Raw genomic sequence first — 144,179 nt, forward strand, 5'->3', positions numbered from 1 at the left:
GGTGTCTTACTAAAATACAGCCTGGCCTCAGTATTCCTAGGGATCTGGAGAGCAACGGTCAGTCAATGGATCCTTGGACTATGTTTACTATTTCCCAACTGGAATTGTCCATTGAGCAAGAAGGAAAAATGGGAGTAAATTCCAAACATGCAAGGTTTTATGCTATTATTTCAAAATGAACTGATACAGAGGACATTTAATAGGCCTAGAATAATGATTCAGAAGATATCTTCCTGAAGAAAAGGGAGAAGATATTAATTGTCTCTCAGAAGCCAGAAGATGAGCTGTTACTTCAAGAGACAAATACTTCCATGGCTCCTCCACTTCCACATGGAAGGAAAGGGGAAGAGAAGGCTGGGGCAGCTGGGCCAGCTGATTCAGAAATTTTAATATTCCCTCCTCAAGGTGGCTCAGTGACAGCAATGGACCCTCCCTAAAATGGGAATGAGATGCTAAGAGAAAAAAAAATGGTCTCAGCCCCAAATACCTGGCAGGGGACTCCATTAGGTCAGAGAACCATTCTGTTTCAGGCAGGGCAATTCCCATTAATCCAGGTCCAGATAGGAGAGGTAAATGAGAAAGGTCAGTTGGCAGGCTTTGTCTGGGTGCCCTCTCTGGTTTCAGCCTCTCTAACTTATACAGTTGGAAGAATAACCTGCCTTCATAACAGGATGATCCAAAATTGATGGAAGAATTATTTTCCTCCATCTTCACGTCCCTTGATCCTGACTGGGAAGCTGTCCAAAATTTGTTAACAACTCTATTGACTGCCAAGGAGAAGTGGATGGTCATTAGAAAGGCCTGAGCAGAGGCTGTCTGCATTAGCAAAACCCTGGCAGCACAATCACAATGGGAGGTGACACTGCTGGTGCCTATTATCTGGCCCAGCCTCTCCAAATGAGATATGAATGTCCCAGCAGGAGAACACTGCGTTGAGCAGCATAGAAATCGTCTTTCAGTAAGTTTAAAAATGGGCACCAAAACAGCACATTTTTAACAAAGTGCAAGGAGGTATGGTAAAAGCCACAAGAGAATCCTCTGAGTTTTTGGAAAGAATTCACAAAACTTACTGACAATATGCAGATCTGGAACCAGATGCCCCTGAAAGCTTTAAACTGGTTAACCAGACTTCTGTTGCACAGCATACCCTTGATATTCAAAAAAAAAAAAAAAAAATGCAGAAAATAAAGTAGGTCTTTGGCTTCTCTATATAACATGTAGTAGAGGGAATTTGATGACTCATTTCTCAGTTGGGGAAATAGCAACTCATACTACTTGAGATCCCAAATGTTACTCTAAAAGCTGTATCATCTTTAAATTCAGGATACTCTGATTCTATACTCCTCTGGAAGAATTTACAACAATTGTTTTACAGATTATTGAACAAGTGTATCCCAGTGAACCAGACATGAATCACATCCTTGTACAGACTCGGGAGCTAGAACTCTTCATGGATAGAAGCAGCTTCATGGACCAGAGAAACTGGAAGGCTGGATTCATGGTAGTAACTCTCCAGGAGACTTTGGAATAGAAGCACTGTCCCTAAGTACCTTGTCTCAAAAGGCTAAACTTACAGCCCCTACCCATGCTTCATAGCTTGGAACAGGTAAGAGAGTATACTTCTATATTGCATGCCGATAGAGCTATTTAGAAGAATAGAAGAATCTGACTTCAGGAAAAAAAAAAAGTATACTCAACTTATTAGAAGCAGTACAAGAGGAACTAAGCAATTTCATGGCCAGTTTGCAACAGACATGGAATGCAGGCCAGGAATATGGTGTCTAGACCCAAACGGGACCTAATGGCTATGCAGTATCAAGTTGTGGTTTTGGCTTACTCCTAGGATGGAGAGAGAGAAAAGTACTTTAGGTCTCCTTTGGGCTCAAGGAAGATAGGTAAAGGATATATAAAGCTTACCAACTTTCCAAATCTGCTTCATAGATGGACTAGATCCATCTTCCAGGAGTACAACCTCTTGTTACCCATTTTTGTTCCACAGACAGTGTAATTTTGCATGTTGAAGTACTGGCAAATTATACTCAATGTGACTTAAATGATAGTCTCAGAGGATTGTGCTTGTTAAATGCTAAATTTTTCCTAATGAGGAATGCAGTCCTCTCAAACCAAATGGCTTTGGGAACCTGTACTGTTTCAAGTTCTGGCTGCTCCACTTGCAATCCAAGTGTGATTATCCCTGTTAATGCACCTGGAAGATCAGGGGAAGGTGGTCCAAGTGTTTGCACTCCTACTACCTACATGGGAGACCTGGATGGAGTTTTGGGCTCCTGGCTTCAGTCTGTACCAGTCACAGAAATGTTGAGGCCATTTGAGGAATGAACAAGTGGATGGCAGATTTCTCTGTCTCTGTTTCTCTCTGTGTGTAACTCTGCCTTTCAAATAATAAAGAAATGAATTTTTTAAAAATCCCATATGGGTGCCAGTTCAATTCTTGGCTGTTCCACTTCTGATCCAGCTCTCTGCTATGGCCCCTGCACCCACATGGGAGACCCAGAAGAAGGTCCTGGCTCCTGGCTCCTGACTTCGGATTGGCACAGCTCTGGCTGTTCAGACATCTAGTGAGTGAACCAGTGGGTGGAAGATTCTCTCTCACTCTCTGTCTCTCTCTCTCTGCTCCTTCCTCTCTGCAACTCTGCCTTTCAAATAAAGTAAATAAATCTTTTTTAAAAAATCCCAGAATGTTACAGCTACATTTCTGACAACTGGAATCATTTTCCTAGCACTATAGGATATACACATCCAGATCCATGCCATGAATTACCCCATGCTAAGTCTTAATGGCTCTATTCCTGGTTTGAGACTAGAAGTCTGTACTGGTAGAAACTCCTATTCTTTCTGGTTTGCATTATAAGTATAGGAATATTAATAGGCTGTTGCTTTATTTATTGTTGCTTTATTTATACACAGGTTAATTGGGCCAAATGCTGTCGTGATGCAGAGAATCTCCTTGGTCAAACTTGGGACTAGAAATATTCATGAACAAATGCCTACAGCTTCTTCTGGTCCAATCCTGAACATTTCTGCTGTGTCCCTTGACAGCAGAAAGCAGCTAGAATGGTCATTGCCCTATACCCGGTCAGGATTAAGGAATTACAAGAAATAGGGGGGAATTGACACTAAGACCCTGCGTTTAGTGCCTCTAATATAGACCCAATCAGGCCTAGTCTCTTTCCCCAGCTGAAAGTTTATCTGCCCTGCTTTGGTGATTGTAAATCAACATATACCTAAAGGTTAACTTGCTAAATTAACGGACGGGTACATGGGTCAAGTCAGTCCTGCAGGACCCCAGATCACAAAATTCAAAGTTTTCTTATCCCCTCTATAATCAACATCTTGCTACTAGACCCTGTCTTAAGCTGCTTTATAGGAATCCCAGGCCCTATTAAAAGTCAAAGTTGCCCACATGGAAACTGCACACAATCAGGAGCCCACTGTACCATCATAGCATTTTTAGACTAATATGTTGGCCAGGCTATCATTGAAGAACTAAAAGGCCCAAAACAGTGCAAACCAGAGAATTATGCATGAGCTGATCACACAATGCTCAAGCCCAACTTCAATATGTAAGATTCCTAACCCTTAATCCTTCAGAAAGGCCAGGAATTCAGTGTTAGCTGCCTGACTCCTTGCTATATGGTTTGCAAATAAAAATCTATTTTTGTTCACCATGCCAGTGTCAATAATTGGGACATTTTGAGAGAAATGATTACTATTTTTCAGGAAAAGCTAGTTTACTTATCGAATATAAGAATCTGGGGTGCTGTGTTGTGGTGTAACAGGGAAAGCCACTGCCTGTGACACCAGCATCCCATATGAGCACCAGTCCTGGCTGCTCCATTTTTCATCCAGCTCCCTGCTAGTGGCCTGGGAAGTCCCTGGGCCCATGCTATCCACATGGGATACCTGGTTGAAGCTCCTGGCAACTGGCTTCAGCCTGACCCAGCACTGGCCATTGCAGTCATCTGGGAGGTGAACCAGCAGATTCCTCTTTCTATCTCCCCCTCTGTCTGTAACTCTGGCTTTCAAGTAAATAAATAAATAAATCTTTTTTTAGAAAATGGGTCTTTGTTTCTGTAAGGAAGGCCCAACAGGAGTAAAACAAGATCATTGATGTTCATGAAAGCAAAATGAGAAGACCTCCTCCCACAGAGTGGGCTGGGCTTCCCTTTATAAGTTCATAAGCACTGGATGAAATGTAACTATTATTATATAAAATAGCACAGCCACAAAAGCAAACTGAAACAAAAAACACAAAAAGGAAATTTTTGGTGTTAGATACAAATTGAAAAATTGAAGAGCAGAAAGAAAGAGCTGACACCATGATACCTCTTCAACATTTTATACTTGGTTATATACCTCAAGCAATTTGATGTCAAAGCACAAGGATTTGAGTTTTAGCAAGGCAGAGGAGCAAGAATTAGGCACTTAGGTAAAACCTGAAGGCATAACCAATTGATGGTTACTGGGATTGTGCAAATTCTTTCTACTAACCTGAGGGAGAGGCAAGGAAGTTTGCTCTTTTCCTGGAGTTTTGAATGATGGGGATGATGTAGGGGAAGGGATTGTAAGAAGAAGTACCTGTGAGAAATGAAAACCCCCAGTCTCACAACAGATCTAAATTTACAGTATCTGCATAATTCAGGAACCACAAGCTGAGAAATTATCATTTTAAAGTGCTACAGGATCTTTAAGAGTCAAAGAATGTTGGCAGAAGCAAATACATAATTGTTCTGAAGGGACTCTTTCACAACTCAGGGCATAAGAGATCTCCATAAACAAAACAACCCCACTGAAGGGAAGTGTCACATAAATCACTGAGTAGGAGTCAGCAAATCTTGTAAATGAGGGAGTTAGGAATTCCAATGTTAGACATAACACAAGTACCTGAAAAAAGAACATAATTATGAGTGGGCTTTGGCCTAGTGATTAAGCTGCTGGTTGGGACACCTAAATCCCATTTCAGTGTGCCTGGATTGCAGTTAGTCCTGGCTCTGCTCCCGAATCCAGCTTTCTGCTAACGAGCACCCTGGGAGGCAGTAGGTAATGGCTCACTTCCTTGGGTCCCTGCCATCAACATGAGACTGAGATAGTTTCCAACTCCAGGCTATTGCTGTCATTTGGGGAGTGAACCAGCGGAGGGGAGTTCTATCTCTCTGTCTCTCAAATAAATATTTAAGACAATGTGACAAAATAGTAGAAATTACAATCAAATAATAGGTAGATTTCACAAAGAACCAAACAGAACATGCAGTTCTGAAAACAATATTGTCATTGAAATTAAACCAAATCCCATAGGTGAACATTATCACTTTGTTATCTATTCCTCATTTTAAATTTTGCTTAACTGTCTTTCCATCTTTGTCACACAGGATATATTTGGTGAACACAAGTCAAATAATATGGTGGTAGAAATATTAAAGATGTGGTGCTACTCAGTATAATTTAAAATATGAATTTCCCATATTATCATCTTATCCCCTTAAACCTCCAAGTGATCACTCACTAAAATGAATCACTCCTTCCTTCTTCCTGCACAGAAGTCCTTTATTTCTAAATCTGTCCTAACTTCCAGAAAGAGGATTCAAACACCTGTAAGAGCTACTTTAGGACTCTAAAAATTACAAAAGTATACCCAGGAAAAGAGATTCCTCCCAATGCTTGGGGGAATAGAACAAATCCTTTGCCAAGGTCCTGGTTTTTGGCTTTATCTATGTTTTTGTTAGTGCTGCTACCTCCCACATAAGAACTAAGATTCCACTAGTCTGTCAGCCACTAGTCTTGGTTTAAACACTGCCTGCCGGTATTGCAGCTTTCAAAAGTTTAGATCCACAGGGATGAAACAAGAACAGTGCTCTGCTTATAATACATCTAGCCAATAGTCAGTCTGTTTCCAGCCCTCACCTTTCCAAATTAGGGGGTATTATTAGCTTTGGGCCTTGGTGGTCTCTTAGCTCTAGTGATCTCAGGAGACAGCACTAAATTAGTCATTAGTGATTTTCCTCAAGTCCTGTACTATATTTAACAGAAATTCCTTAGTGTTTCTTGCATGTACTCAGACTAGCTTCGTAAGCAGTTTTTGCTTTAATAGCTTTAATGGGAGTAGTTAGATGTGTACATTCTGATAACCATCCAGAAGTACTTACACAGCAAAAGTGCATATGCATATGCGTTTTCATTTGACTTAAGTATATGTTAGTTTTTAATCAACTGAAGTAAATGCAAGGCCTAATGAGGTCAGTCTTAACACTTGTATTTTTATTTCAAAAACGAACAGGTTATTTCATAATTTGATAAAATACACATTAGCATTTGTTGGAAAATTAAAATTCTTTATTCACAAAGTGATAAAAGCACAGCTCAAAGCAAAAGTGTAAGATTCAATGGAACCAATATAAATGAATAGCTATGGAGTACAGAAGATACAGGAATCAAGGCAGACAAAGATAATTGTTTAATTAAATTGATCTTCAGTAACTACCAACTGCTAACATCACAGAAGTGGGTAGCATATCAGAATAAATAAAACAAAGTCTTTCCAAACAAATAGAAAGATCCTGTAAGACAACCTTTACTCTCTTACGTGGAGACAGAATTTCAAAACATACAGTCCATTCTTGGTAGTGAAAGCCAGGCTCAGATTACTGCAAACCCATTCCAGAGCCAAGAATGCAACTTTTAAGTACATGCCCTACAGCATGGCCTATAGGTGTTCCCGATAAATTCAGAGTTTGATATACTAACCCCCAAAGCGCTATTAGTAGGTGGGACCTTTGGGGGCAATGAACGGGATTAGTGCCCTTGTGAAACACACCCCAAGGGTGCTCCTCTGCCCTCTCCAGAACACTGGAAGTTGTCAACTAGCAATAACCTTACACTACACCTGCCCATGCCTTGATCTTGCACTTCAGTCACCCAAATGGGGAGGAACACATTTCTGTAGTTCGTACGCTAGTCAGTCTGTGGTGTCCTGTCATAGACGCTCAAAGGGACCGACACCCTGAAAATGAATAACGGGGCACTGTCTTTTTGTACCTCAGCTAGAGTAAGACAGCAACTCTAATTCAGTAACATCCACATGCTCAAATATGTGTAAATCCGACGTTTTTGTTAAAAGAAAACTTAAACAGGATTGGTTATTGGTAGCCCCGGACCTGTAGACCATGTGTGCTCTAGAACTAGACTACCAGTGAAGAATTCCAAGTTTCTCAGCTTACTATTTAGATAGACTGCTTCACCCTTCTGTGACCGTTTACTCGTGTGTAAAAGGGTTTCAGAGCATGGCCCTGAGGATTTTAGAACCACCCTCGGAACGGACCCTAGTGCACAATGATTAACTGTTGTAAGGAGTTTCCAGAAAGCTTCCCTGAAATGTTGGGCCTGCCACTGTTTATTGCACAGCTCTTAAGTGCAAGGAGGTGAGCATCTATGGGCCCAGAACCTACTACTCGCCCTTCCGTTTTCCCAGACTGCGAACAGCTCCCAGGCAGCGAGTATCCGCGTCTCTATCGGCAGGCCTGGGTCAGTAGGCGGCGAGGGGCGGAGCCACGACCCCCGCCACTGCCCAGTAACGCCAGCGCCTCCCAGTTCCCACCAAACTACAGCTTCTATTTCCACACTCCGAGGATATTTTGATGCTTCTAAAACCCTCCGCCTCTATAGCTTTAACCCCACAGCACCCAGCACCTGCGAGCGCCGGCCCGCCCTCGCGAAGGCGGGATTTCCAGGCTGCGGCCCGCGGCCGGAAGGGGCCTGAGGCGGGGCGGGGCGGGCGAATCGCGAGGCCCCGAGGTCTCGGTGTGGGGCTGCCCGCTTTATGCCGGACACCAGTGTCAGCAGATAGCACCTTCTCGTTCAGTTCTCAGGGCCACGCCGTGACCTCTTCGGAGGCACAGTTCTCAGAATTGTTTTTTCTATCGTCCTGTCTCTTTTGTCGTTGGCGTGGAGGGAAAAGACTAAACCTCCAAGCCAGGCAGCTCGTAGGCACCAGCAGAGGAAATAAGCAGCGGAGGTGGGGTCCTTAGCTCGCGCCGAAATTCAAAGGAATAAATAGTTCGGGCGCGGGTGTTGGGTGTGCGGCCGGTGTCGTAGCCGCTATGGTGGGGTTTGCCTCGTAGCACCGGAGCCTGGCGAGGTTGGTTCACCCGTCACCGTACTCGTGACCTGGAGGAGGTTTTTGGGCGCTTCGAGCCCAGGCGGCCTGAGACAGCAGCGAGGCCGGTGGGTTCGCGCGGCTGATTGGGCCCGGCCTGACGTCCTGGCGGGAGAGGGGGTGGGAGGAGGCTGAGTAGCTAGGACGCATCTGTAGGTGCTAGCTGGGAGTAAAGGCTAGTTGCTATCCGGTCTTGCAGGCGCGCGAGCAAGTGTAGTCAGAAAGTTCTGAGGCAGCTGCCTGGAAAATAGGAGCTCGATTAGTCTTTAATAAGGAGAATCTGTGAGGACCCCGCATGCCCGCTGCCTCAGGTATTGTATGCGGAGGTAACAGTGGTGGAAGCAGGCGAAGATCCTTGCTACAGGAACTGATGATGAGTGGGTGAATATAGTGTAGTGCCCGCATTTAGTGTCGCGAAGGAAAAAGCTGACGGAGGGGGCTTTTTACATAGGGATGTCAGAAGGGGCCCCACCAAGGTGACATTTGTACAACATCTGAGAGCGGTAGGGAGCCATACCAGTGGGCAGAGAGGATGAGATGTGAAGTAACCAGTGGACTCCGTTAGCTAGAGAATAAAAGAGCAAGGCCAGCCAGTAGATGGAAAAGTAATGAAGCGCTAGGACTTCCAGGCTGACCAGTTTCACCCCCAGGTAGCGGCTCTTTGCCATCTTTCAGTTGATTAATCTCTATGTCAGAGAAGGTAGTTTGTCAAGTGGCTGATTTATTTCTTTCGCCCTGTCGTTCTTGTTTTAGTTTCAGATTCTCTGTGATTCCAGGTTTGCATTCCATTGCGTTCCATTTACCTGGAGTTCTTTCTCGTTTGTACAGAACTAACTTGTGGCCTGTTTGATTCCTAGCAGAGGTTTGCCTGCCCAAGGCACTATTGAAAATGCATATTAAGTCAATCATTCTTGAAGGATTCAAGTCCTATGCCCAGAGGACTGAAGTCAATGGTTTTGACCCCCTCTTCAATGCCATCACTGGTTTAAATGGTAGTGGGAAATCTAACATCCTGGACTCCATCTGTTTCTTGCTGGGCATTTCCAACCTATCTCAGGTAAAATGTAAACTTTCAGATTTATGTGAATTTAAGTTTGCATAAGTGAATCCTTAGCTGAACTTGGGAAACCATTGTCAATGTTCTCTTTATTTGCAATTTTGCACTTGTGTGAATTATCTCATACCTCGTTGCAGCCTTTAATGAAAGTATTATTCCATCTATTAAATGCGGCAATAAAAACGTGGATTACCTATGACTCATCCTCTTAAGATATTTGGGATTAACATTCAAATTGAGACATTTAACTTAAAGGCAGTCTTATTTCAGGATATGTATTTCCTCCCTATATGAAAAGCCTTTTCATGATCTGATGGATATTGGCTGACTAATGAAATTCATAGCACTGAATCCCCTTTTAGTCTTGCAAATTTTGTCAAGAAATGAGTAAAATTCAGAATTGAAATTGTTCTCTTGAGAAAGGTACCCAGTGCAAGTTGTTGCCCAGAGTTTGCTTGCCAGTAAATGTAACTGCCTTGCTTATCTACTTAATGGGGGAAATTTCCAATAGCAAAGGGCCCGTTTTTAGTGCTACTTTGTACAGTATGTGGTTTTAAAATTGATAAATGTTTATTTTAGGTGCGAGCTTCTAATTTACAAGATTTGGTTTACAAAAATGGGCAGGCTGGTATTACCAAAGCCTCAGTGTCAATCACCTTTGATAATTCTGACAAAAAGCAGAGTCCTTTAGGATTTGAAGTTCATGATGAAATCACAGTAACAAGGCAGGTGAGTGGCAGCCAAACATGTAGACATCCTGAAAGCTTCATGCCTGATGTGCTGTTGTGGAAATATAACTTTGTAGAAAATGTTTGACAGAGAAATTCTTGAGCAAAATTGTTTCATTGAATAATGGCTAGATTCCTTAAGAGTAACTTCCTTTTGCAGTCACGTGCTACATAATGACATTTCAGTGACAGACCACGTGAATTATATGACCCATATTATCATTCCCATGTTATATCACCAACTAATGACATAGCCTTCTTTATCTTGTATAAATATGTTCTATGATATTTAGGAAACCATGAAATCACCTAATGATATATTTTTCAGATCACGTTTCTGTAGTTAAGTGACATTTGACTGTATTAAATTTTAATCATGCAGCTGCCACCATTGACTAAGAAGCTGAAAGATCTGATCTGAAAAGCCATCCATTTAGTATAAGAACTCAACCATACTTGAATCTGTGCTTAAATGCCTGTGTTACCTGCAATTTTGCTGTCTTCTGAGATAACCTGTTACTTTTTTTTTTTGACAGTTCTTGTTAGAAAATTACTCCTCTATTAATTCAGCCAAAGTCTGCTCTTTTAAAATTTTATATGTCGGCCGGCGCCGCGGCTCAATAGGCTAATCCTCCTCCTAGCGGCACCGGCACACCAGGTTCTAGTCCCGGTCGGGGATCCGGATTCTGTCCCGGTTGCCCCTCTTCCAGGCCAGCTCTCTGCTGTGGCCCAGGAAGGCAGTGGAGGATGGCCCAAGTGCTAGGGCCCTGCACCCTATGGGAGACCAGGAGAAGCACCTGGCTCCTGCCTTCGGATTAGCGCAGTGCACCGGCCACAGCACGCTGGCCGCGGCGGCCATTGGAGGGTGAACCAACAGCAAAGGAAGACCTTTCTCTCTGTCTCTCTCTCTCACTGTCCACTCTGCCTGTAAAAAAAAAAAAAAAAAAAATTGTCATTCTTGGTCCCTTTGGAAAGCACCGAGAGTAAATCTTCTTTGTTCCATACTTCAATATTTAAGTGACATGCAAGTTTAAATGTTTTCCAAGAAAATATTGCCAAGTCTTTCACTTGATACTTGCTTCTAGTTCCTTCACTTGGCCAGATCACAGCAAGTAAACTTCGTATGGTGTTGCCCTACTCCAAACCCCTCTATTTTTTTAATACATGGTGCCTCAAATTTAGTGTACCAGAATAGGTACAGTTACAACAGAAGTAAGTGTAATTATTACGTCTTTCATTTTAGTACCCCACTTCTGTTCTTCCCAATATGTCAATTGTTTTGTAGTACATTGGAAATTCCTAACAGATGTATTTGAAATCACTCTAATTTTTCCATGTCTGTTACTGCTTAATCATGTAACTGCCATTTATGTATGTATGTATGCAGATTTTTTTTCTTTTTTTAAAGATTTATTTCTTTTATTTGAAAGGCAGAGTTACAGAGAGAGGGAAAGAGAGATCTTCATGTGCTGGTTCACTCCCCAAATGGCTGCAATAGCCAGGGCTAGGTTAGGCCAAAACCAGGAACCAGCTTATCTGGGTCTCCCATGTGGGTGGCAGAGACCCAAACACTTGGACCATCTTCTGCATTCCTAGGGCCATCAGCAGGTACCTGAATCATAAGTAGAGCAGCTGGGACTTCAACTTGCACCCATATGGGATGTTGGCATCCTAGGCAACAGCTTAACTTGCTACACCATATCACTGGCCCCATATGCAGGTTTTTTAAACAAATGCAGGACTTAACATATGTCCCCTAAATTTTTTCTTATGATCAGTGTTTCCATTCAGCATGTTAAAATTTTGGTTGTTAAAAATTCTGTGAACTCCCATTTATTCTCCATCTTAGTGTTATATCTCAGGGATTTTTTTCCCCTCCGTTTAAGAAGTGTCTGATTAAAAAAATTACTGACCAAATTGAGTCAGAATTTTGTTTTATATCACTAGGCATCCATCAAATAATCCCCCTTTTGGAATTATCACCAAGTCTGTTACTTCTCTAACTAATTGTTCCTGCTTTCTTTCTGATCATTAACCTGTACCTTCATCACAACTTTGTTACAAAGTTCTGGTTAAATTTCTCAGAGCCATTCTAGGGCTGTTGAGTATTTTAATGTTTGAACCACCAACCTCACAATCTTATCAGGAAAATAAAAGAACTAACATTTATTTAGTAGTTGTTAAGCACTTGATGTGTACTGGATATTCTTTTTTGGTTTTGTTTTTTTTTTTTTAAGAAATTTATTTATTTAAGAAAGAGAGGTCTTCCCTCCACTGGTTCACTTTCTAAATGGTCACAACGGCCGGAACTGAGTTGTTCCAGAGCCAAGAGATTCTTCTGGGTCTCCCATGCAGGTGCAGGAGCCCAAGCACTTGGGCCAGGACATCAGCAGGGAACTGAATCCAAGTGGAGCAGCTGGGACTCAAACTGGTGCCCATATGGGATGCCAGCACTGCAGGCTGGGATTTTAACCTGCTAAGCCACAACACTGGGCCTTGTACTGGATATTCTTGAATCCACTGGATATGCAGAAAAAAACAGATGAGCAGTAGTCTTTAAAGATCTTAAAACTTGGTGGTGACACAATTATATGCAGTTATATGATTCAGTAGATTATAAACAAGACAATGAACTCATACTGAAATTCTGCTCTTTTAAATAGTTGAAAATCATGTCTTTATTAATCGCTTTTAGAATCATTTCAAGAATTGATTCTAGACTACTTGTCTGTGGCTTTTAGTATCTGACTTCTGTTTCCGTGAAAAAGTAGAGAAGAGGGGTTAACTTATAAGTGTGAAAAAATTGCAGAAAGAAGGTGACTAGGAGAGGAAAATACATTTTACACATCCTTGAAAACTTAAAGCTGGAAGTGACCTTAGAGACTTAGTACTCCCCAGGGAAAGTTAAAATGCTTGCATGTGATTATGTAACTTCTCAGCAAAGTCCCTGGATTAGAGGTTAGTTGTTCTGTGTCATGCCTCTTCACTGTTAACTCAGGATTGCTTTCATTTACCATTAGGGGACAGAGCAAATAAAGGTAGTGTACTTGTTAATTTATTGTATTAGCATAAAATATACGTGTACATTTATATTTTCTTAAAATGCTTCCATTTTAGGTGGTTATTGGTGGCAGAAATAAATATTTAATCAATGGAGTAAACGCAAACAACACCAGAGTACAGGATCTCTTCTGTTCTGTTGGTCTTAATGTTAACAACCCCCACTTTCTCATCATGCAGGTATTGTTTGTGTGTGTCTGGAGGGTGGGGTATTGATATCTCTTTCAAAATGATTTTGACATCTCTTAAGTTATTATTATGGAATGCTGTTTTTACATCTTCAATTTTTTTTTATCTATTATGCTGTGTCTTGGTACCTATTAAGTAAGAAATGTGGTTTAGTTATTGGTCCATTGTATTTTGTACATTTAAATTTTGTTTCAATTTTAGTATATGTGCTTCCGAAGCGAGCACTGTACATTTAAATTTTGAAGAATGGCCAGAAACAATTTTTTTAAAGCTTTTTTAATTTTATTTGAAAGGCAGAGTTACAGAGAGGCAGAGACAGAGAGAGAAAAAGGTCTTCCATCCACTGGTTCACTCCCCAGATGGCCGCAACAGCCAGGGCTGCATTGATCTGAAAGCTTCCTCCGGGTCTTCCACCCACATGCAGGGACCCAAGGACTTGGGCCACCTTCTACTGTCTTCCCAGGCCATAACAGAGAGCTAGATGGGAAGTGGAGAAACCAGGACTCCAACCGGTGCCCACATAGGATACCGGCACTGCAGGTGGCAGCTTTACTTGATACGCCACAATGCGAGTCCTGCAATTTTCCTTAATTGTATTTTGTTACTACAAGAACAATACATGCTGACTTCCAAAAACTTGCTATAATATGTTCTTTTAAATTACTGGATTAAAGCATTTTATTATTTCAGGCATATACATTTGAATAATTTTCTTTTTTTAGAGATCAATATACATGAAAAGTAAAGTATAATGTTATTTTGTACTTATAACATATTTCACTTGACTCTATATTGAGAGTCACAGAAAAGTCAGTGGTGGGATCCTGGTGGGGCCAGGTCTTAGTCCAACTTGTACTGCTATAACAATATCACTGGGTAAATTATAAACAATGCTTATTTAGCTCATTGTACCAGAGATTGAGAAGTTCAAGAACATGACACTGGTATCTGGTAAGAGCTGCATCATCCATGATGGAAAGCATAAGATCAAGGAGAGCTAATCCCACTCTCTAAAACCTTCCTACTCGTGTGATGACGACATTAAGTCTAATTAATCCTAATTGCTTCTAAATTAGGCCCTACTTCCCAACACATAAACTTTGGCGACATTCAAAACGTAGCAAACAAAAATAAAAATATTTTCACTACAGTACATAACAAATTTCATAGCTGAAAATTCACTTCAAGTGAATCCACATCTAAGCAGTATGATCTTCTGTAACCTGGTGTACAGATTTTGTTTGGGTAATGAATTGTGATTTTCTGGCATTGAAATAAAATATTTTATTCCTAGAACTGTGTCATCTGTTTCATAAAATCTTTGAGGTCTGTTATGCAAAAATCGAATAATGTTCACTGATTATGCTAAAGATTATTTATATACTTGCTTTAGAATTGGACACATTATTAATGGTCTAAGATTATAACAATAAAACATTTCATTTGTATTATTTAATAATTTAGGCAATTTGTATCATGTATAAGTGAGAAAGTGAATACCAGAGTTCCAAAGTTCTGCAAGTATAAAGTACCTTTGGTCTCAAATCTCACAAAAGCTTTTTTATATTGGTAGAAGAAAAACCTTTTCAATGATGGGTTTGTGGAGATACAGTACTTTGAATACAGATAAACTTAAAACCTTTCCTTTACATTTTCTGTAATTTGTTACAATAATAAATTTCCTATTTTGCTTTCAGGGCAGAATTACAAAAGTATTGAATATGAAACCTCCAGAGGTAAGAGTACTATTTATGGACAATAAAAATAGGAATTTTAAATGTTGTTTTAGTTGTCTTGGCAGTCAGCTTTTTAAAATAGCAATTTATATTAAAATTCTTGGAAACATTGTTTATTTAGGAATGATTAATAAAGAAAGTTTGGTTAGTTGGCACTGTGCCCAGTATTATAAAACAATTTTGAGTGTGTCAAGCAGCCTTGTTCAGTTGGTATTCCATGTCAGTATTAATTTTGTAGAGAAACTAACAGTTTGTGTGAAATTAAATCATTTCATACAATTAGTTGTGTAGGGATTTGGAATATTTTTTGTTATTTTGAAGATTTATTTATTTATTTGAAAGCTAGAGTTAATAGAAAAGGAGAGACAGAGAGATCTTCAATCTACTGGTTTATTCCCCGACAATGGCCAAGGCTGGGCCAGGCCAATGCCAGGGTCAGGAGCTTCTTCTGGATCTTCATATGGGTGCAATTGCCGAGGCCCGGGGACGTGGGCCATCTTCCATAAACCCCCCACCCCCAGAGGGGCAACGTTGAAGAGGGGCTGGAATGGAAGTGGAACAGCCAGGACTCAAACTGGCACCCATATGAGATGCTGGCACTGTAGGCTGCAGCTTAACCCACTGTGCCACAGCGCTGTCCCCTGGGCCTTAGGATTTAATTTCTCTTTGGGCCACCAAACACTTGAAACACACAACACTTGAAAAGTGTTGTTAAGAGGGAATGAATATTTTGTATATTATATATATTTACATAGCTTTCTATTAAGAATATTGATGACAGTACTAGTCTGCTTCAGAGTATAGATGATTCTCATTTTCTTTATATAACATTTTAGGGCAAGAGTGGGGAACATCCAACAGGCTGTATAAGGCCCACAAAATCATTTCATCTGGCCCTCCCAAGGGAACTGCAGGCAGAAATTAAAATTTAATCTATAGAACAGACTAATTTTTTTAATTGATATTTTGTATGGCTCATGGTCTATGTTATAAATATCTATATGGTCTTTGGCAGAGGAAGGATACCCCTTCCCCACCTTAAGGGGAAACATCTAATTGTATTTTACTTATTTATTTATTTTTAAAGATTTATTTATTTATTTGAAACTCAGAGTTAAACAGAGAGAGAGGAGAGGCAGAGGGGTTAGGGAGAGGGGTCTTCCATTTGCTGATTCAGTCCCCAATTGGCCGCAATGGCCGGAGCTGCGCCAATCTGAAGCCAGGAGCCAGAAGCTTCTTCTGGGTCTTCCACACGAGTGCAGGGGCTCAAGGACTTGGGCCATCTTCCACTGCTTTCCCAGGCCATGGCAGAGTGCTGGATAGGAAGTGGAGCAGCCAGATCTTGAACCGGCACCCATATGGTTGTCGGTGCTTCTGGCCAGGTTATTAATCTGCTGCACCACAGCGCCAGCCCCTTTATTTTTTTTTTAATGCATTTATTTGAAAGGTAGACTGAGAGAGACAGAGATTTTCTTTCTATCTGCTAGTTTACTCTTCGAGTTTTCTGCAACAGCCAGCTCTGGGCCAGGCTGAAGCCAGGAGTCAGGAACTCCATCCAGATCTCTCATGTGGGTGGCAGGAACCCAAGTACTTGGGAATCATCCACTAATTTCCCAGCAACATAGGAGGAAGCTGGATCAGGAACAGAGCAGCTAGAATTCAATGGGTTTTCAGATAATGGGGTGCCAGAATCACAAGCTGTGACTTAACCCACTGTGCCATAATGCCAGCCCCAGGAAACTTCTAATTTGAAAACTTGGAAATAGTAAAAATCTTAGTGGGTTCCAGAGAAGAAAGATTCCTTTTGTGATATGAATTGATGAGCAGAAACTTCAAGACAAAGGCGTGCTGACAGTGTTGTCCTTATAAAATTATAGTTAATATTTGTGTTTTTCAGAGTTCTTTACACATGTTTTGTTTAATTCTTAATGATGCTATAGATACTGTAAGTGCTTTGGATGAAGAAACAGGTGCAGATAAAATTAAGTTGCTTGTCCAATTTCTTAAAGCATGTGTCACAGTTGGAAGGCCAGCGTTACTGCTGTACCTCACCTTCATTGGCATAAAAGGACTGACTGGAAAAGAATTTTAAGTACAAACTCCCAAAATGAAAGCTAATAATGGCAACTTTTTCTTTACTTTTTTTAGATTTGTATTTGAAGTAATAAAGGGGGGAGGAATTAATGGCTTTAAGATGTTTTTGTGCCTTGGTTTTTTGTTTATAGTGTTTATTGATGTTACACAAAAAGAATACCCTAAAAGTGAAAAAAACACATTACATACAAAAGAGATTTCCCTTGGGAGGAAGGCTCTGCCCACTCTAAACGGTAGCTCCAGCCTCTAGCGTCCTCTCCACTTGCTGCTCAGCTTTCAGTCTGATTCTCAGCTGCCTTTTTTTTTCTGAAACTTGTTTTCCACTGAGGAGAGCAGCCATTGCCTCCTTTCACCTCTGCCTCTTGTTTGGCTTTCTGTGCGTCGTCTTTCTGGGGACTTGTTCCTCTGGTTTCCTTTCCGACAAGGTGGGGAATATCAGTCACACCGTTTGATGAAGAACCACCATTTGTTCGGCTTTGTACTGAGGAGCTTCCTCCAGTGGGAGTGAAAACTCAAATAGAGCTCCCCACCAGAGAAGCTTCGAGAGCTTATTCAACTACATTCCCTTTATGGTGGGATTCCTTTGCATCTTGTGTTTTCTTTCATTTCAGGGGCAGTTCTTTCAGCTCCTCAAACTCTTACATTCAGTAGGTGACCCTTCAGCCTCCTCCATCTGCTCGTTGAGTTTAGCCATTTTCTTCTTAATGACATCAGTAGATTTGCTGAACTGTGCCACTTCCTCATTTACTGAGAGTTGTAGCCATAAGCCAACCCCAGTGGGGTCACTGCAAGGAGACAATGATGGGGTTCCAGGTACTGCTGGTGCAAGTTTAGACAAGCTTAGAACTCTTCTACAGCTTGGATGTAATCACCAGGGTCCACTTCAACTTCTCCAAGTTTAGGATGTTCCTGTGTATCCTAAAGTTCAGCTTATGTTTTTTGCCTTTTAAAATGATCTTTGCTAAATCCTGCATATTCCAAGCAAATTCTAGGTTCCCAGTCTCCTTTTCATTTTCTTAAAGAGATTTGTCAATAGCTGAATCTTTGGGTGTTTCTTCAGTCTTGTGATTTTATTTATCTGCTTTTGAACCTTCAGTTTCCTCACCCCCTTTCATCTATTCTCTGTCTGCTGTCTCTTTGTTAGCAGCTGTCGTTAACTGTCTTCAGTGATTTCTTGGTTTCAGCCCCATCACCAGCAGTCTCATATTCTCATGTGTAGCTTAGCCTGCTGGCTAGGAACTAGTTCTGCCCTGACCTCTAGTTCTGAGCCACCTTTTGTTTCTCTCAATCCTGCAAAAGTCTGTGGATCAGCAGAAGCTCTGCAGCTGCAAGTTCATACCATCATTAGAGACAGCTGTGGTCTCCTGCCCAGGCTCCTAAGATTCTTCTGGTCTCACCCTGCATCTGGGCCTCTGTAGCCTTTGTTGTCCTGACGGGTGGCTTTTCTAGAAGAGGCACTTCCTGCCCTACTAAGATGTTCATTGAGAACAGCCTTTTCTGTTTCATTTTCAGAGGTGGTTACCTGCTCCTTTGCTTCTACATCCACTGCAGTGTCCTGCTTTTCTGAATTCAACAGGCTGCTCTTCTGCAGCGTCTTTTGACTTCTGTCTGCTTACAATTGCCTCTCTGCTTCTGCTGTCCTCTTTTTATCTCTGCACTCTTCTTGGTCCAGAAACTGAATTTTCTTCCTCAGTATCTAGTGCTTCCTGTTCTGGCTTCCCCAAAGTGACCTCAGCTTTGTTCAGCCCTTCTGGTGCTGCAGTTCCTTTTGCCCCTTTGGAGGTTTCAGTTATCTGAAACATTGTCTTGTAGCTTCTCTGTAGGCTCACTTAAGTCCTTATCTTCTATTCTACCATTCTCCATTTCACTTCTCGGGCTTTGATGGAGACTTGCCGCCTTTTTGTGTGTGTTCTTGGCATCAGAAACCCATTTTCTCAACTCTTCCCTTGCTTCCTCAGGTATATTTTCATTTTGTACCAGAGATTCATCTTCTGTTTGTCTCATTTTTCCTCTTCCATGTGTACTTCCAAGGCGTTTTCCCAACATACCATTCTCTGTTCTGATAATTCCAAAAGTGATTTTCCATAGAAAAAGAAGACTTCTCCACACTTGTTAGCTGTCCTCCCTATACACTGTTTCTTAAAAGGTTAGTTACTTCCTGGAATCACCAGATGCTTCTGTCTTAAACCCAATAGTTTCTTGGCTTTACTGTCCACATCAACACTCCCCACCTTATCTGCAGTGGTAGAAAAAACAAGAGCATCTTCAGTTTTGCAGCAGAAGCCAACTCCGTAGTGATGGGGGCAATGGCTGTGGACTGTTTCCATCATTCCCTCAAGGAGGTGGACCACTGAGTAGACCAGAGTCTGTGAGGGAAGCAGAGGCTTACTGGGATAGAAAATGGCAAATTCTGGATTTATGAATCCCAGAAACTTAGTGTACCAAAAAACTTGATTTTAGAAGAGTGAAGGCCAGAAATGTTTCTTGGAAATAAGAGCTATGGTAATCATCTGCATTTAAAAATGCATATATTTGCTTAGTTCCATTTTATTTGAAAGGCAGAAAGAGATCTTCATCTGCCGATTCCCTCCCTAAATGCTCTGCATACTGGGGGTAGGCCAGGCATAACCATGAGTCCAGAACTCAATCCAGGTTTCCCATGTGGGTGGCAAGAAACCAACTACATGAGTTGTCATCTTCTGGCTCCTATAGTGCACTTTAGCAGGAAGCAGGATTTGGAAGTGGTGCCAGAACTCAAACCCAGGCATTCCAGTATGGGATGAAGGCATCCCAAGTGATTTGTCTTAACCTCTGCTCCAAGTGTTTGCTTCCTAATATATGCATATTTACCTATTTAACTTTTACTTTGTACTAGGGCCGTTATTTTGGTTGCTTAGGGAGGCAGAGGCTATAATATATTTCATGTAAATTCCAATTAGAAATATTAAAAGTCTTAAAACATTAATACAATGATCATTTCAGATTTTATCCATGATAGAAGAAGCAGCTGGAACCAGGATGTATGAATACAAAAAAATAGCTGCCCAGAAAACTATAGAAAAAAAGGAGGCTAAGCTGAAAGAAATTAAGACGGTAATTAAATTCATATAAAACATTTTTGGAAAAGAGTGTAACTTTGCATTTGGGTTTTCTGCTTGTAAAGAGGGCTATTATTTATTTATTTATTTATTCATTGGTTTTACAGCATCTTCAGTATTTTTAAAAATATTTTGATGATACTTTACATACTGAATATAGGGATTTTCTTTATTTTCTAGATACTTGAAGAAGAGATTACTCCAACCATTCAAAAATTAAAAGAGGTATATACTGCATATGTGAAGACAACCATTTAGAATGTCTCAAAAGTGGTGATGTATCTAAAATCAGTTACAGGGATGAAGTGTGTGTAACATTTCTTGGGGATCTGTCCCTGTGATTATATAAAGATTTAAAGTTAGTGCTTCATAATTCAACCTTTGTTTACAGAGGCTATGTACTTCATATCTACTAAGTCATAGTGATTTTGGACAACCATCTAGATCTCAGAAACTTATATGCTGTATGTTAATACTTTATTGAAGAGAAGGAAGTTTGGATTTTACTGGATAATTAGAATGAACTGGAACAACATTTTTTAAAAATGTAGCACTTAGTAACCCTCAGTGGTAATGAACATTAATAAGGTGGGATAATAGGATAATGTCTAGGATAATCTATAATTATTGATATGAAGACATTTTGTAAGTGGAAGGTACTGAAACCAAGGATTGGGTTTTCTCTGTAATCTGTAAAGCTCCAAACATTATAAAACTTGTGAAATCCGGAGTGCATTTATAGAGTATTAATTTGTAATATGTCCATTTAAGAACTCCTTAAATGTTCATAAAATGTTGGTACTTTTCAGAGCTGTTTTCTTTCTATATATATTTAAGGTGTTTTCCTTGTATGCATGATTTAGTAGAAAACATTGGATTTTGAGTTTAAATTTAGATTTCAGAGCTGACTTTGACACATTATTTCTAAATAAGACGATGTGGATGGGTCATTTAACCATATAGAAGTTGTTTCTTCATCTGCAAATAGAGAATTCAGTTGTTACTTTATTCCAGCAGGTTTTTAGGGGAATCAAGTTCAATAATGTGTGAGCAAGTACATGAGGTAATCCTTGAAAGAATGTTAGTAGGCACTTTGGGTAATACTACTACAAAATGCATTTGGTAACATACCACTGGAGGATGTGCAGCTTTTCTTTATTGATTCCTTATTAGACTAATTTATATACTTGTTATTACCCATTTATGAACCTCATGGCCACATTGCTTGTTAATCCCAACTGCCTGATTAACCGAGGATTCACTAGAAATGTCTTAATGCTGTCTAAAAAAGCCAGAGTTCTAATGTTTTTTGAAATTTTCTAATTTAAAATGTCAAGATCATTTAATATAAAGCAAAATTTCCATGTCATGAGAGTTTGGTACATATTGCTATAGTTTGATGTTTCCCAGTTCTATTTAAAAATATAGATTTTGAATTGCTCTTTATTTGTGACTTCTCTTTCAGGAAAGATCTTCCTATTTGGAGTACCAAAAAGTAATGAGAGAAATAGAACATTTGAGTCGTTTATATATTGCTTATCAGTTTTTGCTGGCTGAAGATACCAAAGAACGCTCAGCTGAAGAATTAAAAGAAATGCAGGATAAAATTGTAAAGCTTCAAGAAGAATTGTCTGAGAATGATAAAAAAATAAAGGCACTTAATCATGAAATAGAAGAATTGGAAAAAAGAAAAGATAAGGTCAGAATATGTAAATTACTGCAAAAAATACTACATTCTGTACACTAATTATTTAGGATTCACTTGGACATTGTTTTCCATGTTACTTTGTTCATCTTAAAGTAAGATAATGAAATATCTTATAAAGTAAATACTGCATATAGAAATTGCAGAAGAATGGCTGGCACTGTGGCATAGAAGGTTCAGCCTCTGCTTGCAGTGTCGGCATCCCATATAGGTTCCGGTTTGAGTTCCTGCTGCTACATTTCTGGTTCAGCTCCATGTTAACGTGCTTGGGAGAGCAGTGGAAGATGGCCTGTGTATTTTGGCCCCTGTTCCCACGTGGAAGACCCAACGAAGCTTCTGGCTTCTGCCTGGCGCAGTCCTGGCTGCAGCCATATGGGGAGTGAGTCTGCGGATGGAAGGTCTCTTTCCCTCTCTCTCCTCTCTCTGTATTTCTGACTTTGAAATAAATAAATAAATAAAATCTTTAAAAAAAAAATCACACAAGAAAAGGACAACACGAACAAGTATATTAAGTAGTTGAACCGAATAGAGTACATTTGATTACAGGAAATAGGAGGAATACTCCGGTCTTTGGAAGATGCTCTTGCAGAGGCTCAGCGAGTTAATACCAAATCCCAAAGTGCTTTTGACCTTAAGAAGAAAAACCTGGCAAGTGAAGAAAACAAACGCAAAGAGCTGGAAAAAAACATGGTCGAGGTAAGTGGCTAAGAAACGTCATTTAATTACCACTAATGTACGTTTATCCATTGTGCTAATATTTAAGGTGTATCTACTGTGTACCTTGTTATTTGGGCTGGAGTTACAGCAGTGGACAAAATGGTAGAAAGTTACTACCTTGTGGTATAGTGGAGAAATGACTAAGAAAATACATAAATAAAATATATAATATGTCATACAGTGATAGCTGATGAGAATAAAATAAAACGGGGAAGAGAATTCATAGTTTAGAGGATGAAAGTTATGATTTAAGATTTTAAATTGGATAGATATTGAAATACGCAGCTACCATTAGCTTAGATAGATAAAAGGAAGAAGGTTTCATTGGGGAAAATATAGTGAAAGTAGTAGGCTTGAGATACCAATAAAATATCCTGAGTAGTGATGTTGATTAGGTAGTTAAATATATGAATATTGAATCTAGGCTTAAAATACAAATTTGAGGGTCATGAGTGTAAAAATAATATTTAAATCCATAAGACTAGATGACATTATCAGGATTGTGAGTTTATATGAGAAGAATTCTGAGTTTTGAGAGTTTGATTACTTCAACATATAAGAGTGTAAGACAAGAAGAATGAGCAGGTGGATCGGAAAAACTAAGAAAAATCATACCAGTAAGTTGTACTGGAGACCAACTGAAAAAAATGTTTCAAAGACAAGTCACCGGTGATTTAAATTAGAGTGTATTTACACTCTCAGAATGGGAGCAGGAAAATGTTAAGAATGAGAGTAGATGACTCTTGAAAAGCTTTCTGATAGGAGAAGGATAAATAAGCTAATGGAAGGGTAACAGAAATAATGAGTTTTTTGAGGGGCTTGATTTTACATGAAGTAAGTAATAATATTAATTTTAAAAATCCAGCAAAGATGTCAACATTTGTGGTACAAGGAGAGGGATGAGATAATTGTTGAAACAAGCTCCTAAAGTAGCTGAGATGGGGCCAGTGCTGCAGCTCATTAGGCTAATCCTCCACCTTGCGGCGCCAGCACACTGGGTTCTAGTCCCAGTCGGGGTGACAGATTCTGTCCCGGTTGCCCCTCTTCCAGGCCAGCTCTCTACTGTGGCCAGGGAGTGCAGTGGAGGATGGCCCAGGTGCTTGGGCCCTGCACCCCATGGGAGACCAGGAAAAGCACCTGGCTCCTGCCATTGGATCAGCGCAGTGTGCCGGCTGCCACGCGGTGGCCATTGGAGGGTGAACCAATGGCAAAAGGAGGACCTTTCATCTCTGTCTCTGTCTCTCACTGTCCACTTGCCTCTCAAAGAAAAAAAAAGTAGATGAGATGCGATAGAAACTGCTATACGGTTAGAGAAGGTAGCCTTTGTGACGAGTAGGAGTAGAGTAGGAGTAGGTCATCCATGGTGAGAGTCAGCTATACTGTTATGCATGTAGATGAGCAGTTCTGTGATTAGTGCTTATGAAAATATTCTTGAGGGTGAATCCTGTTCCAGTAAAGAATACACATTTGATGTTTTATCTTAAATATTAACTTCATTAAAATAAAGTAATTAATAGTACCTTAAATATTATAAATAAAGTATAAACTGTTCTGTTAGATACTTTTGCACAAAAATAAGTTATTGACTTCAGAACCAGTGGGATAAAAATTTAGACAGATTGTCAAAGCAAGATGAATGTGATGTCTGTTTCACCCTGCAGATGAAATTAGATCATCAAAAGTGTTTCTTTTGCTGCTGTTTTGTTTGTTTTTAAATCAGGCTCATAAAGCTCTGCCATGGTTTTGGTTCATTTTTTTTTTCCTTAATCTTGTTAGGTGCTTAAGACTTCTCACACAGTGACATGGAATACTGCATTTTTGTCTCCTTTTTTTTTTTCCTTATTTATTTTTTGACAGGCAAGAGTAGACAGTGAGAGAGAGAGGGGAAGACAGAGAAAGGTCTTCCTTTGCCGTTGGTTCACTCTCCAATGGCCGCTGCGGCCAGCGCGCTGCGGCCGGTGCATGGCGCTGATCTGAAAGCAGGAGCCAGGTGCTTCTCCTGGTCTCCCATGGGGTGCAGGGCCCAAGCACTTGGGCCATCCTCCACTGCACTCCTGGGCCACAGCAGAGAGCTGGCCTGGAAGAGGGGCAACCGGGACAGAATCCAGCACCCCGACCGGGACTAGAACCTGGTGTGCTGGCGCCGCAAGGCGGAGGATTAGCCCATTGAGCCGCGGCGCTGGCCTGTCTCCTTTCTTATTCTTTTTGATTTCTAAATGTTAGCATGCCCCAGGGCTGGTACTCAGACATCTATTTACAATTGTTTCTGAGGTGATCTTATCTAGCCTGTAGCTCTAAATACTGTCCACATGTTGATGTCTTCCAAATCTATAACTGGACTTAACTCTTTCCCTGAACTCTGAATTAGTTTTATTGTGTATTGGTTACTAACTTGTCTGAGTCTAGTTATTGTTGTCTAGGGACAACAGAAGCCTAGAATTCACTGCAAGCTGGTCATCCAAGGCTCAGAAAAACTGCCTGGGGTGGGTGAAATCTTATTTGCATGTGCCCTATTAGCAACACAGCTGAGGGACCTCAGAAAGCAGCTGACTTGTATTTTATACCGTGGGGTGATATTAGGCACTAGGGTAAAAAGCATTGAAGAACAGCCTATTTCTGGAGGAGGACTGATGTAGAGCCCTGGCTTTTTCAGCTACTCACTCCCTTTCACTTTTACTCAGTTAAGCACCTCCCACACTTAAGTCTAGCACTAGTCTAGTCCTTGTTTTTATCATTGCTGCTAGAACACTTCTCATACATAAAATCGAAGGAGTATAGTGCTTGACACTTCTGTCTAATAAGGTTTAGTTTTGGCCATGACATTTTGCCAGGGTCTTTTGTGTTAATGCATTTCTGATTCTTTTCCATGAGACAGGAGTCACATTACATCTTGAAGTAAGCCAGGGCTTTGGGGTTGTTATATACTGTGAGATTAGGAATTCTTACTCCTGGCAGGACCATCTGGTCACTGTGGTGTGTGACAAAATATAAAGTCTGAGCCATCACATTTAGCATTTCATTAGGTTGTGGCCACAGCTTGGGAATTAGTTTCTTGGCCTTTTTTGCCACATCCTTGTAGAAGAAAGCGTATTGACAGGGTAGTTTCACACCTCCCAAGATCTTCAGTGTTCCCTAAATATCAGATAGGATTGGACTGAATTGGTACAATGCCAGTGCATTCCCTGTGTGTCTCTTGGTCACTTCTGGTAAGCCAGCTGTTTGTTTAAGAGCCTACTAGTTCCTCAGAGGTTCCAACTGGGCCCCCTTGAATGCACTATTTCCATTTCATCATTTGGTCTGCCTGTGTTAAACTTGCCCTAATTTATTGATGGGGTTTTTTAAGCAATCCTGTAAGAACAGATAGTCTGGTTTGTTGCAGTCACATATGGTGCTGTGAACTTAAGATGTTTAGTCTCCACCTGTGCTCATTAACAAGTAAAGACTTATCATTCGAAAAAGTTTTTTTCTAGTGGCTGCCTCAGGCAGTTTAGTCCAAAATCAGAGAAGCTGGTGTACCCAGTGGCAGTTTTCTCTTGCTGTACCCTCTGGTCAGTATGGATGCAGGTTGAAGACATTTGTTTTCTATTACACTAGCAGGCTGTAGCAGGCTTTAAAAGCAGTGCATTTGCTAAGACTTGCTGAATGACTTGCAAGGCCTGCTACTGTATAGGGTACCATTCAAAGTTGACAGTTCTGTTGAACGCCTCAACTAGGGGGCCAAAAGAACACCCAGATGGAGTACATGCTGCATCAGGTACCCAAGAGTTACCAGCTGTGAGGTGCCACCAGAGCCAAGAATTTTTGTTTGACTCTCTCTGGGATACTTCCTTGGCTTCTTATCCAAATGGTTTTGGCATTTAACCTGTACTAATTTTCATGGCCTGAAGGCCTTTTTGACTAGCCAATTTGAGCTGGTGGTTACCATGATCTGTAACGTTTTTATCTCTTAACAGATTTAGAATGAACAAAGTAATGTCCTGTTTTCCAGTTAACACTCAGTACTGCTTTGGAACTTGGGTAGTTTAGATACCAGGCAGGGGTGGATAGTCACACTGGCAAGGCTTGAATTCTTAACTGTGAGAGAGCATATCCTTCATGTGGTAGAGATGTTCCATGCTACAAACAGCCCCAATTTCAATGTCTGTAAGGTACTCATGGTGAGAACTGTGGTACTGGCACCAAGACATCCCAAAGGACCCTGCCTACAACAAATAAACACCGTGGGTCACTGACTTCATCTCCAGACCTCTGTTACCAGTTTAACATTTCCCCTGAGGAGAACTGGAAGTGTTGTCATGTGAGATCCAATATCCAAAGACCCCAAAAAAGTATGAATTCTCTCAGGGTTTTTGTTTGTTTTTCCTCTCATTTTGGTAGGAATATACAGCCTTGTCTTCTGTTGGGGACCTGGAAACCTTGTCCTCATTACCAACCACACTATTCAGTCATTTGGATATGCTGTTTCCCTTTATCAAGCAAACATTTCTGGCCCTTCTCCATCTCTTTCCTTTAGATAGTGAGTCTCCCTTTCTGTGAAGGCCTGCATTATGTGTGTTGGTTTCTTCTCAGATGCTTCAGGGTCCATGTGAATACCCACTTGCCAAGGCGTTTGGCCCTAGGAATGAGCAATTATATGAGAGCCAGCAACCAAGGGATCATGTGCTGAACTCTCCCATTTGCTTATCTCTAAATTTCTACCTCAGTCCATGCAGCCAGCTCGCATATCTATGAGTAGGTGACCTGTGTACCATTTACTGTGCCTCTTTCTGCATAAAACATCCAGACTGACATCTCTTACTTAGCCTGGGGATTGGGAGATAGGGTCCTTCCAGCTTTGTCAATAAGCCATGGTTCTGTCAGGCTGAATCTACTCTTCTCCAGTTGGTAAAGCAGTTTCACTTTGCATTGGTTACTAATTTGTCTGTGTCTAATAGATGGAATACACCTATACAACAAGTAATGTGAAGCAGATTTACTACTTAGCAGTAGATATCAAGGAACAGTAGAAGCCCAGGATTCCCACAAAGCTCAGGAGAGCTGTCAAAGGTAGATCAAGTCTGCACTGAATATGACCACTTGAACTAGAGCTGAGGAGACCGAGAAAACAGTGTGCCCCGGATTTTATGCTCATAGATGATGTGAGTCTCTGAGCCAAGACATTAAGGGCATCTTGTTCCTGTAGAGGGACTGAAACAGAGCATGAGCTATTAGGCCATTCTATCACTATCTCAGGATCTTGCATTTCTAGCATATTCCAGTTACTTTTGAGATCCACAGCTGATAAAAGGGAGAGAAATGGGTCAATCAAAGGCCACCTAGAGAATTGTCCTGTAAACTCCTGATTGCTTTGGCCAGCTCTTTATTTGACATTTTTACTTGAATGACTAACAAAGTATAAAATACCATACCATAGAATGCATAAATTTTCCCTATGTGTCCAAACCTACTTGTGTTACTGAATTTTCCTCATGTCATTAAATGTTACCTAATTCATCTCGTCGTTTAGGCTCAAAATCCTGGAGTCCTTGTGGATTTTCCCTTTTCTCAAACTTTGTTGTGTAATCCTTCAGTAAATTCTTTTGAATTTAGAAGTAATCCAGGACACAGTCACTGTTTACCACCTCATCAGTGTAACTTTTATTCAGGTCATCACCTCCTTAAGGGCTTTTGCATCAGTCCTTATTCTTTGCCCTATATCTACACTTGCCCTTCTGTAGTCTGTTCTTCATAGGAGCTAAAATATGAATTGGATCACATCACTCTAGTGCTTAAAATCCTTCAACAGTTTCAAAGTTGTTGCTGTGGCCTACCAGGTGCTGAATGATGAAAACACTGGCTCCCTCTTAACCCTTTCCTCACTGTGCTTCAATCACAGTTCCTCAAACACCCACTCCTTAGGGACCAACTACACTATTCCCCAGCTATTTGCTTAGTCGTTCCTCTCCCTTCATTCAGGTTTCTGCTCAAGTGTAATCTCAGGAAGGCCTTCCTTTCTTATTTATATGGTAATCCCCATCACTTTATTTCCCCTATGGCCCTCTACCCTAGATAGAATACAGTGTTCCTGGGGACAGGGCCTTTGTCCATATATTTAGTGTCTTAGAAGAGAACTTGGTATAGAGTGAGCACCTAATATTTGATGAATCTTGATACTCAAGTGGCCCAAAATTTCTGGTCACTTTCATTTAAACAAGATATCTAAATTTTTGTTGTTGTTTTTCAGTGCTGGTATCTTATATAGTCTGGATTATTAATAATAATTTTCTACAGCTTTTTAATACTTGAGTTCTATGGTCTTTAATAGTTTGTAAAATATTTTCATGTATATGCTCTTAATCCTAAAATCTCTACTTTTAAATTTAGTATAGGATAACTATTTCAATTTTATAGATTTGGACACTTACTCTTAGTTTCTTCAAGTGGTTTGTTTTAATATGGAATGATTTTTAGCTCATTATGTGATATCCTATCACATGTGGAATGAAAATATTTCAGGTAGTATATGTAAGAGTCAGAAGTGTCTCAAAAACAGTGAATTTCAAAATGAGAATTCAGCATTTAAACTTATGATGATTAAATTATTTTTCTTCTGCCTACTTCGAACTGTTGAAAACACTTTGATGATATTTGGGTATATATGTGTAAGAAAACGGATATTTTTTCTAAAAATATTCCCCAATTTGAAACTCTTCCTAAAGGATTCTAAAACTTTAGCAGCGAAGGAAAAAGAGGTTAAAAAGATAACAGACGGGCTGCATGCCCTTCAAGAAGCAAGCAGTAAAGATGCCGAAGCTTTGGCTGCTGCACAGCAGCACTTCAATGCTGTTTCCGCTGGCCTCTCCAGTAATGAAGATGGAGCAGAAGCGACTCTGGCTGGTCAGATGATGGCCTGTAAAAATGACATTAGTAAAGCTCAGACTGAAGCCAAACAGGTAAATGGAGACATTAAGTGCTTTATGGTTGCTTTTCTTTTTAAAAAAAAAAAAAAAAAAAAAAAAAGGCTAATTTTCATGTTGTTTTTTGGCAGTTACACGATGTTGGAATTAATCAGTTTAATGTAAAGGACACTGTTAGTTTTGTTATTCTGTAGTACCTAATACAGTAAATTCAGATATGTTGATTAAGAAATCTTGATGATAGTAATTTGTCAAGATGTTTTCAGACATAAATTACCTTAATTCAGTGTGCAAGTAAATGTTTTGTTTCAGAGATTACAGAGATGATACTCAAAATTTGTAAGAACTCAATAGTGGAGAAATTTTAAAGAATTCTTAGTTTTTCTGTTACTTTATAAGGGAACTGTGAAAGATCTTTCATTCAGTTTTGAAGTGAGGATAGCTTCATCTAGGTCTTAAAATAGCAGTTCACAGGCTAGCTGCCTGCCGTGCCGGCATCCTATATAGGTGGCAGTTTGAGTCCCAACTGCTCCACTTCTGATCCAGCTCTGTGCTGATGCGCCTGGGAAGGAAGCAGAAGGTGCCCCAAGGGCTTGGGCCCCTTCTGCCACCCATGTAGGAGAGCCGAAAGAAGCTCCTGGTTTCCGGCTTCTACCTGTCCAGCCAAAGTCTTTTTGGTCCTTTAGGGGTAGTGAACCAGCAGATGGAAGATCTCTCTCTCGCTCGGTCACTCGCTCTCTCTCTTTCTCTTTCTCTGTCCTTCTCTCTCTCCCTCTCTCACCCCCCTTTTCTCTATCTCTGCTTTTCAAATAAATAAATCCTAAAAAGTTTATGGTTTTAAGCAGAGTCAATTCAATTGTATAAACTTAAACATTAGCTTCCCTTTTGCTGTATAATCTTACTTTTTATTGCTCTTTCCACTGATTAGTGGTCATTCACAAATACAAATATGAACTCCTAAGTAGAAAGAGCTACTAGAGTTTTGATTTGTATCTCTCCATTGTTTTTAATTTAACCAGCGCCTTACAGTTATTCTTTTCAAATAATTTCCCAACTTTGTTAATGTTTAATATATAAATATGAACTTTAATTGTATATTACTTGGTGGTTTATATTAGTTATATATTAGTTTATACACTGAATATTTTTGGAAAATACTGAAAAATTATTAATCTCTTGCAGTATTAATCCAAGAAAGCAAACAGATTTTTAAATCTGGTCTCTGTTAACCTATCTTAATCTATAGCCATTCGATTATAAGCACTATTTGCCCATATCATCAGTTACATGTTTCCATCATAGGCTCAGATGAAGTTGAAACATGCCCAACAGGAATTAAAAAATAAACAAGCTGAAGTTAAGAAGATGGATAGTGGCTACAGGAAGGATCAAGAGGCTTTTGAAGCTGTAAAGAGACTTAGAGAAAAACTTGAAGCAGAAATGAAAAAGCTAAATTATGAAGGTTTGTCTTTGAAGACATTATAAATCATTAGGAGGTAGCGGTTGTGTGTAGCAACCAACAAAGATAATAAGCAAGGAAGAAACATTTTTATTCTGAATTGGTGTTAGGGTAAGAAGTATTTGTAAATATAGTCACAAAAATATGCACAAAATAACCCTTGAATTTTTGACAGCTTGGTGTTGAGAATTTCCTATTTTAATTACTTGAAAGCTTAGAAATGTCATTTGAATAATACTACATTAAGCATTGATTTTGTGTTATTCCTTCGAATGAAAAGTGTTACTTCTTAGAAATAGTGGCTACTTGACATTTGGTAGAAGTTTGAATGTTAAGCATGCGTTTTCATTTAACACTTTTAGAAATTTATATTTTGGTCCTAGGAATGCTTTGGAAATGGAGATTACTAATGTTTTCCTTAAAACAGTAGAGTATCTGAATTTACTTATGATTTATTCTTCAGAAAATAAAGAAGAAAGTCTTTTGGAGAAGCGCAGGCAAGTATCTCGAGATATCAGTAGACTGAAAGAAACCTATGAAGCTCTCTTGGCCAGATTTCCGAATCTTCGATTTGCATACAAGTAAGAAATTTAAACCTTGAATATTAACATCGTAATAACCAATATGTCAGTTTTTAATCAGAGGACAGGCTGAAAGCTTTTTGACATCAGTGTTTTCATATGAAATCATTGTAAGCTCTTTTTCCTTCCCTAGTACAGTTTTTCTTAAACATTTATTTAAATGTTTAAGATGTTCGTAGGAGAAATTCTTGTGAAATTTAGTGACTACTAATGCCAGTAATCTTACATTAAAACCAAAATGAGGGGAATTTATCTCAGTTCAAAGTATCTTTAAAGTCATTCATTGCAGTTAAATATCTATATATTAGAGTTTGTTTTGCTACATGAATTTTTATGGAGTATTTATTATAATGATATGCATTATAGAGATTAGGACATCAAAATTGTTTTTCTTAGGTTGAAAACACACTGAAAGATCTTTTTGGTTGATTTAAAAAGCAACAGCTAGTTAGTCATTTGGGACATTTTAAAATTTTCCGTTAAAATTTGTGATAATTTTTACCTTCATTTCATTTTAATGTGCTGTTCAAAGGCGCTCTTTACTAGCAAATTATTATTTTTCTATTTTCCTGTTTAGAATTAATTTCTGTCAACTTTTCTTAGGGATCCAGAGAAGAACTGGAATAGAAATTGTGTGAAAGGACTTGTAGCTTCTCTGATTAGTGTAAAAGATACTTCTGCAACAACAGCTTTAGAATTGGTGGCTGGAGAACGACTCTACAATGTTGTGGTAGACACAGAGGTAAACTGATTTTAGCTAAAGAAAATATAAAATTTCTGAGTAATAGCAATGTAAAATAATGTACAGCTAGAGTTGGATACCTTTTTTTTGTTTTCAGATTCTCCTAAGGTCACTTATTTCCATAGGGTAAAACTATTCAGTTAATGACTTTTTTGTCGTAACATGTTAATGTGTGTATTTATTGGAGCATAAAACATAAGAAATACTGTTACTACAAATACTGTTGTTATGAAAGTCCTCATGTTTAAATATGTTATTTATTTTTGTTTAATTTTTTTAATTTATTTTTAATCTGTATGAAAAAAATTCATTTGAGGGCTAGTGTTATGGTATAGCTGGCATCCCATGTGAGTACCAGTTCAAGTCCCTAGTCCTGGCTGCTCTACTTCTAATTCAGCTCCCTGCTGATGTGCCTGGGAAAGCAGTAGAAGATGACCCAAATACTTAGATCTCTGCCAACCATGTGGCAAGATTCAGATGGAGTTCCAGGCTCCTGGCTTAGGCCTGGTCCAGCCTCGGGCACTGTGGCCATTTTGGGAGTAAACCATCAGATGGAAGATTGATCAATAGATTCTCTCTCTCTCTAGGTCTGCCTTTCAAATAAATAAGTCTTTTTTTTTTTTTTATCACAAAATAAAAATTTTATTTGAGAGGCAGAGAGACCTAGAATGAGTGAGAGAGCTCTTTCCTCACCCTCTGGTTCACTCCTCAAATGCCTGCAACAACTGTATCGGACTGTGCTGGGCCAATCCAGGAGCAAAGAACTAAATCTAATTCTCCCATAATGACTGGTTTTTAAACATTTATTTGTTTATTTGAAAGGCGTGAGGGAGAGACAGAGAGATTGTCCATACCCTGGTTGACTCTCCAAAAGACTACAACAGCTAGGTCCAGTCCAGGCCAAAGCCAGGAGCTGGTAACCCCATCCTGGTCTCCCACAGGGTGGCAGTGGCCCAAGTACCTGGGCTTCTTCCACTGCATTGGACCATCCTCTATGGCCTTTTCAGGCACAGTAGGCATGCTGGATCAGAAGTAGAATAGCTGGGACTCAAACTGGCACTCTGATTTTGGATGCTGTAGTTACAATCATTGGCCCAACCTACAGTGCTACCACACCAGCCCCACACAATAACTTTTTGATAACTATATTCCAAAGGAAGTCTTAAACTCACTCAGAAACTAAGAATGGCTATTTTCATGCATAGACACTTTGTTTTTCTGTGCAAGTTTACATCTATTTAAATTTGTTAAAATAATCTGGGAATAAATGATCTGCTTTGCGTGTCAGTCCTCCCATCAGTGTATCATTAGATTTATCTGTGCTCTTTTTTTTTTTTTTTTTTTTTTTTTTTTTTAGAGATTTATTTATTTATTTGCAAGTCCGAGTTACATAGAGAGAGGAGAGGCAGAGATGGGGGTGTATCCCATCCGATGGTTCACTTCCCAATTGGCCGGAACAGCCGGATCTGTGTCGATCCGAAGCCAGCAACCAGCAGCCAGGAGCCTCCGGGTGTCCCACGCGGCTGCAGGGGCCCAAGGACTTGGGCCATCTTGTACTGCTTTCCCAGGCCATAGCAGAGAGCTGGATTGGAAGTGGAGCAGCCGGGCCTTGAACCGGTGCCCATATGGGATGCTGGCGCTTCAGGCCAGGGCATTAACCTGCTGTGCCACAGCACCGGCCCCTAGCTGTACTTTATAAATTCTAACTTTTTATCCTTCTGTAGGATGCTCCTATTTCTTACATACATTCTATGTAGTCATTGTCAAATTTACATCCCAATATTTAATTTTTTGATGTGTACATTTAAGATGTACACCATGATGCTTTGATACTTATACATAGTGAAATGATTCCTGTAAGTCAGATGCACAAGGATAATAACCTTACACATATATGCCTCTTGTGTGTATAGTAAGAACTCCTAAAATATATTCTCTTAGCAAATTTTCAGTATACATTATCATTAACTATAGTCCTCATGCTGTATATTACATCTTTAGATTTCATCCTAACTGCCATTTGATCTGTGACTGACTTCTATGCATTTCCTCCCCTCTCCACCCTGATAAACTACTGTTCTACTCTTTGTTTTATTTTGATAATCAATGTTTTCTTTTTTTTTCTTTTAACATATTGCATGTTAAGTGTGTGGCTTACATCACTTGGCATTGTATTCTCTAGGTTTATCCATAGTGTAATAAATCTGTGTTGATTTGTTACTTATCGAATATTCCAAGTGCCTTAGTTGACTGAGGAATATCCCATAATCTTAAATTTTTGCTTGTCTAAGGTAGAAGGCATAAACAGTTGTTCAGTTACAGATTCCTAAACTTTCACTCTTTCCATTTCAATATTTTCTGTCACTAAATTTTAGTTTTAAATGTGTGTTTTAGGTTACTGGAAAAAAGCTACTAGAAAAAGGAGAATTGAAGCGTCGATACACTATAATTCCACTCAATAAAATTTCAGCTAGATGTATTGCTCCAGAAACTCTGAAGGTTGCTCAGAATCTTGTAAGTCTTGTTTATTCTTTTTGTAGTTGTTAGAAGTTGTTAATTTGAGGAGCACATAATCATATACAGAATCACAAAATTACCATTCTTTAAAAAATTAACATACAAAAAATAGTTCACCCATGTGCAATTAGACAACAATAAAAATATTGGAAGACTAGGCCTCCCAAAGAATAGTATTACAATGTCTTTTAAATTTTTTTTTAAAGATTTATTTATTTGAAAGGCAGAGTTACAGAGAGGCAGAGGCAGAAAGAGAGAGGTCTTCCATCCACTGGTTCATTCACCAAGTGGCCCCAGCACCCAAGCTGAACTGATCTGGAGCCAGGAGCTTCTTCCAGGTCTCCCATGTAGGGGCCCAAGGACTTGGGCCATCTTCTACTGCTTTCCCAGGCCATAGCAGTGAGCAGGATGGGAAGTAGAGCTGCCGGGACTCAAACCAGTGCCCATATGATGCTGGAACTGCAGGCAGTGGCTTTACCCACTGCACCACAGTGCTGGCCCCATGTCTTTCAAATGATAGTCCCTTGTATTTGATATTAAAATACCCACCTCTGCTTTCAAAAAAATAACAGAGGTGGGAGATGTGATTGACCCAGCCATTAAGCACCCTCATCCCATATCTGAGTACCTAGTTTGAATGCTAGCATTCCACATCCTATCCAGCTTCCTGCTAATATGCATCCTGAGAAAGCAGCAGATGATTGTTCAAGTAATTGGGTCTCTGCCACCCACATGGAAGACATGGATTGAGCACCTAGCTTTGGCCTGGCCCTGCCTGTTGCGGGTATTTGGGGAGTGAGCTAGTGGGTGGAAGATCTCACTCCATCTGTCTCTCTGCCTTTCAAATAATAAAAATAAGTAAAAATAATATGTATGTGTATATATTTACATATGAAATTAATATAGCAGAATGCTTAATCTGTATGTGTTGATTAAATTCTTATTTTTTGAATTTGAAATAGTTTTTTTTTTTTTTGAAGATTTATTAATTTATTTGAGAGAGTTACATTGAAGGGGAGGCAGAGAGAGTGAGATAGAGAGGTCTTCCATCCTCAGCTGAGCTGATCCAAAGCCAGGAGCCAGGAGATTTCTCCAGGTTTCCCCAAGCAAGGACTTGGGCCATCTTCTACTTTCCCAGGCAAAAACAAAAATATTCATTTCTGATTTCTGAATAGAATTTCCACTAAAGATAAATACCCAGGAATTATCTAGTTTTTTTGTGCCATGCACATTTAAATCATCTGCAGTGCATCCATTAGTATTATAGAGATGTTTTCTGAGGGTTCCTAAGATTGTTGTTGAGCTTATGGACAGTACGTAGCAGGTGATTGGGATTCCAGCCAACTGCTGCAGTGAATCTAAAGTAGTATACTTGCTATTAGCAAAAGATATTTAGAGAGCTATCATGATTGTGTAATACTGGGTAAAACCATGAAGCTAATTGTAACATTCAGCAGCCGTATCAGTTTGTTACTGACCAAGTACTTCTTCAGTTGCTTGAGTTGAAAAGACAGTTCTATGAAACCTCTAAATAACATATGTAATTAAGATACCAAGTGGATAGCCACTGTTCTTAATAAAATTGAGAAGCTTTTAGTAAAAATGGTTTCAAATACAGTTATCTTGCAAAGTATACCATTAGAACAGAGAGGATGAAAGCAAAGTAATCAAAATGAGTGTTTTTGATTGATACTTCTTTTACTTGAAAAATTATGTTTGGGTCAAGAAGGCTCAAGAATTTAATTCAGCCATCGTTCAAGGCTCAGTGTTAGAAGGTAAATTGAAATGTTTGGAATCAGAAGTGTTTTGAGTTCTGTTACATTTCGGATTTGGGAATATTTGCATATACATTATGAACTATCTTGAGGAAGAGATCCAAGTGTAAACTTGAAATTAATTTAGGCTTCATATATGACAGATACATAACATGAAGGTAATTGTGTATAATATTTTTTAATAATTTTGTGAATTAGATAAGTGTTTTATTCTATGTAGTTTTCAACTTGTGGCATGTCAGTGCTCAAAAAGTTTCAGATGATGGAGCATTTCAGAGTTTTGGGTTAGAGATGCTCCAGTTGTAACAGCAGACATACTTCCACTTGTATTGGTTAACGAGACCTGTTTAATGGTAACTGCTGTGTAAAATAATAATGCTGAGCATATGTTATATGGATTTACCTCAGTCGGGATTTCTGTTGCTGTTACTAAGCAACTTAAGAGATGCTTAGTTTCTCTAAAAATGTAAACAGAGGAAGACTTTATATAAAAAAAAAAAAGAGGCAGTTGAATCAAAAAGAAGATGAAGGGAATTTTTATTTTTTCCTCTCAGTTATTTCATCTTTTGATATCTCATAATTGGCTGCTTCTAGCATGTTTAGAAAGAAAAGGTATTCATTGTTGAACAATTAAATTCCTAATAATTAAAATAAAATATTCAATATAATTGTGTACATTTGTAAATTACTACACTTTCTTTAAGAAGATTATGTCCAAATAGTCCATTTTGGATTTAGAGAATTGTTTTTGGCTTGTTCTTAATAGAAAGTCCCCTAATGCTTTGTACCTTAAATAAATCATTTACTTAGAAACTGATCTTTCAGTGTTTAAACCTGAAAGTTTTGTTTTTTGAAAATTTTAAATTCTACAGAAAGGACTAATAACTGGAAGGAAAGGAGGTTATATGTACTAAAGCCTATCTTATTTTCCCATAGGTTGGCCCTAACAATGTTCATGTGGCTCTTTCCCTGGTTGAGTACAAACCAGAACTTCAGAAAGCAATGGAATTTGTCTTTGGAACAACATTTGTTTGTGATAATATGGATAATGCCAAAAAAGTGGCCTTTGATAAAAGGATAATGACTAGAACTGTAACTCTAGGAGGTGATGTATTTGATCCTCATGGGACATTGAGTGGAGGTAAGTTTTACATTGTTTTGTGTTCACAATTCTGTGTAGTAAATAAGTAGGGAATAGTGGGTTTGGATGATGTAATTGAAAGTTTTATTGCTAGTCTTTAATTAGAACCAATACGACTGTCCAGGTGGTATTATACCTAGGATCAGATACTTATTTCCAAAACCTTCATGTAAATGTAAGAATTAATTTTAGCTTTTAAGTACATACCATGTGACAGGTGCATAATACTACTGAAAGCTTATGCATTGGCATAACTCTCAAGGAGCTCAGAATCAGCTTATCAAGTCCTGTAGCTGCTTTTATTTATCTCAGATCTGTTCTTGTTTATTTTTGTTTTATACTCAATCAGGATATTTTAATCACTGGGAAATGAAGTCTTTTAAATATATGTTTAACGTGACTATTCTTCAGGAATATACTTCTTCAGGAAGGTTAACATGTTTAACTTGTACATACGCCAGTGGTAGTACTGCTTGTATCCAAAGTAAAACAAAAAATTAAATCTGGTCTTGAGGTGGTGCCTGAATGCTATAAGAAAGGAATTATTAGTGATCACATTCTTCTTTTTTTTCTTTTTTTAAAGATTTATTTATTTTCTGAGAGCGTTAAACACAGAGAAAGAGAGTGAGAGAGGTCTTCCATCTGCTAGTTCATTCCCCAGTTGGTCACAATGGCTGGAGCTGCCGAAGTCAGGAGCTTCTTCTGGGTCTCACACACAGGTTGGAGGGGCCCCAGGACTTGGGCCATCTTCTGCTTTCCCAGGCCATAGCAGAGAGCTGGATCGGAAGTGGAGCAGCTGGAACTCAAACTGGTGCCATTATGGGATGCTGGCACTGCAGGCGGTGGCTTTTACCCACTACGCCACTGTGCTGGCCCCAATATTCTTCTAATATATGCCACATGGAGTTTGCAGATCCATGTCAAGTGATTCAAACCCTGAAATTTACTTAACCATGTACCTGATGGTATTCTTATACTGCATTGTCCAATAAGGTAGCCACATGTGGCCCTTCACACTGAATTCAGTTAATTAAATTAAACTATGTGAAATTTTAGGGAATTTACTCACTTGCATGAGTTACATTTCATGTGCTCAATAACTATAAATTGTTAATGGGTAATTAGATAATGCAGATAATACAACATTTGTTCTATAAATTTAGCTGTGTTCTGTGGTCTTTAAATAATGAACTCCTTTACTTGTTAATAACAATTGTGAGGTACATGTTATTTTCATCTCCAAAGTAGGGTAGTGGAAGGTATAGAGAGATTAAATAACTTGATAAATGGTACAGCTCAAAACTTGAATCCAGGGTGTTCAGTTTCCGAGTTTGTACTTCTTAAGTCAGCAGACTATGTAAAGCCTTTTGAGATGTCAAGTGACTTCTTGTCTTTCTAGGACAAAACAATAATAACCCATTAAATGAATTCTAATGGTCAAATGTCAGATTACCCAGTACACTGTAAAATGACTAGCATCTATAAATAACAAGAAACAAAATACTTTAAAGTATCTGAAAAAGAAGACACTTTTTAGAGTTCATTGATTTGGATGCTTTAAAAGTTTCTACTTAAAGTGTGACATATAAGCAAATCCTTATCTTGTTAACAAAATGCTTATAATAGCATAGATAACTGGTGTTGACAAATCTCCCATCTAACCTACAGCTTCCTTGTCAACACACTAGTTAAGCCTATTGCTGCTAGCTGATTATAGTTGCTTATAATGTGAAATCAGCTTAATCTGCTTGCTGTGCTGTATCAGTTCGGGCTAAGGTATGATATGCAATAAAACAACCCTCAAATCTTAGTAGCTTACAACACAAGTTTATTCCATAATTATGATACTGCACATTAGTTGTTCATTGTCTAAAGGAGAAATAGGCTCTTTAACATCCTGTTTCATGGCAAAGGGAAAGCAAATAGTGAATTATGTACTGCTTCTTAAAACTTAACTTTAGAAGAAATACATTTTCCATTTCATTGGCCAGAGCAAATCATATGGCCAAGCCCAGTGTCACTGAGACAAAAAATACTCCACAAAGGGAAGGACCCAGGAAACAAGGCGGTAGTTATTCTGAATAATCTACCACATCTACTTAAAACTGTTGCTAATTATGTATGCCCTAAGGTTCAAATGATGTAATGAATTTGGAAGCTTCATAAGCTCACTAAAGCAAGCTTTTGGAGCAAGCATTTGGTGTAGAAGTTAGGAGGCTGATTGGAATGCCTACATCCCATATCAGAGTGCCTGGGTTCAAGTCCTGGCTCCACTTCCAATTCCAGCTTCCTGCAAATGTGCATCTTGGCAGCCAGCAGATGATTGTTCTGAGTTCCTGCTGTCTATGTAGAAGACCTGTTTAGAGTTCTGGGCTCCTGACTTGATCCTTGCCCAGGCTTGGCTGCTGTGAGCATTGGTGAATGAACCAGAAGGTGGAAAATGCCAGTTTTCTCTCCGTCTCTGTCTCTTTCAAATACATGTATTTTAAAAAGCTGTTGAATCTTTTCCAGAGTCATTCTGTAATGACATTTTTTGTTGAATAAATACTGTAGCAATTTAATATCAAAGGCCTATTTGAATTTGTCTTTATCAGGTGCCCGATCCCAGGCAGCTTCCATTTTAATGAAGTTTAAAGAACTCAAAGATGTTCAAGATGAGCTGAGAATCAAGGAGAATGAACTAAGGGCTCTAGAAGACGAATTATCAGGTCTTAAAAACACCGCTGAAAAGTAAGACTTATGTTGGGTTAAGCTACGTGTGTGAGGGTTTAAAAATCAAAATTTTGCATAATACAAAATGATGGTTATTTTTATGTACTTTACAACTTTTTTTTAACATTTTGCCAAATTCACTTCAAATGTACACATTATATAAATACACATACATACTATATTTTTCTTGAAATCAATGATTATATGTGGGGACAGATGGGCTTATTGTCATTTACCTAGTATGATTCAGTGAAACAATATTTATAATGAAATACCAAACAAAATGACATGTGTATAATTTTTATATCCTATATATTAATTTTCACAAATATGATAACATGTGGCATTTGTCTTTCTAGGTCTGGCTTATTACACTTAGTGTAATTATCTCCAGTTGCATTCATTTTGTTTAAAATGGCAGGGTTTTATTTTTTGTGGTTGAGTACTATTCCATCATGTGTATATACCATGTTTTCTTTGTTCTGGCATCAAGTTGTTGCACATCTTAGGTTGATCCCATATCTTTGCTATTGTGAATTGAGCTGTTATAAACATAGGAGTGCAGGTACTTCTTTCATAGACCATTTTCATTTTCTTTGGATATATTCCCAGGAGTGGGATAGCTAGCTCATCTGGTAGATCTATTTTTGGTTTTCCAAGGAATCTGTATACTGTTTTGCATAATGGATGTACCTGTTTGCATTTCTGCCAGCAGTATACTAGGGTACCTTTTTCTTAACAACTTCACTAGCATTTGTTATTTTTTAATTTTCAAATAATAGTCATTCTAACAGGAATGAGGTGATATCTCATAGTGGTTTTATTTTCATTTCTCTGATAGCGAGTGATGCTGAGTATTTTTCATGAAGACACATGAAGAAATTTGTATTTCTTCCCTTAAAAATGACTGTTCATATCCTTTGCCCATTTCCTTCTCTCTTTCTTTTTTTTTTTTGTCCATTTCTTAATTGCATTATTTGTTTTATTGTTGAGTTTCTTGAGCTCTTTATATATTCTGGGAATTAACCCTGTATCCATTGCATAGTTTACAGATCTTTTCTCCTATTCTATTGGTTGTTTCTTGACTTTATTGTTTGTTTCCTTTGCAGAGGTTTCTTAGCTTTTTGAAATGCCGTTTGTCCATTTTTGCTTTTATTTCCTGTGCTTTCTGGGTTTTATCTAAGAAATGTGTGCCTAGGTCAATGTGTTGAAATTTTCTCATGTTTTCCTGTAATAATTTGATGGTTTCAAGTCTTAGGTGTGCATCTTTGATCCATTTTCAGTTGGTTTTTGTATAGGCTGTAAGAATCTTGTTTGAAATCCAATTATCCCAACACCATTTGTTTAAGAGACTATCCACTCTAAAGGGAATGATTTTTACTTATTTACCAAAGATTAGTTGGTTATAAATATGGGTTAATTTCTGAGGTTTCTATTCTGTTTCATTGTTATACATCTCTACTTCTGTGCCTGTGCCAGGGTATTTTGATTACAACAGCTCTGTGTAGTATGTCTTGAATTCTGGTATTGTGATGCCTCCATTTTTGTTTTTATTGTTTTAAGATTTTTTTTGGCGTTTGAGATCTTTTGTGTTGCCACATGAATTTTAGGATTGTTTTTGCTAGTTCTGTAAAAAGTGTGCTTGCTTGGAGGTTGCATTAGGATTGCTTTGAATCTCTAAATTGCTTTGGTTAATATGGACATTTGATGGTATTAATTTTTAAATCTATGAACCTAAGAGGTTTTTCCATTTTTTTGTGTCTTCTATTTTTTTATTAATATTTTGTAACTTTTCATTGTAGAGATCTTTCACATCCTTGGTTAAATTTATCCCAGGGCACTTAAATATTAGCTATTGTAAATGAGAATGATCTTAGAATTTCTTTCTCAGCCAGAACATTGTTGGTACCTAAGAATTGCATTGATTTTTGTGTGTTGATTTTATATCATAACTTTGTCAAATTCTCCGGGTTATAATAGTCTCTTAGTGGAGTCTTTTTGGTTTCCCTATATAAAGGATCACGTCAGCAAGTATTATACAGGGATAATTTGACTTCCTCATTTCTAATTTGTATCTCTTTTTCTTGCCTAATGGCTCTGACTTTAGTCTGACTTCTAGAACTACACTGAATAATACTGATGAGAATGGTCATCTTTGGTTCTGGATCTTACTGCAGATGCTTCCGGATTTTTCCCATTCAGCATATTCATATATTGCCTTATGTTGAGATACATTCCTTGTAGACCCAGTTTTTTCGAGGGTTTTTTTGTTTGTTTCGTTTGTCATAAAAGGATGTTGTGGGGCCAGTGTCCTGGCATAGTGGGTTAAGCTGCCAGCTGTAATACTGGCAGTACAAATGGGTACCAAGTGCAGTCCTGGTTGCTCCACTTCCAACCTGGCTCCCTGCATGTGCACCTGGGAAAGCAGCAGATTATGGCCCAGTCTCTTGGGCCCCTGCATCCATGTGGGAGATAAAAATGAAACTCCTGGCTCCTGCCTTTGGCCTGCCCAGACCAGGCTATTGGGGCCATTTGGAGAATGAACCAGTAGATGGAGGATCACGAAAGATTTCTCTCTCTCTCTCTCTCTCTCTCTCTCTCTCTCTCTCTGTAACTCTTGATTTCAAATAAATACCTCTTTATTTTAAAACAAACCAAAACCAGAGTGGAAGTTGTATGTTATCAAATGTTTTCTCTGCATCTATTGAGATAATCATATTTTTTACCCTTCATTTTGTTGATACGATGTATTATGTTTATTGATTTGTGTATGTTGAACCATCCCTGCATCACTGTGTTAAATCCCATTTGGTCAGGTGGAAGATTTTTTTGATACATTGTATTTGATTTGCTAATATTTTGTTGAGGACTTTTCTATCTATGTTCATCTGAGATATTGGTCTATAATTGTGTTTTTTGTTGTATCTTTGGTTTTGGAATTAAGGTATTGCTACCCTCATAAAATGAGTTTGGAAGGATTCCCTCCCTTTCAAGTATTTTGAATAGTTTGAGAAAGTTGGTGATAGTTTTCCCTTTAAAATGTGGTAGAATTTAGCAGTGAAGAGATCAGATTGTGGGTTTTTCTTTTGTTTCTCTGACTGGATCTCAGTCTTAGATATTGGTCTATTCATGTTTTCTGTGCCTTTGTATTGCCTCAATTTTAATAAACTGTGTGAGTCCAAAAATGTTTCTATTTCTTCAACGTTTTCCAGTTCATATATAGCTGTTTGTAATAATTCCTGATGATTCTTTGTATATATGTGGTGTCAGATGTAACACCTCCCTTTGATTTTGTTACTTTGGGTCTTCTCCCCTTTTTTCTTGATCAGTTGGGCTAATGGTTTATCAATTTTGTTTATTTTTTCAAAAAACCATCTCATATCACTTATCTGTTTTATTTTATCTTGTTTTTTTCTTCTCTATATTATATTTTTCCTTCTAATCATTGGCTTGTTTGTTCTTACCATTCTAGGTCCTAGATATGCATTGTTCATTTACTTGACACCTTTCCAATTTTCTGATGTAGGTACTTTTTGGTATAAACTTTCCTCTCAACACTGTTTTTGCTGTATCGTATATTTTTTGATATGTTGTATTTTCATTTTCATTCATTTCAAGGAATTTTTGGATTTCCCTTTTGACTTCTGTGATCCACTGTTCATTCAGGATCACGTTGTTCAGTATCCATGTATTTGTATATTTTCTAGTTTATTTTGCTTTTAATTTCTAGCAGCATTCCATTGTGTTCAGAAAAGATACATATATGATTTCAGGTTTTTCAAATTTCTTGAGACTTGTTTTATAACCTAATATATGATCCTTCCTAGAGGATGTTCCATGCCCTGATGAATAGACTTGTATTTTTCAGCTTTGAGATAGAGTGTTCTGTAGATATCTATTAGCTACATTTGTTCTATACTGTAGATTAGCTCTATTGTTTCTTCCCCTCCCCCACCCCGGTTGATTTGTCCCTTTATGAAAGTGGGGTGTTGAAGTCTCCCATTATTGTTGTATTGGAGCTTATGTCTCCCTTTAGATCCATTAATATTTGCTTTATCATAGTCATATCTTCTTGTTGAATTGATCTTTCAATCATTACATAGTGACATTTTTTTGTGTCTTTCATTGTTATGCAGTTATTGGTAAGCAATGACTTGATCCTGCCATTTTCTTTCCTTTTTTTTTTTTTTTTTTAAGGATTTATTTATTTCTTTGAAAAAAGTTACACAGAGGGAGAAGGAGAGGCAGAGAGAAAGAGAGGTTTTCCATCCACTGGTCATTCCCCAATTGGCTGCATCGGCTGGAGCTAGGCTGATTAGAAGCAAAGAGCCAGAAGCTTCTTTCAGGTCTTCCACATGGGTACAGGGACCCAAGGACTTAGGCTGTCTTTTGCTGCATTCCCAGGCTATAGCAGAGAGCTGGATGGGAAGTGGAGCAGCTGGGACTGGAACCGGTGGCCAAATGGGATGCCAGCACTGGAGGCAGCAGCTTTACCCTCTACGCCACAGTGCCAACCCTGATCCTGCCATTTTTCTATAAATATTCCTGGTACTTCTTTTGAGTCTTTTTTCTTTTACAAAGAAATCTTCTGCCTTCATGTTCTGTCATGATGCTGGTAGTCTTTCTCTGTTTTTGTATGTGGTACATCCTTAAGTGTCATTTGTAAAGTTTGCTGGATGTTGACAAATTCTTTCCAGTTTTGCCTGTCTTGAACGGTCTTTATTTCACCTTCATTTATGAATGAAAGTTTTGCTGGATAAAGTATACTGGGTTTGGCAAAATACTCTTCAGACCAGGACTGTATCTCTTCTTTCTTCCCTTGCCTGTAAGGTTTTTGTTGAAAAAATATGCAGTCTAATTGGTATTTCTTTAAGTTGATCTACCATTTTTCTCTTGCAGATTTTTACTGTATTCTTTTTGACAGTTTAACTATAGTGTTTCATGGTATAGGTGTTTTCTTCTGATCATACCTATTTTGGGTTCTGAGCGCTTCCTGTATTTGGAAGTCCATAGTCTTTCTTTTAATTGGGGAAATTTTCTGCTGTTATTTTATTAAATAGGTTTTGTGAGCCATTCTTTCTTTCAATACCTTAAAGACCTCCTAAGACTCATGTCCTTTGGCTTTTGATGATATCCCATGGATCCCTAACACTGTTTTCAATTCTTTGCATCAATTCTTTGCATTTTTTTTTGTGTGTGTTTATTTCAAAAGATCTGTCTCCCGGGTTGGATATTCTGTCTTCTGCTTTATCAAATCTTTTATTAAGCCTCTCCACAGTATTTTTTTATTTGACATTCTAATATATCTGTTTGGTTCTTTTTCAGTATCTCTATGCTGAATTTTTTGTCATGAATTGTCATGAATTGATTTCCTAATTTCATTTAATTGTTTCTCTGTAACCTTACAATCATTCTTTTGAATTATTTTTCACCCATTTCATCAGTCTGTTACTTCACAGCCCAGTATTAATGCATTATTGTGTTCCTTCTTGGAAGTTATATTACCTTCCTTGATCACCTTGTGTTTCCGTCAATTTTTGCAGCTCTGTGGGATCTCTTTTTTCTATCACTTCTGGAGGATGGCTTTTTTAAATTGAAAGATTTATGTCCGGAGACGTGCCTCTGGGGCTTGGTGGGGTGCCTCAGAGTTCCATGTGAGCTCCAGGAGCCTGCTGTGTGGGACCAGGGACTCCTGGCCACTATTTGTGGGTAGGGCAAGAGTCTAGAGTGACACCCAAGATGGTTGTGGTGGAGCACGTCTGGCCACAGTCAGGGTTGGTGGATATTGGAGTTAGCTGGTATGAGCTCTTCACTGTGCCAGATGCAACCAGGTGATTCACAGCTTAGAGTAAGCTCATAGTACCTATGGGGCCCAGAATGACCTGCAGGAATGTCTCCTGGGCCCCTCCAAAGAAAGGCCCCTGTGAGCTCTCCAGTCTCAAGATGGTACCTCCCTGCCACAATCCCTGCTCTGAGTCAGGGAGAGAACCTTGCAGGTTCCTCTTTTGAAGTCTGGGAGCCCCTAGTTTTTGTGGGATTACTTCTCACTTTCTGTGAGTGCAAGATCCTCCTTGTAGGATTGCCCAGGTGATAGGTCTAGGCAGAAAGGCTCCACCAGTTACCCTCCTGCAAAACAGGGAATCCCCCGACTCTGGGCCTCAGATACTGTTTTGTTCCTCCTCTTCCTCTATTCTGCTATGCCTGTTACGGATTCCCACTGCATTCCCACTTCACTCCTACTGCCTCTGGTGTTCTTCCTTAGGCACTGAACTTGGAGTATCTTGGTGGAAGAAGAGGCAAACACTGTACTTCTCTGTATGCCCATCTTGAATCCTGTCTGGCTTGCAACCAGAAGAGTTATTTTAAGAAATGTAACTTCTAACATCTTTCATAGTATCCTTTGGTAGCATCAGTTTTATTCATCTTTTTCTGGTAAAAATGAAGTCTTTGTTATAATATGCGGGGAAAATCTAATTAAGCAGAAGGGGAAAGAGATCAAATAGTCTCAACTGTCTGCTGAGATAAATTCTTTTAATATAGGTTAGGTCTAAAGGTTTCTTAAACAGTCTTAGATCTGATACCAAAGGGTACCAAAGGGTACTTGAGTTCTTGATTTGAAATTGTGTGAAACAGTATAGCACTGATCAGGGGTCCACAGGAAGCTCAGCAGCATTATGCCTTTCTACAGATATTAAGGATCACTAAGTTGTAAGGAGGAGGTAAATAAGTTCATGTCAAAAGATTAACAGTAAAGTTTTTACTGTTTCTTTACAATGTTTTCAGTGTGGGTACAGATATATATTTGTATACTCTTTAATATTCTATTAGTGCATATATATGTACATTTTAGTTTTTTTAAAATTGAGCTCATACTATTTAGTGAAGCCTCTTTATAACTCAGTGTTATTCAATAAGTATTTATTGAATGCGTCCTATATGCTATGTAGTCTTCTAGGAGCTGCAGTTATAGCAGTGAATCAAACAGATCAGCTTACTTATAGTTTGATGTAGTTGGGGAAACAGACCATAAAAACAGATAAATTGATAAAACATATTAGAAGAAAAAAGTAAGTTAAGGCAGAAGTTAGGAACCATCAGAAACAAAGTGGTGTTGAAATTTTAGTGTGAGTGGTCAAGAAAAGCCTCACTAATAATATGAGCAAACACCCAAAAGATGTGAATGAGCTGGCCCTGTGGTTAAATGTGAATGAGTCCTCACTTGGTTGAGAAGCTTCTGGAGTACAGTTGCTACAGTTCCTGGAATGCATTCTTTGAAAGTTTAATGGCCGGCGCCGCGGCTCACTAGGCTAATCCTCCGCCTAGCGGCGCCGGCACACCGGGTTCTAGTCCCGGTTGGGGCGCCGGATTCTGTCCCGGTTGCCCCTCTTCCAGGCCAGCTCTCTGCTGTGGCCAGGGAGTGCAGTGGAGGATGGCCCAGGTGCTTGGGCCCTGCACCCCATGGGAGACCAGGAAAAGCACCTGGCTCCTGGCTCCTGCCATCGGATCAGCGCGGTGCGCCGGCCGCAGTGCGCTGGCCGCGGCAGCCATTGGAGGGTGAACCAACGGCAAAGGAAGACCTTTCTCTCTGTCTCTCTCTCTCTGTCCACTCTGCCTGTCAAAAAAAAAAAAAAAAAAAAAGTAAGTGTGCCTATGGGCACGTGTTGTGCTGTGGCGGGTTAAGCAGCTGTCAGACACCTGCATCCCATAGTGGGAGTTCCTATTCTGCTTCCAGTCTTGCTCCCCACAATGTGCCTTGGAAGCAAGTGCTTGGGTCCCTGCCACTCACAGGAGACACCAGGATGGAGTTCTTGGTTCCTGGCATCAGTTTGGCCTAGCTTCTTACATCTCTGGTCTCTCTACAACACTCTGACCTCTGACATTCAAATAAATAGATAAATCTCTAAAAAAAAAAAAAAAAAAAAAAAAAAAAAAAAAAAAAAGAAAGAAAGTTTAAGTGTAATTTTTTGCAGTCTCTAAAGATTAAAAAATCTGAACTGATAAAAACATTTGTTCAGAATACACAATATTTAATCTGAATAACCAAAACTAAAGTGGTTTGTTTTTTGTTTTTGTTTTTGTTTTGTGACTGTGTACACTTGAAGCATTTAGCTTCTGAAGTTACCAAAACTTAAATTGGAACTAATCTTTTTGGGAAACTCAGTTGGAATTGGCTATTCCATGGTACAGTTTGCATCAAAAATCTCAACTTTGAAACATCACACATGTGTAAAGCCTGCATTTTACATCCCTTAGCATAAATTCACCATAGAATGAATGAAACTTTTTCTGCGAGAAAGATGCAACAAAAATTTGTGGTATGTGGAAACTCTAACAAACTGAGTTCTACTCATATTTGGCTTAGAACTTCATTTTGTTTAGTTTGGGAATAGATATATTTACTTATTTTAGCACTAAGGTCGAGGAAAGGATACAGATTTTGGAAAATATGAGGCTGGAAGTATCAGGTAAAGCCATTCTTATTTATCATATAGGAAAATAATATTTTAAAATTTCTATGCTTCAGACTTTTAAATGACTTAACAAATTACTTGATTTTAAAATTACTGTTTCTTTTAACTTTTATTTATTAAATATTAATTTCCAAAGTACAACTTTTGGATTATAGCAGCTTTTTCCCCCCATAACCTCCCTCCCACCCACAACCATCCCATCTCCCGCTCCCTCTCCCATCCCATTCACATCAAGATTCATTTTCAATTATCTTTATATACAGAAGAAAATTTAGTATATATTAAGTAAAGATTTCAACACTTTGCACCCACACAGGAACATAAAGTGTAAAATACTGTTTGAGTACTAGTTATACTGTTAATTCACATAGTACATCACATTAAGGACAGAGATCCCACATGGGGAGTAAGTGCACAATGACTCCTATTGTTGATTTGACAATTGACACTCTTATTTATGATGTCAGTAGTCACATGAGGCTCTTGCCATGAGTTGCCAAGGCTATGGAAGCCTCTTGAGTTCGCCAACTCTGATCTAATTTAGACAAGGCCATAGTTAAAGTGGAAGTTCTCTCTTCCCTTCAGAGAAAGGTACCTCCTTCTTTGATGACCCGTTCTTTCCACTGGGATCTCACTCACAGAGATCGTTCATTTAGGGTTGTTTTTTTTTTTTTTTTTGGCCAGAGTGTCTTGGCATTCCATGCTTGAAATACTCTCATGTCTCATGGGCCTTTTAGCTGGATCTGAATGCCTTAAGGGCTGATTCTGAGGCCAGAGTGCTATTTAAGACATCTGCTGTTCTGTGAGTCTGCTGTGTATCCCGCTTCCCATGTTGGATCGTTCTCTCCTTTTTAATTCCAACAGTTAGTATTAGCAGACTCTAGTCTTGTTTATAGTGCCAAGTACAGTTCTTGGCAAGAATACTCATTATAGTATTTATGATTTATAAGTTGAGTCCCTTTTTCTTCAGTCCTCATAAATGTCTAGTGACAAGGTACCTTGTGAATTTATATTAATTGGAAATTTCATTTAAGCTAAATATATTCCAAAGAAATGACTAAGAAGCCAGAGTAGTGCTGGAATAGGGTAGAATTACAGAGTTTACAAGAAAGTACATTTAAGTTATTAACCTTCAATACTGTGTCTTTTTGTTATATAAAACTTTTATTTATAAATATAAATTTCCGAAGTACAACTTTTGGATTATAGCAGTTCTTCCCCCCCCCCAACACCCTTCCACTTACAAACCATCCCATCTCCTACTCCCTCTCTCAATCCATTCTTCATCAAGATTCATTTTTAATTATCTTTATGTATAGAAGATGAATTTAGTGTATATTAAGTAAAGATTTCACCAGTTTGTACCCACACAGACACATCAAGTATAAAGTACTGTTTGAAGACTAGTTTTACCATTAATTCTCATAGTACAACACAGAAAGGTACCTCCTTATTTGATGGCCTGTTCTTTCCACTGTGATCTCACTCACAGAGATCTTTCACTTAGGTCATTTTTTGCCAGAGTGTCTTGGCATTCCATGCCTGAAATACTCTCATGGGCTTTTTAGCCAGATCCAGATGTTTCAAGGGCTGATTCTGAGGCCAGAGTGCTGTTTAGGACATCTGCCATTCTGTGAGTCTGCGGTGTATCCCACTTCCCACATTCTACCATTCTCTCCTTTTAATTATATCAATTCTTATTAGCAGAGACTGTTTGTATTTATGTAATACCTTTGACACTTATTCCTGTCTTGATCAGTTAGCATGTGCTGAACTGTATTGTTGAACCATTGGTATTAAGTTGAAAAAGAAAATACTAATAAGAATAAAATAGTAGGCTGTTCCTCGACAGTCAGGACAAGGGCTGATCAAGTGATTGCTTCTCATAGTGTCCATTTTCCTTGATGGCTAATGATCCTAAGCATTTTTTCATGTATCTGTTGGCTGTTTGGATTTCCTCTTTTGAAAAATGTCTGTTTAGGTTCTTGGCCCATCTCTTAAGTGGGTTGTTTGTTTTACTTTTGTGGAGTTTCTTGATCTCTTTGCAGAGTTTGGTTATTAATCCTTTATCAGTTGCATAATTTGCAAATATTTCTTCCCATTCACTTTTTTGCAACTCTTCTGATTCTCTTTTGCAGTACAGAAACTTCTCAATTTGATATAATCCCAGTTGTTAATTTTGGCTTTGACTCCTGTACCTGCAGTCTCTTTTCCAAGAAGTCTTTGCCTGTGCCTGTATCTCGTAGGGTTTCTCTGATGTTCTCCAATAATTTGATGGTGTCGGGTCATAGATTTAAATCTTTAATCCATGTTGAGTGGATTTTTGTGTAAGGTGTAAGGTAGGGGTCTTCCTTCATGCTTCTGCATGTGGAAATCCAGTTTTCCCAGCACCATTTATTGAATAGACTGTCATTGCTCCAGGAATTGGTTTTAGCTCCGTAATCGAATAAGTTGGCTGTAGATGTTTGGATTGATTTCTGGTGTTTCTGTTCTGTTCCATTGGTCTATCCATCTGTTTCTGTACCAGTACTATGCTGTTTTGATTATAACTGCCCTGAGTATGTCTTGAAATCTGGTATTGTGATGCCTCCGGCTTTGTTTTTGTTGTCCAAGATTGCTTCAGCTGTTTGAGATCACCTGTGCCTCCATATGAAATTCAGCATGATTTTTTCCAGATCTGAGAAGAAGGTCTTTGGTATTTTGATAGGTATCACATTGAATCTGCAAATTGCTTTTGGGAGAATGGACATTTTGATGATATTGATTCTTCCAATGCATGAGCATGGAAGATTTTTCCATTTTTTTGGTATCTTCTTCTGTTTTTTTTTTTTTGAAGTTTTGTAATTCTCATCATAGAGATCTTTGATATGCTTGGTTACGTTTATTCCAAGGTATTTGATTGTTTTTGTAGCTATTGTGAATGGGATTGATCTTAGATGTCCTTTCTCAGTCGTGGTATTATCTGTGTATATAAAGGCTGTTGATTTTTGTGTATTGATTTATTTTTATTTTTTTATTTTTTTTCTATAATTTTTTTTAACTTTATTTAATGAATATAAATTTCCAAAGTACAGCTTATGGATTACAATGGCTTTTCCCCTCTATAACTTCCCTCCCACCGGCAACCCTGCCCTCTCCCGCTCCCTCTCCCCTTCCTTTCACATCAAGATTCATTTTCAATTATCTTTATATACAGAAGATCAATTTAGCATATATTATGTAAAGCTTTCATTTGTGTATTGATTTTATATCCTGCTGCATTATCAAACTCTTCTATGAGTTCCAGTAGTGTCTTAGTGGAGTTCTTTGGATCCCCTAAATGAAGAATCATATCATCTACAAAGAGGGATAATTTTACTTCTTCCTTCCCAATTTGTATCCCTGTAATTTCTTTTTCTTGCTTAATAGCTCTGGCTAAAACTTCCAGTACTATATTGAATAGCAGTAGTGATAGTGGGTATCCCTGTCTGGTACCAGATCTCATTGGAAATGCTTCCAGCTTTTCCCCATTCAATATGATGCTGGATGTGGGTTTTTCATAAATTGCCTTGATTGTGTTGAGGAATGTTCCTTCTATACCCAATTTGCTTAGAGTTTTCATCATGAAAGGATGTTGTATTTTATCAAATGCTTTCTCTGCATCTGTTTAGATAGTCATATGTTTTTCTTCTGTAGCTTCTTAATGTGGTGTATCACATTGATTGATTTGCGAACATTGAACCATCCCTGCATACCAGGGATAAATCTCACTTGGTCTGGGTGGATGATCTTTCTGATGTGTTGTTGCATTCTATTGGCCAGAATTTTATTGAGGATTTTTGTGTCTATTTCATCAGGGATATTGGTCTATAATTTTCTTTCTCTGCTGCATTTCTTTCAGGTTTAGGAATTAAGGTGATGCTGGTTTTGCAGAAAGAATTTGGGGGGATTCCCTCTCTTTCAAGTGTTTTGAATAGTTTGAGAAGAAATGGAGTTAGTTCTTCTTTAAATGTCTGGGAGAATTCAGCAGTGAATAGATCCAGTCCTGGACTTTTCTTTGTTGGGAGGGCCTTTATTACTGATTCAATTTCTGCCTCAGTTATGGGTCTGTTTAGTTTTTCTGTGTCTTCATGGTTCAATTTCAGTAGGTTGTTTGTGTCTAGGAATCTGTCCGTTTCTGATAGATTTCCCTGTTTGCTGGCATACAACTCTGTGTAATAATTTCTGATGACTCTTTATTTCTGTGGTATCTGTTGTTTTTCATCTCTAATTTTATTGATTTGGGTATTCTCCTTTTTTTGGTTAGTTGGGCCAATGATGTGTCAGTTTTATTTAGTTTTTCAAAAAGCAGCTCTTGAACTTTTGGAAATTTTATTCATTTTTGTTGATTTCTTCTCTAATTTTTATTTTTCTTCTCCTACTTGTTTTGGGTTTTGTTTGTTGTAGTTTTTCTAGATCCTTGATGCATTGATTGCTCATTTGTCTGGTGCCTTTCCAATTTCTTGATGTAGGCAGCTATTGCTATAAACTTTACTCTTAATGCTGCTTTTGCTGTAGCCCATAAGTTTTGATATGTTGTGGTTTTATCTTCATTTGCTTCCAGAAAGTTTTTGATTTCTCTTTTGGTTTCTTCTATGACCCAGTGTTCATTCAGGAGCGTTTTGTACAGTCTCCTTGTGTTTGCATATGCTCTAGAGATTCCTGAGTTGCTGATTTCCAGCTTCATTCCATTGTGGTCTGAGAAGATGCATGGTATGATTTCAATTGTTTTGAATTTGCTGAGACTTGCTTTATTGGTCTAGTATGTGGTCAGTCCTAGAGAAAGTTCCATGCACTGCTGAGAAGAATGTGTATTCTGCAACTGTAGGATGAAAAGTTCTGTTGGTATCTGTTAGGTCCATTTGGGTTATAGTGTCGATTAAATCTGCTGTTTCCTTGTTGATCTTCTGTCTGATTGATCTGTCCATTGCTGAAAGTAAAGTCCCCAATACTATTGTATTGAAGTCCAAGTCTCCTTTTAAATCCATTAACATATCTTTTAAATAACCCATTGCCCTGTAATTAGGTGCATATACGTTTATAATAGTTACATCTTCCTGTTGAATTGATCCCTTCATCATTATATAGTGCCCCTCTTTGCCTCTTAACAGTTTGTGTGTTAAAGTCTGTTGTGTCTCATATTAAGTTGGCTATGCCAGCTCTTTTTTGGTTTCTGTTGGCATGGAATATCTTTTTCCAACCTTTCAGTTTCAGTCTGCATGCACCTTTGTTGGAAAGATGTGTTTCTTGTAAGCAACAAATAGATGGGTTTTGTTTTTTAATCCATTCAACCAGTCTGTGTCTTTTAAGTGGAGAGTTGAGGCCATTTACATTCAGTGTGACTATTGATAAGTAGTGACTTTGCCCTGCCATTTTTCCAAAAATATTTCTAATTTGTACTGTGATCTTTTACTGATTTTCTTCCTTTGCCTTCTTTCATATTGATGAACGTGTTTCTGTGTGTTAATCTCATTACAAAAAGTAGAACATTTTAGTTAACATTTTAAAGTAAGGATTAATAAGTAGATAACCAAATTCTTTGAATTTTATTATAATCTACTTTTGTGGTGAATAGTTTTTGAACTTTTAGGTAAGAATTGTGAGGGAATATTTTTAAGAAAATGTAATCAAATGTTATCTAAATTTAGTACTTTCTAAAATTAAGACTTTTTATAATTATAAATAACCACATATTCATCATTTACAGTTGTTTATTTCAGCAGCTAACTCAGACTTGAACTTAATTGATGCCTCAGAAACTTGAGAGTCATCAACTTTTTGTAACACATGCATCTAACATTGTTCATAGTGTGAGTTAGGTTAAAAGCCTGAAGCTTGTATGTTTTAAACTCTTTTTTATTTTATTTTATTTTTATTTTTTATTTTTTGACAGGCAGAGTGGACAGTGAGAGAGAGAGACAGAGAGAAAGGTCTTCCTTTGCCGTTGGTTCACCCTCCAATGGCCGCCACGGCTGGCGCGCTGCGGCCGGCGCACCGTGCTGATCCGATGGCAGGAGCCAGGAGCCAGGTGCTTTTCCTGGTCTCCCATGGGGTGCAGGGCCCAAGCACCTGGGCCATCCTCCACTGCACTCCCGGGCCACAGCAGAGAGCTGGCCTGGAAGAGGGGCAACCGGGACAGAATCCGGCGCCCCAACCGGGACTAGAACCCGGTGTGCCGGCGCCGCTAGGTGGAGGATTAGCCTAGTGAGCCGCGGCGCCGGCCTTGTTTTAAACTCTTAAACATCAGAAATATCATGTTTTTTCTTTTTCTTTTTCTTTTTTTTTTTTTTTTTTTTGTAAACTTCTCTTTTTCTAAGGTATCGTCAACTAAAACAGCAGTGGGAAATGAAATGTGAAGAGGCAGATTTATTACAAACCAAGCTACAGCAAAGTTCATATCACAAGCAACAAGAAGAATTAGATGCCCTTAAAAAAACCATTGGTAAGATTAAAACATTCTGTGCTTAATTGCTAGTTTTGTTATGTTGCTCTACTTTATATTTAGAAAACTCTGTGTTATATTTATGTGGGAGAGTTTCTTAGGATAAATTTAAGGATGGATTTTTGGGGACTTAGGCTATTATCATCTTCACTTTTACTATTTATTGGTAAAGTTCTGACCATTTGATCAAGATTTCTACCAGTAATATGAAAGTTCTAATTTCTCTAAATCATTTTCTTTGTGGACTGTAAAGATTCTCCAATCTCATGGTTATAAGGAAAGCATATTAGCATTTTAATTTGTGTGTATTCAGTTGCTGGTGAAATTTAGGGTCTTTTTCTTTTAGTATGTTCATTGGACCTTTGGTTTTCTTTTTTCTTTTCTTTTTTTAAGATTGACTTATTTGTTTATATAAAAGGTAGAGTGAAACAGAGAGAGATCCTCTCTCGGCTGGTTCACTCCCAAAATGGCTGCAACAGTCAGGTCTAGGCCAGGTTGACACCAGGAACCTAGACCTTTATTCTGGTTTCCTATATGTTTGGCAAGGGCCCAAGTGCCTGGGCCATTATCTTCTGTTTTCCCAGAAACATTAATAGGAAGCTAGATTTGAAGCATGATGTTATAAGTGGCAACCTAACCTGCTGTGTCACAATGCTAATTCAAAACCTTTGGGTTTCTATTTCTGTGATTTTCCTATTTTTTCCTTATCCATTTTTCTATTGTGTTGCTCTTTTTCCCCTCTTATAATACTTAGGAGTTCTGATTCCTGACAGGTTGTGTGCCTAGCAAATATATTTTTTGACTTATCTAATTGTCTTTTAACTTTGTGTTTATAATATTTTCATTACATATCTTTTTAATGTTTAATGTAGTGCAATTTTTAGCTACCTCTCTAATTGAAGAAACCGTTTTCCACTTTTGCATCAAAATTTGATTGGATATGATAGTTCTTATTTTTGTCATTCCTTAAAATTACTTGAACCCACCCATTTCCCAATGTTTTTATTTTGTAATGAAAAGTTGCATAGAGAATTCTTCCTTCATGGTTTCCAGGATTGTATAGGTCCAAACATTGACAATGTATGTCATTTGTGATATTGTTATGTCCATTCTATCTTGCTCTTTTACTTTTTTTCTCTCATAAATTTGGGACAATACTTTTCCTGTGTTTCATCATAGACATGTTTTCATAATGTTTCTCAACTTCAATGAAAAGTTCTTTAATTAAATATAAAGCTCAAAAACACAAAATTATCTTATTATGAAATTGTAAGATTTATGGCAACTGAAATTATAGAAAAATACCATAGGTGTAATCCTGGTTTTAGGAAGCATAGTTTTTCAAAGATATGAAATCTGATGTTTTTTAATCAGTTGCTTCAAGCTTTTAAAAATAGGTGAGTCGAAGGTAAAGTTTTTGTTACTCAGTTTCATACCATTAGAAATGATTTCTTTGCAGATCTTCAGATCATTCAGATATGGCTCCTCAGCAGATCTCTATATTAATATACCATTTCTAGAATATGGTTGGAATAGTTAATTTTTGTAAAATCTCTAGCCTGTAATTTTCCAGATCATTTCTTCTATTAATGGTTGAATTTATAAGCCTTTTTCCATAGCTGTTAGTTTAGCCAAATTTGCCTACTTTATGATGCAGAGGAAAGTGAGGAAATCTTAAAAAACACCAAAGAAATTCAAAAAAAGGCAGAAGAAAAATATGAAGTATTGGAGAATAAAATGAAAAATGCCGAAGCTGAAAGAGAGAGAGAACTGAAGGATGCTCAGAAAAAACTGGACGGTGCTAAAACAAAGGCAGATGCATCTAGCAAAAAAATGAAAGAAAAGCAACAGGTAATATTCTTTGTTTAAATGGAACCCATCTGAAAATCAACATAGAGCCAAAGATGGTAGAACATCTTTGGTTGACTTTATTCAGCAGTCTTGATTCCCAAATCTAAAAGTGGTTATATTCTTAGGAAATAAATGATGCAACATACAAGTCAAACATTGTATTCTCTGAAAACTATAATTAAGTGACATATTGTGAGAGTGGGTTGCATTGGCTTCCTAATTTTAGGCAGAGAGCAAAGTTGATTTTTGGTAGATGCTTCCTTCAGGAGTGAATTTGCTGTAGGAGTGAATTACATGATGTGGGGGACTGTGACATATCAGAAATTCAGCATATTGACATTTCTATTTGGAAACCACATATGTGAAATGCACTGTGAGAGAATGGTGGCAAAAGTACCTTATATTTCAAGATGTTGTTCAATTGTATAGTACCTCATTGCATTCTTTTGATAGTGGCAGAGTTGAGATTTAGACTTATGTTTTTGTTTCCAAACATTTTTGTTTTCAAAAGCAGTAAACTTAGATTTTATTCTCTACAATCTCATTTAAGTCTACTTTTTTTAATATGCCTTAAGATAGCTGCACAAAGTAATTTCTAGTGACTAAAAGCTATAATGAGAAATTAACTTTGCATGTTGAATAATTTTAACAAAAAAATTATCTCTACTAAGTATCTGTAATGTATAATTTTATATTATTCCTATATGAGTAAAATGAAGTAATTTATGCATAGTTCTTTGAACCTATTAGAATTGTATATATATTGTAATTTATTTTAATGTAGGAAAACAAACTGCCTTTCTTCTCTTCTGGAAAAACAGCTTAATATGTAATTTTGGTTGTTGAGTGGTCACTAAACTATGGCTGTTAATTTGTGTGAGAATATTGTTAATTTTGTTGCCCTGTAAGTATTTTTAGTAGTCAGTCAGCTATGTGAATACTAAGACATTGTCTCTCTTTAGGAAGTTGAAGCTATCACTTTGGAACTGGAAGAACTCAAGAGAGAGCATGCTTCTTATAAACAACAGCTGGAAGCTGTAAATGAAGCTATCAAATCCTATGAAGGTCAGATTGAAGTAATGGCAGCTGAGGTGGCTAAAAATAAGGTAAAATTTATTTATCAAATTCTAGAAGTTGAAAATACTAATCTGTTCATGAAATGTTGGTTTAAGATCATTGACTTGAGTGGTGGTGATCTTTTCACTGTTGTTAGGATGAGAGTATGAGGCAAAAACAGTGATTGATGCAGAAAGAGTCCTGAAATAATAGAACTGATTGATTTAGTCCAGTTCCACTCAGAAAAAAACCATAAGGTTTGGACAAGCACAGTTTACATTAAAAGCTTACTATGAGATTGATCACTAATGATTAAGGAAAATGCCAAAGAATACAAGAACAACAGATAACAGGAAATAGCTGTTACCCAAGGTATATGGCAATATACCATGAAAGGAACAAATTTGGCTAAGAGCTGCCATTTTACCTGCAGGGCTGAGGACCAAATCTAATTGCAGAAGGCCTACTTGTGACCCACTGGTGGTGATGTTTGATGAAGTGCCAGGAAAAGCTGTCCAAAAGGAAGTGTTGAGGATGTGTTACCTACTGGGAAATAGTTTTTTGAGGAAATGGATCACTGGGTGTTTTCTTGCCTGGAAAAATGAAGCTAAGGCCTTCTGAGGGTACCAGACAAAACTTCTCAAGCTGCTAACCTCTGCATATGCCAGATACACCTTTAAGGAAAGCACTCAGAAACCAAAAAAATAGAACTTCTTTGTCTGACAGCAGTCCTATAGCGACATTTCCTGATGATACTATTAGGGCAGCTGTCAAAGGCAAAATGTTCTGTTGTCAGGAGAAAGGCAATAAAGGGTGGATTTGGGCTTGAGAGTTACACAGGTTATAAATATATTCCTTTACCTGCAAATTTATATTAGGAGACTAAGACTATCCCTCATGAATATTGGATATTCTCTTACCTCTTTCTATGTTTTTGACCTTGAATTCCATGTTATTCCTACTTTGCTTTTGTAATATAACATTCATTTTTCAAGTTATCTCTCATTTTGTTGTATACTTAGCTTTTTAAGAAATATGTATCATTGTTCATGTAACTAAATACATATAACTTTTAACAGGTGTGTTTCATCCATTTACCTACTTTAGAGTACAGAACATTTTGCTCTGCTTTTGTCATCTGCTTCTATATTTTCTCTGTTTTTCCATGGAGATGCATGTTCTGATCATTGTACTATGTGCTTTTTTGTAAAGTACATCTTTTCCCTTGATTTTATTCTCGGTTACATTCTTTTTGGTCTGTTTTGTTTTGCTTTATTAACACGTTATTTATTGAATCAGTAGCAGAATAACAATTCTTAACCCCCTTTTTGTTCATAAGAGATCAAAATGAATCACAGCTTGAGTTTTCTGTACTCTCTGTTCAATTTCTTTGTTGCCTCCAAAGTAAATGTTAGATTTAAAAAAGTTACTTTTAATTTAATGTTCTTTCATTTCATTATGTTTTTCCATATGTCTATTCCTCATGGACATCATGTGGTATTAAAACAGGTAGCTTGTGTGGGGAGCAACTCGGACTAGACTAAGTTACTGGAATTAAGACTTATTCTATGCATCTACTCTCCCACAATATGGCGCTGGGAGAGGAGAAAACAGCTTCTACACAGCTGCCTCCAGTTCAGCCAATAAACTGTAGGACTTGCTCCTGATTGGAGGAGAGCAGCGTACTCGGCGTGTGGGCAGCCGAGTTAGGATTGGCGGAGGAGGACTATAAAGGAGGAGAGAGATGGCATGCACCAGGAACATCTAAGGGGAACATCTAAGGGGAACACCTGTGCAGCCCCCGAGAGAGCCGGCCGGCGGTGTGCCGCTCCCCTGCGGAAGTGGGGAATGTGGCAGGGGGAACCGCCCTTCCACGGAGGTGGAAGGGACAGTAGCCAACCCGGGAAGAACCAGCAGCAAACCCGGGGAGGGCCGAGCAGACGAAAGAACAGCGCAGGGTCCTGTGTCGTTCCTCCATGAAGAGGGGGAGCGACATAATGGTGCCGTGACTCGGATATGAAGCCTAGGCAGGGTTTAGTGTCGTTCCTCCATGAAGAGGGGGAGCGACAGCTTGTTTCCAAAGAGAATTGTGAAAATAAAAATTAAAAAAAAAACTCCTTCCTTATCTAAATAAATATAAAATTAACGTACACATGTTTCTATAAAGAGGGTATCAGATACTTTTTTTTTTTTTTTTTTTTAAGATTTATTTATTGAGGCCAGTGCTGTAGCATGGAAAGTTAAGCCTCTGTCTACAGTGCCATCATCCCATAAGGGTGCTGGTCCTAGCTGCTCCACTTCCAATCCAGCTTCCTGGTAATGAGCCTGAGAAAACAGTGGAAGATGGCCCAAATGCTTGGGACCCTGCATCCTTATGAGAGACTCAGAGAGAAGCTCCTGTGACTCTTTCAAATAAATAAATCTTAAAAAAAGAATTATTATTTTTTGGAAGAATTAGAGATGATCTATCTGCTAGTTAACTCCTCAAATGACCACAGTGTTTTGAGCTGGGTCAAGCCCAAGCCAGGAGCCAAAAGCTTCATTTGATTTTCCCTTGGGGTTTATTGTTTTTTATAATTTTTTTTAGTTTTTTTATAGTTCTTCCATCTACTGGTTCACTCCCGAGATGCCTGTAACAACCAAGGCTGGGCCAGACCTGGACCAGGTCCCCCAAGTGGGTGGCAGGGACCCAAGTACTTCAGTGGTCACCTACTGCCCCCCCAGGGTGCATATTACAGGAACCTGGATCTGAAGTGGAATTAAGACTTGAACTCAGACACTCTGATTTGGGATGCATTTGTCACAAGCAGTGGCTTAACCACTGCACCAAAGTCTATCCTAGGGGATCTGTTTGATTGTCTGATTATGTTCTTGTGAATTTCCTAGAATTACTGCTTTTTGAGAGACCTCAGGTCAGCTTCCAGTAGTGACTCCTCATATCTAATTAATCCCATCTACTCTGCATCCAACAGAATCTCAGTTTGCCAGCATGAACACTGCACCTCTCACCCTTTTACTTTTAATCATAACCAAGATTTCTCCTGTGTGTAAATTCATTAATTATTTTAATGGTGATATAAAATGTAGAATATTATGTAACTGCCTGTAATCACATTGCTGTCTTGCCCAGAAGTATGTCAAAGGCATCTCAGTAAAACTAAAATATTTATGTGTTACCTTACTGTATGTTCTGTTCTGATTTTTTTGCTTTAGGAGTCAGTAAATAAAGCTCAAGAAGAGGTAACCAAGCAGAAGGAAGTGATAACAGCCCAAGACAATGTAATTAAAGCGAAGTATGTAGAAGTAGCGAAACATAAAGAGCAGAACAATGATTCCCAGCTTAAAGTTAAGGAATTAGACCACAACATCAGCAAACATAAACGGGAAGCTGAAGATGCGGCTGCAAAGGCATGTTTGTGTTTATTTTTACTCTTTAAAGTCTAATTCTTGTTTCTGAGCTGCTGGAAAGTTCTATTAAAACCACTCAATGAAAAACTCACTATAAAGATACAGCTACAGCCTAATATAACTCTGAGCTTATAATCAGTTAATCAATGTTATCTGTTTTCCAATAGTACTCACTTCCAACAAATGGCACAAATTTATTTATTTATTTATTTAATTTTTTTTTTTTTTTTTTTTTTTGACAGAGTGGATAGTGAGAGAGAGAGAGACAGAGAGAAAGGTCTTCCTTTGCCATTGGTTCACCCTCCAATGGCCGCCACGGCTGGCGCACCGCGCTGATCCGAAGGCAGGAGCCAGGTACTTATCTTGGTCTCCCATGGGGTGCAGGGTCCAAGCACTTGGGCCATCCTCCACTGCCTTCCCTGGCCACAGCAGAGAGCTGGCCTGGAAGAGGGGCAACCGGGAAAGAATCCGGCGCCCCGACCGGGACTAGAACCCGGTGTGCCGGCGCCGCTAGGTGGAGGATTAGCCTATTGAGCCGCGGCGCCGGCCACAAATGTTTTATTATTATTTTTTTAAAGATTTATTTATTATTTGAAAGTCAGCATTATGCAGAGAGAGAGAGAGGTCTTCCGTCCGATGGTTCACTCCCCAGAGGGACGCAACAGCTGGAGCTGCGCCAATCTGAAGCCAGGAGCCAGGAGCTTCTTCCGGGTCTCCTGTGTGGGTGCAGGGGTGCAAGGACTTGGGCCATCTTCTACTGCTTTCCCAGGCCATAGCAGAAAGCTGGATGGGAAGTGGAGCAGCCAGGTCTCGAACCGGCGGCCATATGGGATGCCAGTGCTTCAGGCCAGAGCATTAACCCACTACACCACAGCGCTGGCCTCAAAAATGTTTTATTTTTAAATTTAGTTTCAAATATTGGTTCCCATGCACAAAATGTATTTACCAAATGTTTAGTGGTCTCTCTGGAAACACAAAGGTACTTTAAAAAATGAAATTAAATACATTTATTTTGGTGCAAAAAATTCTGAAATCCCTCCATATAAGGTACCTTCAAAGAGTTAATGGGAAAAATATATCTTGAGAAAACTATTCATGACTTTCAAGTTTTGTTGCCTAAAACTAAAGTTACCTTTTAATTCCATTTTCCACAAGCTTTTTGAAGTATCCTTATAACTTTATATTCCCAAATGTTAATTGAGCTAATTACTAGGTATTAGTCATATATGCACTATTTACCTTTTTTCAAATCAAAGAACTAGTAAATATACACATACACACAATATGTAAAAAGATTTAATTGGCTTTTTAATGCCTTATATTAAGTCACTACCAATTTTTGTAATCTTATTAAAAATCTGAAGGTTTACCAGCCAGTTATATATTTTAGGTTATTTCATTATTTTTGATCATCTTAAAATTTCTTACATATATCATAATGTCTTTACTTAAGTACTATAGAGAACAGATGCTTTTGCAGAAAGTTGTTGCTTGTTAAGAAGCTACATACATGTGGTCTTTTTTTTTTTAATTTATTTGAAAGTCAGTTACACAGAGAGGAGGAGAGGCAGAGAGAGAGAGAGAGGTCTTCCATCTGCTGATTCACTCCCCAGTTGGCTGCAATGGCCAGAGCTATGCTGGTCCGAAGCCAGGAGCTTCTTCAGGGTCTCACGCAGGTGCAGGGGTCCAAGGACTTGGGCCATCTTCTATTGCTTTTCCAGGCCATAGCAGAGAGCTGGATCAGAAGTGGAGCAGCCGGGACTTGAACCAGTGCCCATATGGGATGCCAGCACTGCAGGCAGTGGCTTCATCCACTATGCCACAGCGCCTGCCCACCATGTAGTCTTAATTCATATATCTTGGTTTCCTATGAGTATTTGTAGTTTGGTGCCTTTTTAATGTCAAAGATCACTAAGAACATTTAAAATGTTCTTTTCACCTCTGAAAGAACTGTGGTTTCCTGTTCAGGTTCATTACTTGACTTAAAAAAAATTTTTTATGAATATATCATAATCTCTTACTTTATTGTATTACTATTGATTTCCCATTAGTCGCATAGCTTAATGTTAGTTGGCTTACCGAGATATCACCAATGCCAGTATTACTGCTAATAGTTTTCTTTGTAATTGAAAATGCTAGTACTGGTGACTGTCTTCTTTTTATTTGCTTTTACAGATATAAAAGGAGGGACTTGTAAGTGGAATTCTTTGAAAAACATAGTTTATCATATTTATTACTACCTACTTATATCAATATTACACTGAGTAGTAAATATAGAAGGATAAGCAGCATGTATACAGGAATGCAGGTCAGCAAGGAAGATAGCTTATAAATGGTTTTATGTTAGGATGTAGAGGTGATATCATACTTATGGAATTAATTAGGCTATTCTGAAAGGGATTATATTCTGTCATTAAAAATGATCTTGAAACAATTCTGGTGGGAGAATAAGTTCTTTAGAAGTGCTTCAATTTTAAATTTTTAATAGGTTTTATATGAAGACATATACTATACCTTGTTGGTGACACACAGAGATGAGGTCAATGTTTAGGGACTTTTTTTCTTAGATTATAATTCTGAGAGACAATTATTACATCTCATAGTTAGGGTTCTTTAAGCTTATCAAATCTATGGCTTACTACATTATAAAAAAGTTTTCACAAATTGTTTTTTTGAAACAATAAATTGAATTTGGTAAAATTTAAAGGAGCTTGATCTAACATTTCATTTTAACGGAGATGTTTTACATATACAGTTTGAGCATTCCTAATCTGAAATGCTCTAAAATCCAAGACTTTTTGATTGCTGAGAAGATATGAAAAGCAGAAAACCCCATACCTGCCACACTGCAATGGATTTTTGTCAGAATGCAGGCACATCAAAAATATTGAGTAAAATTACGTTTTGGCTTAAGTGTGTAAGGTATATATGAAATAAATGAATTTCATGTTTATACTTGTAAATATTCCAAAATCTGCTAAAATCTGAAACACTTCTGGTCCCAAGCATTTCAGATCAGGGACACTCAACCTGTACTTTGTAAAAGTTTCTCTATGAGTTGACTCCTCTCCTAGTGCTTAAGTAATAGACAGATCTTCTATACAATTTCTTATTTCCTGAGCCTATGCTGCAAATACGAATGGTCATCCTTTTGTCCTATTAATAGTGAACATTTTTTAAATGAATGAGTGTGTACTATTTCTCAGCAAATACTTGATTTAAAATTAGTAAATAGTTAAGAAGCTTGTAATATGTAATAATCATGGATCCTTTTATTTTCATATGTGAGTAGGTATCAAAAATGTTGAAAGATTATGGGTGGATTAGTGCAGAGAGACACCTATTTGGCCAACCCAATAGTGCTTATGATTTCAAAAGTAACAACCCAAAAGAAGCTGGTCAGAGACTTCAGAAGTTACAAGAATTGAAGGAGAAACTAGGACGAAACGTCAATATGAGAGCTATGAATGTACTGACAGAAGCTGAAGAGCGAGTAAGTCAATTTCCTCTAAATATCTTGCCACATTAGAACATGGTATTTTGAATGATGGCTCTGTATGACCCCTGATAGAATTATTAAAGTCAACCTTTTGCTTAATGTCCTAGGTACTTGTTTTGTTTGTTTCCTTTTCTTTCCTTTTTTTAAATCATTCTTTTTATGCTATCAGGTGTTTACATTTTTTTACCTTGAATGATTTTTCCACTGGCTTTTGCTCTTTGCCATAAACATGGGATATGTGTGTGTGTGTGTGTATAAATAAAAACTACATTTTTGAATCTTGTTGATTCCTCACATTTCTTTCATTTGCCTTGAAAAATAGAGATTTCTGCTTCCTCAACAGTTATTCCATACCTGCTATCTTCTTTTTGATTTTAGTTTATACAGAAATCATCATATGAGTATTGATTAAAACTTAGTATGTAACAATGTTTCACTAATCCAGCAACATCTTTTTAGTTTAAGTGCTCTCCATTACTTGATAATGTGATCTGTTCTTTTTTTATTTTAAATTTTATTTATATAATGTGAACAAATTTCATGTATTTCATATATACAAATTTATAAGTACAATGATACTTCCCACCTTACCCTCCCTCCTCCTTTTTGCTTTTGATTTTTACAATGACATACTTTGTTTATTATAATCACAAGCTTAACCCTCCACCAAATAAAGAATTCAAGTAGTAAGTAACGAAGACCACTGTTCCTCAAGAGTATAGACATGGGCTATAAACATTAGTCAAATCTCAAAATGTCAATTTCATTCATATACATTACATTTTTTGCACTCTTAATTAACCACAGATCGGTGAAAATACGATGTTTGTCTTTTGGGGACTGACTTATTACAGTAAGCTTAATGGTTTCCAGTTCCATCCATTTTCTTGCAAAAGACAGTATTTCAATATTATTTACAGCTGAGTAGTATTCCATTGTGTGTGTGTGTGTGTGTATTATATATCACATTTTCTTTTTTTTCTTTTTCTTTCTTTCTTTTTTTTTTTTTTTTTTTTTTTTTTTTTGACAGAGTGCATAGTGAGAGAGAGACAGAGAAAAAGGTCTTTCTTTTTGCCGTTGGTTCACCCTCCAGTGGCCTCTGCGGCCGGCACACCACGCTGATCCGAAGCCAGGAGCCAGGTGCTTCTCCTGGTTTCCCCTGCAGGTGCAGGGCCCAAGAACTTAGGCCATCCTCCACTGCACTCCTGGGCCACAGCAGAGAGCCGACCTGAAAGAGGGGCAACCAGGACAGAATCTAGCGCCCCAACTGGGACTAGAACCCAGGGTGCCAGTGCCACAGGTGGAGGATTAGTCTATTGAGCCGCGGTGCCAGCCCACATTTTCTTTATCAAGTCATTAGTTGAAGGAAATCTGAGTTGATTCCATATCTTTGCTATGCTGATTTCATTTCAGTTGGATAAATTACCAGGAGTGGGATGGCTGGTTCATATGATAGATCTATTGTCAGCTTTCTGAGGAGTCTCCATACTGTCTTTCATAATGGCTGTACTTGTTTGCATTCCTACCAGCACTGGATTAGGGAACTGTTTGCCCCTCATTCGCACCAGAATTTATTGTTTTTTGATTTCTGTAGAAGAGCCATTCTAACTGGGGTGAGGTGAGACTTAACTGTGGCTTTGATTTGCATTTCCCTGATGGCTAATGATCCTGAGTATGTTTTCATGTGTGTCTGTTGGCCATTTTAATTTCCTCTTTTGAAAAATGCCTGTTCTAGTCCTTTCCCCATTTCTTAACTGGACTGTTTTGTTGTTGAGTTCCTCGAGCTCATTATAGAATTCTGGATCTTAATCCATAGTTTGCAAAAATTTCCCCCCATTCTGTCAGTTGTCTCTTCACTTTAAATGTTTCCTTTGCAGAACAGAAGCTTCTTAGCTTGATATAATCCCATTTATCTATTTTTTCTTTTATTGCCTGTGCTTCTGGGGTGTTTTCCAAGAAGTCTTTGGCTATGCTGATGTCCTGCAGAGTTTCCCCAGTGTTCTCCTGTAGTGATTTGATGATACCAGGTTCCATTTTACATCTCCCTATATTGCATATTTCTTCCCATATTAAAGTAACTGTAATTTTTCAGTTTTGTTTTTTACCCTTTATACTAATGGTATAAATAGTTAGCACTGTGTTTATAATATTAGAGCATTCCAAATTTTTGTGAATTTTGTACCATCCTTACCGGTGAATTTTGTACCATCCTTTTTATATTTTCTTCATCTTCATTAATATCTTGTACTTTTCGTTTAAAGGACTACCTTAACAGTTTTTGTAGGGACAGATCTGGTGATTATGAACTCAGCTATTTCTGGTAATTTTTTTATTTCTTCTTTATATCCAAGGGATAGATTTACTAGATAACAAATAAACCTCTATCAGTTAAGAATATTTTTTCTTTCTATAACTATGAAAATCTCATACAATTCTCTTTTCTCATAAGGTTTCTACTGAGAAATTTACTTTTGGGTAGATTGAGACAACCATATAAATTTGATTTCTTTATTTTGCTGCTTTGAGAATCCCCTTTATCTTTTACCTTAGAGCTTGAGTATAATATATCTTGTGGTAGAGAATTGCCTGCAAAGGTTAATGTGTCCCAACAAAGCCTTGACCTCAGGCTAGGGTGAGCCCAGACATCTTATCCGGAGTCATTGGTAAGGCACTGCAGGAGTCTACCTGCCTCTGTTCTCATGGTGGCACCAGCCCCTTGGCTCCTGTGCAGTGACTGAACACCCACCTTTATTTTCTTCACCTAAGCAATTATGTTTAATTTGTTGTGCTGCCTGGATTTGGGAGATGAGTAGGCTGGGCACCCTTCTGGCCACTTGGAGTTCACAGCTTGCAGAAACCAGAGCAGCATAGAAGCAAGCCCAAGGCCCGTGCTTCTTTGACCTGCCTGATTCTGAAGTGGTCCCTGGGCCTGAGACTGCTGTAGTCAGCCACAAGTGAAGCTAGCCAGAATAGAAGTCCCATCAGCTGGGACACAAGTCTGCACTTGGCCCCCAGGCGAGTTCATATATTCCTTCTGCAATCACTGGACTGGCTTCCTCATTTTTTGTCAAAGGGTTTGGTGCTTGAATATCTTTTCAGATTGGTAGAATGTCTTACTAAGCTTCTGTCTTGCTTCTAATCTAGGGAAGAGATTTTGAGTTTTGCCATAAAGGATAAAAAGAGCAAGGAAGATAGCTGAGTTAGCGGTAGTTTTTTTTTTTTTTTTTTTTTTTTAAAGATTTATTTATTTGAAAGAGTTACACAGAGAAAGAGAGGCCCAGAGAGCAGTCTTCCATCCACTGGTTCACTCCCCAGTTAGCTATAGTTATTTAGGGAGAATATGAAACTTCTTTGAAATGTGAGGTTTTGAATAGAAATGGGTTAAAATAAACTTCACAAGTTCTTCTATTGTTCATGGTATCTCTCCATCAACACCCTCCCTTAAAGGAAGTCCACTCTAAAGAGTGATTTAAAAAAAAAAATACATATTAATTTGAAAGGCAGAGTGATGGATGCAGGAGAGAGAGATTGAAAAATCGAGCGATCTTCTGTTTGCTGGTTCACTACCTGAATGGTTGCAACAGCCAGGGCTGAAGCCAGGAGCAGGAATTCCATCCTCCTCTCCCACATGGGTATGAGCCATTTTCCACAGTTTCCCAAGTACATTAACGGGTTTCTGGATAGGAAGTGGGACTTGAACCAGTGCTCACATGGAATGCTAGCGTTGCCACTGGTGGCTTAACCCGCTGTGCTGTGCCTGCCCCACATTATGATGTTTAAGCTGAAATTTGAGTTTCAGTTATGTTAGAAAGAGGGAATGAAGGCTGGCGCTGTGGCTCAACAGGCTAATCCTCCGCCTGCGGCGCTGGCACAGCAGGTTCTAGTCCTGGTCGGGGCACTGGATTCTGTCCCGGTTGTCCCTCTTCCAGGCCAGCTCTCTGCTGTGGCCCGGGAGTGCAGTGGAGGATGGCCCAAGTCCTTGGGCCCTGCACTTGCATGGGAGACCAGGAGAAGCACCTGGCTCCTGGCTTCGGATCAGCGCAGTGCGCCGGCCACAGCGGCCATTGGAGGGTGAACCAACGGCAAAGGAAGACCTTTCTCTCTGTCTCTCTCACTGTCCACTCTGCCTGTCCAAAAAAAAAAAAAAAAAAGGGAAAGATTTCAGGAAGAAAGAACAAGAACAATTCAAGGGCCATAAAATAATCAGTTTATTTTTTTCTAGAAACTAAAAAAAACAATGTTAGAACAGCAAGAATTCTAAAGTTAGATAAATAAGAGATATCTTAGGTAGAACCTGTATGTCATGGTGAAAATTAAAATTTCGCTCTTGTTGCTGTCAAGACTGGCTTTAAAAGTATTCAGGGCTACTTTTACTTGAATTTTTATGTATCACATTTTCCTTTTTACCTTGAATGCTAGGACCATAGATATTAGGAGAGTCAAGATATTTCATGAGCTTCTTGTATAAATTCTCAATTCTTATGGCAGAATTTTATTTATATATATGTGTGTTTACTTTCTTCGTGATTTGATATAATAATTCTTAGTGCTTATATCTTTTTGGTAAATAGAATCATGCATTAAGGTAAAAATAATGAAACCTTTTTATTCCTCACTGTATTACAGAACAGAGGAAATTTTATATTTTCCTAGTTAAGTATGCTTTTTATCTCACAGTATAATGACTTGATGAAAAAGAAGAGAATTGTGGAAAATGACAAATCCAAAATTCTTGCAACCATAGAAGACCTTGACCAGAAGAAAAACCAAGCCCTAAATATTGCTTGGCAAAAGGTATTTGAACCCCAAAATAGTATCGTTTATTCTGTGTGAGGAAAGAATGAAGAATATCATCGGTAGGTTTATGAGCTAAGATTAATTTGAGATGAGTAATTTGTGTTTGAATGTGGTATATGCTTAATCCGTAAGTAAAACTTCCCCTAGTTTATTAAATATATTTTGTCTGTTTAGCTTTTGCTACTACTAGATGTTTAAAGGTAAGTTTGTGTCACTGCAGCATAATCTCATAGCCTAGTACTGATTAAGTTATGTTAAATTCCTAACTTGCTAGCTTTCTCCATTTTCTATTCTTACCTTATTTGTTACCTTTCCTGTTTCTGAGACTGTAAAAACGTTAGACTCTATCCTGTGTCCTCCATACTGTACTCAGTCTACAAATAGGCAATCTCAGTTTCACGTTAGGGTGCTCTATAAATGTTGGAAAATGAAAACCGTGTTCAGAGACTCATTCAGTTTTATGGTCTTATATTTCTGTTGTCAAATTCACTAAGGCCAAATACTAGTTTTAAGAACCTTAGCTTAGAAAGATTTTTTATATGCAATTTTACTTTTATTGATACATAGTAATTGTACATACAGGATACCATATGACATTTCAATATATATATATATATATATATATATGTAAAATGATCAGCTCTAGGCAGTTGATAATGTTTATCACCTCAGACAGCTGTTTCTTTGTGTTGGGGAAATTCAAAATCCTCTAACTTTTTTTGCAATATTCAGTTATCTTAATGTGCTATAGAACATTAGAAGTTATTCCTCCTATCCAGTCACTTCCTTGCTATATACTAACAATTGTCTCTGCATCCCATCCACCTACAAACTCTGCCTACGCTGTTGTTTCTTTTCTATGCTTCTGTGGTATCAACTTGTTAGCCTCTACATTTAAGGGAGAGTGTATAGTATTTGTCTTCGTAAGGATACCTTACTTCACTTACATAATATGCTGCTGTTCCATCTGTGTTGCTGCAAGTGGTATGATTTCATTCTTTTTAAAAAATGGCTGAATAATATCCCGTTGTGTAGATGTTCCACAACAGAAGAACAGATAAAGAAAATGTGGAACATATAAGTTGATTTCACAATAGCCAGAATATGGATACTGCTGCAATAAATGTAGCAGTGCACATGTCTCACTGATTTGGATTCCTTTAGATATATGCAGGGTCTTCAAAAATTTTTGTTTATAACTATATGGATTTAAAAATTTTTGCACCAAAATAAAACTGCCTATAATTCTATTTTTCCATGAAATTTTAATAATTAGTGAAGTTGAGCACTTTTTCATATACTTATTTGCCCTTGGTACTTCAGAGAAATGTGTATTCAAGTTTGACTCATTTTTAATCAGTTTTTATTATTGAGTTATTTGGGAGAAACATCTGCAAACTGTTCATCTGACAGGTTTTATAACCATTCTTTTCTCTTTGTTATTTACTTGCTCTGCAGCAGCTTTTTAGTTTGACGTAATCCATCTGTCATCTTTGGCTTTTGTTTACTGAACTTGTGGAATCATATCACAAAAATTGCCCAGATAATATACTGAAGTATTTCCCCAGTGTTATAGTATTTTCATATCTTTCACTTAAGTCTTTGATCATTTTGAGGTGATGTTTACATATTGTGAAAGATAGGGGTCTGTCTTTTTAGAGATTATATTTTTATTTACCTGGCAGACCTATAGGGTGAGACAGAAATTCTGCACATGGATATCTCCTTTTTCCAGAAGCATTTATTGAACAGGCTTTCCCTTCCTCAATGTTTGTTCTTACTGCCTCTTGAAAAAAAGGTGAATGTAAATATCTGGATTTATTTCCAGGTTTTCTAATCAGTTCCATTGCTGTATATGTCTGTTTTTATTCCAGTACCATGCTGTTTGGTTACTGTAGCTTTCTAGTATGTGCTTAGAAGTCAAGTATTGGAAACCCCCCCAGCTTTGTTCTTTTTGCTCAGGGTTGCCTGACCTATTTGAGGACTTCATGGTTCCATAGAAATTTTACTAGTGTTTTCCTTTTTCTTTAAAGAATGTTACTGCTTTCTCTATTTTTTATTTTGACAGGCAGAGTAGACAGTGATAGAGAGACAAAGAGAAAGGTCTTCCTTTTCTGTTGGTTCACCCCACAATGGCCACTGTGGCTGGTGCTGCGCTGATCCGAAGCCAGGAGCCAGGTGCTTCTCCGGGTCTCCCATGCAGGTACAGGGCCCAAGCACTTGGGCCATCCTCCAGTGCCCTCCCGGGCCACAGCAGAGAGCTGGACTGAAGAGGAGCAACCGGAACAGAATCCGGCACCTCAACCGGGACTAGAACCTGGTGTGCCAGCGCCGCAGGTGGAGGATTAGCCTATTGAGCAGCGGCACCGGCCTACTTTCTTAATAAGAATTGAACTGAATCTGTAAATCACTTTCAGTAGTATAGACGTTTTAACAATATTGATTCTTCCAATTTATGAACATGGAATATCTTCATTTCTTTGTGTCCTTCATTTCCTTTCAAGCAGTGTTTTGTAATTTTCATTATTGTGATCATTCACTTCATTGGTTAAATTTATCTCTAGGATTTATTTTTTGAGCTATTAGAAATTGGATTGCTTTATTTTAAAAGGCATTGATTTTTAAATGTTGTCTTTGTATTCTGCAACCTGTTGACTCTGGATTTGTCAATATTTACCCAATTTTTTGAGGGTAATTGTCATGACCATCCTCCCATCCCTAGTACAGATCCCATTTTACATGTTAAATAATGTTTTTATGTGTTGTTGGATTCTGTGTGCTAGTATCTTGTTGAGAATTTTTCATCTGTTCATTAGGGATATTGGTATTTAGTTTATTTGTGTCAGTTTCTGGCTTTGTTGTCAGGGTAATGCTGACTGTTTAGAATGGGTTTGGAAAGTTTTTCGCTTTGAATTCTGTAGGATCATTTGAGATGAATTGGTGTTAATTCTTCCTTAAAGGTTTGTTTAAATTCAGGAGGAAGGAATCTCTTATTGGTCTGCTCATTACTGAAAAACTTTTTTCTTACTGATTCAGTCCTACTATGTTCCATTTTTACAGGTACCTGTCCTCATGGTTCAGTTTTGGTAGGTTATATGCATGTATGCACTAATTTATCCACTTAGGTTTTCAAATTCGTTGGTATAAATTATTTGCTTTAGTCCCCAATAGTCTTTATAGTTCAGTGATATCTGTTGTAATGCCTTATTTTTTAATCAATTTGGTCTTATCAAAAATCAACTCTTAAGTGTTTTTGGTTGGTTGGTTGTCAGTATTTATTTGGGCTCTGATGTCTCCCCCTTCTATTAATTTTGAGCGGAGTTTTTTCTTCCTTTTCTAAGTTCTTGATATGAATTGATACATTGTTTAGGTTGTCTATATGAAATCTGTTATCTTGATGTAGGCATTGTTTACTACAAACTTTTCCATTAGTACTACTCTTGCTGTTTTCCACGATATTGGGAATGTTATATTTTCATTTCTTTCAAGAACTTTTTAAAATTTCCCATTTGATTTCTTCATTGACCAGACAGTTTAATTTCTACCTTTTTTTTTTTGACAGGCAGAGTGGACAGTGAGAGAGAGAGAGAGAGGTCTTCCTTTTGCTGTTGGTTCACCCTCCAATGGCCGCCGCGGCCGGCGCACCGCGCTGATCCAAAGCCAGGAGCCAGGTGCTTCTCCTGGTCTCCTGTGTGGGTGCAGGGCCCAAGGACTTGGGCCATCCTCCACTGCACTCCCGGGCCACAGCAGAGAGCTGGCCTGGAAGAGGAGCAACTGGGACAGAATCCAGTGCCCCGACCGGGACTAGAACCCGGGGTGCCGGCATCGCAAGGCGGAGGATTAGCCTATTGAGCCACGGCGCCGGCCTAGTTTCTACCTATTTCTGCAGTTTATAATTTGTTATTTCTAGTTTTTTTCAGTTGTGGTCAAAGATAAATTTTTTGAATTTGTTGACACTTGTTTTGTGGCTTAACATGTCTCTTTTGGAGAGTGTTCCATGTTCTCATGGAAGAATGTGTACTCTGCAGCTGTTGCATGAAATGTTCTGTAAATGATTACTAGATCCATTTGATCTGTAGTTTAGCTCCAGTGTTTATTGATTTTTTTCTAAATGATCTGTTCATTGATGAAAGTTGAGTGTTGAAATTCCCAGCCATTATTATATTAGAGTCTAGCTCTCCTTTCAAATTGAGTGTTTGCTTTATGTAACTAGGTGCTCCAGCGTTGTGCCCATATAAATATATAATTGGTATTTCATGTTGAAGTGATCCCCTTAATCATTATGTCATGTCTTTGTCTCTTTGTATATTTTACTTGAAGTATACGCCTATGTAATACATCTACTCTTGCTGGCTTTTACTTTCTGTTTACAAGATCTTCTTCCACCCCTTCATTTTAAGTCTTGGGTATATTTTTACTAGTGAAGTTAGTTTATTGTACACAACTTTTTGTTGGGTCTTGGTTTTCATGGATTTACAATCAAGTTATTAATAAGTAAAGATAAACTTCCATCATTTTGTTACTGTTTCTCTGATTGTACAGCATTTATTCCCTTTTTACTCTTTTGTTTGTGATTTGGTGGCTTCCTGTATTTGATAAGGTTTGATTATCTTCTTTCTGTTTTAAGTATCTACTAGTGAGCTTTGTACTTTTGTATGAGTTTTTCATGATTGTAGGTATCATCTTTTTGCTTTTAATGTAGGAGTCTCTGAAGTTTGGCTTGTGTAGCCAGTCTGATGGTCATGAATTCACTCTGGTTTGTTTAAAAGACTATTGCCAATCATTCTGAAGGACAGCTTTTTGGGTATAGTATTCTTGGGGATTTTGAATATATAATCCCACTTTTTTCCTGACCTGAAGTGTTTCCTGAGAAGTCTGCTGTTTCTCATGGGGATTCTCTTTTATTTTTTAAGATTTACTTTATTTATTTGAAAAGCAGTTACAGAAAGAGGGAGAAACGGGTTTTCCATCTGCTGGTCCACTCCCAAGACGGTTACAACAGCCAGGGCTGGGCCAGGCTAAAGCCAGGGGCTTGAAGCTTCTTTGGGTTTTCCGCATGAGTGCAGGGACCCAAGCACTTAGGCCTTCCTCCACTGGTATATGGGTTGGTACTGATGGAAAAGCCGGGACTCAAACCAGTGCACATGTGGGATGACGGTACTGCTACACCACAATGGGATTCCTTGTATTTGACTCCACATTTTCCTCTTGCTGTCTTTGGACTTTTGGATGTCTGATTTTAATGTATCTCAGAAATGACACTTATTTGGTTGTGTCTATCAGGGGTGTTTTTTCTTTTTGGACCATGATGACTATCTTTCCCAACACAGAAATTATTTATTTGAATAGGATTTCAGTGTTGTTGTTTTTTCCTTTTCTTCTCTTTCTAGAACACCCATAATGCAAATGTTTGCTGTTTTAAGACTTATTTTAGGGGCTGGCCTTGTAGCATAGGTTAAGGTACCACTTGTGATGTGTAGGTGCTGGTTTGTGTCCTGGTTCTTTTGAAATCCAGCTTCCTGTTAATAGCCTGGCTAAATTAGTGGAAGATGGCCCAAGTGTTTGGGACCCTGGCTTCCATGTGGGAGACCCAGATGAAGTTCCTGGCTTTGACCTGGCCCAGTTCTGGTCATATGGCCATCTGTGGAGTCAACCAGCAGATGGAAGATTTCTCACTCTCCAGTCTTTCAAAATAAAAGGCTGAGTGACAGAGAGGAAAGACAGAAAGGGAAAGAGATCTTTCACCATTACTCCCCAAGTGCTCACCTGAAGCCAGGAACTCCATCTAGATCTCCCACATGAGTGGCAGGGACCCAAGTACTTGGACTATCATCCTCCACTGCTTCCCAAGCATATTAGCAGGAAGCTGGATCAGAAGCACAGAGTAACCAGGACCTGAACCTGCAGCCTACTGTGGGATGCAGACATTCCAAACAGTAACTTAAACACATACATCATACCACGTATACAACATGCTTAATTGTGTCCCATAAGTCTCATAGGCTTTATTGGTCCTTGGTAGTGTCTGTGTATTTATCATCTGACTTTGTTATTTCAAGGTACTTTTCTTTGAGAAATTCTGCTTCATCTAGTCTGCCATTGACACTCTCAACTATATTTCTCATTTGAGATTTTAAAACTCATCTGTCCACCTTTGCCGAATTTCTTAGTCATATCATGAATTGTCTTCCTAATTTTGTTGAGTTGGGATATTATATCATATTGAATTCTTAATTTATTTTCATTCTTGTCAAGGTAGTTTATTGATTTCCTTTGTGTTGGGGTCTGTTGCTGGAGTTATTGTGTTCCTTTGCAGTGGAGTTTTAGTTTCTCCACACATCTGTGTCCGTATGTTCATATTTGTGCATCTGGCACATCATTTGCCTCTACATTATAGTGGCATTTTTAATGAAAGATTTTCTGCAGGCAATGTGTCATAGGATTTTAGTTCGATAAATTACACTGGATTTGGTTCCAAATTAGCACTATTATAGAGTCCAGGTAGCTTGTTCTGTGATCATCAATGTCAGCAGTATCTGTATGTATCTCAGTGGCCTATTCTGCTGCCAGCAGGGTTGGTTCACTGGTAGCTCTTCATAGTGTGCCCAGCTGTGGGTTGAGTCACCTATTGGTTTATAAGAGTTATGTTGGGGCAGGAATACTTGGACGGTCCCTTTCAGTTAAGTCATGACTGGTGTGGCATCCACCAGTTTCTGATGACTATGTAGGTACAAGTCCTCTCTTTTGTCCACTAGTTAGTGTTGCACAGCATTCCTGGTGACAGTGTGGCATGCCTTTCCATGTCTAAGGCTGTCAAAGGGCCAGTTGCGGCACCTGTCAGACTTAATGACTACACAGATGGCTTCACTGGGGCCAGCCTACTCAGGATGGGATCTCTAGCTTCTGGGGCAAAGGGTGGCTGAACATCTGTTTCTAGGGCCTTAATAAGTCACACTTCAGAGTATGGGGTATTTGAGGCCACAGGATGGTGAGCGTGACCACTTCACAGGGGCTTCTGTAGGCTGAGTCCTCCTGGGACTCTGCTATGCTGCTCAGGGTGCAAAAACTAAGTGTGGGTGGACCGTGCAGATCACCTCCTTCCTAGTCCTTCACAAGCCATGCTGCTTAGGGTAAGCTGGCTGTGTTGCTGGGCTGCTTCATTAGTCACTGGGTTAGCAAGAGTACTGTGTTGGCAGTGGGCAGGGTGAAGGTACAGTACCAGCAGCTCATTAACCCAATAGCTCCCCAAACTGGGCTCAAAACAAGAATTAAAGACTTCTTTATATTGAGAGAGGGGACTACTGGTGTTCTGATTTGTCTCCAATTGAAGTCCCCTTTTGTGCAGCGTTGGTCTTGAGAGGAGAGGAGAGCATCTGTTCTATGCCGATTTCCCTTCTTTATAGAGCCTTCATGGCTGTCATTGTCTCTGCCACATCCCATGGGTTGTCAGCCTCAAATACTCCCATGAGATAGCTGTGCTTTTTCTTGGGTCCTTTGTCATGGAGGGAATGCATGGATATCAATTCTGCCCTCTTTCCCCTCATTTCCTCTAGCACAATTGATAGCATTCTTTACCATTCAGAATTCATAGATATTCATTCTACATGGCCCTAGTAGTCATGTTAGACTAATAATATTAACTAACACAGTAATTAGTGAATCCTAATTATTTTACATGAATTACTTTAAAACAATTCTGTTTCTTTATAGATGAGGAAAATAGTTTATAAATGTTTAGAAATAGCCTCATTCATATCATATAGCCAAATGTTAGAAGAATTAGGTTTCTATTTTGTAACATCAGAATAAAGTTAAAAATGCCTGTTGCTGTTACCTTAGTAACTCTTAGAAATTGAACAAAAAACAAATTCAGTATTTTCCTTCTACAGTACTTTCATTCAGCATAATCTCAATTGCTTTTTTTTTTTTGGACAAATTGGGAGGATTTCTGGCTTTTTCACTGTTGTTTCTACTTTCATGGCTTCATCTGTCTCCTTTAGGATAATTCTTTAGTCTCATGTGGGCGTTTTCCTATTTCTACAAGATTCCAAACATACTTATTGTGCTCTTTAGTACTTTAGCAAACCTGTATCAACCAGGGTTAAATTGGGCACCTTAACTCCTCTTTCTTATCACTTCTGGTAGGAACTTTATTTTCAGTCACCTTGTTTTTTCCACGACTTACTTCAGTGATCCACTCTCTGTAGTATTTATCTCTTAAAAAATGCATGCAGAAAGTTGACTCCATTATTCTTGTACAACAAGCAGACTTCCATCCTCCTTTCTCCTTCATAGCTCCTGGAATCTTCAAACTGATTCCTTTCCAGTTCCCAAGGGTTTTCCAAAGCAAGTAACATGCATTGTGTGCCTGTTAAGTCAGTGTTATGAAATTAATTTTCTCATTCAGTCCTTACAGTTACCTAATGAAGAAGTTATTACCAACATTATATATTTCATTCTGATGTAAAGCATACTTGATTCACAGAACCAGAATATTTTAGGTAAAATCATTGTATTTCATCTGTATGGTTCTATGAATATATACACACACATAGCATGCATGCACGCACATATATACATATATGTTAACTTACAGAGATTATAGCCATATATAAGTTTCTGTTTTCCCTTTTGGAAGCATTTCTACACAGTGTCATCTGTGGTTGTATTCAGGTTTTAGTAACAACATGTGCTATCTTTGTCCTGAGCCACTTCACTTCTCTCTTGCCTGGTCATAAAGGGGGGAAAAGGGGACATTTATAAATACTATGCTATTTCCCAACATTTCCAAATGAGTAGATTCTGTTGCCACTTTGTAGGAAATTTCTCAACAGGTATGCTGTTGCTCTTAAAATATGGATTCCTAACTATATTTGGGAGCACAGCTATGTGTAGGAAATTTCCTTGTTACTTTGAGTCCTGGCTCCATTCTTAGCTCCAGCTTCTTACTAATCCATATATATTCTGGCTGAAAGCAGATGATGACTCAAGGAGTTGAGACTCTGCTACTCCCATGGAGATCTGGATTGAGTTCTTGTCTCCTGGCTTCAGTGCAGCCCAGCTGTTGCAGGCACTATCTTGCTGTATTTTGCCTTTCAAATAATAAAAATAAGTGTCTGTTTATGATTGAAATTTTGCATACCTGAATCTAAAATTTCCGTGTTGAAAATGACCATCACACCCTTGAAGATGGAAGGGCATATGTGTGCTGTAGTCATGTCTTTGAAGACAGGTGGCCAAACTGCCAAATCAATGATCATGTATACATACACAGAAATTACCGTATTACAAGCTAAGATGTTGACCATAAGTCTTACGTTGTTTTCTAATGTGGCTTAACAGGAGAAGGTTCAGATAGGTTCCTTAGCATTTTTCTCTTGTAATCCTGGTCCTCTACACTTTAGTTCAGAAACACAGGACCATCTTACTCTTAGTCGGCAGGAAAAAATGTTTTATTAGAGAAAGGTTTATGCCAAACATCTGTTTTATATTTACTTCTGTAAAAATTTTGTTTTCTGTGTGATACAATTGTGTGTGTCTTGAGGATTCCTACATTACGTTCTCAAGTATGAAAATTTAGGGGTAGAGCCACATAGTCTCCAGTTCTCCCTGGATGAGCTCATTAAACTATCGGTAAATGGTCAGATAGTAAGTATTTCTAGCTTTTTGACCCACCCAGTCCCTGCTCCAGTGCTTGACTATTACAGAACTAGCAGCTATAAACAATGTAAATGAATGGTCATGGCCAGATGAGTCACATGGACCATAATTTGACAACCCATGTGTTAAAGTAAGAAACACCACACTGGATATCCTGCATATGATTTTTTTTTTTTTAAATCCAGGTGAATAAGGACTTTGGGTCTATTTTTTCTACTCTTTTGCCTGGTGCTAATGCTATGCTTGCACCACCAGAAGGGCAAACTGTTTTGGATGGTCTGGAGTTCAAGGTAGCCTTAGGAAATACCTGGAAAGAAAACCTAACTGAACTTAGTGGCGGCCAAAGGTGAGTAATTCTTTTGTAATATTACAGTTTTTCATTTGTAGTATTTTGTTATAATCTACAATTTCATTACTCAGTTTTTTATTTGCTTAGTTACCTTTGCATATGGTGTTTAAGGAGCCTAACACAGGAGTAGAAGGCTAAAAATGTTGGTTGGAGCATTTGACTAAATTAGTTTTCAGCAAAAATAAGCAGCTAGGTCACTAGATGAAAAATAACTATTTTCAAACATTAGGAAATTAGTAGTCCTGGACCATGAGATCTGAAAGAGGAAACAAAAGTTCTGAGCCCTATGTCAACCCCAGCTTTCTCTCTACTTGCAGAAAGGAATCCAAATAGAACTTAATAGTATCAGTAAATGTAGGAAACAGAGACTGGAATTTTGGAGTCCCAAAAAGCAGCACTTTTGCATTTGGTCTTTGCTTTCCCTGAAGTGAAGTCTATTCTAGGCAGATCCTAGGAAGCCTAACAGGATTTTTAAGAGATCAAACTAGGCCGGCGCCGTGGCTCAATAGGCTAATCCTCCACCTTGCGGCGCCGGCACACCGGGTTCTAGTCCCGGTTGGGGCGCCGGATTCTGTCCCGGTTGCCCCTCTTCCAGGCCAGCTCTCTGCTATGGCCAGGGAGTGCAGTGGAGGATGGCCCAGGTGCTTGGGCCCTGCACCCCATGGGAGACCAGGAAAAGCACCTGGCTCCTGGCTCCTGCCAGGATCAGCGCGGTGCGCCGGCTGCAGCGGCGGCCATTGGAGGGTGAACCAGCGGCAAAGGAAGACCTTTCTCTCTCTGTCTCTCTCTCTCACTGTCCACTCTGCCTGTCAAAAAAAAAAAAAAAAAAAAAAAAAAAAAAAAAAAGAGATCAAACTGATTTGCATGTTATTTAATTGTTCATCAGAACAAAGCCCTGTGCTCTTTAAAGAAAGACACTAAGCAATGTAATAACCACAGTGTTAGGGATCGAATAAAAATAATATGACAAAAATTAAGAAAAAGGACTATACAGAAAAGTCAGTCAGTAGAAACAGAACAAGAAATGACAGAAGTAGGAGACAAGGAAATCAGAGTTAGATGCTCTATTTTCAAGAATTACCAAGAAAATGAACATAATAATTCTAAGTTCTACTTGATTTTAATAGTATTTTTACCTTGAGAAGCTATAAGATAAAAAAGTATACCTGAAATGAATTTTACTGCCAGAGGTAACAGATCTGACTCTGAAAGAAAAATGCTTAAACTTGAAGATACATTAGTAGATTTTATTTAAGCTAAACTGAAAAATTAAAAACTAAAGCTAAAGAGCTTTAATATCCTGTGAGAGGCTACCTGACATACATATAACTGAAGTTTCAAAAGAAGGCAGACAGAAAGATACCATTATTTAATGATCCCAGATATTGCAGATATAATGAATTCTGAAACCAATACATTTTGGTTTTATGAATTCCAGGTAGGATAAACACAAACACAGTAATCCTGCAAGTCATGTATAAAATTGCTGACAGCCAGTGATTAGGAGAAAAATCTTAGAAGAAACCAGGGGAAAAGAGGTAAATTAATTCTTGTCCAGAAGTCTAGGATATCTATAGGGCTCAAAGAAAAATGTGTCAATCTAGAATTCTGTATCTAACAGAAAAAGTCTTCACATTGAAGGTGTTATGCTTTTACAGAAAAACAAAAGCTAAACATTTTGTTATAACTACTACAGATTGAAGGAAATTCTCAGGCAAAAGTAAAATGATACCAGATGGAACCTTGTGTTTACTTAAGGGAATGAAGAGGGTTGGCTAAAACATGCCTTAGAGAACAATGATGCAGAAACTCAGCATACCAAGAAACTTAAAAGATCATGTGACCTTTGCTGCAGCCAGCCAGATAAAAAATTAAACCCTCCCAAGAAAAATTCTAAATATTTACATATGGAAATTGATTTAGTAATTTTTTCTCCTACAGAATGTACAGTTCCTAGTCCTTGATTTGTTCTCATATTATAACTCTTATTTGTAGAAAATATTGATCTGTTGATTTTCCCTATGAACATCTTTGCGATTTTGAGTAGAAATATATTCCAGCTCATACTTCATGATTGATACAATTTCTAAATAGGTTAAGATGTGAAAATAGCTCTAGTTGTTTGTTAATCAAAATTGAATCCCATAATTTAAATCCCAGTATCATTATTTAGAAAATACTTATTTTTAAGACTTATCTGTTTGAGAGGCAAAGAGATTTTCCATCCTCTGCTTCACTCGCCAAATGGGTGCAACTGCCAGGAGCCTGGAAATGGAGCAGCTGAGACTCTTAACTGGTGTTCCACTGTGGGATGCCAGCATTGCAGCAAGCAGCTTAATTTGCTGTGCCACAACATGGCTCCCCCAGAACACATTTAGAAGAGAATAGAAAATGGATGTACCCCTTCCTACTGAATCCTATAAATTATTACATAACTAAAATACTTTAAAATTATTTTTGGATACACCATGATCAAGTTTAAAGCTTAACGTCTTAAGCATTTGGCATAGAGAAAGCTAAAGAAAAATATTTTTTTATGTTACCTGAATGACCTCAGCTTTTGGCTGTAGTGGTTCAGTCTCAATATGCTTGTACGACTTCATGCATTTCTTGTTTCCCTTCCACTGTTGCACACTCCTCCACACACACACACACACACAGTTGGTAGCTTCATTAATAGCCATTTGGAATGCTGTAAGCATTGAATTATTTATTATAAAATTGTATTACAAGAGGTATTTGTAATTGTATTTTTCAAATAATTTATAAATATTTTATAAATGCTTTTTAATTGAAATACATTTAAGAAAAATATAAAGACTTGGCCGGCGCCGTGGCTCAATAGGCTAATCCTCCACCTTGCGGCGCCGGCACACCGGGTTCTAGTCCCGGTTGGGGCGCCGGATTCTGTCCCGGTTGCCCCTCTTCCAGGCCAGCTCTCTGCTATGGCCAGGGAGTGCAGTGGAGGATGGCCCAGGTGCTTGGGCCCTGCACCCCATGGGAGACCAGGAAAAGCACCTGGCTCCTGGCTCCTGCCAGGATCAGCGCGGTGCGCCGGCTGCAGCGGCGGCCATTGGAGGGTGAACCAACGGCAAAGGAAGACCTTTCTCTCTGTCTCTCTCTCTCACTGTCCACTCTGCCTGTCAAAAAAAAAAAAGAAAAAAAAAAAAAAAGAAAAATATAAAGACTGATTTCAATATCAGAATGCAAATAGATGCAGTTAAAAGGAGTGGTAAGCAAGTTAGAAGAAAATAGATCATGGTTATGGAATCTCGGCATAAGGTATAACTACAAATTCTAGGTAAGAATTGGCTGAACTTCTGACACTGAAGTACTTAGAGTTACAGATCATAATCTATACAATGCACTAGCAAATAAAAATATAAGGAAAAAATGCATAGTATCTGTGTGCATGCTCAGTGTAGGTGTATATATAATAAAAGTGGAAAATGTCACCTAAGTCAGTTATAAAGGTAAGTACCAAAATACGACAGTATCAGAATTGTCTTATAAAAGGAGAATGCTCATGAAGGAAAATGAAAAGCTAAAATAAACATTTTAATACGAAAATACTGAAGTTTGAAACTTAAACACTCTTTATATGACTTGATCATAAAACTGTACTATTTGTCCTAATAGGACTACAGATTTGCTTTAGGGTTTGGTGATAAGTAGTAAAAAAAATAATGGTTCTTTTTCAACTCCACTTTTCTTAGGTCTTTAGTGGCTCTGTCATTAATACTGTCTATGCTCCTCTTCAAACCTGCTCCAATTTATATCTTGGATGAGGTAGATGCAGCCTTGGATCTTTCTCATACCCAGAATATTGGGCAGATGCTGCGTACTCATTTCACACATTCTCAGGTAAGGCCCATAAAAAAATTCTCAGCTGTGGTTTATGTGGAATATCTGTTTTTCTAGAACTATTCTTTTAAGATATTTAGGATTAAAGGGCACTCTAAAGCATTTTCTGCCTTATTTTCATAAACTTATGTTACAATGAGCATAGAATGTTTTAGTGTACCTTTAAAATAAGAGCCAGTCATTCAGATTATTGGTTGTATGAGAGAGAATCCAGTTTAGTCATAATATATGTGGGGAGCAACTCGGACTAGACTAAGTTACTGGAATTAAGACTTATTCTATGCATCTGCTCTCCCACAATATGGCGCTGAGAAGGGAGAAACAGCTTCTACACAGCTGCCTCCAGTTCAACCAATAAACTGTAGGACCTGCTCCTGATTGCAGGAGAGCAGCGTACTCGGCGTGTGGGTAGCAGAGTTGGGATTGGTGGAAGAGGACTATAAAGGAGGAGAGAGACAACATGCACCAGGAACATCTAAGGGGAACATCTATCTCGAGGAACACCTGTGCAGCCCCCGAGAGAGCCGGCCGGCGGTGTGCCGCTCCCCCGTGGAAGTGGGGAAAGTGGCTAGGGGGAACCGCCCTTCCACGGAGGTGGAAGGGTCGGTAGCCAACCCGGGAAGAACCAGCAGCAAACCCGGGGAAGGCCGAGCAGAAGAAAGAACAGCGCAGGGTCTTGTGTCGTTCCTCCACGAAGACGGGGAGCGACAATATAGAATTGATTTAGGGTTAATGTAATTATTTTCTGTGGCTAGGTGCCATAGGATGCACAATCGAATCAAAAGTGTTCAGGGATATACCTTAGATGTGACACTCAATGGGGAAACCTCATTTCTCCTGGCTAGAGGGAAAATTCTCCTGAAGCTATGAACAGTTTTTTGTTTTTTAATTTTAATTTATTTGAAAGTCAGAGTTGCGCAGAGAGAGACGTCTTCTCTCCAATGGTTCACTCCCAAGATGGCCTTAATGGCTGGTGCTGTGCCGATCTGTAGTCAAGAGCCAGGAGCTTCCTTCGGGTCTCCCATGTGGATGCAGGGGTCCAAGGACTTTGGTCATCTTCCACTGCTTTCCCAGGCCATAGCAGAAAGCTGGATTGGAATAGGAGCAGCCAGGACTAGAACCAGCACCTGTATGGGATGCTGGTGCTTCAGGCCAGGGTGTTAACCCACTGCGCCACAGCACCGGACCCAACAGTTTGTTTCTAATATATGAATATTCTTGCTATAGGAACTGTGGCTCCAAATACATTTGCAGAAATTGTGCATCCTACAACTCTGTGTGCTGTACTCATTATAGTTGTAGTTATTATACAATGTGTGTTTATGGTGACAGGGTTTTGTTTTTTGCAGATAATGTTGAAGTTATATAAAGTTAGCAAAATTTGGGGTAGAGGTGTAGGAATGTAAGTCTTTGATGTTATTAAAATATCATAATGCAGGCCAGCTTTGTGGTACAGTGGGTTAAGCTGCCACCTGCAATGGCAGGATCCCATCTGGGTGCTGGTGTGAGTCTCAGTTGCTCCACTTCCAATCCAATTGGAAGGCAGAAGTGGAAGATTGTCCAAGTCTTTGGGCCCGCGCACCCACACAGGAAGGGTGGATGAAACTCCTGGCTTTGGTCTGGCCAAGTCCCAGCCTTTGCAGCCATTTGGGGAGTGAACCATCAACTAAATATTTCTCTATCTTTCCCTCTGCAACTCTTTCAAATAAATAAATATTTATATATGTACCATAAATAAAATATTTCACTGACAGTGAATGCCAACTATAAAAGATAAGTTTGCTATTTTCTGATATTTGTTAAGAGATTTCTAAAACCCAATATGGAAAGTTAGCATTCATTTGCATGCCAAATTGCATACATGTATGTTACTTGCACTTGAAGATTTTCATCTGTTTGAAGTATTTAAAGAAATAACAAAATGACCTCCAAACAATACTTAACCCCAGAAAGGAATTAACTTCAAGAATATTAAAAAAAGTCTTTATGCTCTTTTTCCCTTAAGTTCATTGTGGTGTCCCTGAAAGAAGGTATGTTCAACAATGCAAACGTTCTTTTCAAAACCAAGTTTGTGGATGGCGTTTCTACAGTAACCAGATTTACTCAAAGTCAAAATGGAAAGATCTCAAAGGAAACAAACTCCAAGGCAAAAGGACCCAAATGACCCCATGTGGAAGTTTAAAGTACAAATGTACTCCTTCAACTTGCCTCTTTAATGTCTTGGGATCTAATTTGTTTATATAAAAAATTAATGTTATTTAACCTATATGTTCATTTATATCATTAGTTAAAAATGAGCATAGAGTCTTCTATTTTAATTGGTGTAACTATGGTCCAATTACTGTGATAGTGATTTTATGCATATCAAATGCTTTTTCTTATGCATATCTTTTTATACAATAGGGAGTGTCAAATACCTGGTTGGTGGTAAATTCTGTATGTAAATGCAAAAGTATAAAGAAACAGGTGAAATTAAATTGTATGATAAATATAGCTGACAGTCAGCTTTTAATTAGTTTAATTCCTAAGGCAATATTTGTGTGTTTTCTGATGCTAATAAAGTCATCTAGGTAAGGAAGAATTATAAAGCATGTAGCTAGACCAACAACAGGAACAAAAAACAAGCTATTATACACACACTGAGCTGTTTGGAAGATAGTCCCTTGAGGACTCAATGCCAAATCCAGAGATGGGAAACAGATCTTGAAAGATACTTCATTTTAATGTTTGAATATCATGTCTCTTTATACCTAATGATTGGCTCTCTAACCTTAAGAGTTTGTTTTTTTTTAAGCTGTATATTTTAATAGAAACCTGGGTGTGTTACATTGTGCTCTGCAAGATTTTCTGAAAACCAGTTTTTAAAGACGCATGGCAACCCTTTCATAATTTAATCAATAATGAGCTGCTATTAATGGGTGAGAGTCTAGAGCCCAGCAGGCTACACCAGATTTATCTTTGAGTCTGATAGATATATAGATCCATCTTTCTACCAAAATAACTCCAAAGTGTGATGGTTATTGTACTTCTTAGTGTCTTCTACTTTCCAATTCAAAGAAGGTGAAATTCTTTTAGACCTTGAAAGATGGAGCTTCAAACACCTCAATACTATCTTTGTGTCTCTATGCACATCCCAGAGCAGTATCTTCAGATTAAGTTCTAAAAGCTCTGATGTGAGCTACTCGGATCTTGTATGTATTATTTTGGCCCTGGATCCTTTCCTGGTGTGTGAATCTTAGGTCTTTATTGTTATTTTCATCCTTTCCCTGAGAAATTCTAATGCTTCCTGGCCCTGGGTTTGACATCTCTCATTCTTCATTCTCCATTTTTAGAGTCTGAGATTTTACATAATATACATAGCTGATAATATGGACATGTAAGAAAGGATTGATTCTGGAATTGGTTATACAGGAGAGGCTGTAATTGCTGAGTTAAGAGAAGTTCAAAATGCAAATAATAGCTATGTGAAGGCTTTTGTTTCCTATTAAAAATAACTTAAAGATTGAATATTTTGCCATATGTACTAATTTTTTTATTCTGCTACAGTTTCTTCTGTATGCTTTCCTGATGTTTGTTTTATATATAATCTTGTTTGAAAATTCTCAAATATACATTAAATTTTTTTCAGTAATATTGTTCTTTGAGTAGAAGGAAGACAAGGGGAATGGAAACATTTATGTCACTTCAGCAATAATACAACTTAACATTTATCACACTTTCTATACAGCAGACACTGTTCTCATCTGCATGTAATTTCACATGTAATCCTCAGTAACACAGTGAGGTAAGGACTGTTGTTATCAACAGTATAATAATTGAGGAAATTGAACTAAGCAGAGAAGTTCAACTTGCCCACAAGGATAACAGTGAATGGCAATCAAGATAGAAATAGTGGCAGTTGGCCTTCAGAAACTATGGATATACAGGCTAAGTATCCCTTATTTGAAATGTGTGGGTCCAGAAGTGTTTCAGGTTTCATTTTTCACATTTTGAAATACTTGTATACACTTGAGTGGTTGAACATTTTTAATATGAAAATCTAAAACTTTTTCAGCATTTTGATGTTCAAAAGGTTTGATTTTTGCATTAATTATATAAGTTCAAGAAATACCCTATAATGAGCAGTATGTAACTTGTGAATATTATTATCTAAGGACTTCAATCATTGGAACAAAGGGATCCCTTGTTACTGTTTTGGCATTTCAGGTAAGCTAACAAGAAATGCAAAGGAAAGACTTGGAATTTCATCTTCTGGTATCGTGGAGAGTCATCTAACAGATCAACACTTCCACAGATAATATAGATTCTTTGCAAAAATACCAGAAACAACTGGCTGATAGCTTTGGAAGCTGAAGAAAAGATAGGAAGATCTTGGATGGGAAATGAAATTTGGAGGAAGAGACAAGCACCAAAAAAAAAGTCTGTCTTTCCAGCCTGGAGACCAGGGGACAGAATCTGGGATAATCGCAGCTTCCAGAATGGGGGAAAACACAGAAGCGATAACCAGAAAAAAGGGGTCTCTAAATTTGGTTGATGAAATTTGCCTAACTGCGTGACTCCTGAACAATACAGATAACCGAACATGTCAAAGATAAACAAAACTAGACCCTAGTTAATATGCTAAGGAAACATTTTAATCGCAACACACTGTTGGAATAAGGAAAATAATCTAGCATGAACTGAACTATAATTTTTATAGTGGTGACATTGTTTTAAAGAAAGAATGAGGAAGGGCTGGTGTTGTGGCACAGCAGGTTAAGTTGCCGCCTGCAGTCGTCGGTTCAAGTTCCTGCTGCATCATTTCTAATCCAGCTCCTGGCTAATAGGGCTGGGAAAGCAGTGGAAGGTGGCCCAAGTGATAGGACCCCTGCACTCATGTGGGAGACCCAGAAGAAGCTCCTGGCATCAGCCTAGTATGGCCCTGGCTGTTGCAGCCATTTGGGGAGTGAACCAGTGGTTGGAAGACCCCTCTCCCTCTCCCTGTAACTCTGCCTTTCAAGTAAATAAATCTTTAAAAGAAAAAAAAAAATGAATGAGGGAAAAGGAATGGGAATAATTAGAGACTTAGAAAATTGAGAACCTAAAGAAAGAGCTGCTGGTCTTTTTGAGTGGTGCATGTCCTCAAGGTGCGCTCTTAACCCACCCCCAACACTGGGACACAAGGTGTTGGCTAGAACAAACAGTAAGGGATGCTGTGGCCATCCTAGGGGTTTGGCCTTGATTTAACAGAAAGTACGTTAGTGTTTTCATGAAGCCATTACAGATAAAGGTTTAGGTCTAGTAGTGAAGAGTCTCAGAAGTGCCTGGCTAGAATTTCATCAGAGTCTTCGTCAACAAAGCGTGCAGTTTAGCCTAATAGAACTGAACTGTGATTTGAACTGTCACTTGCAGGGAAGGTCTCCAGATGCCCTTGGACCAAACCATGTCTCCCTTTGCCATTTGTAGTTCTCAAAAAGAATTGTAGAATGTGCTGGAAAGGCAACATTCTAAGACAGTGAGGGGAATTGACCAGACTAGCCCAGGCTCTGTTCCAGTCTCCCTAAAATCGCATGACCTGTTTCCTTGGGGAAGAAAATCCAGGGCAGGCTGCTTTTTCCATTTCTGCAGGCTGCAATGTAAATGCAGACTCCATCTGCCTTGGCAGCTTTCCTGAGCTTTGGGAGGCTGGCTTGCCATGAAACTTAGGCTTCTCTTGTCCCTTGATTCCTGTCTGTAAGTAATAAATCTGTTTCATGTAACTTGGTATAACTAGTACATGGTAAACCGGCTTCACAAAATTGGTTCTGGTCTAACAGAAACATGCCTTACTGAAAGTCTAGGGGGCTCAGGGATTGTCAGGCAAATGGATGCTTTATGGGAAAAGGAGGATAAGTGGGGCAGAGATCAGCTCCCTCCGCTGTGGTTGTTGGTGAGCTGGCTGCATGGACTGACAGACGAATTTAGAAACAGGAGTGTAGCACACAATCCCCTGGTTGTTGGATGTTTATGAGCAATCATCCCTTCCCAGGGCCAGAGACCTTTAGGAAGTGAGTACTCAAATGGACCCTGAGGCACCTAAAGAGAAAGTAGTACCCAGTCCCTGAGGAAACTAGCACTTGGCAGTTTGGGCCTTCGCAGGAAAGACTCACTCTGTAAAAGAAATGGAGAAAAGCCATGGAAGTCTTATTCAGTGTGATTAAATGTCTCTGTTGCAGTTAGAATGGATGCCAAAGTGGGTCTTCAGTAATGGGCCTGTACTCCTGTTTAAAAAAAAAAAATTCTGGAATTCTTGGATACTTGGGCCAACATGACAATATTTCCAAATCTTAGGAAAAAGAAACTAACAATTGGGAGGTTTGGGGGTGAACGGTAACCCATGGTTCTTAGCTTGTGTAGCTTATCTGCTTCTAGGTAGGGTCCTTTGAACTGTTTCAGGTGCCAGTGAACCATCTATCCAAAAAGCTATAGCCTGTACTAGCTCTAGAATGCATAAAGAGTGGAAATATGACTAGCAAATGTGGTAGTCCTTGGGACTTGATTTGAAGTTCTTTAAGTAATTCCATTCCCCAGAAGCAGAATATGAGCAGAGCAGAGCAAAAAAGAAACTTAATCCTAGGAACTAGGCCAACATGGAGTTAAAGTAGTTTGGGTGGAGAGTATAGGAGAAATTGCTAAAACTCAATTATAAGTTACAGAGGGAGTCCAAAAACAAGCTTTCTATACTTCACTGACCCTACAGCTATTCTTGGTCAGATATTTAAAAAATTAAAACACTTTATATTTTAATCCGCATTCCTATTTCAAATTCACTTGTTTCCCACCACCACCCACCTTAACTTGTCCCTGCTGATTGTGTGTTTGTATAGAACCTTAGTGGGGAGAATTCTGAGCCATGTGGATTAAAATTTTGAGTAACTAGATGTAGTGAGATTTACTGGTATCTCACTGAAACATACGTATAGAAGCTATTATCAAGCTTAGAGGTGTAAGCAAATCTTTCACAGAAGTGTGCAATCCATGAGACTTCTTAGGAACTGCTAGGCAGATATGGGATCATTCTTTTCTTGTGATATATTAGGCCTTAAACCTTCATTTTAACCAACATGTAACAAGTAACATGATTTGCAGTTTTTGTTGGTTCTAATGATAGCATGTTTCAACAAGATTTTTATGTGAGAGAAAATGAGAAGCATAGAACAAATCACAGAATGCCTAGATACTATTCAACAGGATGTTCTTCACAGCTGATGACAAGCAATATACTACTTTAGAATGATGGTTTTCAAATTGGGTTCAATAGGTAAATTGCCATGGGGTTGAGAGAAACTAAATGACTTGAGGCTCTGTCTCTGTGTCTGCCAAAGACCTTTCACTCATACTGAGTTGTATATGTTAGTAGAAAGGGTAAAACCCTAGAAATTATTTGAATAAACTTAAAAAAATTAAAACACTACTCTAAAATACATTGGTATAGTATTTAGTGCCACTGTGTATCTGTTGTTTCTGATCTAAGGGTGCCGGGAAGGAAAGGAATGGAAGACAAGGGATTTAATTGTGATTCTTACCCTTCCAGAAAGTTGTGATAAGGATGCATAGAGACTCTGGCTGAAGTTTAGATTACAGTGTGCTTCAGGGTGTCCCAAAGATGATATTACTTAATTAACCTTTAAAGTTAACTTAAAATTTAATTCATTCAATGTCTATGTAATCTGTAAACTACCAGCTATTGTGTTAGCTGTTACAAGAGACTGGGACTTGGTCCTTGCTCTGTTGGTAAAGATGGGAAGATAAAGTACCAAGAGGGCACGTACCGGGGTAGAGAGGAACAGACATATAATCAGAAAATTACAATAATATGTAATTGTCCAAAACCTGTTTGTTAAATGGTAGTTGGCTTAAACAGAAAAGGCTGCATGAGCACAAAGGTAGAGCTACTTCACAGAAGAAATTATATAGGAACCTGATCTTGATTGACAAGAATTTACATGACAATTTGTGATTAGGTTAAACTACTTTACATACTTCAGAGTGCTATTAGATTTCTATTCCAGTTATTGGTTCATGCATTCACTGAACAAGAGGTACTTACTACTTTGGTCATATGTCAGAAACTGTTAAGTGCGCAGAGTATGTACATGAATGAAATAATGTTCTTATCCTGAAAAATTTTACAGTCTAGTTCAGTGATTTCTCCACAAATCTGAGGCTAGGCATTTTTCCCCCTTTTAATTTCCAGATCTTAGCACAGTTATAGGGATATGCTTCCATCGCAGGAAATACATATTGAATGTACCAATTCCCTGTGCATTGATGAAAGGTAATTCACTTGTCCCTTTCATTCATATCAGCCTCATAATATTATCAACACAAGTTTGTCATTATAACCCTTCTAAAAGTAAGTGCTCACTATGCACTGTTGAACAGCAGAAACATTATGCACCCAATATGTTTTAAAAGGAGAACATGTGAGGATTCTGCAAGAACAACACCTGGACGATGGGACTACAAGAGCCATATTTGGCTTAGCCCTGGATGCAGAGTACCACAAATGTCATCTACTGACAGAATTTGATAATGGGAAGATATGATGGTGTGGAGAAATGATAATACGTTTTAAGCATTTTAGCCAAAAATAAGCCCCCACCTGTCAATTTTAGATATTTTAACTTCATTTAATCCTAGCAATAATCATGTAAATTGTGGCAACTCTTCCGTTTTTGTAGCAGAAACTGCAGCACAGGCAAGTGAAATAACTCACTCTGTTCTGTCTCAACTGTTACTCTGAGCAAGTTTTTAAAAGTTACGTTTCATTATCAAGACCAAGATATCTATGGGAATTTGGAAAGGTAGAAATTAATAAGAAAGGATAATTATTTGAAGTTAAATCCCCTTTTATCATGAAAACTAATGTAGTCCATTATCAAGGGATAATTGGTCTTGTACATTACAACATTTTAAAATTTGGAAATTGTACATATAGCATATAGATGCTATTTATGAAACATACATGCTAAAATATTTTCGCTGGGGAGGCATTTATGCTCAAGACTAAAATTCTTAATATTTAAGGAATCATGTCACTTAGGAATAAAAATAATACTTAAAAAATTAATAGATGTTTACACTTAGCAGAAATGCCAAACAGCTGTCTTTATTCATGAACAGGTCAAGTGAACCATTTGTCAAACACTGAAAGTCTGTTTTGTCAAGAAGTGAAATCATTTAGTTTAGGAGAGGAACTGAACCAACATGATAATTCAAAACCAATCAAGTACAAATAGCTCAGTAAGAAAAATCTAATGAATGTTCTTTGCTGCTGTTTTTCTTTTCTTAAATGTCGTAACCCTAATTTATCAGAATAATAATGGTTTAGTAATACTTTTCTTCTGTAAGATTCACAAAAACTCATTCCTAAATTTGTCAAGCTTCAGTTTGTGGGACTGAAGTTCCAGTTATATTACAGTAAACATTTCCATCTGTTTTCTCCCACTTGGACATTGGACAAAATACATTGTCATGAATTAGGAACTCTGAAAAGTAAATAATGCAAAAGCATATTTGTAAGGGACATAAAACTCCAAAAGTAACCAGTATTGTCTTGAACTTCCTATGGTTTTTCTTTCTTACATGTCTCCCACCTTATGTTTTAGGGTATCCCAAATCAGTGAGCGTGGACAGAAAAAAGAAATCCAATAAATTCCCTCTCCTTTTCTGACCAGAGGAAGAAAAAAGGGGACCCTAGAATAGTTGTGAATAAAACCAGTGTTTAAAAAATTCTGTTAATTCAGCCCTATACAAGCACCACTCATGAAGCTGTAATACGTAGCAACAATAGTGGTTGTGATGCAGGTATCTGTCCCCATGTGGGGCTGGTGTTGTGGCATAGCAGGTGTGATGCTGGCACTCCATATGGGCACTGGTTCTAGACCCAGCAGCTCTACATCTGATCCAGCTCCCTGCTAATGCACCCAGGAAAGTGGAGGAAGATGGCCCAAAGTAGTTGGATCCCTGCATCCACGAAGCAGACCCAAACTCCTGGCTCCTGGCTTTGGCCTGGCCCAGCCCCATGCATTGCAGCCATTGGCGAGTGAACCAGTGAATGGAAAATTGTTTCTTAACTTTGCCTTTCAAATAAATAAATACATCTTTAAAGAAAAAGAAAAATCTTTGTGACCAAAAGAATTTGGAAAGTCCCTGTTGTCCAAAGAGTATGAATAGATAAATTCTGGTTTTCCTTTCTCTCACCACTTTCCTGCTGATGGAGACCAAGTCATGGAAAGTTTGTAACAGTACGGGACACTAAAATTTCAGCTTAGTAGCTAGATGACCAGGGAAAAGGATCTCTTGGGACAAAGAATATGGGGAATTTCACAGAGGGATAATTGTGTATAAGGTCCTACGCTGAACTGCATATGAATGGCACTGGCCTAAGGTGTGATATCATACTGTAATTTAAACCACTGGGGGCCAGTGCTGTGGTGTAGCAGGTAAAGCCACTCCCTGCCATGCTAGCATCCCATATGGATGCCAATTCGAGTTCCAGCTGCTCCACTTCTGATCCATCTCTCTCTCATGGCTTGGGAAAGCAGTGGAAGATGCCACAAGTCCTTGGGCCCCTGCACCTGTGTGGGAGATCTGGAAGAAGCTCCTGGCTTCAAATTTGCACAACTCTGGCCGTTGCAGCCATCCGAGGAGTGAACCAAAAGATGGAAGACCTCTCTGCCTCTGCCTCTATGTAACTCTGCCTTTTAATAACTAAATCTTTAAATAAACCACTGACCAGATTCTAGGCTGGGACAAATAACACTACCTAATTTTTGAAAAATAAAAATAATAAGATTTGAAATGCAACTGTACCTAATGTAGTTTGTTGTTGCTAAAATGAAATGGCAATATTCTCTAAAGAATATGACAAAACTTACATTTTATAATATTCATAAATTTCCAGATATAATTAAAGTTACATGGCATACAAAGAACAAAAATAAGATCTTAGCAAAACTGAAAAATGCTAGAAAATTTGTAGATAACTAACCCTGAAATGACCCAGATGCTCAAATTTTGAAAAACATTGAAGCAGGAGGTATAAAGTAAGGGCAAATACTACTGAATGAGAAGTTCTTAGTAAAGATTTGGAAACTATAAGAAATGGAAATTAAAGAATATGGAAAGAGTCTTAAAATAATTTAAATCTTACTTGCAAAATGGATATAATAGGAAAGAATTAACTTGAAGATTGATTAATTTTTCCAACCTAAGAAGAAGAGTAATATTGGAAAGCAAAATGAACAAAGCTTCCGGACCTGTTTGACAATAAATAAAACATTGGGGCTGGTGCTGTGACAGCGGGTTAAAGCCCCAGCCTACAGTACTCCTATGCCATATGGTTGCCAGTTCATCTCCCAACTGCTCCATTTCCAATCCAGCTCCCTGCTGTGGCCTGGGAAAGCAGTGGAAGATGGTCCCGAGTCCTTGGGCCCCTGCACCCATATGGGAGACCCTGAAGAAGCTCCTGGCTCAGTCCTGGCTATTGTGGTCATTTGGTGAATGAACCAGCTTATGGAAGATCTGTCTCTCCTCTCAACTCTGCCTTTCAAAAAAATAAATATAATTTAAATATATGTAAAATATTGGTATATAAGCAATAGAGCACCAGATAAAGAGAGACTGACACTGAAAATTTAAATTAAGAAACAATAGTTTGAAATTTCCAAATTTGGTGCCTTCCCATTAATTGAACAGATAAATGAAATTTGGCAAAATCTTAGGATAAATTCAAAGAAAACTACATTTTGATACATCATAATCAAACTACTGGAATGAAGAGAAAGAATCCTGAAACCAGGTAGTAGAAAGCTGGCTGCATTGCTTATGTGGAAAACCAGTTTACATAGGGGATTCATGTATGGAGGGGGAGAGCAGAAAATGGAAAAAAAGTGCTGTAAGAGGGAAAAACTGTTTCTAGAATTCTCTGTCCAGAGAAAATAACCTTCAGAGATAAAGGGAAAATAAGAGGAAATAAAATGAGAACTTGCCTCCAGCAGGCCCTCCCGCGTAGAAGGAGGTGGTAAACACAGCATACCAAGAGAAAACTTGGAACTTCAGAATTAAGGGAGAACAAGACAGTAATTAGGTAAATAATATAACATGTTCTTCAGTTATTTAAAATATATATAACCATGGAAGTGAAAATTATAAATTGTCTGATGGATTTTCAGTGGATTTTTCTGATCTAAACCTGCGCTATGTTCTCCAAAGCATGCCCCCTTTCCCCATCAGCCTCTAAGCCTTTCTTAGCCACAGCCAAAGTTGCAGAAGCAGCTTAATGAGAAATGGATTGAGAAACATGTTTAATGGCGATACTGTTGCATTCATAGGAGAAGTGAAAATGAGAGTTTTGAGTTCATTTAAAATAACTACTTATTTTAAAACCTAAAAATTGAGTTAGTATTTTAAGTTCTACTCGCAGAAGAACAAAGTCGCTAGGTAGTTTTTCCCTGCTCCTTTTGCCTCGTCTGTCTTCTTTAGTTTCTTACTTTTTTGTTCACATTCTTTCCTCTCTTCTTCTCCCCTCTCTTTCATCTCTGTCATGTATTGTACATACAACAGTTACAAAACAGAGAGGGTAGGCTGAAGAGACCTACAGTTATAAGGATTCTACATTTCACTTGAAGAGGTAAAATAAGTAGACTGGAAAATTATAGTGTAACCCCTATAGCAATCACTAAAAAAAAGAAAAACCTCTGAAAACATAAAGTCAAAAAGTCACGTTGATAAATAAAATGAAATACTAAAACACATTCAGTTAATCCACATTGATCAGGAAGGACAAAAAGAAAATTTGAAAACCGAATGATGAAGAGAAAACATGAAAATGGTAGTCCAATGTCCAATTATATCAGTAATCACATTATGTGAAACTAGTCTAAACAAACCAATGAGAAAAGACAGATTATCTTCAGATTTGGTTAATAAAGTTAACCTAACTGCATCTTGGGTAATTGCCCACCAGGGAAAGGTATATAGCCAAATATTTTATGAGATTGATACAAAGTCTGAGTTGGGTTGATACGTGGAGACCTAAAGTGTCGCTGGGTCTTACTACAGTGGGGGCATTTGAAGGTGAGGGAATAAATGAAAACGTCCACAGGGTTCTACTGGGAGCATGGATTCATATAGTGGTAATTTACTCAATTCTAAATAAGTCTCCTTGGTGATGACACAACACCTACATAGGATCCTTAGTTTATGGGGTAAAAGCTCTCATAGTATGAAATTCCAAGTGAAAGTTTCTGTTACTTTAATACTATCATAAGAGACAGAAAAGAAGAAATAATTATGTATCTTATGTGGCTGGCAGAAATTAATGCCACTCTTAATCTTCAAAATTACAGGGTTGTGAGAGGTCCCTGCCTGTGGGGAGCAACTCGGACTAGACTGTTACTGGAATTAAGACTTATTCTATGCATCTGCTCTCCCACAATATGGCGCTGGGAGAGGAGTAAACAGCTTCTACACAGCTGCCTTTCACCAACTTGACGAGCTGCAGGAGCTGCTCCTGATTGGAGGAGAGCAGCGTACTCGGCGTGTGGGTAGCAGAGTTGGGATTGGTGGAAGAGGACTATAAAGGAGGAGAGAGACAACATGCACCAGGAACATCTATCTGAAGGAACACCTGTGCAGCCCCCGAGAGAGCCGGCCGGCGGTGTGCCGCTCCCCCGCGGAAGTGGGGAAAGTGGCAGGGGAACCGCCCTTCCACGGAGGTGGAAGGGACAGTAGCCAACCTGGGAAGAACCAGCAGCAAACCCGGGGAGGGCCGAGCAGACGAGAGAACAGCGCAGGGTCCTGTGTCGTTCCTCCGCGAAGAGGGGGAGCGACATAATGGTGCCGTGACTCGGATATGAAGCTTAGGCAGGGTTTAGTGTCGTTCCTCCATGAAGAGGGGGAGCGACACCTGCCATTTCTCCACCAGTCTTTAATTCACCAGTCTTTCTCCTGTAAAATTATATTCTGGATTTTGGAAAATGGTGTTACATTGTAACAACCTAAGCATGGGGGTACTGCCAATGCAGCCATCATGCAAAATGAGGTGTCTGCTTGGGCAGATTGAAACAGTCCTAGGTAGATGGAATGTAACCATTGATTTATCAAGTATATTTCTTTATAACACTATCAGAATAATACTTTTCCATCAGAAATACTTTTTCAATTCAAATAGAACAGACCATAGTATATATTTAGAGATGTAAGTTGGTTTTCCCTGAAAAGATCTGGATAATCTAAACATCTTGCAGGATACCAAATCAATCACTACATAATATTATATCAATGACATGCTAGTTGAATCATAAACAAGGAGTGGCCAGTGTATTCCAGAGGACGGGAGATAAGCCCTATAAAAAGCCCTGCAATGTGGGTATGCCACATCACTAAAATTTTAGTGGACAGTGGTCACGGGCATTACGGGACATCCTGTATCAAATAAAAGACAAATTACTGCATCTTGCAAACAAGAAGGAAGCACAGTGCTTCTGACGCCTCTTCATCTTCTGAAAGCAGTATATTCAACAGTCAGGAACACTGTTAACCCTAAGCAAGTCACACTGAAGCTTCAGGAAGGGCGCAAAACAGGAAAAACAAAGCAAAAACAACTCTGTAGCAAGGCCAGGCTATGGTAGAACAGCCTTGCCACTTGGAACATATGACCAGGTAGATCCTATATAGGTGTCAATTGTGAGAAAAGATGCAATGTGGAATTTATGACAATCCTCTATTGGATATTCACAACAAAGACCTCTAAGGCAAAAACCATGCCATCTATAGCAGAAATTTCAATGGTCTGTAAGAAAACAGTAACTCCTAGTATGCTAGGCCCATGCAGAGCTGGGGCATCTGTCTATGGAATGCCAAGTGACCATAGAGCCCCAGCTCCCATTTTGAGTTCAGTTCTATCAGACTCACCAAGTTGTAAAGTCAGGAGTGCAATGTATTACAGCAATACATTTTAAGATTAGTGCATCAGGGATAGAGAACAAATTTATCAACCCCAATCACTGTCACACAGGGCCTCTTTCAAATCACACAAAGACTGTAATTGAGAAATCTCGTATGACTTGCAGACAGAAGAGGAAAAAGCACGAGACTGGTTCACAGTTGAGCCAGTTCAGTGTTAGTGGATGCAAGCTAGGGCAGCTGCACTAGTGGCAAGTGAGCATATTTGCATTGTATGCCTAGAAAAAGATGGTCTGAAGTTAGGATTTATCCTTGGCAGTGGGAAATGGATTGGCTGGCTATCCCGGGACTTCTGAGAATAATTGTCAGAAGGCTGAGGACAATCCATCCTCAGGTAGTGGCATGCAATTAGAAGTTCATGACATGGACATATGGAGGAGACAGAGTGTAAAATCCTATCACATGAAAACTCCCACAGGAAAACACACCAAGAAATAGGTAGCAAATAACCAAATTATCAGAGAGTAGCTTGGGCAATCGATGTTAGTGACCTATTATTGGTTTTCCTACTGCTGGCACAGTAGACACATAATGCAAAGAAATCCCTACTTGTGCCCACTAATGTGGGCTTCCTTTACTGATTGAGTTAATGCTACCACCAAGGGATATCTACAATGGAGATGGTAGGCGATGGCACAGAGACAGCTGTAGCTCCGAAACTAGCTGCAGTGGCTGCCATCTCTCACACTAACCATCCTCTTCTGCAAAGTTCATTCAGTAATAAGAGCCTCCAGAATCCTGCAGAAACTACTCCCAGATTGCACATGAAGGAACAGATTTGCTAGGTAGGAGGGTTGCATTTGGTGGACAGTGTGATTTGTCACCCAGTTCTCCCTTCAAAGGATGACTTCCTGTGCCAGCTGTTGGGAGTGCTGTGACCAGAGTTTGCAGTTGCTAGTTCTTCCAACATCTGCTTCAGCCGAGTCACTTTCCTGAACGTTACATCCCTTCCTGGGATGATCCACATCAAATGATAGAATGATATCAGGGCTGGCCCATCTTGACACAAGTTGGGACGATTCTGAAGGAATATGCTAGCTCCAGAGCAACTTTTGGAGTCGTCTGAGCCTTCATTGGTCCTGCCTCACAATTTGACTACCCCATCTATTCAGTCCTGTTTTCCTCCATGTCCCCACAAAGGACTCTATAAGCCTTCAGCAGGCAAAACTCAGAGTCAGCTTCTGGATGAACCCATTTTTTGATAATATTTAACTCTAAATTTTAATTTTTGTTTCATATTTGTTAGTCTGTTATTTTCTTTTAAATTATCCTTAGGAAATTTCAAGTCTTGTTATCAACTACAGAGATACGTGGGACTAGCAACATCACTGGACATCCACCTAAGCTGGTTCCTTTGTGTAATAAAATAATAAATAAATAATATTTTCCCCCAATGGTATCCTCAGCCTCAAAATATGTTTGAATCTTTTCAGTGGTATACAGATTAAATAACAATATGCAGCTTAATGTTTACAAAGTCTTCTCTTTTAGTGAGCTGAAATCTTCCTCTTGTGTCTTCTCCCCATTTACTTTTGCTTTATTAATCCACTTCCATATGACAATTTCAAATATATGAAAACATGTAGCACGTCCTCTGAATTTTCCTGAGTCTTATTAAATTAATCAAATATCCTCTACCGGGGCCAGCGCTAAGGCTCACTTGGTTAATCCTCCACCTGCGGCACCGGCATCCCAAATGGGTGCCGGGTTCTACTCCCGGTTACTCCTCTTTCAGTCCAGCTCTCTGCTCTGGCCCGGGAGGGCAGTGGAGGATGGCCCAAGTGCTTGGGTGCCTGCACCCGCATGGGAGACCAGGAAGAAGCACCTGGCTCCTGGCTTCAGATCGGTCCAGCACCGGCCCTTGGGGCCATTTGTGGGGTGAACCAATGGAAGGAAGACCTTTCTGTCTCTCTCACTCTCATTGTCTAACTCTGTCAAAAAAAAAAAAAAAAAAAACAGTAACTGAAAACAATAGTCAAATTTATTTAAAAAAAAATCCTCAACCATTCCTCACGTTTCAAAATCCCTCAATATCAAGTTCCACCTCCCCCATAAACTTTTGTCAATGACTCACTCTCTAGCATAGAGATGTCACTTAATCTTCTAAACTGGTCTGACATGGTCCTTTACCTGAAGCATATTTTTCAGGGTAGACATTGAATCAAATAAAATTACATAGATTGACTGGAATAACACTTGTTTAATCCTTTCCAACTTCTAAAGTATCCAACCCTTTTTGATTTAATCTTTTTCCTCCTCCTCAACTACAGTGATTTGCCCATAAATGTTGTGATGGGAATTCTGGTCCCTTTATAGAACTAGTATGATTTATTAATGGTATCATCACTCTGTGAAATGATTTGACAAATCAGGGGTAATTCAATTTTTCATCCTTTCAGTTAAAAGTAAGGGGCTGATTCTTCTTCTGATTGGCATCACTAATGAGATGTGGAATTCAGCATTCTGGGCTCTGCTTCAAGGACAAGCAAGAAGGTCAAGTAGTTGCCATTTTGATTGACATTTTATGCAAATGACATAAATCAATACATCGCTGGTGCATGGCTCATTGAAAATTATAATTGCATATTTAAAAATGTATACAAGCCATATTTTATATTGGCAGCATGTGTTTTGTGAATCAGGTAACACATGGCAAGAAACAAACATCTTTATATTGCTAAGGAAATGAGGCTTTTGCCTGTGTTAAAACACATAACTTCTTGGGAATGAAAAGTACCCACTTTAGTGAGAAATTTCAATTATTAAATTCTGCATTTAACTCTGAATTCCATAGAGGGCTGCAATCCACATCCTTCGATAACTTAAATGCCAATTTGGTTTGGAAAGTAGAATGATATGAGGCTTATGTCATTAAGGAGAAAAACTCATTAAATTAATTCCCAATTTCTAATTTACTGTGGGAAATTATTAATGTTGAAAAGATTAGTTGAGAAAAAGATTGATGAGTTTAGTTTTCTTACGAAGCACTGGGGTTGTAAAAACAGCCAACTGAGTTATCATTTTTATATTGTGTGTACTTCCTATCTTATTGAACAAGTTGACACTTGGTTCACTTGATTTTTATTATTTTATGTTTTGCAAAGAAAATAAACTTACATAGAGTTTCAATCTTTGGTGAGGAGGTTGAATGCCATAAGTGATGTGAACAAAGGCACCAGAGTTAGAGGTTAAAAATCCCAGCTATGTCACCTGTTAGTTATGTGACCTTAGTCTAGTTTTATTTTACTTTTATCAGCCAATTTTTTTCTCATCTGTAAAAGGAGAGTGGCAGTAATCATTACTTCATAAAATTGTAAGCATTAAATGAGATGGGACACCTGCACCCCATGAATGTTCTCAAATGGTAACTACTCTCATTATATTGTAGATGAAGCAAGATTCAGAAGCTTTGGTGCAATTAAAATTCTTTGAATATAAGAAAATTTACTCCAACACAGATTTTCATTAGTACCTCAAAAATATTGAAAGAGAAAAATTTGGCTATTCTAACTCCAAAGAACATTTTTCTCCCACTTTTAGAGCAAAACACAACAGAATATCTTGTGGAGAGAAGATTTCTGATAACTCTCGCAAAGATACATATATTTTTCTTCCTTGGGGCTTCAGGAAGAAAATCTCTAAGAATGCTACCCTGTAAATATTGGACATGAATAATCTCAAAATGAGGAGATAAAGTGAATATTGAGTTCCTATTAGGCACCAAACTCTGCAATCAGCATTTTTGAACACAACACACAAAAAACACAGTATCGCCATTATCCGTATTTTCATCTTCACCTTAATAGTAATAACAGATGCCATTTAATAAGCATCCATTCTTTACATCTGCTATCCAATTTAATCCCTAAAATCACCTCATAGGCTATGTATTATTTTATTCTAATCTATTAATGAAGAAAGCAAGGTCTAGAAAGTTAAAGGAAATTGCTCTAAATGATATAACTGGTGAATATTGGCACTAGAATTGGAAGTCACGTCTATCCAAGAAAGCCCAAAAACGATGAGGATTATTCTGTTTTAGGTTGCTTTACTTTGATGTACATCAACACAACATGCAGACCTAAGATTTGGATAGCACTACAGAGGCCACAGTGAGGGCCTTAGCCGAGCCCCTGGCTGTTTTCCAAAAGATTTCAGGGCCTCCTGTATGATTTCACAGACTCCTTGACCTTTGTTCACCATCTACTAGACATCACTCACCATCCACACAGGAATTCTGCCCTGGAGGCCTGCACTTAATACTTCTCCAGCGATAGCCCTTTGATCACACCACATCTGTTCTCATGAATGCTACAGCCGCAGCTGCTTCCCAGGAGCCTCACGGTGCTGAGAACTCTGGAATGCAGAAAGAGGTTCAAGAGCTGATGAGGAGGTTTGCCTCCAAAGAATGGCTGAAGAAGACTCAATACATGCCAGATAAGCCATGCTTTATGATATCCTCAGGTACTGGTTCCTCTAATAGTAGCTCTACAGCTGTCTTGGATTTCTTTTTCACCATATTCACATCATTCAAACTTTACTAGCAGTAAGAGCTTCAAATGTTACATGACCCATGTGGGATTCCTTGATGTAGACGATCTGCGTAGAATCCACAGACCCAGGATCCAAACTATACCTTACAATAATGGGCTATTTCCTCTTCCTCATGTTGCTTAGTGTATTATAGAACTTATACTATGGAATAAATATTTAAAATAAAATCTGGGCCTCAAAACAAAACAAAAATAAACAGTTAATGAATTTTAGTTACTGATGCGGTCTCCAAAGCAACTTGGATTTCTGGAATGGGCTATCAGTATACATCCATTGTTTTCAATTCAGAATGCTTCTACTTAACATTTGGAATAGTCAGAGGCTCAAGAGACACACAGTAGTCACAGAGGGGAAATTCTGTTGAGAGAAAACAATATAATATGGCAATACTATCTTTTCAAGATATAAAAAATATGGCCTATATCACCTTAGCCAGTTTCTTATCTGAGGCTCTAAGATCCCAGCTGTGAAAGACATTTCATTGTGGGGAATAAAAAAGAAAACATCCCAGAAACTCCAGTGAGTTCACAAGAAAGGTCACTGACTGAGAACAATCAAGGTGAATGATGCTTGCATGATGCCTTAAGGCCCAGAATGAGGACCAGAGGGACCCAAGGGTTACTGACTTCAAGGTAAACTCAATAGCTTAGCCAGTGAATGGGGAGGTCAATTGAGACAAGCAGTAAATCAGACCCAAATAGTTCCCAATGCATGATTGTGAAATTGCGGAAGAGAAAGACTTGTTTGCCAGTGGCTTCACGGGAAGCAGTTTAAGTTGAAATTTGCATCCTGACAATCTCGGCGATCTCTCTGAAGCTTTATTACATTCTTACTACTGAGTTGTGACTGGAATATTTAGACTGAAATTTAAAGGCTACTTAGAAAGCAATGCTGTCTCTGGGAAAAGGGAGAAGCTAGATTCACAGAATTTTTGGAAAAAGTATTACAGAATTTTGTAACTGAAAGGCACCTTAAATAGCTTCCTTGCCTGGTGCAGATCACTGTAACCCAGCGAATATTAGAAACCTAACTCTTCATTGCAACAGCAATATTCTTTTCCAGTACGTGAACTTGCCAGCCAAGGAAATGTCAAAGGAAATAGCAAAAAGGAAGAAAGTTAGCCAAGGGCTCACCCGACATGCTGAAAAATTTTCCCTGTGGTCAGTTACTGGTTTTGGTAGCGTATTATTATATTCACAAATATGTATTATGAGCAAGCAGCTTTCTTATGCAATCTTCACAGTATTCTTGTAAGGAAGGAATTATTCCATTTTTGAATGATCAAACAGGCTCTGAAAGGTTGAACAACCTTGCTGGAGAGGATTGGGTAGTTACTCAGTAGCTCCCATGTCTTTTGATAATCAGGTCCAGTGTACTTTCCTTGAGAATTTAAATATTGGGATTTTTGAATAAGTATGACCTGGCTTCAGCATACTGCTGCCCTCATCAACTTCCAGGAGACCCTGAGAGTTGAAATATTGAATCAGAGATTTTAACAGATTGAGGCAACTATTTCAAGCATTTGTACCTTAGCATTAACCAGTCACTGGGCATCATCTTTGGTTAAGGGTTATTCCCAGGAACATTAACATGGAAGCCAGGAAGCTGATGACACCCACCAAAGCACAAGCATCAAATGCGAAAGTAAGCAAGTAGAACTACATTGAACAAAATAATTCCTGCATGACAAAAGCAGCAATGAAGCAAAAAGCAACCCATAGAAAGTGAAAAAATATTTGCAAGCCATGTACCTGGTCCAGCCCAGGCTGCTGTGAACATTTACGGAGTGAGCCAGTGGAAGGAAGCTGTCACTCAAAAAAAAAAAAAGTTTATTTAGCTGCAAAACATATATTAAATCCATGCATAAATTTTTCATAGCATACATTTTCTGCGAAGTTTTTAAAGGTCCCTTGTATGCATGAATTTCAAAAATGTCTTGCACCGAAAAAAAGTTTATCTTTTAATTCCATTTCTAAAAGCATTTGAAGTGCATTCGTATGACTTCCAGCCTTGTGTATAAAAGTATTAACTCTGTAGTTTTTCTGTATTTCTGCATGAAAAAGCAAGGTTAGCTCCTTTGTGATGAAGGTGTATTGGCTCCCAAGATAAATGGAGGCAAAGTAATCAGAACTTTGAAAGTATAAAGACACTTGGATCACAGACAATTATTCATGAAAACTAATTCAATAGAGCCTGAGAATGGAGATGTGAGAGGACAAAATAAAATTGTTTGGCAAGCCATTCAGCCCTGACTTGAAGGTGTGTGTGCTTGTCTATGCAAGATTTAGTCTGCTAGAAAACAGTATACATTTGGTTGTTTTTAACAGTGAGATAGATAGTCCTCAATTTTACAGGGCAAGAGATAGTTGCAATATGGCAAAATTTATCGATTGGTTTGATAATTTTTGGTTGAATACCAAGAAAAGAGATTGGTGTTCCACATTTTTAATCAACTGTTGTGAACAAAGAACTCATATTCTTCTTTCTTTCCACTTGGTTAAAGCATGATACAAGTTTACCATGGAGAGATGTCATGTACTTTGAATAGGGTGACAGGTTCATGCTTGCAAATGAGTAGTGCAGCTTTAGTAATGGATAAAAATCCAAAGAAATTGTTTGAAAAATTTTGGTTTTGAGAAAAGACAGTGAAACAGTCCCAGGATTGTATTAAAAGAACAGGACATTGCAGAGTTGGGACTGAGAACTGTTGCACATTAGCTGAAGCAGACATATCTGGAAATAAACAAGGAGGGGGCTCTCCTTATGTTTTGTTTGTGAGACAGAAGAGGTTCTTGTATTTCACAGAACAATCTTGGCTACTATAATGAGAATCTCTGTTCTCTAAGAAGTTTTAATGAAAGAGGTTTTATAAAGATAATAAATGGTATGAGTTTTCAAAGAAATTTCAAATGACAGCCGTGTTTATGAAGAATTCAAGGCTGCCAGTGAGAATGAGTGGACTGTGCTGAGTACAGGCTGCATCAAATTTGAATTTGTATATAAAAATTACTTTCTCTATTGATAAAAAATTGTGTAGTTACTACTAAATATTTTAGAAAAATCAAAGTATGATGAAGATAATAAAATGATCCATAATCACTCTAATCCTTCCACTATAGCACTTATATACATATTTTGTGTATAAATATATATATTTTACTATTATGTCTTAATAGGAAATACAAAACTGAAGAGAACAGTTCAGATCTTTACCATCTTCATTTCTCCAAAAGTTTTGAAAATAAAATTACTAATAAGTCTCTGTGCCTTATAATTCTCACAAAAGTATTAAATGTGTTATTCTCACCTCTCAGCTAATTTACTAAAGTAGAATCCTTTGTTTGTGAATTTGTTAATATGTGGTTGGAAATTATCTAAAACAGTATTAAAAGAACTTGCTAAAGATGAATGTGCAAAGTGAGTGGTTTGACTCCTCTGCCTTCTTTTGTTTGGAATCCTCTGTGAACTAGAAATGAGGGGCAGATACCTCTGGAGATAGAAAATTAATCAGTATGATTGAGAGGCTTGCTAATATTTTCTCATCAAGCTTCTACTATCTTTCCAAAGCTAATTTTGCTGAGATAAAGGTTATGTACGGATTTTATTTTTGGCATAAAAATAAATTTATTTTCCATGAACTTTTTGAAGTTCCCTCCTATAACATGTGTCAACAAGGATATAAAAAGTTTGTTTATTCAATTATAGTGGCCATTTAAAAACATGCTATTAAAATCATTTTTCATTTTATGGAATCTTTGAACTCTGCAACACATGGTGGTTCCTTGCCCACAAGGAAGATCAAACTTGTATCACATGTTTAGTACATAGAAGACATTTTAGTTTGTACTTTGGATTTAATCATATCCTGCCTTTACTTTCCTGTTTTTATTTCCCATTATGCCATTGCCTTTCTATTTTGTCTAGTTGTATGTAAGATCAGCCAGAAATTAAAGCTAAAATCCCAGTAGCCTAACACAATGACAGTTTCTCACTTAAGTACATTATGCACTGGTGCAGGGCTCTATTCCATGTGTCACTCAGCAATTCCAGCCAAAGGTTCATCATAGATAGCTGCACTGTCTAGAATATGCAGTCTGTTTGGTCATTATAGCAAGAGAAGAGAGCTGGGTTAAAAAAGCACTCATTGTGTTCACTATTTCAACAACAAAGTGATGTACTTTTGTTTAGTCAATGAAACAACAACAAGGAGACTGCAAGTTCTCACCCAGTGAAAGGGAGTCAGGAAATGAAGTCTCTGTGTTAGTACATTTGTGACAGGATTTTTAGAATTTTCAGAATCAGATCAATAATATACGTGCAGACATTTTTATGGACAAAAAGGATAAAACAGCAGTTTCACATAGTACAGCCTACTAAGAACATAATGTAATAAGCACTTTTCTGGGTTAATAATGTCCTTGCCCTCAAGAAAGAGGCTTGCCTGTCAGCCAGCCAAAGCCTGCACACAAATAAAAAGTAATTCAGTGAGCAAAATGCTAGGTGCTGTGTGCAAAGTCTGTAGTTATATAAGAACTTGTTGAGGGAAATGTCAGTTGTTCATTAGTGGTGGTCATCAGGAAGAGGAAGGAAATACCTTCTAGACAGAGGGAGCGGCCTGAGATTGACCAAAGAATTAAGGAAAGTGCTATGAACTAGTGCTAGAAAAGCCCAAGAACAAAGCATAGGTAAAAGAAAGGCTGGTTTGGAATGAGGTCTTAAAAATAGAGGATTTAGGTGCTGGCGCTGTAGTGCAGCAGGTTAAAGCCCTGGCCTGAAACGCTGGCATCCAATATGGGCGCCAGTTCTAGTCCCGGCTGCTCCACTTCCAACCCAGCTCTCTGCTGTGGCCTGGGAAAGCAGAAAATGGCCCAAATCCCTGGGCCCCCACACCCACGTGGGAGACCCAGAAGCTCCTGCCTCCTGGCTTCGGATTGGCACAGCTCTAGCTGTTGTGGCCATTTGGAGAGTGAACCTGCAGTTGGAAGACCTCTCTCTCTGTCTCTACCTCTCTCTGTAACTCTGTCTTTCAAATAAAAAAAAATAATCTTTAAAATAAATAGAGGATTTAGACGAGATAACTTTGTATGCTGTGCTAGGGGACTTTCAACATTTTATTAAAGAGAATTTGAGGTACTAAAGGCTTGTCAATGGTGGAATCAGATCTGTCTTCTGGGGATGAAGAAGGAATTAGCCTGTAGGAAATAGTTGATGCTGTAAAAAAGATTCTTAGATTCTTTTCTAAGAATCTCTTTTATGATATAGAAAGATCCTTTAAATTTTACGCAATAAAATGAGTCAAATATCATAAAAATCTAGAGAAGCTTCGTGGATGTGGTATAAGCCAAGTCTCTGGTTAATATTGTAGAGAATAGCAAGAGTGAAAATATTTGCCACAGTTCCAGTTGGTCACCTCTAACCGGGTATCCTGACTTTGAGGTTCTTGTTATGTTCTAAATGAAATAGTTTTTGGAGTTTTAAGAGTTAGATGGGACCTTAGAGGTTTTATGATCTCGACTTGTTTTCTGTGTGTGAGTTTTCTTAACATTTAAGAAACTTGCAAGTGGGCATTGAATTTTGTGCTTGAATAGGCCCTTGAGCATCTAATTTATTCTCAAGACAGATCATTCTATTAAAATAAAAAGGAAAGCTTTTGCTGTTGTTTGTTACTACAAAAAAGAATACTTGAAAAATGGAAACAAAATTGACTAGAAATCTCAAATAGAGTCTTTTCAATTTTAAACTAAAATCACCATAACAATGCATGACTTACGCATAATGGGAAAAAAGTGTTCAAAACTTTAATGAACAATAACAACTTCAACATCTAATATCATGGTGCATTTGGGAGATAGTTCATGTCTGTGTGAAAGTAAAACTTGATGCTGGCTGCTTCTATGGAAAAGTTTAATAGGAAGCTTGAGAATGAAATGATAACTCAATGTCTCCGCCAGTTTTTCAGTTCAACGTTTGAACAGTGACACTAATCAGTCGTTGGATATGCCAGTGCGAGGGATGTAGAATCCTGAAGGACTAATTGCTGTGCATAAATAAAGTGATTGTGATTGCGTGGAGTGGGAAAATCTGAGGATGAGCAGCAGCCTTAATCCTTCATTAAAGTCTGCACATATGCAGATGCCTATGTGACTGTGTGACTGAAGCCTCAGAGCTTTCCATCACATTCCACTGGCCTTGTAAAATGTGAAAATTCCTCTCAGTATTTAAGCAATAGCTTATGCTGTTATTGATGTTGTAACATAGATGTCAACTAAGGTAACCTAACATTGGAGATTTAAGAGGGCATGTCTAAGATCATGTATATTCTGTAGGATTCCTACATTACTGTCAACTGTTTCTTAAGATTTTAATAAGCGACTTGGAGGTGCTGACTTTACTGGGAAGACAGTAGATTACGGCCTAAGTTCTTGGACCTCTGCAATCTACATGGACGACTGGGATGAAGTTCCTGGCTTTGGCGTGGCTCAGCTCTGGCTGCTGCAGTCATTTGAGGGATGAATCAGCAAATGGAATGTGTCTGTCTGTCTCTCTCTCTTGCTTGCGTGCGCACGCGCGCGCACACACGCACTCGCTTTCCCTTGCTCTGCCTTTCAATAAGTAAATAAACCTTTAAAATACCTAGAAGACCTGTTACTCTTATCTGTGCATAGACTATAACATGATGGCATCTCATGATGTCATATAGCATGGTTGCTGTGGGTAGGAAGGGAGATTGATGACAACTGATTCATCTCAAACTCTGAACTTCGCTTCCCTGAAATTGGATTATTTTATCAGCCTTTTTTCTTTGGCATGCATGCTGTGCCTAGTTCCTTTAGTATCACCTAAATATAGAATACACTCCTTTCCTTGAAATCCTAATTGCTTTAAATATATATAATTATTCCCTCACTGTTCTCCTTCAACATGCTCCTCGGTTCATTAATACATGGCATATGCTATGGCATCAAATTAGAATTGTTTTCTTAAAGAAGCACTTCCTATTCTCCATAATCAGAAGTGAATTCCCCTAGCTCTTTACCTACTATCAATTATGTTTACATCTTTAAAAGTCTACTAATTAATTGCTATATATTTTCTTGCTATAGTCTTAACTTCCTGGTATCAGAAATATTTTTAATTAATCTTTTTATTACATGACCTACAGTTAGGACAATCTATAATAAAAAGAGTAGATCTCATAAATTCATGTACCAAGCCCAGAAATAATGACTTGTAAAGCCCTGAATATCAGCTAAGACCAATTATGCCGTTAGGGATGTCTCACATATACCTAGATTGCACAAAGATAAAGCTTTACATGTGGTAGTTTTCAAATTTACACCAATCTTTAAAGTTCTTAGCTTAAAAACTACAAAAGGGAGTAAGCAGCAAGCCAAATAATTTAAAACTCATTTAGAAAGCAGTATATGTATTTAATATACATTAACATGATCCTATACATAGATGAAACTAATTTTATGGCATTCTAAATAACTCTTTTAAGTACATTTTGGCATTTAAACAAAGATCAAATCAAGAAATATATTCTTACTCATTTTCATAACCTCTGTCACGTCTTGTCCTGTGCCTTAACTAATACCATAACAATCAACCCCATATAAATCTGTGGGTAGCATTCAGAAGAAAGGGAGCTGAGAGCAAGAAGAATTTTAAGACCAGTTAAATAACAGATGAATGATTGTTCATGAAAAATTCTGTTAAACACTCTGTTAAGAAAAATAATGTATGTTTATTCATGATGAAACTGACTCAGGTCACTTTTGCATTCAAACCATAAAAAGGGACAATAAAACATGCACAGCAGACAGGTCAAGAAGCACACGTGCATAATTCAAGTAGAACAGAGAGATGAGGGAGACGTCCAGTGGCATGCTCCGAGTAGCATTCACAAGGGCAATTCCAAAGGAACCAAGTCCAGCTCTGTGCTGTGCAGGAAATAGATTTTATTGATCATGTTTCATTCTATATCTCTTTGATCTGTCTCTAACATCTATCCTATTTCAGTTCCATGTCTGTCTGCATTACTTCCACAAAAGTCTGCCATCTTCAGACTCCAATTGTCATTTCTTCTCAGTTTAATTTATTTAATACATTTATGGAGTGCCTTATGTGTTTCAAGCTATCCATAAGGCATGGGGGGAGTATACATGGAAGCTCAAGAAACAGTCATTGCTTTCAGGAGGATGGCATAGAAGAAATGCCTTTGAACCTGGCTTTGAAGAATAGAGTAGATAATTGGATCAGAAAAAGAAAGGTGTAAAAGGTGTTTCAGACTCAGGGAACCCTATGCAAAAGCTGGAGTCAGGGGCATCAATTTTATGTTCAGATACTAGATTGACAGTCTGACTCATATGGGGTGAGCTAGGATTGTTAGCTAAGAAAAAGGTGACTTTCCAAGTTTTTCATTTTTAGCGAAGCTCCACTTCTGCCTTTTAGCTCTAATCCTGAATATTATTTCATTCATTTCCTAATCCTAATTAAATCACATTTGGTATCTCTGGTGAGAAAAGTCATCTCTTTTGTGCCAACCAATAATTTCTGTAGTTAATTAATTCATACTTATAAAGACAATGCAAGCCTCATTACATCAAGTAGAGTCTACATGCAGTTCATTACCAAGGCAAATATTTAGAGGCATATAGATTAAATTGACAATAGTGTAGTCATGAAACCTACAAAATCAAGAATGGAGCAAGTTCTTTATCATCTCTAAATTTCACATTTTTCATTTTTTAAATGAGAATAACAGTCTCACAGGGTTCATTCTTTTGGGTTGTTTGCTTTTCATTTGCTTCCTCCTCCTAGCTCCCACCTCTGTCTCTGTCCCCTGGGTTCTCAGTCCTTCCCCAGTGTCTGCTATGCTCCATGGCTACACATTACAAAACCCACACTCCCTGGTGGGCTAGTTTCTTAGTGCCCTGTGTTGATTAGAAGCAACAACAGAAGACAGAAATAATAAAGTAGTTGATGATTCTTGCCTTTCTCCCTGTTCCCCTGTCCTGATTCCGGGGAATTAAGGCATCAGGATCCTCCTTCTCCTGTCTCCCTAGCCTCATCCAGTATGCTCGATCCCACCGGGCCCTCACAACACTTGTTCTTCAGGCTTAAGTGTAGTAATCCACGCCTTTCACCAATCTCTGATGTCTGAGCACTTCAGCATCCATTATTAATTCTCCTAACTTGTCTAGTCTTCTGTAAATAGTCCCTTCATTAAAAGGCTTTGTGTTGAAATCATCCAAGTTGAATTTTGTGTCTCCAGGACCCTGACTGATGAGGTATGTAACCAGCAGAACATGTATCTGACACATACTTTAGGCTCATGACATCTCAGCTGTCTTTATCTTCATCTTTTGTCAATCTTAAATGTTTTCCCTGTGCTAAATTCAATAAATGCTACTTAAATTTGTTAAATATTACCTTATTCTATCTCAAGCACCCATGTTATTCCATCAATCTTAGACTTAAACCAAGAAGGCAATAGTTTTTATATGGAAGACTTTTCTTCCTTATATTTCTGATACAATTGAGGAAACAAAGGTTGGTATCGAACAAAATACCAACTTTACAAAAACAGGATAAAATAAAAACAAAAAAATCTCAAACCTCCAGTATCAGCTTTATCCATGGCAATCAGCTTTGACTTTTAAAATCATTAACCAGTTTTTCTTTAATGTTCCTGGGTTTCATATAAATTATTGCATGTAACAGCAGTTCTTTAATTTTTATTGTATCATATTCTATTTTGTGAATATATTTATTCATTTTACCACTGATGGATATTTGGGCTGCTTTCATGTGGTGAATTTTTTTTTTAAAGATTTATTTATTTGGGGCCAGCTCCATGCCTTACTTGATTAATCCTCCGCCTGCGGCACCAGCATCCCATATGGGCACTGGGTTCTGGTCCCCGTTGCTCCTCTTCCAGTCCAGCTGTCTGCTGTAGCCCGGGAGGGCAGTGGAGGATGGCCCAAGTGCTTGGGCCCTGCACCCACATGGGAGACCAGGAAGAAGCACATGGCTCCTGGCTTCGGATCGGCGCAGCACCGGCCGTTGCAGCCATTTGGGGGGTAGACCTACGGAAGGAAGACCTTTCTCTCTGTCTCTCTGTCTATAACTCTACCTGTCAAAAAAAATTAAAAAAAAAAAAGATTTATTTGAAAGGAAGAGGCAGAGGTGAGGGGTGGGGGAAAGAGTGTCTTCCATCAGCTGGTTCACTCCCCAATGGCCAGATTACAGCTGATCTGAAGCCAGGAGCTTCTTCCAGGTCTCCCCTGTGGGTGTAGGGGCTGAAGCACTTGGGCCATTCTCCACTGCATTCCTAGGTACATTAGCAGGGAGCTGGATCAGAATGGGACAACTGAGACTCAAGCAGGCAACCATATGGGATGTTGGTGTTGCAGGCAGTGACTTTACCTGCTGCACCACAGGACTGGCCCCTCACAGCAGTAAAATTAATAGAATTTACCAACGGGGGCCAGTGTTGTGGCATAGCAGGTAAAAGCTGCCATCTGCAGTGCCAGCATCCCATACAAACGCTGGCTGGAGTTCCTGCTGCTCCACTTCTGATCCAGCTCTCTGCTATGGCCTGATAAAGCAGCAGAGCTGGCTTAGTCTTTGGGCCCCTGCACCCATGTGGGAGACCCAGAAGAAGCTCCTGGCTTTAGCCTGGCCCAGCCCTAGCCATTGCGGACATTTGGGAAGTTAATTAGTAGATAAAAGATCTGACTCTCCTTCTGAATTTCAAATAAAATCTTTTTAAAAATCTGTATTATTTTGTATATAAATGTACATATATTTGGGTTGGGAATGGATTTTTGGGCTCTAAGTGCATGTATATATTAGACTTTGTGCCACGCAGATTTTCAAAGTGGGTGCTTGCTATATGAAAGTTCCAATTACTCCACTTTTTCACTAACACTCTACTGCTAATATTCCCCATCGTAGTCATCCTAGGTATCTGCTGGTATTGCCTTGTGGTTTGACTTTGCTTTTCCATGGTGCTTAATGAAGTTATGGGCATTGTTCCAGTTATCTACTGCTATGTAACAAATTATCTCAGAACTTAGAAGGATAGATAACAATGATAATTTTACTATACCACAGCTTCTAGAGATTATGATCTCAGTAATGGCTTAGTCAGGCGATAATGACTGGGGATCTCTCATGAAGTTGCTGTCAGATAGTCAGATGATGGCTGCAGCAGCTGAGGGAAAAGCCAAGTAACTCCCCCACCTGCCTCCCTGCCTCCCTGCCTCCCCGACCTCCCCCAGTAGCCCGGCTCTCTGCCTGGGCTTCCACACTGCATGGTGAGTGCAGAGAATCCAGACTGCTTTCATGGTGGCTGAAAGCTTCAAGATCTAGTATTCCAGGAACAAGAGTGAAGGTATGTTGTCTCTTTTTTTCTAATGTGTTATATGTTTGTTATTTTTGACAATTGAATCAAAAGAGGAGAAAATCTATTACATTTACCTATATTTTTGCTGTATTGTTCTTCCTTTCTGATGTTCCAAGATTACTTTTTTTTTTATTCCCAAAGCTTTGGAGAGCTTCCAACCTCTGGTTCACTCCCCAAATGGCAGCAATAGCCAGAGCTAAGCAGATTGGAAGCCAGGAGCTTCTTCTGGATCTCCCATGCTGGTGCAGGGCCCAAGAGCTTTGGCCATCTTCCACTGCTTTCCCAGGCCATAGCAGAGAGCTGGATCAGAAGAGGAACAGCTAGGACATGAACTGGTGCCCATACAGGATGCTGACACTGCAGGCAGAGGATTAGCCTACTGTGCCACAGCACCAGCCCCTGTTTTTATTTTTCTGATGATTGATTATGATGTATTTTTGGCATGGATTTCTGTGTGATTGTCCTGTTTGGACTCTACTTAGCTTCTTACAACTGTGAGTTTCTATCTTTTGCCAAATCTGAATATGTTTTCAGCCTTGCCATATTTTCCTCTTTTTGGAACTCACATGGACAGCAACGCTGGAACTTTTGTTGTAGTCCTACAAGTCCCTAATGTCTGCTTGTTTTTGTTTTCATTTTTTTCTCTGTTGCTCAAATTGGCTAATTTTTATTGGTCTGTCTTCAAATGCTGATTCTTACTTCTGTCTTCTTTATTCTGTTCTTGAACTCATCCGGTGAGATTTTATTTCGGTTATGTGTTTTTAGTTCTAAAATTCCAATGTAGTTCTTATTTCTTCTATTTGCTGGCAAAACCCTTCTATTTTTTCATGTTTCAAGTTTATTTGTAAAAGCTTATTGAAGTTTCCTTAAATATTTGTCAGAGAATTATAATACCTGTATCATCTCGGGGTTGCCACCTCTTGTTTGTTCAAGATGAGATTTTCCTAGTCCTTGATATGGTGAATCATTTATTTAACTGGAAATTTTGGGGTTAAACTGTTTTTTAGTAGGCCTCCCTTTATACCACAGTGAGGGATGAGAGGGTACATTGCATTGCTACTGTCAGGTTTGGGTGACAGTTTGAGTCAAACGCCTGGCCTACTTTGACACATTCATGCAGGGATAGGATGCCTTATCACTGTTGAGTGGGGGTAACATTTCAGACTGTCTAGAAGTCCTGACTAGGGAGCAGAGGGACACCTCCTCTCTGTTCCCCAGAAGACCTCCACTGACACAACACAAGTAGGTAAGAGAAAGACTTCACTACCCCTGAATGGTGATGAAAGGTTGGCTTCTGACTTGGCCTCCTCTGTTACAGGAAAAATAAAGGACTGCTTTGCTATATGCTGGATCCACACAGTGGCTCCAGTGATCCCCCAGAGGAGGTGGGGTTCATTACCACAGGGTGGTGATAAAATCTCTGGCTCTGCACTGGTTCTTCTCCGATATCACCTGGGCTGAACCAGGAGGCAGGGGCCTTCATCTCAGCCTCGTGAAGATATTGTCCAGGCTCCCCTTTGGCCATAGAGAATGGGGATGGCAGTGAGGCCACAATTTTTCTGTGTCATTTGTCTGGATTTCAGTGTACTAAGACTTACTGAACCTAAAAGTGTTCCATCTTGTTAAATTGTCTCATTCTTGCGACTTTGGCTAGACACTGTTGATTGCCCTTGAGGTCTTTCTTATCTACTCCTGTTGGTGCTTCCAGATTGCTAACTTCTCTATCACCAAGTCAGAGACACATGAGGCAAAAAGATAACTAGGGAACTTACTGCCAAGTAAGGATCTAAGATCCCTAGTTCGCCTCCCTTTATGCCATTTTCAGAGTCTTATGTTTGTTTTATACATAATGTCAAGGGCTTTTTGCTGGATTTAGGAATATGAAAAAGTGTATCTGTTCCATCTTAGTCAATCTGCTTTATTTTTCTTGGGTTGGGGGAAGCCCACTGATTTCAATGGGGAGGGGGCGGCACTGTGGTGTAGCAGGAAAGCTATGGTCTGCAGCACTGGCAACCCGTATGGGTGCCAGTTCAAGTCCCCGCTGTTCTGCTTTTAGTCCAGTTCTCTGCTGTGGCCTGGGAAAATAGTGGAAGATGGTCCAAGTTCTTGGGCCCCTGTACTTGCGTGGGAGACCTGGAAGCAGCTCCTGGCTCCTGGTTTTGGATCGGCACAGCTCTGGCTGTTGTGGCCATCTGGAGAGTGAAGCAGTAGATGGAAGACCTCTGTCTCTATCTCTGTCTCCGCCTCTCTCTCTCTCTCTGCCTCTTCTTCTGTGTGTAACTCTTTCAAATAAATACAAATAAATCTTTAAAAAAAGATTAAAGGGAATTTTGCCTTTTCCCCCTGAATTAGATGTATTTACCTACTCTTGTATAAAATGTCAACAGACCAGGTCTTCCAGAAGCAAAACCAAGTATGTGTAATCTGTAGGTCAGGTAGAGCTTTAGAGAAAGCTGGTGACCTGTCCCCCCCTCCCCCCCGGCCCCGGTAACATTCTTCCATTCTGTTAAGGCCTTTCTTTTGTGGGAGGCATGAATAGTGGGGTGCAGGGGAGAGGGGCAGAATATGTCTCTTAATACTTTCAAGAAGGTGCTAGCTCCTGGCTTAAAGGCAGATGCAAGATCAGGGGCATGAGGGAAAGGCTTGTTCTTCCCACAATCAAGAACTGAGGTGGGGAAAGACTTGACTAGCACACTGTCTCAATAAGAAAGTGTTTTTAATCAATGCTCATGAAGCAATGGATTACATTCTTCCAGGTTGTCCTGGAAATTGTCCATTCGGTGAATTAAATTTAAAATTAAAATTTTAGAGCGCGGCTTTATTCTGCAATCCTTATATGCCTCTAGGATGTTTTCCTGCACCACTCATGTTTGCTGTGTAATGCAGAGACATTGCTCTGGAGCTACCTCTTGCCCAAGAGCGCAGAGGCTACTGTATTTTCAGAATACGGAGGTAAGCAGATTCTTGGAAGACTGGCCGCGAGAAGTAATTAAACATGACGGTGGCGCAGGAAAACACTACTTCCTCAAACAAAAATGAAGGCAGAACTTGGGAAAAGAAGTGGTCTCAAGCTCAACACCAAAATGTCCACAAAGCTGACTCAAGCTTTTCCTTGAGGACATGAAGCTATCATGCACTTATGCCCACTTTACCAGAGAAAGTACAGTTTCAAATGTCTCAAGTAGGTAAGAATTCTTGAGGTTACCACTGACCTATATTTTATAATAATGTTTCAACACTCCTTCAGGAAACTGTTTAATGAATTTCCATAATCATCTTATCTGTTTGAATTTACAATTACATACATGTATGCATTCTTACCACACTGATCTAATAGCCCACAGAAATTGACAAAGCCCCATTTCTTGTTTGTTCATCTTGGGAAGTGGGGTAGATTTGACATTTCATCGAATGTATAAGGGTAATGTGTACAACACTGCTTGGTTGTAAAATCTTCTGATATCCTGTCTCTTTCATTATCAGTTGTAGTACCACTGAATAATATGTAGAACTCTCCAGTATATGTATTCTATTAGGATTTAAAAAAAAAATCAGTGTTTCAGATCTCCAAACTCATGACTTTACCTAACAACTTATCTTTTTGAAGGAGCAAAAATGTGTGTTTTTTTGCTACTGTTTCCGACACTGAAAATTTATTCATGTCTAACAACTTCAGTTGAAGTACTTGAAATTACTTAATCACTACATATGAAATCTGTTTATACCATACATTGATTGCGGTAACCTTTCACTCCTGTTTAATAATTCAGCTTCTCAAATTAATTTGCAACATTGTAAATAAAAGACATCAGCAAATAAAAATACATTTTTAAATGACACAAAAAATTGGATATACCCGGATGAGTGAAAACTCAAAACCAGCAATAAATAAAAAGCTAAACCCTCCCATCATCCAATGCTTAAATTCTGCAATATTATTTCTCTACTCTCCTTAGACCCTCACAACCATGCACACATGTTTGTAAATATAGACATATGCATACATATATATTATACTCATGCATATAAACATTTTATACAAATATTGCTATAATTAAGGCATTGATATACAATCTAACAGTACATAGAGCTCCTCTTTTAAACAATTGGATGGCATTTAATAGAAAACCTATTGCTCTACTGATGGATGTTTAGATCGTATTTAATGTTTTTTTCCCACTCAATCTTTCAATAAGTTTTTATTGATTTCCTATTATGTGTGAAAACTTTGCTAGATGCTGAGCATTAGCCTGAGGCTAACAGTGAACAAAAAAATATATATTTCCAACCTTCAACAGCTTTGATTCAAGTGTTGAGAACAGGAAAAAAACAGTGAATCAACAATTAAATGACATCATTATAAAGTTAAATGTCATGAAGTAAACTAAGGGGGAACATTAATAGAGAATAATGGGAGGATTCACAGTAAGTTGGGTGTCAAAGAGAGGCCTCTAAGAAGAAGTCATGTGTGAAATCCAAAGAACCAAGAATCATCCATTTGGAAATAGGGAGCGAGCCTTTCGGGCACAGAGACAGCAAACGCAAATGTGCGACGGCAGGTGCTTGGCATGTTCCAAACAATCAGAGAAGGTTGATGTCCTAAGAGATAATAAAATAAAAGAAGGTTAATGGTGCTGAGAGAGGCAAAGAGTGCTTTAAGCTATTGCAAAGGGATCTGATAGTGGAGACCAGAGTGCAGCACCTTATTTGCCACAGTAAGAGGTTTTGATCTGATCTGACATGAAATGGGAAACCACTAAGAAGGGAATTGGCACACCCAGATGTATTTTTAAAGATCTTTGGATGCTATGTTGCAAATGAAGTAGAAGAAGGAAAGGGGAAACATACAGGAGTGATTGTATTTAAGTGAGAAATGACGAAAAGCCATATTAGAATGATAGAAAGATTGATGAATGGGCCAGCGCTGTGGCGCAGCCGGTTAACGCCATGGCCTGAGGCTCAGGCATCCCCTATGAGGACTAGTTGGAGACCCGGCTGCTCCACTCCAATCCAGCTCTCTGCTATGGCCTGGGAAAGCAGTAAAAGATGGCCCAAGTCTTTGGGCCCCTGCACCCGTGTGGGAGACCAGAAAGAAACTCCTAGCTCCTGGCTTCAGATCAGTGCAGCTCCGGCCATTGCAGCCAACTGGGGAGTGAACCAGCGGATAGAAGACTCTCTCTCTCTCTGCCTCTCCTCTCTCTGTGTAACTCTGACTTTCAAGTAAATAAATACATAAATATTAAAAAAAAAGAATGATGAAGAAAAATGGCTTTATTTGTGATGGTTTGCAGTTAAACATTGTGGGAGAATTGATGAAGTATAGGAGCTGACTTTCCAACTCTGAAAGGCACCAAATTATAGGATTTTTCAGTCAACCTAGAGGCAGCTTTTTCAATTCAGCAGGATTCAAATGATGGGATTTTCAGCCTCAGGCAGAGAACACTCATTTGTTGTATTTCATTCCACTTCTGCTTGCAATTAGGTTCACTCTATCCAGAGTTAGAGGGTTTTACTATGGGGCAGAAGCACATTTTGAAATCAATGATACAATAAATAATTTAAGTATTGTGTTTATATCATAATACACATGTTTTTTAAGTCTCCAAGTTTCTAAATATGAAAACCTCAAAATAAATTTTAAAAGTCTCATATTTTTAATCTTTTTGTAAGTTGTAGAAAAGTATGCATGAAATAAAATTCACCTATTTATTCATTTTTAAGTCTACAGCTCAGCGGCATTAATTATTATGCCACCATCATAAACATCCATTTCCAAAGTCTTTTCACCTTGGAATCCACATAGAGGTCTAGTGATAGATGATAGGAAAATATGGCAAATACAAAATAGAATATTTTTGAGTCACACAAAAAATGATGAAAATAAAACATTTACAACAGAATTGGTGGAACTAGAGATGATTATGTTAAGTGAAATAAGCCAGGCAGAGAAAGGCAAATATTGTTTGTTCACTCTGATGTGTGACAGTTAAAAAGCAGTTGATCAACTTAGAACAGTGATTACTCAAGTCTGGGAAGTATGGGGGAAGGAGGGAGAAAGATGTTTGATGAGTATCAAAAGACAGTTACATGGAAGTAGTAAGTTCCAGTGTTCCACAGTGCAGGTGGGGTGACTGTAGTTCATAGTGATGTTTTATGTGCCTTTTAGAAAGAACTGGAAGACAGGAGCTGGCAGGCTTCAAACATGGAAAATGGATAATTAGATAGAAATACTGGTCATTTGATTTGATCAGCTTATGCTGATACATGTGAAATATTTTAATGTACTCTATAAAATGAACAAATATTACATGTTAATCAAAAAAATTTGAAAATCAGTACTTTAAAAACTGAATGAAGATCAGTCGCCCTGTATTTTTTTTTTTTTTTTTTTTTTTTTTTTTTTTTTTTTAGTGGAAAGTAAAATAGCAAAGTTAATTAAGGAAGGGACATCCATAAGAACGGATGGGCACCTCTCCAGACAGAACCTGAGAGAGTGCCCAGTCACTCGGACTGGGGGGAGCGAGGGTACATGGTTGAGTGGAGAGAATACACCTGGGCAGGCCAGGCGGGCGGCTCAGCAGAGAGGCAGAGGGCTGAGCGCGCAGTCCAGTTGAGGCTGAGGGTTTTTCTGTATCTTGGGATTATGAAATGCCTCAAGTTTCTATTATTCAGTCTTTAAAAGACTGTCTAAATATAATAGTTACCTTTGTCATAGAAATCACAGCAATTGTCACAATAGGAAATCATAATTTCTCTAATTACTTCACTAAGAAATCCATTTATTGAAATGAATTATCTATTATTGAAACAGTAATGAATTACTGGAAGATACTCATAGTCAGTTATTTATACCAAACTGTCAAGTCATTTAAAACAAAAATATATGGCAATGAAAATAACTTAAGAAATGGCAAGTATGAATGGCTCTCTTCTGTTTTATTTGACCCCATACAATGATTTTTAGCATACAGAAGATGAAAAGACAGTACAAAATGAATAAAAACACTTTCCTGGGCAAGGAATTTTAAAGGGTAAAAGACAAAAATCAAGGTTTAGCTTCAAGTTTTCTAAGTATTAGAGAGATCTAAAATTTTAAATTATTTAGTACAGAGAGAATTGAACAGTGACATTAGAAAAATTCCTATAACTGACTGATATATTACTGCAATTTCTCACATACCTAGAAACTAAAACCTTCAAGGACAGGAATCATCTCTTAGTTTACTTCTCAATCTCATATTTTAGCTAGCAGAAAACTTGCTAAAATGACTGAATATATGAATGCTGGAATTATTGACTAGATACTTAATCTGCTGAATAGATACTATATTGGATTGTGATATTATTAGGGTGTTCTCTCCTTAATCTAATTGAGCTTCCAATCTTGCTATCCTACCAAAACTACTTTTGCCATGATCACTAGTTGTTAGTTGGTTTGCCAGATCAGTAGCCCTGATTTTACTCTGCTGTATTTTAGAGTACAAATGTATAAAGGAATACTATTTTAGTCTAAAAAGCTGTTAAACAGTAAAGTAACTGATTTTTCCTTCAAGTTCTCTTCTTTGACATAACATTGTCCCTGCCTTTTTTATTTTTCTACCGTCCTCCCTCAGTCTCCTTTGTTGGCATCTCCCCTTTAAATTAGTCTAGAAAGGCTAGTGGATTGCACAACCTTGCTGGGCCCCTTTTCCTCTCTTATTTTTCCTTTTCTCACACTCCCTTGATCTCAATCATATACATACAAGAATATGTATAGTTAATTCCCTGCCCTCTCTCCTATGTCTAAATGCAGTAACCCAGCTGTCCACTTGATGTCTCCAACAAGATTTCCAGTAAGCATTTCAAACTCACCACCCCCAAAGAGAACTTTTAGTGAGTTTTCTGCCAACCCAAACTCCCAATTAAACCCCTACTCCCTAAAAATAATACTACCTTCCACCCAACTTCTTAAGTCAAACATGTAGGAGTCGTCTTTGATTCCTTTTTCTCATTACTTTCATCCAAACCACCTTCAGTTCATCTTAGAACTGATTGTATGAAATCCTCTCTTGCTTCTCTGCCTCCAATCCATTACTTTCATGTAAGCCACGTATGTATCTCTCCTATATCAAAACAAAATTCTCCTAATCAGTGTCTTTTGTTCCAATCTTTTCATCCACTTTCATCCCAGCCTATTTTAAAGATGAGAAAATAATATTTTAGAGATGAGTTAGGTATTATTGTTCTACTTAAACCTCATGACTTCCCATTTCATTTATAATAAATTATTCTTACCAAAGCTCACAGGCGATGTGATCTTGCTTCTGCTCTCTTTCTCTAGGATTCCCTCCCTTGTTTTGTCTGTAGAGCCACCAGAAACCTCTCTGTCCATCATATTTTCCAAGTCATATTCTACCATGGGGTTTTTGCATTTGATATCATCTCTGCATTGAACATCCTCTTTTCCTTTGCTCCCCTTTTCAAAATAGGCTTTTACCATAAGCTTAGATGTCACATTCTCAAAGAGGTTCTCTGTTGTGCAAATAGTCCTTTCTTGTCTTTCCAGTTTTTTTTTAATCACATTATGCAGCTTTTGAGTTTTTGAGTTATATTCATAATTGTTAAAAATTATCTCATTTATGCATTACTTTACTTATTTTCTGGCACAACTAAAATTAAAGCTCAATGAGAACCAGAATTCTAACTAGTTCATTTTCCAATTCCATTACATTGGAGGATTTCATCATATTTATTTACAAGAAAATTTCACACACAAAAGAGGAAAAGTAATTATGAAAATCTCCTCACTCAAGATTTTATTGCTGGGCACTGTGCTAGGCACTGAGATATGGAAGTGAACAAAAGGAAGTTAACTCTGGATACACTGAAAATGGGATAAATTTTAAAAGAGTCATGAAGATTTATCATAAAACGTTTCACTGTATATATGAAAAATGAGGAGTTAGAGAAATAAGACATATGGAATAGGATTATAATGAAGCAATTATTGAGACCCTATAAAATCTTATGACAAGATTTTACATCAAAATATTAAAATTAGGGATAAATTAATTCTACTTAATTAAATTCCTTAATCTCCATAGCCTTGTTCCCAATGTGCTTTTGTTGTGATTTCCTCAATGGAATTTGCTATAAAATCCATACAGCATCTTTTCCCACTGTAGACACCTCCCACATCTTAGACTCTGTGAGATTGTATTGCCTCAGATTGCTGCTTGAAGCATAACCTGGTCCTGTATCAGAGACTTTCAAATCTAGGTCTCGCGCAAAGATGGTAGCGCGTCTTTGCCATTGTTTTAGTTAAGCCTGAATTATATTCCTAGGTGTAAAATTAACTCACTACCTAAAGAGGTTTGCCAGTTACGGGATTTCCACATGTGTGGTAGAAAATTCACTGTGTTGTAACTTATTTCTACTTTAGAGAGGATGTCTTTTAGAAAATTACACTTTAAAAAACTGTACAGTATTGTGGCACAGTGGGTTAAGCTGCTGTCTTCTATGCCAGCATTCCATATGTGTGCCAGTTCAAGACCCAGCTATTCCACTATTAATCTAGCTCCTTACTAATGTGCCTGGGAAAGCAGCAGCAGATGGCCCAAGTAATTGGGCCGCTGCCATCCATGTGGGAGACCCAGAAAAAGCTCCTAGCTCTTAGCTTCAGTTTGGCCCATCCCTGGCTATTGTGACCATTTGGGGGAATAATCTAGCGATGGAAAACTCACTCTCCCCATTTCTCTCTCCATAACGCTTTCAAATAAATTAATAAATCTTTATAAAAACAAAGTAAAGATGTTATAAACCATTTAGTCTTTGAAGGATTTACCTTCTACCCTCCAGAACTGTAAAATCAGAAAAAAGCACTGAACTACTAAGTGGAAAAATAATCTTACAACTATTTAGTCATATGGACAAATGCCTGCGTTACCAGTTACAGAACTACCACAGCTAAAATCCATTTAAACTGATTTTAGAGTTGTAAAATGTGCTGTATGAAGATAAACTCTTGATGGTAAAACATGACTAAGATTATTTATAGAAAGAAGGTAATAATGCAAGTTTTCCCCATAAATTTCCTTAATTTCTTTTAAGGCCAAAAAACAGAACGTGTTCTGCATGTTTCTGGGGAAAAATAAAAGGCAGTGATGACCTCACATACTAAGTTTTGTGAATTGCTTTCTTGCTAAGTAATTGCATATTTATGTTTCTGTACCAAATCAGAATATCAGTACTATCACTTCTAAGTATTTATAACAGCACTTTACTTGTCCTATGACTTTTCTAATTTGTTGTTGGCCTGTTTTGTGAGAAACAGTTGTATTTCTATTTTGGAAGTTGTATAAGATTTTGAAGGGGTGGAGTAATGAGGACTTTTTTATATTCTATCTCTTCAGCTTTTGTACCTGCCATAAATCACTATAAAATGATGTATCCACGTGTCAAAGCCACTGTGTCATATCTGATTTGCTAGTTTTCTCTTTGCTTCTTACACTAATAGTTCAAAGAATCAGCTACACTTTGTGTTTCCAAGTGCTAAAGATGCTAGTTAGATGAAATGACCTCAAGCATTTGGCCTGGGAGATTCCTAGAAAGAAGGGAAGTATCATTATATTCTTGGAATTGTATCTAGGAACTAAATTGAAACTGCTCTCTTTTTATTATCATATTAACGTGAGAACTGGTGAGAAAAAATATTATATAAAAAAGGAAAGACAATCTAGGACCATACGGCCAGACTGGATCACAAGTTGAAGGAATCAATTCTTGCAGATAACCCTTAAGTGACTCCAGTGGTGTTCATCCATGAAATGAATCCTTTTGTAGAATCAAAAAGGGAGAGAACGATCCAACATGGGAAGCGGGATACACAGCAGACTCTTAGAATGACAGATGTCCTAAACAGCACTCTGGCCTCAGAATCAGCCCTTAAGGCATTCAGATCTGGCTGAAGAGCCCATGAGAGTATTTTAGGCATGGAAAGCCAAGACACTCTGGCAAAAAAAAAAAAAAAAAAAAAAAAAAAGAAGAAGAAGAAGAAGAAGACCTAAATGAAAGATCTCTGTGAGTGAGATCCCAGTGGAAAGAACCGGGCCATCAAAGAAGGAGGTACCTTTCTCTGAAGGGAGGAGAGAACTTCCACTTTGACTATAACCTTGTCTAAACATAAGAGAGAGTCGGTGAACTCAAAAGGCTTCCATAGCCTTGGCAACTCATGACTGGAGCATAGGGAGATTACTGATGCCATAAACAAGAGTGTCAAATTGTTAAGTCAACAAAAGGAGTCACTGTGTACTTACTTCTCATGTGGGATCTGTCCTTAGTGTGTTTTCCAATGTGAAGTAATGCTACAACTAGTACTGAAACGGTATTTTACACTTTGTGTTTCTGTGTGGTGTTGCTCCTCCGCTCGCGGAGGACCGGACGCTGTTATTCCCTTTCAGTCGTTTTTTTCTACAGTAAAGCAAGAACAAGTAAAGAGAAGAACGAACGAATGAAATAAGAAACTCCCCAGCAAGCTTTCCAACCAACTCTCCAACCAACCAACCCCATGCCGTCTCTCTCCCCCTTTATAGTCCTCTCCCACCAATCCATGCTCCACTGTCCATGTGCTGAGCACGCCGTTCTCTTCCAATCAGAGGTAGGATCAGCTCCTGCAGCTTCTTAGTCAAATTGATGAAGCAGTTGTGTAAAATTTGTTTACTCCCTCTCAGCGCCATGCAGTGGGAGGCAGGGCCTCCCATTCATGAAAATGAATCTTGATGTGAATGGAATGGGAGAGGGAGCAGGAGATGGGAGGGGTGCGAGTGGGAGGGAAGTTATGGAGGGGAAGCCATTGCAATCCATAAACTGTACTTTGGAAATTTATATTTACTAAATCAAAGTTAAAAAGAAAAAGATATTACAAAGAAAACTAGAAGAAAAATGTAATAAAGAATACATGAGGAATTAAAAAAATTGTTAGCTCCCAGCTCACTAACTGCAATCATAGAATGACGTTACAAGAATTGTCTGATTACATAAGTGCTTAATAATGACTTAGAACCTCCTGGCTGTGCAACATATGGACTTCAAAGATCAAAAATTCAAAAATTAAATAAATTGGATTTTGTAAGCCATAAGAAAATATCCATTTCTAGAATTATCCTGGAATTGGGATCACTCCTTGCCTGAACTCAGAAATAGCTCCAGACCTTTCAAAAACAGAAAAGGGAATCACAAAGAGATTGGCCTAATATTGTAGCATTGAGTTGAGACTGCATACAGCTGAAACTACTCTCCTCCGGGGCTCTGAATATCAGATCTCATCTTCCATAGAAAGGAGAAAGGAAACGTTTTTCTAAAAATCTGACCATATATTATGTTGTAAGCCCTACCTTAAATGAAGATTTTATATGATGTTATTTCATTGTCAACACATTTCTGCTTGGCATTATGACCTCCTTGTTAGTGGTGAAAAGGTAAGTCTTACACAGGTTAAGTAGCTTTCTCAGTAAGTGCAGTTCTGGAATGTGAACTCAGTTGAGACTTTCATACTGCTTTTTTGACATATTGTGTCCTCTTCCATAGCAAATTATCCAATAACATCTCTTCTGCTCATTCTCCTGGTACCTCCTATGTTCTCCACTTCCTATGTACTAGAGGCTAGGTATTTTCCCCTTGTACCCGGTTCTTGGGTACTCGAAACTCGGATATCTGCTACTATTTCTTCAACACTCACAATTAGCTGGTGCCCTACACCTTGTATCATAACCAATTATTTGCTTCATTTGTTCTTAGATACTGGAAATCTGTGGTTTAGTATGCCTGGTGATTAGCTTAGATGTCAAATTAGCTAGGCAGTGCTTGGCTAGTTAATCATGTCAGGTGTAGCTGTGATTAACATCTACAGCCAACTTACTTTAAGTAGATTGGATAAGCTCCACCTATTGTGAAGAACAATCAATCAAAGACCACAAGAACGAAAATTGAGGTTTTTCTGGAGAAGTTCTTCAAGACGCAGTGCTAACTTCGATCAAATGTCCTAATCCTTGAGTCTCAGGACTACATCAACTTCTGTCTAAATTTCCACCTGACCTGCACACAATTGTGTAAGTCCATAAATTAAATTTCAGCATATATCCATATATAATAGTCTTCAAATAATTTACGTAAAATGTATAATATATAATTAGTTCTGGTTGTTCTGTTAGTTTGAAACATTTTATTGCTACAAAATCACTTCCCAGTCTATGACAGGATGTGGACTTTGCTCCCATATTCAGACTCCATCCTAATACAATCAAGGCAGTCTTGCCCCTTGGCCTTCTTTGTTCTGATTTATACCTTGAAGATAATACTGCAGCCCCCTCAGGACTAATGCTATGTAGTTCAAGTTAAGCTATGCCTTTTTGTGTCCATTAATTATTGAACATGATGCCTGTCAAAATAGGCACAGACTAAAACCAATGTAATGATTAGTTAGTAGAAAACCTGTAAATAAGCCAATGTTCCAAGTATTCTGGAAAAGTAAAAATATATAAATATGTAAAATTTACAGAGCAATAATGTGAAAAATTTTCTTAACCTATCTGGGAAGCCAGCTATTTAGGAACCAAGTTTGATAATGAAAGAGACATGAAGAATTTCATTGATTAGTGGGGAAATAAACAGACTCTGGACTCAAGACCACAAAGAAGGAAAGATTGCTGGAGTTGGCTGTGAGCAGTCTTGGGAATCCGGTGAAGATAAACAGCTCCTGCCAGGGGCTCCCAAGTAGAAACTTTTTTTTGTTTGATGTTTTACATATATAAATCCCTTGAACAAGAAAGCTGTTGAATTCTTTCCATGCCTGGCTATATTTATAGGAGTTTCTTATCTTTCCTAATAAATTTTTTTTTCTGCTAAAATCATCTGCTCATACTTCATCACAGAGCAAAATCCTGGGGTTCATCTCAGCTGTTACAGAAATGATTTGTTCACGTACAAAGAAAACACTTAACCAGCTTAAGAAATTTAATTGCAGTATTATCCTCCTGTTGCTTTTGAATTTTCATAAAATGTGATAAACAATTCATAATCATGCAATTATAGAGGTTACTTAATCTAGGTTAACAAAATATTGTCATGAATTACTGAGAATTATATTTTTTACATAACCAGACTATGCTACATTTTAATGGAATGTTCATTTTAGATTGATATAGCAGTATGTCTTGTTTACTTCCTTCAATACACATTTACTTATCAAATACTTATTGGGAACTTCTGTTGTAAACACTATGCTATGCACTAGAACTATAACATCACATGCCTTGGCCCTGCCACCTCTACCCCATGGATGAGGAAGAATGAGATACAGCTGAGGAATCAGGCAGTGGTGGGAAGCATTTTGGATGAGAACAGAATTCTTTTCGGGCATACGAGAGGGCAGCTAACTCATACTTTTGGGAAATGAGAACTAAGCCAGGAACTAACAGCCAAATAACAGCCTAATGAAGAAGGGGAGATAGATTTGCTCTAGGCAGACAGACATTGGCCATGTGAAGGCCAAGGAATGAGAGTTCCTGGCATGATAGAGATACCTGGAGTATATAAAGTAGGCAAGGGGGTTCAGGATGGGGAGAATGGGTGGCAAGAAATGAGTTGAAGACATAGCTATGTGAGAGGTTGGACTTGAGCCTGACTGTGATCTAGACTCTAGAGCTCTGCATCTCCAAGTGGACCAGTGACTGAAGTTTATTCTCTGCTCACATCCAACCCTCAGAAAGACATTTTGATAAGATGCTCAAATAAACCATTTTTCACGCTGAACTTTGAAAAGCACTAATCTAGAGCTAATGACCAGCTTAACTAGAATCTGATGAAAGGGATCTTTGGCCCAGTTCAGCTGTTGCTGGTCAAACCTGGAATTTCATTTTCCAAAAACGTCTCAGGTGACTCTGGGCTAGTTCTCAGCCCTCATCTGCTCCTTTCTCCCGTCTGCTCACTGCGTTCTAGCCAACCCCTCCTTAACAAGACACCTGTTCAAGGAGCTGCTGTGATGGACTCAGACTTTGTCCTTGCTCTAGATTCTGCCTTGAAAGGTCTGCTCCAGAGCCTGTACAACTTGTTCCCTCACTTCCTTCCAGTCTGTGCTCAAATGTCACCTCCCTATCCAAAATACACACGATATTTTGCTTAATTCTTATCACAACGCACACCAATACATGGCATTATTCTGTGGTTCCATTTTCTACATAGTTGCTTATTTGCTCTCCTGCCTGCAGCTCCCAGGCATGTTCATGTCCATGTCCACTAGGGAATTCACTTAAGACAAATTCAAAGAAGAATATTGACGATATTAGGAGAATCCAGGCCCACATATTTAAACTACATTTTCAAAAAGGTCATGTCAGAGATAAAACAAGAAGTTAATTTTTCAGAAGTTGCAAATTCAGCACACCATGAATTTAGAAATGCCCACTTCATCCTAACAAGTAAAAAATTGAACAGACTGAAACCTACTAAAATGGCTACCTTCAAGATCAGAGATGCAATGCAGGCCAGTAAGCAGGGAGCCATGACTTACCTGAGCAGAGACTCACACAGGCAAACCACCACAGGAACCAGTGCTGGTTCGGAAATCCCAAACCATAACTGATGAATTTGCTGGAGGCTCACTGGGGACAAGTCTGAGACATCAGACCTCTAGAGGGCCTTAAATCCCAGGGGACCCTGCACTCTTGTGAGAGCTTTACCGCCAGGACTTCCACCAGGTTCTCAGGGTAGATATAAGAGAAAAAATCCCCTCGTGTTTCTAGCAGGGGCAAGGGAAAAGGAGCCATTTTGAAATGAACCAGAGGACTCTGCTACTAACAAGGCTTGCCCTCAGGAGAAGCTGTTTAACCAGAGCCCAACCTGAGGGGGTTTGATCAGGGCCTAACTAGCATGAGAAGTATCCAACTCCAGCCAGCTGTAGCCCTCCTGTCCCTGCTGACTGGAAGGAAACTGAGAAGTTCACAGACCAAAGGCATAGGTTCCCTGTAAGAATGAGATGAAATCAGCAGGACCAGAGAATGCTTCCCTCCCCTCCTTCTTACTACCTCTATCTACAGGAGTTCTTTTTACCCAGCACACTTTATCTATCAAGGAAAAATACAAGGCACACTAAAAAAGCAAAAAAAAAAAAAAAAAAAGTAGTTTGGAGAGACAGAGCAAGCATCAGGGTCAGACATAGCAGGGATGTTGGAGTTACCAGATTGGGAATTTAAAGATTTGTATGCTAAGGGCTCTGACAGAGAAAGTAGAAAGCAGGTAAGAATAATAGAAGCAGAGAAATGGAAATCCTATTAAAAAGAAGAAGAAAAGCCAGAGATCAAAAACCCCAGCAGAAATGAAGACTGCCTCTAATGGGCTTCTTAGCAGCCTGGAAGCAGCCGAAAAAGAGTCTGCGATGGAGGATCTGTAGCAGAAACTTGCAGATCTAAGAAGCAGGGCACAAAGGCTTGACAACACAGAGCAAAATATCCTAAGATTGCTGGACAGCTGCAAAAGGCTTAGTTCACATAATAGGATTACGACAAAGAGAGAAAAGAAAGAAAGGAAAAGAAGAAGTATCTGAAATGGTACTTACTGAGACTTCCTCCCGAATTAATATCAGACAGCAAGCCACCAATCCAGAAAGCTCAGAGAACACCAAGATAAATGCCAAACAAACTATATCTTTGTATATAATTTTCAAATTTCAGAGATAAAGGAAAAAAAAATCCTGAGAGAAGTCAGCAGGAAAGAATAAAAACTTTTCTCTAGAGGAACATAAGAATTACATACAATTTATCCTCAGAAGCCAGGCAAGCAAAAGGAGAGTGGAGTGAAATATTTACAGTGTTGAGAGAGAAAACAAAACACCAACCTAGAATTCTGTACCCTGTGCAGTTATGCTTCAAAAGTGAAAAGAAATACTTTCCCAGACAAATTGAGGCAATTTGTTGCCAGTAGATCTGACTTGCAAGTAATGTCAAAAGGAATTCTTTGGAGAAATGTAAAATAATACAGGTCAGACTTGCAGAGCTTCACTAAGAAAGGAAGAACATCAAGAAAGGAATAAGCAAAGGTTAAACAATTATTTTTATTATTTTTGTCAGCTTTACTGAAGTATGGCAAATAAACCTGTATACACTGAAGGTGTTTTGATATTTAATATACTCTGTGAGGTAATGACTACAATCAAGCTAATTACCTCCCATAGCTACTGGGCGTGTGAGAGAGAATACTTATGACCCACTCCTGGCAAATTCAGTGACACATTATTAACTATAGTCACCATGACGTACACTGGGGCTTTGGATGCCCAGGGCTTAGGGCCCAGAACGAGCAGATCCAGATCCCGACAGGTCAGAGAACAACTCAGAATCGTTTTTTTAGATTATGCATGTGAGTCACACAGTGCAGTTTTTGTCCAACACAAGTTGTAACTTAGGGAGCATGGCCAGGGTAGTCCTCTCTCATTGCCCACTTCACGTCTAAGTATTTCACTCAGGACAATCAACTTGAACACGAGAGACCCAACACCCTGAAGGAGACCGCTCCAGGGAGCACTTATTCTCTGCACGGGTAAAACTGGAATTTTTGTGTGTCTTCTTCTATCCTTTCTCCAATACTGTTTTGCTTCCTGCCCTGTGATGTACAGCTCAAGGCTGAGCACATCCTTTTATGTATTTGGTTTTGTGTTTAATGTGGGATCTAATAGCTGAAATGACTTCTGATGTTGTTTTGTCCTAAAACTTGATCATTTGTAACATTTGGGCTCAACTGACTTCTGGTTCGTCTAGGCGATTACTCTATCGGATTCAGCCTTGGCTGGTGATGGCAACCTGATAGCGATTTAAGTGGGTTCTGGAGCTTTAGCAGGGCCCCGTGGAGGAAGGACTACTGCTGGAAACATTCTGACCTTAGGGTTGTTTTTTTTTTTTTTTTTTTTTTAACTCATGCTCCAAGTCTGTGCAAATTTACTGGTTTCAGTGATTAAATATGAGTGTTTCCCAAGTCTTTTTTTTTTAAAGATTTATTTTATTTATTTGAAAGAGTTACAGAGAGAAGTAGAGACAGAAAGAGAGAGGTCTTCCATCTGCTGGTTCACTCCCCAGATGGCCACAACAGCCAGAGTTGTACCCATCAGAAGCCAGAAGCCAGGAGCCTCCTCTGGGTCTCCCACATGAGTGCAGGAGCCCAAGGACTTGCGCCATCTTCCACTGCTATCCCAGGCCACAGCAGAGAGCTGGATTGGAAGAGAAGTAGCCGGGACTAGAACCGGTGCCCATGTGGCATGCTGGCGCTCCAGGCCAGGGCCTTAACCCACTGCGCCCCAGTGGCCCCTCCTGTTTTCTTACCAAGACACCTATAAATCTATTCTAGGGCTTTGTCATTTCGTTCCTACCTACTTTTGTCCAACTTGGTGTTGATTTATTAGGAAATCCCTGTAACGGAAATGTTATGTCTAAATTCTGAGGGTATTTTACATTATTCACAATCCACAAATATTTCAGGGGTTTCTATTTTGCCTGCTATTCTCTTAAACAACAAGAAAAAAAAATCAGTGGTTAAGAGACTGCTGTACATGCAAACAAGTTATTTCAATACACTTTGAAAAGTCCTAAATACAAGGAGTCTAAAATGGACTCAGCCTGCCAAACAGCAAAGATTGTTAGTGATGCCACTTGCAGCTTGCTAACACAGCAGGTACTGTAACAGGCAAATGCTAGGGATTTCAAGAGAATACACGAAGATGCTGTAAGAAGTATATTATTCAAACATTTCAGGAAGATATTATGCCTTTAATGTTACATAAGCGTGTAATGTACCAGGAATGGGCAGAAATACACCCAAATTTGCTAATGTTTTTCTTTGGGTATATAAACCTGCAGGACGGCTTTAAGCTCTGTACATTAAGGAATGGCATGTGTTCTTTGAAATTGCTTAGAACTCATCTATCCTTATGGAATATGCTGATGTAAGTGACTAAAATTCTGCCATTCTTCTCAATCTTTTGTGGAATCTTAAACTACATAAGAATATTCATGTGTAACTCTTCCTAGGCAGAGTGAATTACTCTGAGCAGGTTGCCTATGCATCCCAATTCTCTTTAGAAATACCAGGAAGTGAGATGAGCATTTAGCCTAGTGGCTAAGAAACTGACTAGGATAACAGCGCCTGATCTCAGCACACTTAGCATCATAGCTGGCTCTAGTTCCTGATTCCAGCTTCCTGATAGTGGAGATCCTGGCTGGGAGGCAGTGGTGATGGGTCAAGTAATTGGGTTCCTGCCACCCCTGTGGAAGACTTGGATTGAGTTCCCACTTTTGGCTTTGGCCTGGCCCGGCCCTAAACTGGTACAGACATTTGGAGAGTAAACCAGTAGATAGGAGCTGCTGGCCTTCTCTGTCTCACTGCTTTTAAAATAGATAAATAAACATATAATTTTTAAAAATACCAGGAAGTAACTCAAAAGAAATACAACGTCTACTTACCATACCACAGCCTATAATGACGTATTACTGTGGGCATACATTTTTTGTTATAATATGTTACAATTTTTACTTTACTCTGAAGTACAGTCATGTCTTATAGGAGACATCATCCTATAAAACATCCTATGGGGCATGAGGGACATCTGGCCCATGGATTTATTTGACCTAGTCCTACCAAGGCGACTGCAGTGGAACCCAAACTTGAACAAATCTACAACAAGCTCATTTTTAATGAGTTAATTTTGTATGGCCCATGAATCATATTATAAATATCCAAATGGCCCTTAGCAGAAAAAATGTTCCCCACCCTTACCTGGGGGAAGGATTCTCTCTTATATGCAATTTTAAATGTGAGTTTACATTTTTACATGTAAATTACATTTTTACTTATAATTTGCATTTTTATAGTATTCTCTTTAACTGTTAATGTAGGTCATGGTAGGTTTATTTTTTCTTGTTGATTTTTTTGACGATGCATGGGAAAATTCAAATTAAGGTGGCTGCCATTATCTTATGTGAACCTAAATGCTCTAAAATATTCTTATTTTTATGATGGAATTCAAGCCTGAAGTTGGGACTATCCATTTCACAAGCAACTTTTCTTACTGATCTTTATGTTGCAGGGAAAAAGGACTGGGTCTTCAGAGAAAGTCATACCTGGATTAATATCCCAACTACATGAGCATTGCTTACTACCTATATTAGGTTCACCTTCATGTCTTCATCTATAAAAAGTAAATAATTATCTGTAAGGATGTTTTAGAGCTAAATGATATAATAAATGCAATTTATTTAAATAGTACTTTTCACTATAGTTTATTTCCTTTCCTTTTAGAGAGAATGGACTGAAAAACAAATACCTGCTAAGTTGACTCTGGAAAGGAAAGCTATAATGGGTTAGGGGAAATGATTTAAAAAGCTAATATCAATATGTGTCATTGCACTCATCTACTATTATTCATAAAAAATCACTGCCATTTTAGCTACACTTGTAATTGAGGTCATTCTGTTGATGTAACATACGGCTACTAAGTGGTTTAAGATATTTATTAATTTGCTTTTGATGAAAGGAACAATCATGATGGCAGATTAGAATATTATGGCAAAACATGTCCTTGCTCCAGTGAATGGCCTTCTTCAAATTGCTTTTCAAATTTATTATTATTCAAATACAGTAGTTCTCCTATTCTGAAAGTCTGACGTGAAGCAGGCTAAAATACAGGAAAATGATTTCTTAACCACTTTTATTCACAGGTATATAAGTAACAAGATGGTAGCAAGTGTAGAGGGAATCATATTTTGTCCCTTAGGATCTTTCATGATTCATGCTTTTCTAAAAGTTTAGATTTTAAGATTTAACTTTTTTTCCTGTCTTATTTCACCAACAACCTTAACTCAAGAGGGAAGAAAATCGGCCGGCGCCGCGGCTCACTAGGCTAATCCTCCACCTTGCGGCACCGGCACACCAGGTGCTAGTCCCAGTCGGGGCGCCGGATTCTGTCCCGGTTGCCCCTCTTCCAGGCCAGCTCTCTGCTGTGGCCAGGGAGTACAGTGGAGGATGGCCCAAGTGCTTGGGCCCTGCACCCCATGGGAGACCAGGAGAAGCACCTGGCTCCTGCCATCGGATCAGCGTGGTGAGCCGGCCTCAGCGCGCCAGCCGTGGCGGCCACTGGAGGGTGAACCAACGGCAAAGGAAGACCTTTCTCTCTGTCTCTCTCTCTCACTGTCCACTCTGCCTGTCAAAAAAAAAAAAAAAGAGGGAAGAAAATCATCCAAAATATGGAGCCCAATAAATCAAGTGGTTTACCTGTTTCCTTTATGCTTTGGAAATATCTCTCTATATATATGTATATATTATAGGCTCATTTTTGTAGTTACCTTTACAAAATTGTTATAAGTACACGCTAATTAGAATGAGGTACATAGTGTGAGTAGACATAAACAAAAACTGAAAGAGAAAGGAAAATTATTTAGGGAGATATAATGAGTGATTCTCCTTTTTGTTGTTCCTTCCACTTTGCTAAGGTATAATTGAAAAATAAATTTTGTAATTTATTGTAAATAATGTGAAGTTTTAAAAATATATGCATTGTGAAAGAATTAATGTGAGACAAATTAATATATCCATCATCTCGTTTATTTTGTATGTGTGTATGTATAAGGGCAATTAAGATATATTCTCTTAGCACTTTTCAAGGATACAGTATGTTATTTTTAACTATAATCACTAATCACTCATCTAACTGAAACTTTCTACATTTTGACAAACATATTCCTGTCTATTATACTCACAGGTTTCTAGCCTGTGGACAGCACTATTCTACTCTGTTTCTATATGTTCAGTTTTTAGTAGTCCATATATGAGTGAAATCATGTAGTATTTGTCCTTCCGTACCTGGTTTATTTAGCCTACCATAACCACCCTCCACCTGCCTACCCAGTTCATTAGTGTTGTCAAAAATGCCAGGATTCCTTCTCTATTTTCCCGTTATTACTTTTTAATTGACAAAATCTGCATATTTAGTATATACAAAGTGATTTCATATATATATATAGGAATGGATTTGTTGAGATAATTAACAAATGCATTACCTCCATGCATCATTTTTTCGTGAGAACACTTAAGTGTTTATTAACTACAGTCACCATGTTATAAAAAAGCTTTCTTAAACTTACCCCTCCTATCTAATGAAGTTTTGTATTCCTTGACCAATATCTCCCAAACAACTTCCCACTACCCCAACTAGCCCCTGGTAACTACCATCATATTCTACTTCTTTGAGTTCAACATTTTTTGTTTATCATATAAGTGGAATTATGTGATATTTGTCTTTATGTGCCTGGTTTATTCAACATTATGACTTCCAGATTCACCAATATGTTGTTGAAAAATGACAGTATTTCTTTTTTAAGGTTGGCTAGTATTCTATTATATATATATATATATACACACACACACATTTTCTTTATATACTTATTTTTTATGAACATGTAAGTTCATTCCTATTTTTGCTATTATGAATAATGCTGCAACAAACATACTTATTTCATTTCCTTTTGATCTATGCCCAGAATTGGGATTACTGGATCATAATGGCAGGTCTATTTTTAAATTTTTTCTAAATATTTTAAAAATGTATTTATATAAAGGGAACAGATTGCATGTATTTCATGTATATAGTTTTAAGAACATAGTGGTATTTACCACCTTCCGTTTGCTCCTACCCTCCTTCCCTCCTCTGTCCTTTCCTGTTTTTCTTTTAATTTTTGCGACAACATACATTCACCTTACTTTATAATCACAAGCTTAATTCTTCACTAAATAAAGAATTCAGCAAGTAGTAAGTAGAAGAATTACTATTCCTCAGGAGCATAGACAAGGGTTATAAATAATAATCAAACTTCAAGATTCAATTTCACTCATATACATTACATTTTTTAGTACTCTGTATCTTAGTTATCACAAATCAAGGAAGCACATTTGTCTTTTGGGGACTGGATTATTTCACTAAGATAATAGTCTCCAAACTTTGTCATGTTTTTTATAATGGCTATACTAATTTACATTCCTGCCAACAGTGTCTGAGGGTTTCCTCTTCTCTACATCCTCACCAACATTTATCTTTTCTCTTTTTTTTTAATATTAGCCAATCTGTCAGGTGTGCAGTGATGTATCATCATCGTTTTAATTTGCATTTCCCTGATGATTAGCACTTTGAGTTCTTTTTCATGTACTTATTGTCCATTGATATGTTTTCTTTTGAGAAAGACCCATTTATTTTCCCTTTTGTAACTTATTATTTTACACATTGTTAAACACTTTGCCATATTCACTTCAAACGTAAATACTATAAGCATACACATATATACTATTTTTTCTTGAAAATAGATATATCACAGAGTATCTTGTCATTTCTATGGTATTATTTCGTGAAGCAATATCTGTAATTGAATAATAAATGAGATGACATCCACATAATTTTTATACTTGCTATATATATTAACATCTACAAATAAGAGAAAATAGGTGATGTTTGTTTTTCTGTGTTTGGTTTATTTCACTTAGCATAATTATCTCCAGTTCTATCCATTTTGCTGCAAATGTGGTGATTTCTTTATTTTTATGACTAATATTCCATAATTTATTGGGTTGTTTTTTTTCTCATTGATTTTCTAGAATTTCTTGTGTGTTTTGTATATTACCCCCTTGTTAAGTGGATGATTCACAAACTGTTGTCTCATTCTCTAGGTTGGTACTTCACCTTTTTTCAAATATATATTAATATAAAATTTCATTTTTTACAACCAAATATTAATAGCTAACATATATAACAGCATGTCCCAATTCCATACAATCTTTTAAATGTTTATATGTAACATCTTGTTTCTTTTTTTTTAAACACTTACCTTTTTTCTTAATTTAATTTTTATTTTTTATTTATTTTTATTTTTTGACAGGCAGAGTGGACAGTGAGAGAGAGAGAGAGAGAGAAAGGTCCTCCTTTTGCCGTTGGTTCACCCTCCAATGGCCAGCGCGGCTGGCGCACTGCGGCCGGCGCACCGCGCTGATCCGATGGCAGGAGCCAGGTACTTATCCTGGTCTCCTATGGGGTGCAGGGCCGAAGGACTTGGGCCATCCTCCACTGCACTCCCAGGCCACAGCAGAGAGCTGGCCTGAAAGAGGGGCAACCGGGACAGAATCCAGCGCCCTGACCGGGACTAGAACCTGGTGTGCCGGCACCACAAGGTGGAGGATTATCCTAGTGAGCCGCGGCGCCAGCCTTTGTTTATTTCTTATATTTGCAGTATGAACAAGGTTGGTCACAAAGTGTCTGGATAATTTTATTAGAGTCATAATCTAAAAATAATTTGCAACGTATGTGATTCTTTATATAATTTACAATTATCATCTTAACAGTTGATTGTTTTTTAAAATTTTATTAATATACAGAGAACAGATTTCATAAATTTCATAAGTATAATTTTAAAATAACCATATTTCTCTTTCTTTCCCTCACTCACCACCTGTCCTTCCTTCCTTTTTTCCCATTATTTTTGCAAACACATAATTTTAGTCTAATCTATAATCATAGTCCTACAACATGATTAGCCATAATATTCAATTGGTAAAAAGTAGAAAAAACACTGTTCCATAGGAGAATAGACAAAGGCTAAAAACAATAATTGAATCATAAGATGTATGTTTTGTTCCCATACATTTTTTAGTATTTTATGTTTACCATTACATATTATCTTTGTCTTTTTGGGACTGGCTTATTTCACTAAGCATAATGGTTTCCAGTTGCATCCATATGGTTACAAAAACAAATTTCATTCTTTTTTATGGTTGAGTAGTATTCTATAGTGTATATATGAATTTTCTTTATCATCAGTTATTGGACATCTGGGTTGATTCCATATCTTAGCTGTTGTGATTTGTGCTGCAATAAACATGGGAGTAGAAATAATTCTTTCATATGATTTCATTTTGTTTAAGCAAATTCAAGCAAATTCTGAGGAGTGGGATGACTGAGTCATGTAGTAGATATATTTTCAGATTTCTAAAGAATTTCCATACTATCTTCCAAAATGGTTGAACTAATCTACATTGCCACCAACAGTATAGTAGGGTAACTTTCTCCCCCACATTCTCACTATTATTATTTTTTGATTTTTGGATGATAGCCATTCTAACTGGTGTGAGATAAAACCTCACTGTGATTTTTATTTGTATTTCTGGATGGCTAGTGATTCTGAGAATTTTTTCATGTATCTGTTGGCTATTTGTATTTCATCCTCTGAAAAGTGAGTGTCCATGCTCTTTAGCCATGTTTTAACTGGATTAGTTGTTCTATTGTTATTGCATTTCTTGAGCTTTTTGTAGATCCTGGATATTAATCCTGTATTAATTGCATAGTTTACATATATATTCTCCCATTCTGTTGGTTGCCTCTTCACTTTGTTGAATGTTTTTGTTGCAGTCCAGAAGTTTCTCAGCTTGATATGATCTGTCTATTTTTGCTTTTTATTGCCTGTGCTCTGGGGTCTTTTCCAAGAAGGCTTTGCCTATGCTAATGTGTTCATGATAAAAACTTAAGCAAAATGGATATACAAGGAACATTTCTCAACACAATCAAGACAATATATGACAAACCCTCAGCCAGCATCATATTGAATGGGGAAAATTTGGAAGCATTTCCACTAAGGTCTGAAACCAGAGAAGGGTGCCCTCTCTCACCATTGTATTTCAAAATAGTTCTGGAAGCTTTAGTCAGAGCCATTAGGCAAGAGAAAGACATCAAAGATATACAAATTAGAAAGGAGGAAGTCAAATTATCTCCGTTTGCAGATGACATTATTTAAAAAACTGCCCTAAACACACAAAAATTATGAACCTCTATACATTCAGACAATGCTGTGGCTGAAAACGAACTTGTAAGATCAGTCCCATTCACAAGAGCTACAAAATAATTTAAGAGCCAGCGATGTAGTAGAGCAGATAAAGCCGCCACCTGCAATGCCAGCATCACATATGGGTGCCGGTTCGAGTCTTTGTTGCTCCACTTCTGATATATCTCCTTGCTAATGTGCCTGGGAAAGTAGCAGAGGAAGGCCCAAGTCTTTGGCCACCTGCCATCCATGTTGGAGACATGGAAGAAACTCCTGGTTCCTGGATTTGGTCTGTCCCAGCTCCAGCCATCACAGCCATTTGGGGAGTGAACCAGTGGATGGAGGATCTCTCTCTCTTTTTCTCTGTCAACTCTGCCTTTCAAATAAATATGACTTTAAAAATAATTTAAATATCTTGGAATACATTTAAACAAGGAAGTGAAAGATCTCTACAATGAAAATTATGCAACACTAAAGAAAGAAACAGAAGACAGAAAAAAATGGAGGAATCCTCCATGTTCTTGTATTAGAAGAATTAATATCATCAACATGTCCAGACTACCTATCCAAAGCAATTTACAGATTCATTGGTATCCCAAGCAAAATAACAAAGACACTCTTCTGAGATCTAGAAAAAATAATGCTGACATTCATATGGAAGCACAAGAGGCCCTGAATAGCTAAAGCAATTTTAAACAACAAAAACAAAGCTGGAGGCATCATATCAGATTTTAAAGCATACTACCAGGAAGTTATAATCAAGACAGCCTGGTATTGGCACAAAAATAGACATGTAGACCAAAGGAATAGGATAGAAACTCTAGAAATTAATCTACACAACTACAACCAACTAATTGTTGACAAACAAGCTAAAATCAATCCCCCGAAAAAGGACAGTCTCTTCAAGAAATAGTTTTGGGAAAATTAGACCTATGAATGTGGAAGTATTAAGCAAGATCACTATGTTACACCTTATACAAAAATCAACTCACAATGAATCAAAGATCTAAATCTATGATATGATACCATCAAATTACTACAGGGAAACTCCACAAGACATAGGCTAGCGGATTCTTTTTTTTTTTTTTTTTTTTTTTTTTAACAGGCAGAGTGTGGGGAGCAACTCGGACTAGACTAAGTTAGTGGAATTAAGACTTATTCTATGCATCTGCTCTCCCACAATATGGTGCTGAGAAGGGAGTAACAACTTCTACACAGCTGCGTCTCGACAACTTGAGTGATGACCTGCAGGAGCTGATCCTGCTCCTGATTGGAGGAGAGCAGCATACTCGGCGTGTGGGTAGCAGAGTTGGGATTGGTGGAGAAGACTATAAAGGAGGAGAGAGACAACATGCACCAGGAACACCTGAGGAACACCTGTGCAGCCCCCGAGAGAGCCGGCCGGCGGTGTGCCGCTCCCCCGCGAAAGTGGGGAAAGTGGCAGGGGGAACCGCCCTTCCACGGAGGTGGAAGGGACGGTAGCCAACCTGGGAAGAACCAGCAGCAGACCCGGGGAGGGCCGAGCAGACGAAAGAACAGCGCAGGGTCCTGTGTCGTTCCTCCACGAAGAGGGGGAGCGACAGCAGAGTAGTCAGTGAGAGAGAGAGACAGAGAGAAAGGTCTTCCTTTGCCGTTGGTTCACCCTCCAATGGCCGCCACTGCTGGCACGCTGCAGCCGGTGCACTGCGCTGATCCAAAGCCAGGAGCCAGGTGTTTCTCTTGGTCTCCCATGCGGGTACAGGGCCCAAGTACTTGGGCCATCCTCCACTGCACTCCTGGGCCACAGCAGAGAGCTGGACTGGAAGAGGAGCAACCGGGACAGAATCCGGCACCCCGACCGGGACTAGAACCCGGTGTGCCGGCGCCGCAAGGCGGAGGATTAGCCTATTGAGCTGCGGCGCTGGCCAAGCTAGCTGATTCTTAAACTATCATGCTGTATTTTACATTTTTATATTATTGACAATGAGGTTGTTTTATATTCTAATAAGTACCTATTGTGTCATGGTCTGTATATAATTTGTTACATGGTTACTATGCATGGAACAGATTAATATTTCATAGATTTAATAATGAAAAACTGGCATAATTCATAGTAGCAATAATAAGGTATGGCATTTAGAGTACATATTCCATATTAGCAGCAATGCAATTATGTAAGTACCATTATTATCTGTAACTGAAAAAGAACCTGAAAGAAAATTCAAGTAACTTGCCCAAGGTCATATAGCTGGCAGTCATGCAACTTGTCCAAGGTCATATAGCTAGTACACTGTGCAGGCAGGGAACAATAATTTTATCACTGTCCTGTGCATATTTCACCAGTGCCCATGGGCTCAGGCTCCATGAGCCAGCACCCATAGGCACCAGGTCTACCTCAGTACCAAACCAGCTCTTGTAGACTGAGATTCATGTACACCCCAGAGGATTGTGCCAGCCCCTCACTGCACCTGCAACCTCATGTTTCAGGCAAACCTCCAGTGCTAGTCTCATCCCTTTACAGACCCAGCCACCCAGACAGCCTGATGAGGACTCCAGAAATTAGCTTGTCCTCAAATCATGCAAAAGAGCCAGCCCCAAACTGGAAAGACTGACTGGTGAAGGGCTTTATCAGACAAATCCAGTCATTAAAGACTGGAAGAAGCCTCTACTTTTTCAAATATACCAAGAAACATGAAAAATCAAGGAGATATAATATGACAAAGAGAACATAATAATCTGCCAGCAGCTGACCACAAAGAAATGGATATTTATAAATTGTTGAAAAGAATTCAAAATAAATGTTTCCAGGGCACTCAGTGAGAGTCAAGAAAATACAGAGAAATGATTCCTTGAAATCAAGAAAACAATCAACAAACAAAATGAAAAACTTAGCAGTAAAATTGGAATTAAATATCTGTATATAAATATATGTATATTTCAAATAGAAATTTTGAAGCAGTAAAATACAAAGAATTATGTGGAAAATGCAATAGGGAGTTTCAGTAGCAAAACTGATCAAGCAGAAGAAGGGATCTATAAATCTAAGGACAGATTTTTTGAAACATACAGTCAGATAAGGGAAAAAATGAAAATAAAACTTATGGCCAGCACCACGGCTCACTTGGCTAATCTTCCACCTGCAGCGCCAGCACCCCGGGTTCTAGTCCTGGTTGGGGCGCTGGATTCTGTCCTGGTTGCTCCTCTTCCAGGCCAGCTCTCTGCTGTGGCCTGGGAAGGCAGTGGAGGATGGCCCACGTGCTTGGACGCCTGCACTTGCATGGGAGATCAGGAGGAAGCATCTGGCTCCTGGCTTACATGATTTACAGAAAAGCATCAGAACAGCAAACATTCAAGTTACAGGATAAGATGAAGAAGAGAAAAGCAAAAGAAGTAGTAATCTTACTTAAGAAATAATAGTGGAAAAATTTCCAAATTTTCCAAAATTCTCCAGTCAGATTCAGTCAAGATAAGACTACATCAAGATGTATTATAATCAAATCACCAAAAATCAAGGACAAAGTTATCCTGAAAGAGGCAGGAGAAAAGAAACACGGGCCAATGCTCTGGTACAGTAGGTTAATC

General features: G+C 38.4%; 1 protein-coding gene and 2 pseudogenes across 3 annotated transcripts; 1 reads left to right on the plus strand and 2 right to left on the minus strand.

The window, feature by feature from the left end:
* The first annotated feature begins 7,774 nt into the window (after positions 1 to 7,774).
* Positions 7,775 to 87,420, plus strand: SMC2 (structural maintenance of chromosomes 2). Of its 3 annotated transcripts, none has more exons than XM_051843475.2 (25): positions 7,775 to 8,235; positions 9,028 to 9,224; positions 9,804 to 9,953; positions 13,070 to 13,192; positions 14,899 to 14,937; positions 20,014 to 20,124; positions 20,310 to 20,354; positions 21,595 to 21,828; positions 22,381 to 22,530; positions 29,250 to 29,483; positions 30,750 to 30,909; positions 31,370 to 31,487; positions 32,091 to 32,229; positions 34,624 to 34,743; positions 37,458 to 37,662; positions 40,257 to 40,392; positions 55,181 to 55,305; positions 56,963 to 57,156; positions 58,119 to 58,262; positions 61,426 to 61,620; positions 64,913 to 65,113; positions 69,797 to 69,913; positions 79,762 to 79,922; positions 83,642 to 83,789; positions 85,795 to 87,420. In XM_051843475.2, exons 2-25 carry the CDS (start codon positions 9,057 to 9,059, stop codon positions 85,951 to 85,953), a joined length of 3,576 nt encoding a protein of 1,191 aa, XP_051699435.1. In that variant the 5' UTR covers positions 7,775 to 8,235; positions 9,028 to 9,056; the 3' UTR covers positions 85,954 to 87,420. The 3 variants fall into 3 exon arrangements, with proteins under 3 accessions (XP_051699435.1, XP_051699441.1, XP_051699448.1); XM_051843481.2 differs by having other exon boundaries at positions 8,029 to 8,235; positions 9,025 to 9,224; XM_051843488.2 differs by having other exon boundaries at positions 8,043 to 8,149.
* Positions 17,258 to 18,376, minus strand: LOC138847677 (nuclear autoantigenic sperm protein pseudogene; annotated as a pseudogene).
* On the minus strand, positions 18,376 to 19,468 carry LOC127490521 (nuclear autoantigenic sperm protein pseudogene; annotated as a pseudogene).
* Positions 87,421 to 144,179: the final 56,759 nt, after the last annotated feature.

Source organism: Oryctolagus cuniculus, chromosome 1 (assembly GCF_964237555.1).
Source record: "Oryctolagus cuniculus chromosome 1, mOryCun1.1, whole genome shotgun sequence".
NCBI lineage: Eukaryota > Metazoa > Chordata > Mammalia > Lagomorpha > Leporidae > Oryctolagus > Oryctolagus cuniculus.

What these genes read in the sequence shown, in the direction of transcription:
- SMC2 (XM_051843475.2), top strand. Translation starts at nt 9,057, where the DNA reads ATGCATATTAAGTCAATCATTCTTGAAGGATTCAAGTCCTATGCCCAG. An exon ending in AATCTTCGATTTGCATACAA is followed by an intron (nt 31,488 to 32,090) that starts GTAAGAAATTTA and finishes AACTTTTCTTAG; the next exon opens with GGATCCAGAGAAGAACTGGA. An exon ending in TGAAGGTTGCTCAGAATCTT is followed by an intron (nt 34,744 to 37,457) that starts GTAAGTCTTGTT and finishes ATTTTCCCATAG; the next exon opens with GTTGGCCCTAACAATGTTCA.